At 42.4% G+C, this 144,179-nt stretch overlaps 1 protein-coding gene, 1 long non-coding RNA gene and 2 pseudogenes across 4 annotated transcripts; all 4 read right to left on the bottom strand.

Annotated features, from left to right (window-relative positions):
- Positions 1-28,494: 28,494 nt before the first annotated feature.
- LOC309867810 lies at positions 28,495-30,175 on the bottom strand. The gene is made up of 2 exons (XR_014313322.1): positions 30,096-30,175; positions 28,495-29,216 (listed from the first exon to the last, which is right to left on the bottom strand). It is a non-coding gene; the product is annotated as an uncharacterized lncRNA (long non-coding RNA).
- An 8,466-nt stretch (positions 30,176-38,641) lies between these two features.
- LOC309867787 (uncharacterized protein) lies at positions 38,642-90,459 on the bottom strand. The gene is made up of 2 exons (XM_082736860.1): positions 89,918-90,459; positions 38,642-39,213 (listed from the first exon to the last, which is right to left on the bottom strand). The coding sequence occupies exons 1-2, from the start codon at positions 90,166-90,168 to the stop codon at positions 39,003-39,005; spliced, it is 462 nt and encodes a 153-aa protein (XP_082592986.1). The 5' UTR covers positions 90,169-90,459; the 3' UTR covers positions 38,642-39,002.
- LOC309867790 (ribonuclease pancreatic pseudogene) lies at positions 76,200-77,830 on the bottom strand (annotated as a pseudogene). Its single transcript, XR_014316707.1, has 2 exons — positions 77,782-77,830; positions 76,200-76,889 (listed from the first exon to the last, which is right to left on the bottom strand). The product of XR_014316707.1 is annotated as a ribonuclease pancreatic pseudogene (transcript).
- Positions 90,460-115,534: 25,075 nt separating the features above from the next.
- On the bottom strand, positions 115,535-122,159 carry LOC309867780 (ribonuclease pancreatic pseudogene; annotated as a pseudogene). Its single transcript, XR_014316706.1, has 2 exons — positions 122,069-122,159; positions 115,535-116,231 (listed from the first exon to the last, which is right to left on the bottom strand). The product of XR_014316706.1 is annotated as a ribonuclease pancreatic pseudogene (transcript).
- Positions 122,160-144,179: the final 22,020 nt, after the last annotated feature.

Genomic DNA, 144,179 nt, shown 5'->3' with positions numbered 1-144,179 from the left:
TGTCCATGGTTCTCATGCCCATTTGCATTCCATCCTTCCCACGGCAGACTCACTTGAAGTCACATTCATCTGCTCCCTTAGAGCCCTCTCAGACTCCTGGCTGGGGATCAGAGCTTTGGAAAATGCTCTGGTTGGTCCTTTTAAAATTTGATCCTGATTTTTAAAAAAAAATTATTTATGTATTTGCAAGAGAGAGACAGAGGGAAAGCATGAGCAGGGGTAAGGGGTAGAGGAAGAGGGAGAAGGGGAGAGGGAGAAGAAGACTCCCCACCGAGCAGGGAGCCCCACCCCAGGACCCTGAGATCATGACCCAAGCCAAAGACAGACGCTTAACCAAATGAGCCACCCAGGCGCCCTGACCCTGAGGTTCTAAGGAGCCATTCTCTAGCTTTATTCCCGCTCTTGCAACAATATGGTTCAAACTGAAGATGGTTCCTGCTGGGGGGTTGGTAAGTTGTTGGGAGAGGAAAGCAAGTGCTCGTGAAGGAGAGAAAGCACTGATGGCTGAAGGCAGAGGTGGCTGAAGGTGAATGTAAGGGCTCCCGGGATGGGAGGAGGCAAAAAGTGCATGACTCACCCGTGCTTGAAATCTCCCACCCTCTGCTCATTTCCCTCTGACGCTGATAGCATAGGTGACCCAGAAACATTTGAAGAGCCCCAGAGTCTGATGTCCTTCTCCTCAAGTCTCCTTTCTGTAGTCCTACACATCCTCTGTCCCTGACATAGCTAATGTCCGTATAATTGTATCCCTTCCACTTCACCCCCCGCCAAAGTCCTGGGGTGACCACTGCTGTGGACGGCAGCAGAGAGTGGATGGCATGCAGGATGTCTTCTGTTTGAAGGAAGGAAGGCAGACAGATTGGCCTTCTAAAGGCACAGCTGAAAATTCATTTTTTGCCTTTGTTTCAGCAAAATCACTGTTGCCACAATCTAGGTTTTTACACAGTTTATATGCTTCTTATGACAGCAATGGATATGTCAAAGTAGCTAATTTTTTTGGATCATTGTAAGTTATTAATTTTTAAAAATTAATTTCCATTTGAAGATTTTTTTTTCTGTTAAAAGGTTATGGGAATGTATTATCAGTACTGTTCTTAGAGCAATATTCGGGGCGCTAATGTGGCTCAGTTGTTTAAGCATCAAACTCTTGATTTGGGCTCAGGTCATGATCTCAGGGTCATGAGACTGAGCCCTACATTGGGGTCTGTGGTCAGCATGGAGCCTGCTTAAGATTCTCTCTCCCTTCTTCACTCTCCCTCTCCCCTCCCACTGCATGCTTTCTCTCTGTCTCTCTCTTTCTCAAATAAATAAGCCTTCATAAGAAAATAAAACAGGGGCACCTGGGTGACTCAGTGGGTTAAGCCTCTGCCTTTGGCTCAGGTCATGATCTCAGGGTCCTGGGATCGAGCCCCGCATCCGGCTCTCTGCTCAGAGGGGAGCCTGCTTCCCCCTCTCTCTGCCTGCCTCTTTGCCTACTTGTGATCTCCTTCTCTGTCAAATAAATAAATAAAATCTTAAAAAAAGGAAAGAACATAAAACAATATTTAGATTTAGAAATGAGTTGTGAGTTTTACATATGTTCTAACACTGAAATGGGGTTGCATATGTTAAATTAAGATTATCACAGTAAATGTTATGGATTATTTTCATTTTATTATATAAAGTTCTGTTACTTCTATTGCTATTTTTGCCACTTCTTAATACAATATGTAGATATATAGAGTTTTGTAAAGAATTAGTATGAAGTATCACAATACATATGTACAAATTTAAGGGTAAAGAAATCGAATATTGCCAAACATGCTTCAGCTGTCATGTACAACTGTCAGGGGGGATTGTGCTAATTTGTGAGTACTTTCAAAACTGTTCATTGGAACACAAAGGGAGAGAAGGAAAGAGATGCTTGGCATCGTGATACATCACAATAAAAATGCACTGCAGTCATGCCATCTGAAAGGAAGAATTTGACAAGTCAGCCTTTTGTTTTACTGACGGGCTTCTGCGGCTCAGATCCTTCCAGTACTTGGAAGCAGGCCTGTCTCCTATCCTGGCAGAGACACAATCTGTAAGCGGTCTCGTCACTCAGGCATAGTTCCCTTAAAAGGAACTTGCTTTTACCTCTTGTAAAAGCAAGAGCTGTGGAGAACTATTTCCCTTGGATTAGAGCTGTGTCAGGCATGAAAGCAGAGGTTTAGGATTCTTGGTTGCCCTGGATTTCAAGTCACAGAGGCACCTCTGCGTTCCTTAATATATTTTTATTTATTTATTTATTTATTTACTTTTAAAAGATTTTTAATTTATTTATTTGACAGAGAGAGATCACAAGTAGGCAGAGAGGCAGGCAGAGAGAGAGAGAGAGGAGGAAGCAGGCTCCCCTCTGAGCAGAGAGCCCAATGCGGGACTTGATCCCAGTACCTGAGCTGAAGGCAGAGGCTTAACCCACTGAGCTACCCAGGCGCCCCTTAATGTATTTATTATGTTGTATGTTTGTGTTAGTTCCCCGTTGGCCTTTCTTATGTGTGAGGCCCAACTACCCTTGGTCTAGGGTAGTTCTGGCTGTATCTTCAGCTTTTTGGCCAAGTCAAGTACATAGCAATAGGTGATTCCTAATAATATCTGATCAAATATTTTTTGAGTCAGGACAACAAGCTCCTGAAAGAGATGTGTTGCTGGCTTTCTGAATGTCCCATAGTTAGTGAATTTTAAGCAAAGAAGAGTTTTATTGTTGTTGTCGTTTTAAGAAGAGTGTCTTTATAGTACATATAACAGGGAGAAAGCCTTCAGAGCAGAAGTTTAGAATTGTTGGCCAAAAAGAGATTAGTTTAGAAATGTTCTATGGGGACACCTGGGTGGCTCAGTCCGTTAAGTGTCTGTGTTTGGCTTAGATCAGGATCCCAGGACTCTGGGATTAAATCCCACATCAGACTCCTTGCTGAGCAGGGAGTTTGCTTCTCCCTCTCCCCCTACTTGTGCTCTCTTTCTCTGACAAATAAATACGATCTTAAAAAAAGAAGAAGAAGAAGAAGAAGTGTTCTCCAAGCAGAGTACAAAACCAGACGTACTCTTGAGTTGGTTTTGTATGGACATTAGGAGAGTAGTTTCTATTTGAGCCACAAAGGCTGGGCCTGGAGTTCAGGCTGAAAGAATGCTACTGCTTCAGAGATGAAGGGACAAAATGGCTCTGGGCTAAAATGGGCCTGGCAGTACAGAACTTTTAAATAAACTGGAATAGGCCTCCCTAGTGGGTGAGATTGTGCCAAACCAAGTTGTGTGGCATGAGATAGTATCTATAAATCTTCACTAATGCTATCTAGGGAAGCACTGACTGTGAAAAGTCATTGTTGCTGTGGAAAAATAATATCTGCTCTTCATATAACTGTCAATCAGAGGAAACAGGGAGTTCCCTACCAGGGAGGTATTAGGTTAGGACAGAGCCTCAGACTACACTTTCTGCAGAAAAGGATTTTGTCACTCATTGTATCAAAACAATTAGTCAGGTGACCACAAACCTGGCTAAGACATTCTTAGTGTGGACATGTCCTTGAGCTACACTCTATCTGTACCTCTTACCACGTACTTCTGTTTTCCCTTTCCATCTAGAGGTTTAAGGGGAGATATTCTAGAGAACAGACATGGCAAGTTTTAAAGAATGAAAGGAAGGGCCATTTTCACAGCTGTGCACTTTTCCAGAAAATTTAGGGACCTGCTGAAATCTATCAGACTATATTTCTTACCTATAGCTCCTCCTAAGAAAAGCATCTGTAATGCAAGTCCATAGATACCTTCATTCATTAGAACTTCTGAAGGATAAGTGACATATTTAGTGCCATACCTAGAAGGTGACACAACGCTGCAATGGACAACCAACTGTTACCTCAGCTTCTGAAAACTCAAGATCACCAAGTGCGTGGTCTCCTAGGGATCCTGGTGCCCTGACCCTCCTTCCGGTTCTAAGATCTGAGCCCTGGTTGGTTTGCCTTCTGTGGTCCTTCCACTCCTTCCTTCCCCAGAAGCTACACCCTTCACTGACCCCAGCCAGACAGCTATGATCTCTCAGGCTCCTCATGTGCAGGAGGTGGGGTGAGGAAACATGGGTGGACAACGGGAGAAGGGCCACTCTGTCTCCTCTGTGGGTGATTGCCCTTCTGGCCAGACAGGCCCTCCTAGGCTGACACTTGCTTTTCTTTCAAGTTTCCTTAGTCCCCCTGCCCCCCGGGGGAATCTTCACTGGGTGCATAGTGTGAGGGTTGGGAGTGGGGGAAGCATCTGCTGCGGGAAGCCTTGATCCCACCCTAACGTGATGTTCTCTGTGTCTCGAGTCTACTTTGTTCCCGAGCTGCTCTAATAAAACGCCCACAGGCTAGGACTCTGATCCTGGCTGGGAGCTTCTCTGTTCTGTGGCCTCTGCACTCTCTCCCGCTCCTGTCTGGATTGTCCTGCCAGGGGGCGCTCTGTAGACCACTTCCCGTGAGCCAAGAGGGCAACTTTTGGCCCTGCTTTGCTAAAACTGTGGCCAGCTTTATCTCTTAAAAGACTTTTTGAAAAAATGTTCATCATCATTAGCGCTCAGGGAGATTCAAATTCTAACCACATTGAGATATCACCTTACACCAGTTAGAATGGCCAAAAGTAACAAAACAGGAAACAACATGTGTTGGAGAAGATGTGGAGAAAGGGGAACCCTCTTACACTGTTGGTGGGAATGCAAGTTGGTGCATCCTCTTTGGAGAACAGTGTGGATATTCCTCAAGAAATTAAAAATAGACCTTCCTTATGACCCTGCAATTGCACTCCTGGGTATTTACCCCAAGGATACAGATGTCGTGAAAAGAAGGGCCATCTGTACCCCAATGTTTTAGCAGCAATGGCCACGGTCACAAAACTATGGAAAGAACCAAGATGCCCTTCAATGGACGAATGGATAAGGAAGATGTGGTCCATATACACTATGGAGTATTATGCCTACATCAGAAAGGATGAATACCCAAGTTTTGTAGCAACGTGGACGGGACTGGAAGAGATTATGCTGAGTGAAATAAGTCAAGCAGAGAGAGTCAATTATCCTATGGTTTCACTTATTTGTGGTGCATAACAAATATCATGGAGGACAAGGTGTGATCGAGAGGAGAAGGGAGTTGGGGTAAATTGGAAGGGGAGGTGAATCACGAGAGACTATGGACTCTGAAAAACAATCTGAGGGGTTTGAAGTGGCAGGGGGGCGGGAGGTTGGGGTACCAGGTGGTGGGTATTTAGAGGGCACGGATTGCATGGAGCACTGGGTGTGGTACAAAAATAATGAATACTGTTTTTCTGAAAATAAATAAATTGGAAAAAAAATAAAAGACTTTTTGAGCCCTGCAGAGAACCAGGGAGAAATAGACACATAGGATTAAATATCTCAAAGCAAATCGGCTTCCAAAGCACAGGTTTTAACCCTTCTGCTGCGAACCAGCCCAAGGTCTGTCTCAGTCTCACTTTTCCAAAGAGAGAACGGCAGCAACAGAAACATCCAACGAGCATCCATTGTGTGCCATGAGCCTGTAACAGTAGAGTGAGGATGGAGGAGGACCAGGGTTGGGGAGAGAGTATCAGCAGAGTTCCTGTCTGTTCCAGGCCCAAGTTTCTTCTTCTGAAAGCAGCAAACACTCAGTTTCCTTTTTACAGTCTACATAATATACAAGCCTGTTCATATATATAAACTTACCAGTATGTATTCAGGTTTGTGTGTGTTTGTATGTGTCTCCTCCATTCTGCTCCAGGGATAGTAGCACCCTATACACAGTGTTCTGCACCTTATCTTTGGGTCACAAACATAGTTAGGAAGGGATGTACCTTACTCTTGTTGGTGACTGCATGATAGCCTATTCTGTTCTATAGTGTTCTATAGCTACGTAATCATTTCCTTAATCAATCTGTTATTCACGGTGTACACTTTGTTCTAATCTTTTGCAACTGTAAACAAGCTGGAACACATGTCCTGGGACAAAATAACAACAAGCCCTGTGTATTCAGCTATTGACAGGCTCACTCTTATGCCCTGTCAGTGTTCCTAGGGTCTGGCCTAGGTTTCTGCACAGTGTGGGGCAGAGGGAGATGTGGGTTGACCACATCAAATCTTCCAGATGCTTGTGGGTGTCACTGGCCCCAAAGAATCCTAGGAAAGTATTAGTTTTCAGAATATAACAACATGACCAGAGAAATGTTTTCCTTGAAATTGAGAGCCCAGTAACATCTCTGCACATAGAAGTCAACATTATTGTTTTAACATTCTGGTCTTTTAATAAGGAGAGAGTGAAAGCAATACCTGTTTATATGTGTTAGATAAATTTAGACACGAGTAAAGTCGACTAATTTAGTTTCTGATCACCTATAGAAAATTTTAGGCCAAACTACAAGCACTCATTTTTAAACAATTTCTATGTAGTAAGCACTTTACTTAAATTGACTCATTTCACCCTCAAACCATTCCACAAGATAGATACTACTATCCTCATTTTAAGATTTCTTCATTTAGTCGAGAGAGAGAGAGAGTGCGAGTAGCCCACAAGCGGGGGGAGGGGCAGAGAATCTGAAGGAGATTCCCAGCTGAGTTTGGAGCCCCAGGCAGGGCTTGATTTCAGGACCCTGAGATCATGACCTGAGCTGAAACCAAGACTCGGTCGCCTAACTGCACCATCCAGGTGCCCCTATTATCCTCATTTTAAGGATGAGCAAGCAGAGACCCATATAGTTAATAGATAGTAGTGACAGAACTAAGAGTGTCTCCCCAAATGACAGTGTGTTCCCATTTATTCTGGGCTGCTGCTTAAAGGGATCTGGGGTGCAATGTATCTTTAGGGTAAATCCTTTCTTTCTTCTTGTCTCTGTTTCTTCATATCTAAAATAGGGACAGTCATCCGGGATCACTTATCTGTATTATCAGGTTTATTTTCTAGGTAATAATGTTGTTTCCATAATGAAATATGCATTCTAAATGTGAGAGATGGAGAGAATCTTCATTCTGGTGGTTCTCACCCTTTACAACCCCAAGGATCCCTATCATTAATCCTGCCTGTGAAACACATGCTTTTTAAAATTTTCATTTTTAAAAGATTTTATTTATTTATTTAGAAAAAGAGAGTGAGCGAGCGACAGAGAGAGAGAGAGAGAGAGACAGCGAGAGAGAGCACAAGCTGGGGGAAGGGGAGAGGGAGAAGCAAACTCCCTGCTGAGCATGGAGCCCAGTATAGGACTTGACCCCAGGACCTGGGATCATGATATGAGCCTAAGGCAGACACTTAACTGACTGAACTATCCAACACCCAAAACACATGTTTTTAGAACATACTAAGTAAACTGGTATTTTTATTTTGGGCCATTAATGTTGATCACATGCATATATAGTTGTCAAGTGGTACTTCTCATTACCTGATATAAATGGTACTATCTCTACAAAAATGCTTTACATTCAAAGACTATGTTAGCGCATCCTATTCATTTGTAATGTGAGTAAATGTGTTTTCGTTAGGGTTTTGGGTATATTAGGTAATATACTGGTTTTATCAGGTGTAGCATACAAAGGCAAATAGGAAGGAGTAGTTTTACACTGGTTCCTGAATTCATACCTTCCCTACAGCTCCTTCTCTGCCCCACCACTCCCTGAGGCTAAAGATACAAACATGGTTTTCCAGTATTAGGCTATTGTTCAAGGCAATGGGAGGAGGATGTTAATTGGAGCTGAGCTTTCAACCCAAACATAAAGGTTTGGTCACTCAATCAATGACTTTTCCTAGAGATGCAGAAGGGCAGCTATTGCATTAAGGAGTGAAATAAGGTAGGATTTCAGGAGAATTTTTTTGAGTGTGTACTAAGATGCCTAAGAAGACTTTATTTTATTTTTTAAAAGATTTCTTTATTTTTGAGAGAGAACGTGTGCATGCATATGCACGTGTGAGCGAGTGGGAACAGGGAGTGGGAACAGGGAGACTGTTATGGGGCTTGTTCCCACAAACCATGAGATCATGATCTGAGCTGAAACCAAGAGTCTCACACTTAACTGGCTGAGTTACCCAAGCACCCCATGAAGACTTTAAACCTATGTGGTTATCACTAGTATATAATCCTTGTGTTCCTCTGATTCATAAAGGATCCCATATTAAGTGATTCTTTCCTTTTCTTTTGCATTTGGGAAATTGAAGAATTTGAAGGCATTGGAAGTATTTTTGTTGCCCTGCCCTCAAGAAAGAAGAAAAACAACTGTCTTTATAGAACCCTTCATTACTGGAGACCCCATAGGGGGAGAGAGGCTCTGGAGATTGAGAGATCCTGAGGAGAAGACCTCTGTTGTCCAGCCACTCCAGTGAGGGGACTAGTCTAGCCTTCAGCATTTCTTCTGCTTGGTGCAAAAGCCCTGTTTTGACTGGAATATCAGATAGTCCAGAATGGCTGCCAAAAAGAGCTAGCAAACTGCTTCATTTGGAGATGGAGACCGCAGTGATAATAGAACCCCTCATACCACCTGAATTGGTAGGTCTTGGAGAGCTCTGAATGGTTGGGGTTGTGGTAGGATATGCTTTTCCTGTGTTGGAGATTATTACAGGATAGCCTCCCCAGTCTATCTCATTACATATATGACCTTGTATAATTCTCTCCCCCACTGACCCTGGGCTGCTTTGACTAATGGAAGGTGACCACATACAGCTTCTGTGTTCACTCTTTTGGAGCTCTGAGCATAATATAAAGAAATTCAGCTGTCCTTATCTAGAGATTCATGTGGGGAGATGGGTCCTGGAGGGTCAGTGAACACCAAGAGAGAAAGACCTGATGTACAGTCATCTCATCTAGGGGACTCAATATGTGAGTGAAATAATCTTTTTTTAAAAATTTTATTTATTTGACAGAGATCATGAGTAGGCAGAGAGGCAGGAAGAGAGAGGTGGAAGCAGGCTCCCTGCTGAGCAAAGAGCCCAATGTGGGACTCGATCCCAGGACTCTGAGATCATGATCTGATCCAAAGGCAGAGGCTTAACCCACTGAGCCACCCAGGCACCCCTTGAGTGAAATAATCTTAAATGATAACCATAAGAGCCAGCCCAGCCGACACCAAGTTGTCCAGAGTTGAGCTAACCTAGCTGGGTTCAGCCAATTTACCTAATAATGAAAATAAACAAGTAATTGCTGTTTTAAGTCATAGTAAATCTTTGTCTATATGTATATAGGACATTTGTTTGTTTGTGTATGTGTGTGTGTGTAAGCCTGACACAACGTACGTATTTAGAATTGCTAGTGGTTTCTTTCTTTGTTTCTTTGCCTTCTTAGATAGCCATAGGGTAGGTAACTGGAGAAGGATGTTGAGGGGGTCCAAGCTACATATCACACCACTCACCATCTGGGACATCCTCCTACAGTTAAAGATATTTTTCCCTCTTGCTTTCTATTGGGCTAGCGGTAGTTGAGAGCAAGAAGAGAAACTCTTCCTCCTTTAGAGATATCCGAGCTTGTCCTGGGAAATCTCAAAAAGAATGAGCGTTATATAAAGGACTCTAAGTTTCTAGAATCTTGCATTTGTTCATATGTGTGCTGTTTTCTACACACCTGTCATTTATATTCCCAGTATTGTATTTCATTATGTAGAATGGGAATTTTAATCTACATTTATAAACCAGCTATAAACCACAGAGTGGACTGTGCACTCTATTTCTGAAACTGTTAATCACAGGGTATATTAGGATACATAATCCCCAAGTAGCTTATGGGAAATTAGAGAAACCGAATATGTGATAGAAGTAATAACACTTGTATGAACGTGGTATGGGAGCTTAGGAGAAGGAAGACCTTATTTTTTCCCTGTTGGATTCAGGAAGGCTTGCAAGAGGGAGCTCCATCTGAGCAGAGCCATGAGGATGAGCAAGGGGTTTGCTGGGTAATAGGGAAAAGATGGGCATTCTTGACACATGGATTGGTGTGGGAAAAGGCACAAAGGTGGGGAAGGTCTAACTGCTAAGAGATAGATGATAAATTTCTCCTAGGTGAGAAAAATTGGAATTAAAGTCTTAAACTGGTGTGATATCATCTTCCAACAAAATTAACCCATATAGTGTTTTACTATCTTCTCTATTCTTATCTGAAAATGCAATCATGTTACTGTTGATGTTCTTCTATAAATATGGACACAAATTTTGACCTGGACAGGACTGAATGCAGAGCTAGGAGCACTCTGCTTTGTCCTCTTGCTTTGTCAAATTCCTTGATTCCTCTGATTGTTAAGCAAGTTTATTCATATACATGGTATGTGAAGCATTTCTATAGGTGATGAGGATATAAAAATGAATTAGGTAAAGTACAATGCTGTCATGCATATAATCTCCTTAATGCTTATAGTCATGATTCTATACTCCACAACACCTGAGTGTTTGTGAGGCAGAACTCACACACTGCAGAAACAGTGGGTATAGCTGGCTCAAGAGCCACTCTGATTGGCTTATCCAGTGGGTTTTTTGTTTTTGCTTGTTATTTTTAAAATAGGGGTTTTGAAGTTAGTCATAACTTATCCAGATGGTAATTTTCACATAGAAAATTTAGATTTTGGCTTGCCTTAAAGTAGGCAAATGTAGGGCCACCATCACCTCAATGTAACTATCTGCTAGAGACTCTTTCTAAAACTGAGACAGATTCAGCTTTTAAAGTGCTACTTTACTCTTGAAATCAGAGCAAACAGAAATAAATGGTCACAAAACTTAGTTCTTTTATTGACTCCATGAAAAATATGAAGAACAGCTCTACTGAGGCAACTAGAAACATTTCCACAATCATGAGATTATAAAGCCTGCTTGGTTTTGAACAGAACTGGATAAACATAACCAACTCTTAGACCTTGGGCTTCTTTTTTTTTCTTTCTTTTTTTTTTTTTAAGATTTTATTTATGTATTTGTCAGAGAGAGAGAGTGAGTGAGCGAGCACACAAGCAGGGGGAGTGGCAGGCAGAGAGAGAAGCAGGCTCCCCACCAATCAAGGAACCCAATGTAGGGCTCCATCCCAGAACCCTGAGGTCATGACCTGAGCAGAAAGCAGATGCTTAACTGACTGAGCCATCCAGGCTTCCCCGGGTTCCATGTCTTTCCATATTGTCCTTGGGTCTTTCATTCTTCATGAAAATGTTTTCCAGGTAAAGTTTTTTGAGTTGAAACTTGAGATAAAACTGTTTGTAGAAGGATGAAATGGTTTGAATGACTGGTAGGAAGTGAGATGACTGATGTAAGGCAGGACACAAACATTTAAAGCATGAATTGTCATGTGTTTATTTCAGTGTGAATGAATAATCAATATGGTAAATCACTGGCTTCATATGTATTATTGTTTAGAATCAAGCTGTGTGAAAACATGAGTTGATGAGAACGGAAATGTTAATTAACAATACAGAAGGAATGGAGTCATGGTGTAGGTTGCCTGACGTCTGGGAAATTCTGAGATGAACAGGCTTACCTGGGTGGACGCCCTAATTGTCTGGCTTCTCAGTTTGAACTTGTTTCCCAGCAATGTTTTCCAAGAATAGTCATTACTGCTGATATATTTAGCAGTTGGGTCTTTCCCTTTGATGGCTTTTCTGGGGAATTGTAGGCCCCTTAACTGTTAAGATATGTTCTTCGTTCAAAGCCAGGGTTTTCCTTCATGGAGCATCATGCCCTACTCTCTCCTACTTGCCTCATATCCTTCCCTTAAGAGGGACTAGCTTGGTGTCTGCTAAAGTGTGCAGGCTTTTTAAAAAGACAGCTTGGAGTTTGATTCACAGTCTTGCTATTCACCTACTGCACTGCGACCTCAGACAAGGTGATTGTCTTCCCTTTTCTGCCAGGGAAACAGTAAAATTCTTTCCAGATACACAGAAATACTAAGTCTGATGGTGGGTTACTCTAGAACCTGAGCACTGGTAAAAACACTAGGAAGTGTAGAGTGCTACCTACCAGACAGTATTGTGAGGCTTAATCCCAATCGCCCAGTCTGAAACAGGTGCAACAAGAATGTGGTGGTTTCCTGGTTTATTTTCAACACTCCCACAAGCCATTCAAATCACAAGTCATACTGAGATATTTTAGGCTGTATAGCACCCATCCATCAAAGCTTCCTCTTAGTTTTAATGAATTAAACTCTTGCTTTCCTATTAGACCCAGGTTGAACTACTGGTGCTAGCCAAGGATGGGAGCTACTCCACTGATGTTTGTGGACCGACTGAGCGGTATCCTCCAGGACATTAGCCAATGACCATAAGTCTCAGTGGTGTAAGATCACCCTGTAGTTCTGTGTTGAACTTTTCCCTTGCTCAACTGAAAAACGGCTCCAAGGGAGAGGGATTTGGATGTTATTTTCCATGTAATACTTAATGTTTTTCTTGATAATATTAAAGCAATGAAAACAACACAACAATAATAAATATACATGTTGCATTAGTGAGGTTTCTCCAGGGAATCAGAGCCGAGAGGCTATATATAAGGATTTATTATAAGGAATTGGCTCATGCAGTTATGAAGGCTGGCAAGTTCCAGGATTTCTAAGGTGAGGCAGCAAGCTGGGGATGCAGAAGAGCTGATGGTGTGGTTCCAGTCTGAAGGCAGGCAGGCTCGAGACCCAGGAAAAGCTGATGTTCAGTGCAGGTCAGAAGGCAGAAAAGAGCCGTTGTCCCAGTTGAAGGCCATCAAGCAAGAGAATTCTCTTTCATTTGGGGAAAGGGTTACCGTTTTGTTCTATTCATACATTCAAGTGATTGGATGAGGTCCACCCACATTAGGAAGAGCACTCTGCTTCACTCCGTTTAACAACTTAAATGTTAATCTCACCAAAACTTAAAAAAAAAAAAAAAAGGAGGGTGTCTGGCTGACTCGGTCAGGGGAGCATATGGCTCTTGATCTCGAGGTTGTGAATCTGAGCCCCACACTGGGTGTAGAGATTGTATAAATAAATAAACTTAAACAATATGTTAATCTCACTCCAAACCACCCTCACAGAAATATCCAGAGTAGTGTTTGATTGAACATCCAGGTACACAATGGCCCAGTCAAGTTGACACATAAGGGGTGCCCGCATGGCTCAGTGGTTGGTCATCTGCTTTTGGCTCAGGTCATAATCCTGTGGTCTTGAGATTGAGTCCCGCAGGTCCTGGGATTAAGCCCTGCATCGGGTTGCCTACTCAGTGGGGAGTCTGCATCTCCCTCTGCCTGCTGCTCCCCCTGCTTGTGCTCTCTTTCTGTCATAAAAATAAATAAAATCTTTTTTAAAGAAGACATATAATTGGAGTGCCTGGGTGGCTTAGTGGGTTAAGCCTCTGCCTTCGGCTCAGGTCATGATCTCAGGGTCCTGAGATCGAGTCCCTCATTGGACTCTCTCCTTGGCAGAGTGGCTGCTTCCTCCTCTTTCTCTGCCTGCTGCTCTGCCTACTTGTTATCTCTCTCTGTCAAATAAATAAATAATCTAAAAAGAAAGGCATATAATTAACCATCACATATGTATAATAAAATAAGTTTTATTTCAGGTAGTAAGACTATTTTTTCTGGATTTAGGTATAATCTTTTAGGAAAATCAGATTTACATTAGTAGAAAAATTCAGAAATGTGAATTGCATTTTCTGTTGAAATTCTTTACACACATGTTCCTACACCTCCATTTTCTCAAGGATTCAGAGAACTATGGAGAGTCTGAGTTGGGAGGAATTTGTTGGGTCTTTCATTCCAAGTCTTTCATTTAGCAGCTGAGGACCAGAATGGTGGGATGATTTGTCTAGCTGACACAGAAAATTGGTCTAGCTGACAGAACTGGGAATTAAATACATGGCTCCTTGATATGAGGACTCCGTTAGGACTATGTGGCAATTTAACCAAATGAGGAGGGTCTACGTGCAATTTGTAGAGGTCTTCAGGTAGTGGCGTGGAGGGAAGGAAGGAGGCAGGAGCTGGGACTGGGTGTGCAAGAGGAGGAGGATATAACGAAGTGAGCTCATCAGTGGAGAACGTAGAATGAGGAGAAAGGAGAAAGGGGGAGAGTGTGAAATGCTGAGGGTCTGGGGTCTAGGGAAGGTGGGACTGGGGACCTAAATCAGGGGAAGTGAGACACCGGTGCCCTACTCTGCCTCTTCATTCCCTCTTCTGGGAGAGAAAGCGTGACTAAGATGTGGATCCTCTTCCTACTCACTCCTGGACAAGACTGTCTTCTTTTTGGCCAAGAGCTTGGTATAAATATGTTTTTAAAAAACACTTATTTATTTATTTATGTGTATGTCAGATAGAGAGCACAAGTAGGGTAAGTGGCAGGCAGAGGGAGAAGCAGGATCCTCGCTGAGCAGGGAGTCTGATGTGGGACTCAATCTCAGGACCTGGGATCATGACCTGAGCTGAAGGCAGGTGCTTAACTGCTTGAGCCACCCTGGCATCCCAAGGCCACGAATTTGGTAACCAACTCTTCAGACTTCTCAGCTCTACCGCTCGAGGTGAGTGTGAAGTGAGAGCTTTCCCTCTCTCACAGGGCTGCTGCTCCATGCTCAGCAGCATTTGGCATAGTTGACCACTCCTCCTCCTCGGTAAGGCTGACGAAAGAATGCAGCTTTTTATGACAGAAGCAAGGATGAAAAGCATCGTGCTCTCAGTCCTGCCTCAAGGCAGACAGTCAAGCTCCAAACTGGTCTCTAGGACGCCACCATCTCCTCGCTCTTCAGCGACCTCACAGAGCATTTTTCTTAGGCCCCTCTGCAAGTTCCTCTTCTTCTCCCTGGTACTCATATGGGGAGAGCTCCAGGGTCAGGGTGTCCATTTCTCTATCCACATATTCTCTCTGTGATCTTATCCAGTCTCAAGGCTTTAAATGCCATTGATAGTCCCCAAATTCCCAAATTTATACCTTTAGTCCAGCTCTCCCTCCTGAACTTCAGACTCATATATCCAAGTGTCCACTTGACATCTTCAGTGTTTGTTTAATAGACACGTCAAACTTACCACGTCCCAAGTGGAAAGACTGATCCTCTCTTCTCCTCCCCTAAAGCTGTTCTTTCATTAATATTCCCCTCCTTAGTCGAAGGTAATAGCATCCTTTTAATCTTGAAGCCAATGACTTTGCTGGTGGTCTTGATTCCTTTTTTTGGTCCCTCTTCCATCCTGTCAGTAAAGTCCACTGTTTTCACCTTCAAACCTAATCCAGCATCTAACATCCAGCCATCTCTCACTACCTCCACTGCTACCACCTAGTCTGAGAGACCATTTCTTCCCACCAGGATCCTTATAAACATCTGGGACTTGCACTCTCTGCTTCTACCCTTAACTTCACACAGCAGCCCAAGTAATCCTTTCAAAATATAACTCAGAACATGCAACTCTGCTCAGAATCTTCTAATGCCTCATTTCACCACAAATAAAACCTAAAATCCTTACAAAAGTCCTTATGCTTGGAAGTAATCTGTCCTCCCACACCTTCCGGTTTCAGAACAAATCCCCTACTGTTTATCTTCCCTCTCACTCACTCTTCCTAATGCCTCATGCCTTTGCTGTTCCGAAAAGACAGGCAGGCTCTCTTTAAGAAATCACCTCCCCTTCCCTAGATATTATGCAAGGCTAAGGACACTGCAAGGCTAAGCCTCACCTTATCTAGGATGCTTAACTACCCTACTTAAAAATGTTATTCATAGCTTCCCCCATTCGCCTTCCTGTTACATTTTCCCATAGACCTTATGACCTTAACGGTCTATATAATTTACATTCTTATATTTTTTGTCTCTCTTTTTCTTTCTTTCTTTTCTCTCCTCCGGCCCTCCCCTCTCCCCTCCCCTTCCTCCTTCCCCTCCTCCTCCTCTTCCTCCTTTTGGTTTGCTCTGCTGTGTTCTCTGATGAGTCCCACATTCCTCTAGTGTGCAGGTACTCAAGAAATGATTACTGAATAAGGCTCTGCCAACGGAAGGCCCAACTGCCACTACACAATATTCCTGAGATGTCAAGGTCACGGACTGATGTGAGCTCCCGGCCAGCCCTGACCACCTCCTCACTCAACTGAATCTCCACTCTGGCCATCCATGAGGCCTAATGGGGGGCCTGGAGGAGACACCCCCTTTCCCCTAAGTGGCAAGTGCAGGTGATCCAACCGCTCTTTATCTGTAGGAACCTCAGTTCTTCTTTTTAATGCCTTCTCTCGGAAATCCGCAGCCGTCATCGACCCCCGGCCCACCGCCTCTCTCCTAGCCTTTCCAGAGGCTGAGGCCTTGACCATGAAGAGGAGCTGATGATGCTGGCTGCCCTCCTCAACCCTCAATATCCGCACGTGTAACGGCGCCTTGCCGCCAGCAGGGGGCAGGAACTCCAGCTGAGTTTCCCCGCCCAGCCCCCGCTCCTCCCCAGCTCCCCTCCTTCTTCTTGGGCACAGTGAGGAAGGACGCCAGGCCCCGCCCGGGGAATCTGTGCCCACGGGGCCGTGGGTGGTGACGCGGTGCTGGGCTTCGATTCGGGAGAGCCAGGCTCCCGCCCGGGATGATGCTCTTCGAGCTCCCGGGCTCCTCGAGTAACACTGGGGCGGCGCGGCCCCTGAGCCCCGAGACACCGGGTCCGCCCCGTTATTCCCAGGTCCCTTCACGCCCAGGGGCTCTGCCACCGCGGGGTCGGGTCACGGCTCGCGGAGAGAGGTCTTGAGGTTCTACAGGGAGTGCCTCCCGCCTCCTCCAGAGGCACAAACCCTGGACCCGGGGGGGGGGGGTACAGCCCGGGAACCAGGCGCTGCGGGGAGAGGGGGTTGCGGAGGTGGGGAAACCCCAGCTCTTGCCTGGCACCTTCGCCCTCTCAGGCGGGTCCCGCTGTCGCCGCCGCCACAGCCGGCAGGGGGCGCTGCGTCGCCCTTGCCGCGCGCCCGGGGACCAGAACGTGACCTCCTGGTTCTTCCATAAAGGTGGCTTGCCAAAGGCTCTTTGAAATTCTGAGGAACACTGCGCGAAAGTAAGCCAATAGGCTTCGGATAAAGAGCGCCTACTGTGTACCACGAGCTCTCCATCCTGTCGGTGGTTAGATGTGCGGAAGGCGAGGTTGTGTGCTTCCGTCTGCGGGGCTGCTGTGGGTGACAGGTGGAGGTGTCTGGGTCAACTCAAGGTTTCATCGCGGTGGTCCTTTTAAGTTTTCTTCCTAACGTCATTGTCTGGACTTTTATTTACCAGGATCTTCCTTACCGACCGAGAAGGGGCTGCAATGAGGTAGTTTCTTTGACTTTTTCCTTTATAGCTATGTATGCATCGCACATGCAAATGGTAAGCGTAAATGCAATACTGAGAAACAAATCTGGTAAAAAGTATGTTTTCCTTTGGTCGTTGTTTGTTAGGCCCCAGTTTCTTTTCCAGAAGCAGTTCAGTTTTTTATGTCCCTTCACCGTTTTTATCTATTACACAGATTTAAGTATTAAATATTATTAATATATTTGATGGAATATGATTCAGCTGTCAGAAACTTGAAATCTTGGCATTTGCAACAACTAGGTGGAACTGGAGGCGTTATGCTAAGCGACAGAAGTCATTCAGAGAAAGACAATTATCGTATGATCTCACTGATCTGTGGAATTTAAGACACAAAGCAGAGGATCATAGAGGAAGAGAGAAAAAAATAAAACTAGAGGAAACCAGAGAGGGACAAACCATACAGACTATTAATGATAGGAAACAAACTGAGGGTTTCTGGAGGGGAGAGGGGTAGAGGGATGGGGTAGCTGGGTGATGGATGTTAAGGAGGGCACATGATGTAATGAGCACTGGGGATTATATGAGACTGATGAGTCACTGACCTGTACCTCTGAAACTAACAATAATTATATGTTAACTGTTGAATTTAAATAAAAAAATTCAAAATAATAATGAACAAATATATTATTACAAAAAAATAAAAATAAAAGTTTATTGACAGGGCACATGGGTGGCTCAGTGGGTTAAGTGTGTGCCTTCAGCTCAGGTCATGATTCTTGCATCCTGGGATTGGAGCCCCTAGTCTTGAGTGGTCAGGCTCCCTGCTCAGTGGGATGTCTGCTTCTTTCTTGACCTCTGCCCCTCCCCCTTGCTCACATGCTCTCTCTCTTTCTTTCAAATAAATAAAGAAAACATTCAAAAAAGTTAATTAACATGTATACATGTGCATGTGTTCCCTCATTTTCCTTCACAGATAATAACAATTATACCCAATGTAATACACTGTTTGCTCTTTCCCACTAAGAATGTATTTTGGACTTATTTCATGTCAGTAGCAAAGGTGTACTTGGTTCTATTTGCATAGTATTCTATTGTAAGGATATGCATCATATTTTAACCAGTTTTATGTTCAGGACATTATCTTTGTTTCCCAACTTTTACTAGTATAAACCACTTAAGAGGAATATACTGGAACAAAACAGCAGCAGGAAGCCCCATGGATTTATCTGGAGCTCACGTGCTGTCCATAAATCCCTTTGCGTTTTACTGTCTTTCCTGGAGATAAGTTCTAAAGCTCCCACATGAGTGTGGGTTCCGGGGGCTGTGGGTTGACAACAGGAAACCCTTGCAGATGCACTTGCTGTTACCAGACCTAAGGAAGCCTAGGAAAAGTGAACATTCTGGGTACAACTGAATAGTTATTTTTTTTAATTTTTTATTTTTTATAAACATATATTTTTATCCCCAGGGGTACAGGTCTGTGAATCGCCAGGTTTACACACTTCACAGCACTCACCAAAGCACATACCCTCCCCAATGTCCATAACCCCACCCCCATTCTCCCAACCCCCCACCCCCGGCAACCCTCAGTTTGTTTTGTGAGATTAAGAGTTACTTATGGTTTGTCTCCCTCCCAATCCTATCTTGTTTCATTGATTCTTCTCCTACCCACTTAAGCCCCCATGTTGCATCAGCACTTCCTCATATCAGGGAGATCATATGACAGTTGTCTTTCTCCTCTTGACTTATTTTGCTAAGCATGATACACTCTAGATCCATCCATGTTGTCGCAAATGGCAAGGTTTCATTTCTTTTGATGGCTGCATAATATTCCATTGTGTATATATACCATATCTTCTTTTTTTTAAATTTTTTATTTTTTATAAACATATATTTTATCCCCAGGAGTAAAGGTCTGTGAATCATCAGGTTTACACACTTCACAGCACTCACCAAAGCACATACCCTCCCCAATGTCCATAATCCCACCCCCTTCTCCAAACCCCCCTCCCCCCAGCAACCCTCAGTTTATTTTGTGAGATTAAGAGTCACTTATGGTTTGTCTCCCTCCCAATCCCATCTTGTTTCATTGATTCTTCTCCTACCCACTTAAGCCCCCATGTTGCATCACCACTTCCTCATATCAGGGAGGTCATATGAGAGTTGTCTTTCTCCGCTTGACTTATTTTGCTAAGCATGATACGCTCTAGTTCCATCCATGTTGTCGCAAATGGCAAGATTTCATTTCTTTTGATGGCTGCATAGTATTCCATTGTGTATATATACCACATCTTCTTGATCCATTCATCTGTTGATGGACATCTAGGCTCTTTCCATAGTTTGGCTATTGTGGACATTGCTGCTATAAACCTTCGGGTGCACGTGCCCCTTTGGATCACTACGTTTGTATCTTTAGGGTAAATACCCAGTAGTGCAATTGATGGGTCATAGGGCAGTTCTATTTTTAACATTTTGAGGAACCTCCATCCTGTTTTCCAGAGTGGCTTCACCAGCTTGCATTCCCACCAACAGTGTAGGAGGGTTCCCCTTTCTCCGCATCCTCGCCAGCATCTGTCATTTCCTGACTTGTTGATTTTAGCCATTCTGACTAGTGTGAGGTGATATCTCATTGTGGTTTTGATTTGTATTTCCCTGATGCCGAGTGCTATGGAGCACTTTTTCATGTGTCTGTTGGCCATCTGGATGTCTTCTTTGCAGAAATGTCTGTTCATGTCCTCTGCCCATTTCTTGATTGGATTATTTGTTCTTTGGGTGTTGAGTTTGCTAAGTTTTTTTTTTTTTTTTAGATTTTATTATTTATTTGACAGACAGAGAGCACAAATAGGCAGAGAGGCAGGCAGAGAGAGAGAGGAGGAAGGAAGCAGACTCCCCAGGAGCAGAGAGCACTATGTGAGCTCGATCCCAGGACCCTGGGATCATGACCTGAGCCGAAGGCAGAGGCTTTAACCCACTGAGCAACCCAGGTGCCCGAGTTTCCTAAGTTCTTTATAGATTTTGGACCCTCGTCCTTTATCTGATATGTCATTTGCAAATATCTTCTCCCATTCTGTCAGTTGTCTTTTGATTTTGTTAACTGTTTCCTTTGCTGTGCAAAAGCTTTTGATCTGATGAAATCCCAATAGTTCATTTTTGCCCTTGCTTCCCTTGCCTTTGGCGATGTTCCTAGGAAGATGTTGCTGCGGCTGAGGTCGAAGAGGTTGCTGCCTGTGTTCTCCTCAAGGATTTTCATGTATTCCTTTCTCACATTGAGGTCCTTCATCCATTTTGAGTCTATTTTCATGTGTGGTGTAAGGAAATGGTCCGATTTCATTTTTCTGCATGTGGCTGTCCAATTTTCCCAGCACCATTTATTGAAGAGGCTGTCTTTTTTCCATTGGACATTCTTTTCTGCTTTGTTGAAGATTAGTTGACCATAGAGTTGAGGTATATTTCTGGGCTATCTATTCTGTTCCATTGATCTATGTGTCTGTTTTTGAGCCAGTACCATGCTGTCTTGATGGTGACAGCTTTGTAAAGAGCTTGATGTCCGGAATTGTGATGCCACCCACTTTGGCTTTCTTTTTCAATATTCCTTTGGCTATTCGAGGTCTTTCCTGGTTCCATATAAATTTTAGAATTATTTGTTCCATTTATTTGAAAAAGATGGATGGTACTTTGATAGGAATTGCATTAAATGTGTAGATTGCTTTAGGTAGCATAGATATTTTCACAATATTTATTCTTCCAATCCAGGAGCATGGAACATTTTTCCATTTCTTTGTGTCTTCCTCAATTTGTTTCATGAGTACTTTATAGTTTTCTGAGTATAGATTCTGTGCCTCTTAGTTTAGGTTTATTCCTAGGTATCTTATGGTTTGGGGTGCAATTGTAAATGGGATTGACTCCTTAATTTCTCTTTCTTCTGTCTTGTTGTTGGTGTAGAGAAATGCAACTGATTTCTGTGCATTGATTTTATATCCTGACACTTTACTGAATTCCTGTACAAGTTCTAGCAGTTTTGGAATGGAGTCTTTGGGGTTTTCCACATATAATATCATATCATCTGTGAAAAGTGATAATTTGACTTCTTCTCTGCTCATTTGGATGCCTTTAATTTCCATTTGTTGTCTGATTGCTGAGGCTAGGACTTCTAGTATTATGTTGAATAGCAGTGGTGATAATGGACATCCCTGTCGTGTTCCTGACCTTAGCGGAAAAGCTTTCAGCTTTTCTCCATTGAGAATGATATTTGCGGTGGGTTATTCATAGATGGCTTTGATGATATTGAGGTATGTACCCTCTATCCCTACACTTTGAAGAGTTTTGATCAGGAAGGGATACTGTACTTTGTGAAATGCTTTTTCAGCATCTATAGAGAGTATCATATGGTTCTTGTTCTTTCTTTTATTGATGTGTTGTATCACATTGACTGATTTGCGGATGTTGAACCAACCTTGTAGCCCTGGAATAAATCCCACTTGGTCGTGGTGAATAATCCTTTTAATGTACTGTTGAATCCTATTGGCTAGTATTTTGGTGAGAGTTTTTGCATCTGTGTTCATCAAGGATATTGGTCTATAGCTCTCTTTTTTGATGGGATCCTTGTCTGGTTTTGGGATCAAGGTGATGCTGGCCTCATAAAATGAGTTTGGAAGTTTTCCTTCCATTTCTATTTTTTGGAGCAGTTTCAGGAGAATAGGAATTAGTTCTTCTTTAAGTGTTTGGTAGAATTCCCCCGGGAAGCCGTCTGGCCCTGGGCTTTTGTTTGTTTGGAGATTTTTAATGACTGTTTCAATCTCCTTACTGGTTATGGGTCTGTTTAGGCTTTCTATTTCTTCCTGGTTCAGTTGTGGTAATTCATATGTTTCCAGGAATGCATCCATTTCTTCCAGATTGTCAAATTTCTTGGAGTAGAGTTGCTCATAGTATGTTCTTATAATAGTTTGTATTTCTTTGGTGTTAGTTGTGATCTCTCCTCTTTCATTCATGATTTTATTTATTTGGGTCGTTTCTCTTTTCTTTTTGATAAGTCTGGCCAGGGGTTTATCAATTTTATTAATTCTTTCAAAGAACCACCTCCTAGTTTCGTTGAATCGCTCTATTGGTTTTGGGTTTCTATTTTATTGATTTCTGCTCTGATATTTATGATTGCTCTTCTCCTGCTGGGCTTAGGGTCTCTTTCTTGTTCTTTCTCCAGCTCCTTTAGGTGTAGGGTTAGGTTGTGTACCTTAGACCTTTTTTGTTTCTTGAGAAAGGCTTGAACCGCTATATATTTTCCTCTCAGGACTGCCTTTGTTGTGTACCACAGATTTTGAATCATATTTTCATTATCATTTGTTTCCATGATTTTTTTCAATTCTTCTTTAAATTCCCAGTTGACCCATTCATTCTTTAGAAGGATGCTGTTTAGTCTCCATGTATTTGGGTTCTTTCCAAACTTCCTCTTGTGGTTTGGTTCTAGCTTCAGAGCATTGTGGTCTGAAAATATGCAGGGAATGATCCCAATCTTTTGATACCAGTTGAGTCCTGATTTAGGACTGAGGATATGATCTATTCTGGAGAATGTTCCATGTGCAGTAGAGAAGAATGTGTATTCTGTTGCTTTGGGATGAAATGTTCTGAATATATCTGTGATGTCCATCTGGTCCAGTGTGTCATTTAAGGCCTTTATTTCCTTGCTGATCTTTTGCTTGGATGATCTGTCCATTTCAGTGAGGGGAGTGTTAAAGTCCCCTACTATTATTGTATTATTGTTGATGTGTTTCTTTGATTTTGTTATTAATTGGTTTATATTCTTGGCTGCTCCCATGTTAGGGGCATAGATATTCAAAATTATTAGATCTTCTTGTTGGACAGACCCTTTGAGTATGATATAGTGTCCTTCCCCATCTCTTATTATAGTCTTTGGCTTAAAATCTAATTGATCTGATATAAGGATTGCCACTCCTGCTTTCTTCTGATGTCCATTAGCATGGTAAATTCTTTTCCACCCCTTCACTTTAAATCTGGAGGTGTCTTTGGGCTTAAAATGAGTTTCTTGGAGGCAACATATAGATGGGTTTTGTGTTTTTTATCCATTCTGATACCCTGTGTCTTTTGATTGGGTCATTTAGCCCATTAACATTCAGGGTAACTATTGAGAGATATGAATTTAGTGTCATTGTATTGCCTGTAAGGTGACTGTTACTGTGTATTGTCTCTGTTCCTTTCTGATCTACCATTTGTAGGCTCTCTCTTTGCTTAGAGACCCCTTTCAATATTTCCTGTAGAGCTGGTTTGGTGTTTGCAAATTCTTTCAGTTTTTGTTTGTCCTGGAAGGTTTTAATCTCTCCTTCTATTTTCAATAATATCCTAGCGGATATAGTATTCTTGGCTGCATTTTTTTCTTGTTTAGTGCTCTGAAAATATCATGCCAGCTCTTTCTGGCCTGCCAGGTCTCTGTGGATAAGTCAGCTGCCAATCTAGTATTTTTACCATTGTATGTTACAGACTTCATTTCCCAGGCTGCTTTCAGGATTTTCTCTGTCAGTAAGACTTGTAAATTTTACTATTAGGTGATGGGGTGTGGGCCTATTCTTATTGATTTTGAGAGGCGTTCTCTGAACCTCCTTAATTTTGATGCTCGTTCCCTTTGCCATATTGGGGAAATTCTCCCCAATAATTCTCTCCAGTATACCTTCTGCTCCCCTCTCTCTTTCTTCTTCTTCTGGAATCCCAATTATTCTAATGTTGTTTTGTCGTATGGTGTCACTTATCTCTCGAATTCTCCCCTCGTGGTCCAGTAGCTGTTTGTCCCCCTTTTGCTCAGCTTCTTTATTCTCTGTCATTTGGTCTTCTATATCACTAATTCTTTCTTCTGCCTCATTTATCCTAACAGTGAGAGCCTTCATTTTTAATTGCACCTCATTAATAGCTTTTTTGATTTCATCTTGGTTAGATTTTAGTTCTTTTATTTCTCCAGAAAGGGCTTTTATATCTCCTGAGAGGGTTTCTGTAATATCTCCCATGCCTTTTTTGAGCCCGGCTAAACCTTGAGAATTGTCATTCTGAACTCTAGATCTGAAATATTACCAGTGTCTGTATTTATTAGGTCCCTAGCCTTCGGTACTGCCTCTTTTTCTTTTTTTTGTGGTGAATTTTCCCGCCTTGTCATTTTGTCCAGATAAGAGTATATGAAGGAGCAAGTAAAATAATAAAAGGGTGGCAACAACCCCAGGAAAATATGCTTTAACCAAATCAGAAGAGATCCCAAATCGTGAGGGGGGAGAAAGGGGATAAAAAGAGGTTCAAAAAGAAAGAAAGAAAAAAAAGAAAAAAAAAGAAAAGAAAGGAATTTTAAAAAAAGAAAACAAATAAAGAAAAATATAAAAAAGAATATATATATATTATGTAACATACATATATATTAGATAAACTAGTTTAAAAACGTTAAAAAAGAAAAGGGTAAAAGTTAAAAAAAATTTAGCAGAAGAAGAAAAAAAATGAAAAAGGAAAAAATTAAATTAACTGTAATAAAAAAAATCACAGGGAGAAAGCCATGAGTTCCGTGCTTTGCTTTCTCCTCCTCTGGAATTCTGCTGCTCTCCTTGGTATTGAAACCACACTCCTTGGTTGGTGACCTTGGTCCTGGCTGGATTTCTTGTTGATCTTGGGGGGAGGGGACTGATGTAGTGATTCTCAAGTGTCTTTGCCCCAGGTGGAATTGCACCGCCCTTACCAGGGGGCAGGCTGAGTAATCCGCTTGGGTTTGCTTTCAGAAGCTTTTGTTCCCTGAGCGCTTTTCGTAGAGTTCTGGAGGATGGGAATACAAATGGCAGCGCCCTAGTCTCCTGCTCGGATGAGCCGAGAGCCTGGGGCCCCACTCCTCAGTGCGCCCTCAGAGAACAGCGCCCAGTAATTCCTGTCTGCCTGACCTCTGGCCGTTCTCCGAGCTCACCAAGCCTGCCACCGGTTCAAGGTAATCCCGAGCTGTGATCTTACTGTCGGCTCTGTCTCTGTAGCTGGCTTTCCCATTCCAATACCCACAAGCTCTGCATCACTCAGACACCCCTGATCCTTCTGTGACCCTGCGGGACCTGAGGCCACGCTGACCCCGTGTGGGCTTCACCCCGGTTTAGCCTCTAGAGCAATGTCCCTCAATGGAACAGACTTCTAAAAGTCCAGATTTTGTGCTCTGTTGCTCCGCCGCTTGCCGGGAGCCGGCCCCTCCCCCCGGGGTCTATCTTCCTGTCGCTTTGGATTCTCTTTTCTGCCAGTCCTACCTTTCAGAAAGTGGTTGTTTTTCTGTTTCCAGAATTGCTATTCTTCTTTTCTTCGATCTGCCGATGGATTTGCAGGTGTTTGCAATCTTTAGATAAGCTATCTAGCTGATATCCTGCTAGCTGAAGTAGTCTCAGCCTGCTACTTCTCCACCATCTTGACTCCTCCTCCTGAGTAGTTATTTTTATTATGATTATGATTTTTTGCCTTTTTTAAAAATTTTTATTTCTTTTCAGCATAATAGTATTCATTGTTTTTGCACCACACCCAGTGCTCCATGCAATCTGTGTCCTCCCTAATACCTACCACCTGGTTCCCCCAACCTTCCACCCCCTGCCCCTTCAAAACCCTCAGATTGTTTTTTTTGTAATGGGTATCTGAGAAATCAGTATCAATTGGATTAAGAGTCTCATGCTCTACCGACTGAGCTAGCCAGGCATAACAATTGGATTAGACTTTGGTCTTTTAATAGTGGAGACAGTTAAAATAAGCCATTTTAGTATATGGCGGACAAACTAAGGTACTAGGATGGACAGCTAGCTTATTTTCAATTCACTTGGAGCATATTCTGGAGCAGATTGAAAGTTCCCATTTGTAAGACAATTTATCTAAATTGCCTCACTGAACCCTCACACCAGACTACAAGGTAGTTCTGACTGTCCCCATGCTAGAGATTGTCCTGAGGCCCAGACAGGGTGGTGATAGCAGGGAGCAGCAGAGTCCTGAGGGGCTACTTTCAAGCTCCAGTGCTCTTCCTTGGGCACTGCTGCTCAGAGGGAGGCAGGGTTTGATAGGGTTAAGGTCGGTTCTGCCCATTCAGGCTGCCTCTGAGTCTCATCTCTAAGAAGGGCATATCATCCAGACTGAACTACCTGGCTTGTCAGGGCTTTGTTTCCTAGGTAGTCATGTTTTTTTTTTTTTTTTAACAAAATGTATTTATAGAATGTGACAGATGGAACTAGCCTCTATTCCAAGGTTTTTCTCACCTTTCACACCCCTGTCATCTCCAGGTGCAAGATCTGTTTATTTATTTATTTTTTTCTGATTTATTTTTATTTTTATTTTTTGAGATTTTATTTATTTATTTGTCAGAGAGAGAGCACAAAGCAGGTGGAGAGGCAGGCAGAGGGAGAGGGAGAAGCAGGCTCCCCGCTGAGCAGAGAGGCCAAGGTGGGGCTCCATCTATAACCCTGGGATCATGACCTGAGCCAAAGGCAGACATTAAAAGTCTCAGGTCATGATCCCAGTGTCCTGGGATTGAGCCCTGCCTCAGGCTCCCAGAGAGCCTGCTTCTCCCTCTCCCTCTGTCGCTCTCCCTACTTGTCCTCTCTCTCTCTGTCAAATAAATAAATAAAATCTTTACAAGAAAAAGAAAGGAAAAAGAAAAAAAGTATTGAGGAAAGAATTGATGGTTTGACATCTCTGTGTGTCTAGGCTGGCTGAAGGAATTTCAGGAGTGCATGGATGCTGCAAAAACTACAAGCTCTGGACATCACACTACGGAACTTAAATAAAATATCAAGGCTGCCATAGAGTGCACCCACCATTCCTAAAAGTCCAAGAAACAAAGGTAGATTTCTGGAAAAGTGAAGCTACGCTTCCTGTGAGAAAAAATGATTTTCCTCCTCCTCCTGAGTGATTTGATCAGTGAACTTTCCAGAAGGAGGTCAACAGAACCAAGACAACTAAGTACCCTACTAGGCCATCCTTTCTGATCTTGTTTCTCAGGTCTCCCTAGACCTACTTCCTTGATGCCATATCCATAATCTCCTCTACCTTACTTCTTTTTTAAGAGATTTACTTATTTATTTGAGAGAGAAAGAGAGAGGAAGAGAGAGAGAGAGAGATCGATCATGTGCAAACAGAGGACGGGCAGAGTAGGAGAGAGAGAGAGATTCCTAAGCAGGCCCTAATTGGGCACAAAGCCCAATACAGAGCTTGATCCCAGGACCCTGAGATCATGATCTGCACTGAAATCAAGAGTAGGCCCCTTAACAGACTGAGCCACATAGGAGTCCCTTCCACTGCACTTCAGAAAAGGGAGGGGCGCCTGGGTGTCTCAGTTGGTTGAGCGACTGCCTTCGGCTCAGGTCATGATCCTGGAGTCCTGGGATTGAGTCCCTCATCAGACTTCCTGCTCGGCAGGGAGTCTGCTTCTCCTACTGACCTCTCTCCTCTCATGCTCTCTCTCTCTCTCAATACATAAATAAACTCATTAAGAAAAATTTTTTAAAAATGAAAAGAAAAGGGAGACTGCAGGATTTTCTTCCTGAGTCTACTCTGGTAGCAGAAAGAATAAGGACTGAAGGCCAGGAGACCTGGGGTCTAGTCTCAGCTATGCCACTATGTAGCAGCAGCCTTGAGCAAGTCAATTAACCTTTCTGAGATTCAGGCTGTTCCTCTGTAAAAGTGAGGATTGCATTATCTCAGGGATGGCAAGTGGAACACACAGATTTACCTCCATCCTGCCTTCAACGGAGGCTACTCTTCAACCACATTGCTTATTAGAATTTTTTTTTTTGCAGCATTCTAGGCAGGCCCATTCCATTAAAGTGGATACTCGAGTATCCTACTTATTCTCCTGCAATTTAATAATCCTTACAGACCCCTCTAGTTCCTAAATGGTAGGTTCCAACTTTCCAACTAAGAGATGGCCATTTTTTGATCTGGTAATACTTCACTCAATAAAAGGAAAATGAAAATTTAGGATCATAATTTCATCCCCTACTCCTGCCCAGCCAGAGTCTGAGCAGGATTTTCTTGAGGTCACCCTGTCCTTCCTTCCATGCCAGAGAGTTTGGTATTTGAGCTCCCCCTCCATCAGCTCACCCAGCAGGACAGTCCCAGACTGTAGCTCCCTTTCATCTCAAATAGCCCATACTTAACAGCTTCATATTTGGCAGCAAGGCATCTCTGAGAAAAGGAATGATCTCAGGTCACTGAAAACCAAGAATCAGGAGCAAAGGCATGTAATGATTCTATTCGATGCTTACCAAATCTACCCAGATTTATAGTTCTTACCCGAGCAGGAATGCAATCACATAGACAGTACCAGATGGCGACAGCTTCAGAAATCCAGGTGGTTGCAACAGTGTTTTATTGAAAGAAGCAGTGAAGTTGGTTCACATGGGCCCCCCTCCACCCCCAAACCATGCAGGGGCAAATGCTGGGCAAGAATGTGTGTGTGTTTTGGGATAGGAGCCCTGGCTGGAGTTCCTTCTCTAAGAGGAAGGAGGGGAGAGGGGAGAAGCAGGTGCCACCATGAGGAAGGTGGGGTATCTCGCTGCTCTGGCCTCAGGTGCAGACCTACACAGAACCGTCAAAGTGGACTGTCTCAGGTATACGTATGTGTTTATACGTACAGGCCACGATGATGGATTTCTGTAGCTGCTTGGTCTCATAGTCGCATTTGGGGTATTTGGAGCCTTTCTTCAGGCTGCAGTCAGTGATGCGCATCTTGGAGCTGCTTTTGTAGCAGTTGGACTGCCCGTTCTTGCAGCGGACATTTTCCTGGGAGCAGATGGCTTCGACCTTATGCAGAGGCTCGTGGATAAACGTGTTCACTGGCTTTCACCATCCAGTCGTCATACTCCGGCGCTTCATCATTTCATTGCAGTAGCTGGCAGTGACAGTGGAGGTGTTTGGGTCCATGTGCTGCCGCTGGAACTTCTCAGCCTGAGACTCCTTGGCCAGCGAAGGCTGGACATAGCCAAGCACCAGCAACACCAGGACCAGTGGTGGGAACAGGATGAAGAACCTCTCCTGAGCCATGGTGGTCTCACTCCTCTGGAAGAGCCTAGCCAGGAAAGGGAGAGAGGAGAAAAAACATTGCCTTTGAAAGAAACCCAGCTCGTACATGTGGCCTCCCTGTCTCACAGTCTCCATTTGGGTCAGTCAGAAAGGTACCCCTTCTCCTGTGCAATTTTTCAAGGAATGAGACGCTCACATACACTCTTGTCTAAGAGCATTTAAGTCCCACTAGCTGGAGAGAGGTGGTCTTTGCCTCTGGGTGGTGACTTGACAGTAAACTAAAATCCTACAGTCCTTGGTCTGAATATTAGAGGTAAAATTTAAAATCCATTTGAGGAGGCACCTGAGTCGCTCAGTCTGTTAAGTGTCTGCCTTGAGCTCAGGTCATGATCAGGTGTCTTGGGAATGAGCCCCAGCTCCAGCCCAGCTCCCTCCTCAATGCAGAGCCTGCTTCTCCCTCGCCCTCTGCTGCCCCCTCTGCTTGTTCTTTCTATCAATCTCTTTCATATAAACAAATAAAATCTTTAAAACACTAAAAAATAAATAAAGTACATTTGAAAAATAAATACATTTATACCCAGTGATCAAGGGTCTTAGCAGAAAATCCTTTTGAATAAACCGTGAACTGAACGGCATCCCTGAACTACCACCATGACCTGCAGAATCATGACCGACAGGGACCTGTTGTCCTGCAAGGCAAGGGAAAGAGCCCAGTGCCTAACACCAGCATCACAAAGGGATGCCATAGTATTCCCAAGAGAAATGCTTCCCTCCCCCAGCGTCATTGGTTCCCAGCAGCCCACATGCTCCATCCCCATACTGGTCCCGTCCAAGCTTTCTCAGGTGCTAACCTCAGCCACCCTGGTCCCTCCAATCCAATGCATAAATAGAAGGAGTCCCAGAGATCTCCTCTTCAGCCACTGACCTGGATCTCTAGCTTGGTCCCTAGGACAGAGCAGAAGGCCAGTCTCTGTGATCCTGGGATCCCTGAGGAGGGAATCTTATGCAGACTACAAAGAAGCTTGGCTTCCAAGGAAAGATAGGTGGGAGGAGCATCTTGGTTTCACTTTAGAGGGAACCAAGGACCTTGTAAAGAAGGGCATTGTAGGGAATCATCTACACCACTCTTTTTTCAGGACTGCTGGGAAGGGTGAATCTTGGTCTCTACAGTACTGATGTCTGAACCTCAGCAATGTCTCAGTCATCTCAGGGAGCCATTTTCACCAAAAAGCGCTTGGAGGTTTGCAAAGGACACATTAATGTGATCCCTAGAGCAGCAGAGAGGGGGAGGTCTTCTGTCTTTCCAAGAGCCCTGGCGTGGCTGGAATTCCAACAACAACTTTTCTCTGGGGAAGAGAGAGGGGCATCCAGGTGCCCCCCAATGGAAGGCTGCAAGGACCCGAGGTCTGGGGATGGGCGTGGGCAGTGGCCAGGCAGGGAGGAGGAGGAGACCTGTGACCTACCCCAGTGCTGGCTATGTCAGCTCTCCTGGATGTGGACGGTGGGTGTGTGGCAATTCTTGGCCACAGCAACTGCTCCTAGAAGGTCAGAGTGGCAGAGCGGAACTAAAGTCAAACCAAGTCCCCAAGGGATGTCAGGCTGGCTCAGTCACCAGCACATGGGACTGTTGATCTCATGGATGCAGGTTTGAGCCCCATCTTGGGATTGGAAATGACCTTTAAAGAAAAACAAAACAAAACAAAACAAAAAAAAACACCCTCAAATCCCTTTTGAAGAAAAAGTAGAGAACACCATATTTCTTAGCAGCAGAATTCCCTCTGTCAACTGAGAAAGTAGGAAAAACTGAACAAGAACAAAAGCCTTTTCTGGGAAGTCTCAGGATTGTGTTTTTTGGAGCAATGCCTCAAAAGCTCTCTCCTGTTCAGGAAGAGCGGAGTGTTGGGGATAAAGGGTAGGGGACAAGTACCTGACTTGCATCAGGGAGCCGAAGTCTCTGACAGACTGAGCCCTGCTGATTTATGCTTGGGTTGATCAATGCATTGGTGTTACCACAACACACGATTTCTGATTTGCATGAATTAATCATCTGTCATCAGAAGGCCACACTGGCAGATTTATGACCCAGATGCCCGGGGTCCCGTTGCTTTTATACGCAACTGCTTATAAAACAATTACTGTGTCTGGCCAGTTCAAAAGGTCTTTCTGCCCAGTTCAAAACTTCACTACAAAGGAAATGGAGCTTCAAGATGGAGTCTGTCATGCCCAGAAATTTTATACAATTTCACACCTCCTAAAAAGAGACCTGTCTCTTCTGGGTGACAATTTCCATTCCTCTGGAATGAGAATAATCATAACTCCCTTTTTGCTCTGGATTTAGATGGTCTCAGTCCAAACTCTGATTTAGCACCTGAGGAGCTGGGCAACTCCCAGAACTGAATTTCTTTCCCTGTTCCTCCGTTTCCTCGACCGTGAAATGGGGATGATGATAAGTACATCTTAGGTTTATTATGAGGACAAAATAAGGTAAGATGGGCAGAAGGCTTGGAGAGGTCCTTGGAAAGCATGATAAATGCTAGCTCTAGTGATGGCTCACATAGGGTGCTATTGACATCCTCCATAAAGAATCTGCATCATTGACATGGGCCATCTCTGACTTCCTAAGAAAGTAGGGGTGAAGTAAAAACCTCCCAGGGTTTTTTTTTTTTGTTTTTTGTTTTTTTTTTTGCAAAAAACCTGAACATGAAAAAGTAGGCCGTTTTGAAGCGCCAAGGAGAGGAAGAAAGGGGAAGAGGAGAGAAGAGAGGGACCTTAGTAGAAAGAACAGAATTCTTTAAAGGAAGAATTTTTATTATGTTGCCACATGATATCCAAGAACTCCTTCCGAAGTCAGCATGACTTGCTAACAAGTATGAATTGGAAGTGCCAAGTGGGGTGAGGAGGATGTGGTATGGTGTGAACTTTTACTTTTATGTAATTTGCCTAGCACCCTACCCTTCACCCAGGTTTGGTCTGTCTCTTTGTCCTTACATAGCATGCATATCATCTGGAGTGGTGTTGGGAGGAAAACTTCCCTTAACCACTTAGGTTCATGTCAGAGAGCCTGCAATGTCCCTGATAAAAAAAGACTGACAGGAAAATAAACAATGTTTATTCACACGCCTGTGTTGGAGCTCAATGAAGTGGTTCCCTGAACAGCAAGGGATAGGGGTTTCTAGATTAACGTCATAGGGGAAGGAAGGGAGGGAAATAGGATATAAATGGGGTCTTGCTTTTGTTTTTTGGGGAAAGATAAATGAGCTTTTAGGGAACAAGTGGGAAGTAAGACAGTTTGTGATAATGTTTGCTTATGTAGGCATGAGTGGCCTGTTCTCTTCCAGGGTGTAAAGCTTCCCCAGTGGAGATCTAGGGCAGTTTCACTCTCAGAAGATTGTCTTTATTCAGGTAAGAGAATCTCTGAGGGACGCCTGGTGCCTCAGTTGGTTAGGTGTCCAGCTTTTGATTTCAGTTCAGGTCATGATCTCTGGGTCTTGGGATCTAGCCACCATCAGGCTTCTCCCTGTCACTGGGGAGTCTGCTTACGATTCCCTGTCCCTCTCCCTCTGCCCCTCCCCCCTACCTCTCAAAGATAAAATAAAATAACCACTTAGAGCTGAGCAGGTGAAAAGTTAGTGACTTCTACATCAACCACCTTTTAAGGGATAAGTACATGTTACCTTGCTCTCTCACTCCTGCTTGCTTCTGAGCAGGAACAGAGGAAAGCCCCTTCCTCTGGTTCATTGTGCCATTAATTCATTATCTCCCCACAACTCTCCATCTCCCCATTTCTGGGAACTGTAAGTAACAAATCTTAAGACTTTGCTTCTGTATCCATGTCCTGAAATGGTGACCTGGTTTTTTCACTCCCCAAAGTGGTAACTGGAATGCCGAGGGTGTAAGCTGACCATGTGGATGGGTTTTCCCCTCTTCAGCACATCATAATCTTAATTGAATACACTAGCTCTGATTTCTCAACACACCAACATAGAATTATTTACCCTGCACTTTGGAATGAAGATAAAATAAGGAATTTGATGGCAAAACAATAAAATAAAACAAAACCTAATAGAGTTTATAACTTCATTAAAGCAGCCCTCCACTAAAAATATTTCTAATCATGGATTTCAGATTACAGAGAAAAGCTACTCAATGGAAATATGAAATTCAGGAAGGAATAAAAAGAAGATGATGACAAATATGTGAACAAATCAAAGATGTCTTGAGTATATAAAGCAATGATGTGTTGTTAAGAAGATAAAATTAAAATAAACATCAGTAACATAACTTGGAAGTGATGTGAATTGCCAAGTGTTCAGGAGATGACTAAAAGTACTGATTAGACTTGTCTGTGTTTACTATGCATTTGAGAATTTCTAAGGTAAACAATGAAAAGATTTGAATCATAGGGTTTGCATTCCAAACTAGCAGAAGGAATAAGTAGACTGTGGATCTGTTAGGATAGTCTAGCTTGTGCTGCGGTAACAAACAATCTTAAAATTTCAGCAGTTTAAAGTTTCTTACTCATTTACTGCTGTGTGTCTATCCTTGTCCAGCCAATGGTATCTGCCTGCTGTAATCACTTGGGAAAACAGGCTGACACAGGTTTCATCTTGACACACACTTTCATAATCACAGGCAGAGGAAAGACAATATAACACTGGGATGCCCAGGTGGCTCAGTCGGTTAAGCAACCTGCTCATGACTTTGGCTCAGGTCATGATCTTGGGTCATGAGATCAAGCCCTGAGTTGGGGTCTGGGATGAGCATGGGGCCTGCTTGAGATTCTCTCTCTCTCTGCCTTCCTCCCACTGACTCTCTCTGTCTCTCCCTATGTAAGTAAATAAAACCTTAAAAAAAAAAAAACCAGCACCCCACAGGAAACTCCTAAAATTTCTGCTGAAAGGGGCACATGTCACATCTATTCACACTTCGTTGACCAGAGAAAGCCTCATGTTAACATTTAAATACAAGGGACAGAGAAATAGGATCTTTCTAGGTGCCTGGAACAAGAGAACTATTTGTGAACAGCTTTAATGGCTGTCGCTGAATGACAGACAAATACACCTATAATCCAAGAGAAGAGAGAAAGGGTAAGAAATAGAAATGCCAGACAAATGAGACACATAGAAAAGGCAAAATAAGATAGTAGGTATTCACAGAGGAGAATAAAAGTGAAAAATTACATTATATAAATGGGCTCAATGGTCCAGTTAAAGATAAGATTGATAGTGGGGAAAAAATTAACACTCTCTTTCTCTTTCTGTCTATGTGCACATATGCAGAGAGAGTAGGCACACACACCATGTGTATATTTATATATACATAACATTATTTATATATAAGATATGTATCTATCCTACAATTTTAAAAAATATTTAAGAAGGAAATATTTATTAAATGATGACATGTAATAATCAGGAGATTAATGGAGCATTTGCTGGAGTACTTTCAGAGCACCCTTATTCGAATATATTAAAGAGAAAGTCAGAGACAAAGAAATGGAGTTAACAAGGAGGCTGACAATGAGGGGATGAAGCAAATCTGTGCACTAGTGTGATGTGGGTGACTGAAGAGAAGGTGACTTGAAGGTGTGCACATCTTGAGGAAAGTCAGTACAGCAGAAGATATTGAAAATATAGCACAGAGATAGAGCATAGCTCCAGCAAGAGGCTGACATGGATAGAGGAACAGGAGACTTTCTTGTCTGTGAGGATGGTGGAAAGGGGGAGGTGGGTACCAGACAAGGAAAAGGATGCAGCTGAGAAACAGTGACGTTGACTAAGAATATGAGTAACAGAAGAATGTCCTTTCCAGCATGGGATTTTCTCCAAGCAGTGAGACTTGAGTCTTGTTTGCCTCAAACCTCTGTTTTAAAACAGGGTTCAGGAGGCACCTGGGTGGCTCAGTGGGTTAAACCTCTGCCCCCGGCTCAGGTCATGGTCTCAGGGTCCTGGGACTGAGCCCCACATCGGGCTCTCTGCTCAGCGGGGAGCCTGCTTCCCCCTGTCTCTCTCTGCCTGCCTCTCTGCCTACTTGTGAACTTTCTCTCTCTGTCAAATAAAAAAAAAATCTTTAAAACAGGGTTCTGAGAATGTCTGCATCATCTCTGTTGTCCTCTAGGTCATGAGAACAGTTATCCCGTGTAGAATGAGTCTGTGACCCATTACTGAGAGACCTCATTTCCCATACATTAAATCACAGTTGCAGTATTTATCTTCATTACACAGATTAAAATGTGATATCAATCTCTCAAAATTTTTCTCAAGTGTTTAGACATACAACCCAGTTGTCATTTCTTTAAGCACATACAATGTGATATTCATTTCCATAAACCATTCTTGAGAATTTGACTAGAGCCTATAGAATGAGGAGAGCATATGTATTAGTTGCAGCTTCATGACTGGTATGTTATGTTCAGGAAAAATTTTTCACCTCTCTGGACCTCAGTTTTGTCATCTATAAAACACACAAGCTGGATGATTGGCAAAGCACTAATAAAAGGGAATTCAAATGCATAGGGACCAGAGTGTGTTTGGATGGGGCTGTGGAATCAGTTCACCTTTTTAATTATTCCTGAAACTCCAACTTGGATTTTTCTGGTTGAGTGCAGATGAATACCCAAAAGTCCTGTATTAGGATTTTAAAGATCAGTAATATATCAACTTATGTATTTGTTTCCTTATCTGTAAATCAGGAATAATTAAAGTACCTTATTCTAAGATGCTATAGACTGAATGTTTGTTTTCCACCTGCCATCCCAAATTTGTATATTAAAACCCAAGTCTCAATGAGATGGTATTCAGAAGTGACGCCTTTGAGAGGTGATTATGTCATGAAGGTGGAGCACTAGTGGATAGAATTAGTGTCCTTACAAGAGAGACCACGGAGAGCTCTTTTAGCCCTCTATCATGTGAAACTGGTTCATAGCTATGAAACCATAAATATGCCCCTGTTGGCCGAAGCCCATCCTTATTTATGCTCATTCCCTTGACTAATAAATGATAATGTCCCTCTTCACTCCCAAAAGTGTCCCAATTCAGACAGTAAATTATATGGTCACTCTATTGAAAACACATAGTAAGCCCTAATAGAATTTTTATATTATTATTATCACTACTGATATTGTTCCTTCAAGAGTCAAAATTAAAAGTTCAGTTTTAATTCTGATTTAGTAGAGGTGACAGTGATTGATGTTTCTGATTGGGAGGGAGGGATAGACTGACAATCTCTAAATTCTATCTTTATTTTTTAAAAAAGATTTTACTGATTTATTTGACAGAGAGAATAAGCAGGGGGAGCATCGGAGGGAGAGGGAGAAGCCGGTTCACTCCTCGCAGGGAGCCCGAGATGTGGGGCTTGATCCCATGACCCTGGGATTATGAATGACCCAAAGGCAGACAGTTAACTGACTGAGCCAGCCAGGTGCCATAACTTCTGTCTTTATAGAGAATCAGAGATCAGCAAAAATGGAATGGTTGTATCAGGAAATCACAGGCAGATCTGGACTTGGACATCACAGTAGGCACACATAGATTTACTCTGGGGTAACCGTAAGAGGGCACTGAGACATCCAAAGCAGAGCCCCCGAGAGAGCCTTGGGATAACCATGTACAACTGAGTATAACTCATAGGGACAATGATGGGAAACATAGCTATACCTGAGCCTCCCTGGGGGAAAAATGGGACAGACAAGTTTGTAAATAGGAAGCGAAGGGAGTGAATGAAGACTGGAGGCAGAGGGGTCTAAACAATGCAGCTTGCCTTGCACCTAAATGTTGCCTTTGGCTACTCCCTTCTGTGTCGTAGACAGTAGAGTGGCCAGAAATAGGAAGGGGGCAGATCCAGAGCAGGGTGTGTCTTATCTACAGTCCCCTGTCTTGCCCTATCTCCAAAACTGCCTCTCAAGAGGTCTCGATTCCTGTTAGGTTCCTGGGGAAAGTTGCCTCAAGACAGCTTCAAATCTCCCGGATGTACCCAGGCCTCAGAAAAACGGACCATTGGAGATAGCATTTCAGACCTGGAACTTGGTCAGCCAGCTCCGATGACCAGGGTTACAGCTGAAGAGTGAAATCATTACTGGCTTACGTTCTCAGCGAACAATGTAGTTTTTGTTTAACATTTCTGAGTGCTTGTTGATAGATCAAGTTTCAGAAAATACTCTCTTCCAGTGAAAAGTGTTTAGACTGGGTGTAGGAGTAAGTCAGGGAGGTCTGGGGTTTGTCCTGACCTTCCACTGACCTTTCAGTCCCTTGAGAGGATGGCCCTTGTAATCAGTTCATCCTGTCCAATGACAAGTCTAAGGAAAGAGAAGATATTGTTCCATATCCAATAGATATGCCTGCTTATTTGCATGTTATCATCTTAGTCTCAGAAACACTTTCTGCTCCTGACTCTATTTCTACTTAACTTCATTTGTGACTTTGTGGAACATCATGTAGTGAGAAAAAGCATGGGCCTGAATTAGAGCCCCAATGCCACAGTATAGTCTACAGCTAACAACATGGTGTTGCTTATGCATTGCTGTACGGCACACTTACTAAACACCAATACTTTCATTATCTCTGATTTTATGGTTTAGGTGTAAAACATCAGTCTTCAGTAGGGTTGGGTAGAGATAAGGGAAAAATTACGAACACATCCTAAACTTTTGGAGTTCATCATAGTGGTATGGGCAAAACAATTCTCAGACTATGTTAGATGTATTACAAGAGTGAGCAAATGAGCACAAGTGTTAATGTTGTTAAGAGCTAGGTTTCAACCCGCAAGAACGACACGGAGACACGCGTGGAGGCAAACTTCTTTAATGGCTTCTTTTTATCTTCTTCCACCTCTGGCGCAGCACAGCACGCAGCTCCCACCACCCCGCTCGGGTGCCGCCGCCCCCTCCAGGGCCGGGCGCCGCCGCCGCGGCCATGGTCCAGACCGCGGCCCCCTCCTGCGGGTGAGGCTCCGCGAGTCCTGGCTCCCGGCGGGGCCCCTCTACAAGTACATTCAAGCATATATACACCCGCAGCTTAGCCCGCCTAGCCAATCACCGCAGTGCTCATGCACCTCCCGCGTGAGTGGACCTAAATGAACAGCCAATCATATTCAGTCCCTTTCAGCTCTTAGTGTAGGCCTCCTGTACTGGCTCCCGACATCTCCCCCTTTTTTATTTATTTATAATGGCTGAGATCCTGCCTGTCTTAGGTTGCCAATCCTCAGCACACATGCTTACCCGTCATCGGGTACTCTCCCTGGTCGAAGAGCCCCTGTCTTAGGTTGCTATGGTGTGGGATCAGTCTTACCCGTCTTTGACTACCGATCTAGCATACTTAGCCATATCTGGGGGGAGGTACCAGCTTCAAGAGCCATCATGGCTTGAACCATGAGGTGTTATTGTCGTTGATTGCGACGGACACGGCCACACCCCCAACATAACATTAGTATGTTAGCTGTGATTAAGAGAACAGCCATGGCACCAAGTCCGGCCCACTGTTTGAGGAACGAAACAGATTGCTGTAACATTTTTTTCCACTCACTAACAGATGCAATAGTTACTTTGGTAGAATTTATGGATATAATTTGAGCTCGTAATTGCCTAGTTAAATTTTGAAATTGACGGTTCCAGGTACCATTAAGCATTCTTCCCAATTGTCGAGACAGATTGGCCGCTACTGACAAGTTATTGTAAGCTACGGGAGTAACACAAAGTCCCGCCATATTATGTATACATCCTGTTGAGATTATAGATTCTAAGACATCTATTTGTTCCTGTACTAGATCAACTCTTTGGTTTACAATAAGGATCCCAGCATGCAAATGTCCGTTAATTTGTTCTTGCGTAGCCAATGCTTCAGCGACCATTCCTGTGACGTTGTTGAGCGCAGCTGCTGTCTGTACCGAGGTTGTCAATGCTACCGTGGCAACAGTAGCAGCGGGGGCGGATGCTGCGATAGCTGCAATAATGGCTGCTGTTATTCCAAAGTCTCCTGTATGTCGAAGCAGCACCAGCAGGTTGTCGGGGTTCACCTGTACTGGCATCGGGATATACGTCGGTATCTTGGCTATTACTGCCAAGTCTCCCACCGTGGCGTTCCAAAATTCTGATAGCAGACAATTCTGGGACTCACAAGAGAGACTAGATGACTTGTTAATAGTAGAAGCATTAAAAACTATGAAGAGAAAGGGAGCTCTAACACAGATGGGCGTTGGTGAGTAACTTATGTGCTTAGCTGAGGTGCAATTGCAAGTAACATTTGTTTCAAATCAAGAGCCTACGTGATAGTTGTACGTACAGTTACGCCATGTAGACCCATTAATAAAGTGAAGGCTTTCCAAGCCTGTACATGCCTGTGCAGCGTTGCAGAGCAGCCACCTATCTAGAAGGTGAGCTGACGCGCCTTGCGCCAGGTCTTGGTAGGTATAATTATAGCCGAAAAAGGTGGAGTTAGAGTAAGTGGGGATTTTAGGACTGAATGAGAATCCTGTTCCCACCCAAACTCCTGAGAGGCTACTATGGCAGCCACTCGTGCGGTGCAGCTCGCACAAAAGCAGGCCTTGGTGCAGCAAGGTTTATACGGAGGAGGCCCCTGGTAAGGTGGCGCTGTTGGGGCTGGGCGCGTGGGCACAGGATCTAAGTTATCTACCACTTCCGTCTCTGTTTGTAACTGCGCCATAGCTCCTTCTTTCACTTTTAATTTCAGCTGCGCCATAACTTTCCCCTGCATTTTGAGCTGCGCCATAGCCTTCTTTAACTTTTCCTCCTTTTTTGCAAGCTCCTTTTGCATCTTGCTCACCTTTTGGCTTTTGGGCGATTTCCCTCCTCTGCTCCTTTCATCATCACTCGAGCTAGATCCCTCACTGTCTGAGTGTCCGTTTGAACTTTCACTCTCAGAGCTAGTGTCCTTCAAGGAGCCTTTACAAAATTCCTCTTTCACTTGTTCTAAGATCTCCCCTCTCAGTTGCACCACTTGGCGTATGGGCTCTCCCGGGGATTGCAAACAAACTTTCACTAAAGACCAAACGGCCAGGGTTCCCGGCGTAGTGCATGGATCGCGTCTAAGGTCTTCTCCTAAATGCTCCCACTGAGGGATGTTTAATATCCCTTCCTCCAAAAACCAGGGAGCCGTTTGTCCCACTTCTCTCAAAAACAAATGAGCTGTTTTATTTTTTAAAGGAGTACCAATTGCTTTAAGGATATCAGAAAGCGGCCCCAGCATTTTATATGTGGCCATCTCGTTTCCCATACCGGAAAGCTTTCTACGCTCGTCCTCGACTTGAGGAACTTTCCCTGTCACTAGACAGAAATAGGTGCACTCTTTACCTGATCGTTGCCTAACTCCGCGCGTCTCTTCTGCACGAGTTCCCGGGTTTCGGCAACACTTGTCGCTCTCCGCCCGCAAGAATGACACGGAGACACGCGTGGAGGCAAACTTCTTTAATGGCTTCTTTTTATCTTCTTCCCCCTCTGGCGCAGCACAGCACGCAGCTCCCGCCGCCCCGCTCGGGTGCTGCCGCCGCCGCCGCCCCTCGGCGCCCGCACCGCTGCTGCCGCCATGGTCCAGACTGCGGCCCCCTCCGGCCAGCGTGGCTCCGCCTGGCCTGGCTCCCGGCGGGGCCCCTCTACAAGTACATTCAAGCATATATACACCGGCTGCTTAGCCCGCCTAGCCAATCACCGCAGTGCTCATGCACCTCCCGCCCGTGAGTGGACCTAAATGAACAGCCAATCATATTCAGTCCCTTACAGCTCTTAGTGTAGGCCTCCTGTACTGGCTCCCAACAAACCTGGACATGTGTTTACAGAATAGGTGGAGGAAACAAAGGGAAGGAAGAAACTTTTTCCTCCAACCTCTTAGGTTCAGAGACTGGGAATGTACAAGTTAAACTGACAAAAGATAGACTAGCAAGAGAAAAAACCTGAGCTATATACACATATACAGCACCAAGAGTGAACCCTAATGGATTCTCTGGACTTGGGGTGGTGTGTCAATGTAGGTCCATCATTTGTAATAAATGTACTGCTCTAATGTAAGATGTTGAGAGTGGGGGAGGCTGTGCATGGGGGGGCATGGGGACACCGGGTATATGAGAATTCTGCTTTCTGCTCATTTTTTTCTGTGGATCTAAAACTGTCCTCCAAAATGATGTGTACTTAGAAGGAAAAATTTAAAAGAGATGCTGATTTCTTCAAAAATTTCAAAGACCTTGACTTATTTCACTCAGCATCATCTCTTCCAGTCCTGTCTATGTTGATAGAAAAGTTGGATATTCATCCTTTCTGATGGAGGCATAATACTCCATTGTATATGTGAAGCAGAGAGATCAATTATCATATGGTTTCACTTACTTATGGAGCATAAGGAATAACACGGAGGGCATTGGGAGATGGAGAGGAGAAGTGAGTTGGGGGAAATCAGAGGGGGAGACAAACCATGAGAGACTATGTACTCTGAGAAACAATCTGAGGGTTTTGGATGGGATAGGGGTGGGGTGTTAGGTCAGCCTGTTGGTGGGTATTATGGAGGACATGTATTGCATGGAACACTGGGTGTGGTGCATAAACAAAATTTTGGAACACTGAAAAAATTTAAAAATAAAAGAATGTCAATGCTAAAAAAATATTTCAAGGACCTAAGATACAGAGACTGGAAATATTATAGATTAAAGGTGGCTAAAGATACATGACAACTAACTGTGACACCTGACACTGGCCTTGACCCCGAACTAGGGGAAGCACACAGCTGAGAGAGTATAATGTGATGCAGGAACGGCTTTTGCATGCATAACCTCCAAGTCTGTACTTCCAGGCCCCCCACATGACAGGCACAAGCGCTGTCCTAAACAATCCCTACTGCTCAAATGCACACGAGAGGGAGGTGGAGATGAGTGACCCTGGAGATTTAAAGCCATTGCTCTACACAGGAGGACCTAGAGTGGGGCAGGTAAAGTTTCAGGATTTGCCATAAGATGAGAAATGAGAAGACAACCTTGATATTAATCAAGAATATGTGAACAGACCCTGTGATTGATCAGAATCAATGAAACTCTCTTGAGAACAAGCTTTCAGGCTCTTGGACAGGCTGCACACAGTGTCCACGTGTCCAGAGAGGATAAGCTGTGTGCACTCTGTGTGAACAGACTGACCAGACCACAATAAATGATGTTGATAAAGAAGGGAATTATGCTTCTGAGAATGAATGGAATAATCAGACAGAAGATCTTTATTCCATCAGTGGTCTTTCATGATCGTTGATATGTTGGAACCCTGATTCTTTCAAAGACCAGCCCATGTATTCCACCTTTCTTGGTAGGAAGAAAACTGTATAGAGAGATCCAATGGATGGAGAGTCCACATTTTTCTTTCATAGTTCAGTGGCGCATCTCCCACCCTTCTCTGCCACTCTGTCATAATGGTTCTAAATCTCTGTTTGTATTGAATGCAGTTAATTTTTGTCTTTTCTCAGTATTGACGGTAAGTCAACATCTGTATGGAATTTGTCATTACTTAACATAGTTTGTTGTTGCCACCACTGCTGTCATTTCAATGTCTGTTGCTCTTACTTCCTGCTGCCAATGGTGGCGCTCTTTGAATGGCTTCTCCAGGGAAAGCATCACTCATCTCTCTGTCTAGTACTGAGGCTCATTACATCCTTCTGTCTGAGGGGACCTCAGAAACCCTCAGACGTGTCACCTCACTCTCAGATGTGGAGAGAGCTGTTGACCTGGGATTTGACTGCTTGATCTTGTATAACTCCCTGGGGTGAGCTTATCTAAATTTCTTTCAAATGAGAGTCTACAGTCAATGTTGTCTCATCCTTTAGGAAATCAATGCTTTCTTGGGGTACATGGGTGGCTCAGTGAAGCCCTCAGTGCTTGATTTCAGCTCATGTCATGGTCTGAGGGACATGGGATTGAGCTCCATGTTGGGTTCCGTGTTCAGTTAGAATCTGCTTGAGATTCTCTCTCCCTCTGCCTCTGTTCCACCCCATTCCCCTGTTCACACTCACTCTCTCTAAAATTAATAAATAAAATCTTAAAAAAATAAAAAGAAATCTAGGCTTTCCTTTTCCCATTTTCCTGAGGCCATGCCATCTCTATGACAAGAAATCCAGGAGCTGCTGACTTCAACCAGATTCCTTCTATTAGGTATTTTATTTCTTCTCTTTAGCCTTGTCACCACCATCTCATATCCCTGCACCTCTCTCGGACCATACCAACCTCTTTAGGGTGAAAGAAGATGCCAAGTTTTTCCTGCTACAGGGCTTTTGCTCTTGTTATTTTTTCCTGCCTGAAATGTTCTTTTATATGATTGTGTCCTCATTTGACAGGTTTCACTTTAAATATCCCTTCATTGGAGTTCTACCCTGACCACAGTATCTGTGGTCCTTGTCTTAGTCTGTTCAGAATACTGTAGCAAGCCCCTATACTAGATGGCTTATAAGGAACAAACATCTCTTTCTAACAATTTAGGGGACTGGAAAGCTCAAAGTCAAGGCACCAGAAGATTTGGTGTGTGCTGAGAATGCCACCATTTATAGATTGTTTATAGATGGCTACCTTTTTGCTGTGTCTTCATATGATCGCAGGGCAAGGAGTTCTTCTGGGCCCCATTCCTGTGGGCTACACCCTCATGACCTAGTCACCTCTCAAGTGCTTGATCTCCTAATACCATCACATGTGGGATTTAACATTTCAAACATTCTGTCTGTAGCAATTCTGTTTTTATACCCACCAGTTCCTCTATTTGATTTATTAGTCTAATTAATCTTTAATTAGTTAGTGGTCAATTAATCTTTACCAAAGCATAAGACTATCCAAAGGCAAAAAGACATTCCCTTCAACAAATCTCTGGGAAAACTGGACAGCTAGATAACAAAAAATGAAACCGGACCACTTTCTTTTACCAAACAAAAACAAACCCCAAATGGATTAAGGACCTATATGTGAGACCTGAAACCATAAAAATACTAGAAGTGAGCACAGGCAGTAATTTCTCTGACATCATCTACAGCAACAAATTTCTAGATATGTCTCCTGAGATGAAGACATTCTCTCTTCCTCTCTGAGATGAAGTAAAGGCAAAAATAAACCACTGGGACTACATCAAAAGAAAAAGGTTCTGCGCAATGAAGGAAACCATCAATAAAACTAAATGGCAACTGGGACACTTGGGTGGGTCAGTCAGTTAAGCATCTGCCTTCAGCTCAGGTCATGATCCCAGGATCCAGGGATTGGGCACTGATTATGCTCCCTGCTTAGTCGGGATACTGCTTCTCCCTCTGCTTCTGCCTCTGCCTCTCTCTTTCTCTGTCTCTCATAATTGAATAAATAAAATATTTTTTTAAAAGATTTTATTTATTCATTGGACAGAGATATAGCACAAGTAGGCAGAGTTGTAGGCATAAGGAGAGAGAGAAGCAAGCTCTTCACTGAGCAGGGACCCCGATGTGGGGTTCGAGCCCAGGACCCTGGGATCATGACCTGAGCCAAAGGCAGATGCTTACTTAACAACTAGGCCACCCAGGCACACCAAGTATCAGGACTTTTAATGACAGCTTTAATGATAAGCTAAAATGGTCATCACGCAAAATGTGCTTTCTTCCCAACACCAAACTGCTTTCTTAAGAAGGGATGGTAGGACACCAAGGGAGAAGTCAATGATGATTCTTCTTAGAGAAAAATATTTTGGTATCAAAATAGGGATTCTCTGATGGTGTGTGTTGTCGTCATCCTTCTGAAAGACATCAAAGAAAAAATGGCTGGGGCCCCTGGCTGGCTCAGTCAGAAAAGCATGCTGACTCTTGATGTAGGACTCATGATTTTGAGTCCCACATTGAGTATAGAAATTACTTAAAAAACAATCAATCTTTAAAAAAATATTGTAGTTGGGACCCATGAGTGTTACAGTCAAAGTGACCGACTCTTGGTTTTGACTTAACTCTAGATCTCAGGGTCTGGAGGTCAAGCCCCACATTGGGTTGCACACTCATCAACTGTGAGTCTGCTGGTTTCTCTCTTCCTCTCCCTCTTCACAATCCTCAAACTTCCTTGCTCACCCCATCTCTCTCTTAAAATGAATAAATAAATCTTAAGAAGAACTGCAGTTATCCAGAGGGTGAACCATTTTTCTTGATCTTCTTGGGGGGGAAAGAAGTGAATTAACCTCATAGAAATCAGTCAAGAATTCTCTGAGCAACCCTGGGATTCCAAACATTCCTCTATCTGTATTACCCACCTGGAGGAGGAGTCCAAAACTCGAGGTGAGTGTGTGGTCCCACTGCAGTAAGAAGAGGGTTTGATGAGGCTGGAAACAACCTCAATATCTGATTTAAGAAGGCAATATGTTAAATAACATCACTTTTTTTCTTTTTAGAGAAGCAACACATATTCAATTCAGAAATGTTAGGAATTTTGGAAAAATCACAAATCTTAAAAAAGACCGAAAACAAAAACAGGGGTGCTTGGGTAATTCAGTTGATCAAGTGGCTGCCTTCAGCTCACGTCATGATCTCAGGGTCCTGGGATGGAGCCCCAAGTGGGACTCCTTGCTCAGTGAGGAGTCTGCTTCTCTCTCTGTGCACCTTACCCCCAGGTTGTGCAAGCATGCTCTCTCCATCTAGAGTAAATAAATAAAATCTTTCAAACGAAGCAAAACAAAACCCAAAAATCTTGACAGCTGTAATCTCAACAAAGATAAACACTCTTTGTTTTCACAATTTCCAACCAATATTTTTTCTGATTGTATTTGAAATGAAAATGTGTGATAGGATATATAACATTTTATTTTCTGCTTTTTTTTGTCATAATAATATAAACAGAATATTTTCCCATTTCTATAAGCTTTTTCCTGGTGTGTATTTTATAGTGGCAGCATTGTTTTAAGGCAATGTAATGCCTAGATTTCAGTATTCTAAAACTTTCTTTCTTTTTTTTAAGATTTTATTTATTTGATAGACAGAGATTACAAGTAGTCAGAGAGGCAGGCAGAGAGAGAGGAGGAAGCGGGTTCCCCGATGAGCAGAGAGCCTGATGTGTGGCTCGATCCCAGGACACTGAGACCATGACCTGAGCCGAAGGCAGAGGCCTTAACCCACTGAGCTACCCAGGTGCCCCCCTCTTTTTAAAGGTCTTTTTTTTTTTAGTGACTCCTGGGTGGCTTGGTAAGTTAAGCACCTGCCTTCAAGTCAAGTCATGAACCCAGGATCCTGGGATCCAGTCCTGCATCAGGTTCCTTGCTCAGGGTGAGCCTGCTTCTCCCTTTGTTAGCTACTCCCCCTGCTTGTGTTCTCTCTCTGTCAAAGATTTTATTTACTTATTTGTGACAGAGAGAGAGAACATGAACATGCAGAGAGGAAGCATAAGAGGGAGTAGTAGATACTCAGGGGTGCAGGGAACCCAACAGTGGTTCGATTCCAGGACCCTGAGAACATGACCTGAGACACCCAGGTCACGCACAATGTCCTTGAACTTCAGTCTACTGGTCAAGAACAGAGAACTACTATGTTTTGAACTTTACTATGCTCAGTGATTCTTATTTAATTAATTATTTACAGATTTCACAATTTCGTGTGTTCATGGTCCCACATAACTGCTCATTGGTCTTAAAGTATCCAATCCTCGGGTGTGCTCTGCTTGGCTAAGTAATTATGTATAGGGTCTCATTATCCATAAGGAGTAGAGCTCTGATTCAAACCAATGTCCTTCACCTGACCTTAATTTTCTGAAGGGGATATGTGACAGACAGCAGGACCAGGAAATATGTAGAAATTTATTCTCTATGAAAACATTCATCTTTATATTGAGGAGAAGCCATCTTTGTAGCATGAAAACTAATCGAGTCCTCTGAAGACAACCAATGGAAAAAAGCCCATTTACAAAAATTAGTGATTGAGGCAATTACTGAACAATATATAGCTTAGGCATCAAAGATTTATATGAGGAGATTAAGCATACAGGATAATTATCTGCGTCAAGTGTCTGTCCTAGAGGAGGGAATGAGGACCCAAAGAATAGGACACCTGCATTTCCTTGGACAGATACTCTTCTCTCCTGAACCAGACCCCAGGCCCCCAGCACCTCCCATTCCCTGGGCCTGTCTCCATCTCTCCTTGCCCCTCCAAGCACTCCTGTGAGCAACTCACTCCATCATCACATCCTTCTGCCTTGTCACACATCGTTCTCTAAATCCCGCTTCTTTCCTTCCCTTGAGTCTCAGTGCCCTGGTCTAGCAGGTACCCTCGGAGTTCTCTAGAGACGGCAAATCTCATTTTGGGATTGCCAGTGTACTAATATATCCTCAGAACAGAAAAATATGTTTTTTAATACCCATTTCTATTGTTAATTTTCTTTAGTGAGCTTGACCTCTTTACCTTTACTTCTCCTTAGCTGGAAAATGAGGTGTTTAGCACGAATGTCTTTAGGAGTTCTTTTCAGCTCAGACGTTATCTAGAATTTGAATACTCTGATTAGGGAATAAGCATGTGTGTGTGTGTGTGTGTGTGTGTGTGTGTGTGTGTGTCTGTAGAGGAAAGTGTATGGGAGGTTTGACTGAGATGCATTACTTATCTATGTAAATCTGATTTTCCTAAATCATTACAAATTCATGCAGAAAAGGTATGATTATCTGAAATGAAATTGTTTTTACTTATAGACTGCATCACTATTTTAAACTACGCAAGCCATTTTTTAAGCTGATTTTATTCTAGGGGAGATGCCAAGGCCTGTGGCTCAGAACTGTTGTTCAACTGAACAAGAGAAAAGATCAGCTCAAAAGACTAGAGGGTGATTTCAAACCTCTAAGACCCTCTAGCTTAGAGGACTGGAGAATACACAGAGATGCCTCTCATTCAGCAGACATGGGTGTCAGAGTTTCCATTCTCAGCTGTCTCTGATAAAGTTTCTTCCCTTCATTTACCTTTGGTCTAATAGGCAGTCAAGAGCCCTGGAACATGACATCCGGAGAAAACTTTGACAGGTGCTGTGTATCCTAACATATCTTGGCTTCACTCCTCATGTATAGCCATCATAATTTTACACTGAGCATTGGAAATGAAGGGGCCTGACACTGTGTCGGTGTACTTATTTCATTCTAGACATTTTTATGAAGCCTCACAACAATGCTGTTGTATCAGTAACCCCTTCCTCCACTTCCCTAGAGATGATACTGACTCTTACCTGTTCTCAGAATCTAGGGAGACCTGCCATCCAATTGATTATATCCCTATCATAGAGAATTTTGCTGTTTACCTGGTAGAAAAGAAGGAGTGAGCTCCTACTCTGAGGCTTGGCTGGGATGGCTTGTATGTCCTCTGTCTAGTGCCAGCTGAGCCTGTTCCTGCAGCTCTAACTCAGGCTACAGAATTCCGGGTGACATCACTCTTCTGTTTTGTCCATTGTCTGGGACAGCTGGGACACAGGGCTTTTCTCTCCTCATGGCCATCCACTCTCTAGGACTTTTTCGCCACAACCTCCACCATGAACTTGACCCCAGGGGAGCGGCTTTTTCCAGGATGCTCCAGTTTCCAATGTGGTGAAACCAGAAACACCAAGGCTTAGACACAACACTTCATGCAGTCACTTCTGTTCCACTCTGTTGGTCCAGGTCAAGTACAAACCCAGCCCAGAGTCACCAGGAGGGCTCTACCCAAGGGGATGAATGCAGAGAAGGGTTAAATATGGGTGCCATTCTATCATGATCTCCCAGAGAATGAATGGCCAGTGCCCTAGCCAGACCTCGTTGTGAGGTAACTGGTGCCTCTAACACAGAGGCCCTTGTGCTTCTCTTGTCCCTGCAGCCCCCACTGCACTTCTCTGAGTCCCAGTCAGGCTCTTGAGCTCCTATAGACAACCTCTCAGGGCCTCCTGATATTTCAAGTTATAACAGGCTTGACTCATCATGGAGGAGAAATATTGATGCCGAGACCACCAGATCAAAAAGACTTCATAAGGTGGTCACTATGGATTCTTACTGAGGCCAGGCAACGACAGAACATCCTTGCAAAGGCCACAAAGTCTGCTGTTTTCTAAATGCTACAAAGGCCCAGACAATATTCACTTTGTGGCTGAGATGAATGCATGGATTGCACAAGAGTGATCGCCACACAAGCTTAGTTTCTCCTAACATATCTTAATAGGCACCACCGAAAAGTCTCACTGAATGCAGCCTTCTTATATATATATAAGACATGCATCGTGTGCAGGGGGCAGAATGGGGGCAGCAACACACAGGGAGAGAGAGAGAATCTTGAGGGGACTCTGCACTGAGCATAGAACCCGACATGGGGGTTGATCTCCTGACCCTGAGATCGTGCCCTGAGCTGAATTTGAGAGTCAGAAGCTTAACTCCCTGAGCCACCAATGTGCTTCACTTTTATAAAACCTTCTTCTAATGCTCAGTACACCCCCCCCACCCCAACTGGGGAAATCAGTGATGAGTGACCAAATAGAGTTGTTTGGCTATGACAGAGGAATGCCAACCCACCTCCTCCGCTGCCATCCTCCTCTGCTGCCTAGAATAACAATCTGACAGTGGGTAAACCATGGTCAGATATTCAGGCTCACACAATGTAAAAACAGACCATCAGCTACAGCGTACATATGTATGCATGCTTTCGGGTTGGCCAGCACCGCCGCATTTGCGTATTCCAAACTTCTGCTGGATATTCTACAGTCGCAGGACTCAGAGTTTTTGCTCCTGATTCACCTTTAGAGTCTTAGAAATTAGTGAGGACTCCAAAGAGGGTTTTTGCGCTTATCTGTTCATATAGACCATATTGTAAACTTAACATGGAGAAAACTTCTTAAGATTTACTCATTAACTCATTTTAAAATAACAACAGTGAATCCATCCTATGACATTGATATATTTTTATGGCAAGTAATTCCACTTTCCAAAACAAAAAATTAATATGAACAATGACATTGCTTTACATTCTGAATATTCTTTTAATGCCTAGCTTGAAAATAGACAGCTGGATTCTCATATCTGCTTTTCCATCCAATCTATATGGCACAGTGTTGTTCTGTCAGATAATATGAAGAAAAGCCAGGCTCCCACAGATGGATAGTTTTGGGTTAGACCCTCATAGACACCTCGACAGAGTTTGGGCGACCATCAAGGTCCTTGGGCCACACTTTGACAATTGCTTTACTAGAGCACCAGCAGCTTGCTACATGATATTGCAAATGTCCAATGGGAAACACCCATTTATCTATGTTAACGATCAATGTAAGGGGGCTAACAAAAGAGATGTACACCAAGAGTCTCTGCTGTGGTGGAATCATTTAACTCAGAGACCTAAAAGCATGACATAACAATTTCATATAATATATAATTTATACATGCATGCACGATCAATTAAAAGAGAAAGCATGTTACTTGTTTTGTTACTTGTATTCATAAACACAGCATGTAAGACCTGAAGCAGGGAGAGGCAGAGGGAGAGGGATCCCAGGAAGACTCCTAAGCAGACTCCCATCAATCTCCTGGTCTCTAACATACCTCATCCCATCCTCCATCCTGGACTAGAGCCCTGGAGCTTGGTGTTAGTGAAAGCAGAAGGGAAGGCTCCAGGCTTTCCTTCTTCATCCCAGGAATGGGAACAGATTGGTGAGACTCACTTTTATTCTGCCAAGGTGACATATTTTGGGATAGCACTCCCGAACCTCCCGCCCCCCATACTAAAAATCAACAAATGTGCCAAGAGAATTTAAAGAAGAGAGTCATCCTATGTTCATGTGTCTAAAGACTCAATATTATTAAGATGTGGATTCTCCCCAAACTGATCTATAGATTCCACTCAATTCTAATAAAAATCCCTGGAGGATAAGCTGTTTCTAAAATTCATATGGAAATACAAAGAACCTAGCATTGCCAAAAGACTTAAAAAAAAAAGATATTATTTTTCAGTAATCTGTACCCTCAAGGTGGGGCTTAAACTCACAACATCAAGATCAGGAGTCCAATGCTCTATCCACTGAGCCAGCCAAGGGCCCCTAGAATAGCCAAAACAACTTTAAAAAGAGCAAAGTTGAAAGGCTAATGCCACTAGGTTTCAAACTTATTATGACGTGAGCATGGGTTGGGGGCAGTAAATCGGGAGGGAGGGTTTCTAAAGTAGTATGAAGAAAACTTGGGGGAAAGGATGGATACCTTTACGATCTTGATGATGGTGGTGGTTGCATGAGTATACCTATATGTCAAACTTACCAGATTGTATTCTTTACATATATGCAGTGTACCATGTGTCAGTTCTCTGTCAATAAGGCTGTAAACACCAGTTAAAGAACTTGTGTCCTTTAAAAGAAGTGTCAGGAGAATGAATAGATATTCTCCTGACAGACAACAGACAACAAAGGGAAATAAAAGGTACCCAAATTGACAATGAAGAAGTCAAACTCTCTCTCTTCGCAGATGACATGATAATTTATATGGAAAACCCAAAAGACTCCACCCCCAAACCACTAGAAGTCATACAACAATTCAGTAATGTGGCAGGATACAAAGTCAATGTACAGACATCAGTGGCTTTCTTATACACTAACAATGCAAATACAGAAAGAGAAATTAGAGAATCGATTCCATTTACTATAGCACCAAGAACCATAAGATACCTGGGAATAAACCTAACCAAAGAGGTAAAGGATCTGAACTCAAGGAACTACAGAACACTCATGAAAGAAATTGAAGAAGACACAAAAAGATGAAAGACCATTCCATGCTCTTGGATCAGAAGAATAAACACTGTAAAAATGTCTATACTGCCTAGAGCAATCTGTACTTTCAATGCCATTCCGATCAAAATTTCACCAGTATTTTTCAAAGAGCTGGAGCAAATAATCCGAAAATCTGTACGGAATCAGAAGAAACCCCCAAATTGTTAAGGAAATGTTGAAAAAGACAAACAAAACTGGAGGCATCATGTTACCTGATTTCAAGCTTTACTACAAAGCTGTGATCACCAAGACAGCATGGTCCTGGCATAAAAACAGACACATAGACCACTGGAACAGAGTAGAGAGCCCAGATATGGACCCTCAACTCTATGGTCAAATAATCTCGACAAAGCAGGAAAAAATATACAGTGGAAAAAAGACAGTCTCTTCAATAAATGGCGCTAGGAAAATTGGACAGCTATATGTAGAAGAATAAAACTCGACCATACTCTTACACCATTTACAAAGATAAACTCGAAATGGATAAAAGACCTCAATGTAAGACAGGAATCCATCAGAATCATAGAAGAGAACATAGGCAGGATCCTCTTCGATATCAGCCACAGCAACTTCTTTCAAGATATGTCTCCAAAGGCAAAGAAAACAAAAGTGAAAATGAACTTTTGGGACTTCATCAAGATCAAAAGCTTCTGCACAGCAAAGGAAACAGTCAACAAAACAAAGAGGCAACCTACGGAATGGGAGAACATATTTGCAAATGACAGTACAGACAAAAGGCTGATATCCAGGATCTATAAAGAACTTCGCAAACTCAACACACACAAAACAGATAATCATGTCAAAAAATGGGCAGAAGTCATGAACAGACACTTCTCCAATGAAGATAATGGTGCTATAGTAAATGGAATCGATTCTCTAATTTCCCTTTCTATGTTTTCATTGTTAGTGTATAAGAAAGCCACTGATTTCTGTACATTGACTTTGTATCCTGCGACATTACTGAATTGCTGTATAAGTTCTAGTGGTTTGGCGGTGGAGTCTTTTGGGTTTTCCATATAAAGTATCATGTCATCTGCAAAGAGAGAGAGCTTGACTTCTTCATTGCCAATTTGGGTACCCTTTATTTCCCTTTGTTGTCTGATTGCTGTCGCTAGGAATTCTAATACTATGTTGAACAAGAGTGGTGAGAGTGGGCATCCTTGTCGTGTTCCTGATCTCAGTGGGAAGGCTGTGAGCTTTTTCCCATTGAGGATAATATTTGCTGTGGGTTTTTCATAGGTGAATTTTGTAAAGTTCAGGAATGTTCCCTCTATCTCTATTCTTTGAAGCATTTTAATCAAAAATGGATGCTGGATTTTGTCAAATGCTTTTTCTGCATCAGTTGAGAGGACCATGTGCTTCTTCTCCCTTCTCTTATTGATTTGTTCTATCACATTGATTGATTTGCGAATGTTGAACCATCCTTGCAACCCAGGGATGAATCCCACCTGGTCATGGTGGATAATCTTTTTAATGTGCTGTTGGATCCTATTTGCTAGGATCTTGTTGAGAATCTTAGCATCCATATTCATCAGTGATATTAGTCTGAAATTCTCCTTTTTGGTGGGGTCTTTGCCTGGTTTGGGGATCAAGGTAATGCTGGCTTCATAGAAAGAGTCTGGAAGTTTTCCTTCTGCTTCAAGTTTTTGAAACCACTTCAGGAGAATAGGTGTTATTTCTTCTTTGAAAGTTTGGTAGAATTCCCCAGGGAATCCATCAGGACCTGGGCTCTTGTTTTTTGGGAGGTTTTTGATCACTGCTTCAATCTTGTTACTAGATATTTGTCTATTCACTTCATCAATTTCTTCCTGGTTCAATTTGGGAAGTTTATAGTTTTCCAGGAATGTATCCATTTCATCTAGGTTGCTTAGCTTATTGCCATATAACTGTTGATAATAACTTCTGATGATTGTTTCTACTTCCTTGGTATTCATTGTGATCTCTCCCTTTTCATTCATAATTTTATGAATTTGAGCTTTCTCTCTTTTCTTTTGGATTAGTTTGGCCAATGGTTTATCGATCTTTTTGATTCTTTCAAAATCCAGCTTCTATTTTCATTGATGCATTCTACTGTGTCTCTGGTTTCTATCTCATTGATCTCTGCTCTAATCTTGATTATTTCCCTTCTTCCATGTGGCGTTGGCTTAATTTGTCATTGATTCTCCAGTTCTTTAAGGTATAGAGACAGCTGGTGTACTTTGGATTTTTCAATTTTTTGATGTAGGCATGGATGGCTATGTATTTCCCCCTTAGGACCGCTTTTGCTGTATCCCATAGGTTTTGGACCAGATTGTCTTCATTCTCATTGGTTTACATGAATTGTTTCAGTTCTTCTTTGATCTCCTGGTTGATCCAAGCATTCTTAAGCAAAGTGGTCTTTAGCTTCCAGGTATTTGAGTTCCTTCCAAACTTTTCCTTGTGGTTGAGCTCCTGTTTCAAAGCATTGTGATCTGAGAATATGCAGGGAATAATGTCAGTCTTTTGGTATCAGTTGAGTCCTGATTTGTGACCCAGCATGTGGTCTCTTCTGGAGAAGGTTCCATGTGCACTCGAGAAGAATGAGTATCCTGTTGTTTTAGGGTGGAATGTTCTGTATATATCTATGAGGTCCATCTGGTCCAATGTGTCATTCAATGCTCTTGTTTCTTTATTGATTTTCTGCTTGGATCACCTGTGTATTACTGAGAGTGGATTTTTAAGATCTTCTACTATTAATGTATTCATATCAGTATGACTCTTTCTCTTGATTAACAGTTTTCTTATGTAATTGGCTGCTCCCATATAAATATTTACAATTGCTAGTCCCTTTAAGAATTGTGCAGTGTCCTTGGAAACACCATGTGTTGGAGAGGATGTGGAGAAGGGGGAGCCCTCTTACACTGTTGGTGGGAATGCAAGTTGGTGCAGCAACTTTGGAGATCAGTGTGGATAGTCCTTAAGAAATTAAAATTAGGGCTTCCCTATGATCCTGCAATTGCACTACTGGGTATTTACCCCAAAGATACAGATGGAGCGTAAAGAAGGGCCATCTGTATCCCAATGTTTGTAGCAGCAATGGCCATGGTCGACAAACTGTGGAAAGAACCAAGATGCCCTTCAATGGATGAATGGATAAAGAACCATATCCACTATGGAGTACTATGCTTCCATCAGCAAAGATGAATACCCAACTTTCGTATCAACATGGATGGGACTGGAAGAGATTATGCTGAGTGAAATAAGTCAAGCAGAGAGAGTCAATTATTATATGGTTTCACTTATTTGTGGAGCATAAGAAATAACATGGAGAGGAGAAGGAAGCTGAGGGAAATTGGAGAGGGAGATGAACCATGAGAGACTATGGACTCTGAAAAACAACCTGAGGGTTTTGAAGGGGCGGGGAGGGGGGTGGGAGGTTGGGGGAGCCAGGTGGTGCGTATTATGGAGGGCACACATTGCATGGCACACTGGGTGTGGTGCAAAAAACAATGAATTCTGTTACGAGGAAAAGAAATTTAAAAAAGAAAGTGTTATGCAGTGTCCTTCTGTACCTCTGACTACAGTCTTTAGTTTAAAATCTAATTTATCTGATATGACAATCACTACCCTGGCCTTCTTTTGAGGCCCACTGGCATGAAAGATACTTCTCCATCCCTTCACGTTCAGTCTGGGTGTATCCTTATGTTCGAAATGTGTCTCTGGTAGACAACATATGAATGGGTCCTGTTCTTTTATACAATCTTTAACCCTGTGTTGTTTTATGGGTGCATTAAACCATTCATGTTGAGAGTGATTATTGAGAGATACGTTTTTATTGACATCATGGTACCTGTGAAGTCTTCGTTTCTATAGATTGTCTCCATATATTTCTGTTCAATGATATTCTTAGGATTTTTCCTCTTTTATAGAAACCCCCTTAATATTTCCTGAGGTGTTGGCTTGGTGGTCACATATTCTTTTAAACCTTGCTGGTCTTGGAAGCTCTTTACCTTTCTATCCATTTTGAATGTCAGTCTTGCTGGATAAAGTATTCTTGGCTGCATGTTCTTCTCATTTAGTGCCCTGAATATGTCTTGCCAGCCCTTTCTGGCTTGCCAGGTTTCTGCGGACAGGTCTGACGTTATTCTGATGGGCTTTCCTCTGTGCAAGGAATTTCTTTGTCCTAGATGCTTTCAAGAGCACCTGTCTACAATTATGATTCATCATTTTCACTATCAGGTGTCTTGAGAGATTGTATGATTTTGGGGGGAGGTATTTCTGCCTCTAGTACATGAATTCTTATTCCATTCACAAGATTGGGAAAATGTTCATGGAGAATTTGTTCAAATATATCTTCTAATCTTCTTTTTTTCTCCCCCCCCCCAGGTATTCCAGTAATTCTGACGTTGGAACATTTCATGGTGTCATTTATTTCCCTAATTTTGTTTTTGTGGCTTCTAAGCTGTTTGTTCCAGGCTTCCTCCTGATTCTTTTTCTCTATTTGTTTGTCTTTCAGATCACTGATTCTATCTTCTGTCTCGGTTACCCTAGCTTTTAGAGAATTTAGATTAGATTGGAACTCATTGAGAACATTGTGAACATCATCCCTGGTAGCTTTCACTTCTGCCCTAATCAACTCCATTTTGTCATCCATGGCTTTCTGCAACCTAGCTATTGTCTGGATAATTGTTAGCCTGAATTCCATTTCCGACATATTGTCTATGTCCATAGCCATTAGGTCTGTTGCAGAAGTCCCTCTGTCTTTGAATTTTTCTTCTGTTGGGCAGTCCTTCTTCAGTCATTTTGGTGAGAGATGGCTGAATGGATGTGTAACTGAATGTACTGACAGTGGTGCAGGGAAGGTGCACCCTGGAACACTTCTGAGCAGTCAAGAGTCCCCACCTAAAAGAAAGAAAAAAGAAAAAGAGAGAAAAAGAAAAAAAAAGAAGATAAAATAGAAGTCCCAACCCAAATGGGCCCCAAGTAAGATTTATGAAGTATACCAACAAAAAGACTGACAAAAGTAGATGACAAAAGAAAAGGAAATAAGTAAAAAGAAAACAAAGAAACTCATCTACAAGTACCCCAAGTATAAGATTTATATATTACCAGGACAGAAAGAAATATACAGAAACACTGGCAGAAGGAAAAGATGGGAGAGTAGTTATAAATTTTCAGTGTGTGCGAGAAAGATTATTTTGATTCTTCCTGGATGTATCTTGATATCTTTGTTAAAGGACTCAACTTTCTTAAGATAAAGGGGGATTAAAAACTGGTTTACCTAAGGGGTAGCATTGATTGGGGAAAAAGGATTACCTTGAAGCTTAACTCTATATAAATATAAAAAAAAAAAGAAAAAAAAGAATAAACTAAACTAAAATTTAAAAAATTAAAAAATAGAAAAGCAAAAGAAAAACACAGGTATATGTATCAAAAAGTTTAGGTTAAAAGGTTATTATGGAATTTGATGTACTGGACATCTCACCATGATGGTAAATAGGTTAAAAAGTTATATATAAAAAAATGAACCAGAATAGTGGGAATGAATTAAAAATAAAAGTTGTATCTATGAAGTAGTGGTGGTTATCCTCTTGTCTTTTTTTTTTTTTTTTATTGGCTTTTTGGGTGAGGGGCCTGCCATGTGGGTTTTCAGGGAGTCTTTCTGGAGTTAAGTCCTCCTGCCTCCATCAATGGGGTGGGCTCTGAGGAAACTAGGTTTTCAGGCTTTTGTTCTCTGGAAGTTTTTTGTTTGTTTGTTTGTTTGTTCATTTATTTTCTCTCACCTTGGCAACTTTTGATGGCTTTTGGAGGTTTAGAGGAGAGCAAACTGCACCCGGACCTCCCTCTCAGAGAGAAGCCTGTCTGTTCCCCTCTGGGTGCTCCAGAGCACATAAATTCCCCCTTGGCCACTGGCAGAGCACATTCCCAGTCACAGTCTCTGGGGTCACAGGAACTCCTGCTTGTACCCCAAACCATGATAGCTGCAGCTGTCTGAGCTGCTCCACATGGCCAGAGAGGTCCCAAGCAGCGATAGAGCACTGAGATGTTCCCACTTGGCTGGGCCTGGGAGTGCTCAGACTCCCGGGTCTGAGAGAGCACCAGCTGGCACCTGCATGCACCTCTCTCAGGCGAGGGTGTGGGGCGAGACTCAGACTCTGGTAGTGCGGTTCACATGTGGAGAATGCAAAAGGCTGTTTCTGCTGGCTGGTGAGTCTCCCTCACCCTTACAGGAGCTGCCACCCAAAAGCTCTCAGGCGTGCTGTCATGCTGTCAGTTCAGGGACCAAGACCTGGCATCTTCGCAGCACTCTCTCTGGCTCAGTACCAGGGGTGGTTGTCATGAGTCAGAGACTTAAACCCCTGTCCCTAACTGCCCAGATTCCCACAATTTTACCCCACAATCCTTTGCTTTTTTTGAGTGTTTTCAACAAGACTCCAAGTTAATGCTGATCCCCAATTGCAGGGCACTCTCATATTGGGATATTACTTTCCAACGGGTCACTTCTGGAGGCTCCCTACCACTTTTGTTTATCTTCTGATATCAGTCCGATGTTCCCACTCCACTTTACCTGCCCACTGGCATCTTCTGGCCCCACAGAGATCCTGAAGTGTATAATTCTAATACCAGGCTGGTTTCATGAGTGATCAGAGTTCTTTGGTAGGTAAACAGCTCACTTTAGGGTATAGGTTGAATTGGTGCCTCTCATACTTCCCTGCCATCTTGTTGTCCTCAATATTTTATTTTTAACTTAAATTTATTTTATTTTAAATTCAATTAATTATCATATAGTGTCTTATTAGTTTCATAGGTGGAGTTCAGTGACTCATTGGCTGTATATAACACCCAGTGCTCATTATATCACATACCCTCCTTAATGTCCATCACTCAGTTAACCCATTCCCCACCCTCCCCTCCAGAAATGCTCATTTTGTTTCTTTTCTTTTCTTTTCTTTTCTTTATTTGACCGATAGAGACCACAAGTAGGCATGTAGAGAAAGAGGGGAAAACAGGCTCCCCGCTGAGCATGGAGCCTGATGTGGGGCTTGATCCAGGACCCTGGGATCATGACCTGAGCCAAAGGCAGAGGCTTAACCCACTGAGCCACTCAGGTGCACCCCCACCTCAGTTTGTTTCTTATGATTAAGAGTCTTTTAGGATTTGTTTCCCTCTTTGAGTTCATCCTGTTTTCTTTGTGCCTCCTTTCCTCTATGTTCCCCTGTTTTGTTTCAAAATTGCACATATGAGTGAAATCATATGATAATTATCTTTCTCTGAATGACTTCCTTCACTTAGCATAATACCCTCTAGTTCTATCCATGTCATTGCAAAGGGCAAGGTTTCTTTTTTTTTTTTTTTGGTGATGGCTGACTATTAGGCCATTATGTATCCATACCACATCTTCTTTATCCATTCACTTGCCCATGGACATCTGGGCTCTTTCCATAGTTTAACTATGTGGACATTGCTGCTCTAAACATTGAGGTACAGGTGCTCCTTCAAAACACTATATTTGTATTTTTGGGGTAAGCTCTTAGTAGTGCAAATGCTGGGTCATAGGATGGCTCTATTTTTAATGTTTGAGGAAGCTCCATACTGTTTTCCAGAGTGGCTTTATCAACTTGCATTTCTGCCAGCAGTGTAAGAGTTTCTCTGCATCATTGCCAACATTTGTTGTTTCCTGACTTGTTAATTTTAGCCATTCTGACTGGTGAAACACAATCTCATTGTGGTTTTGATTGTATTTCCCAGATGCCAAGTGATGTTAAGTAGTTTGTCATGTGTCTGTTGACATTTGGATGTGTTCTCTGCAGAAATGTCTGTTCATGTCTTCTGCCCGTTTCTTGATTTGATTATTTATTCTTTGGATTTTGAATTTGATAAATTCCTTATAGAGTTTGGATACTATCCCTTTATCTGATATGTCATTTGCAAATATCTTCTCCCATTCTATCAGTTGTCTTAGTTTTGTTGACAGTTTTCTTTGTTGTGGAAAAGCTCTTTATCTTGATGAAGTACCAAGAATTCATTTTTGGTTTTGTTTCCATAGCCTTTGAAGACATGTCCAGTAAGCAGTTGTTGCCCCTGAGACTGAACAGTTGCTGCCTGTGTTCTTCTCTAGGATTTTGATAAATTCTTGTCTCATGTGTGGGTCTTTCACCCATTTTGAGTTCAAAACTCAAAATTTAGTAATAAGAAATCAAAATATCCAAGTGTTCAATATCATTGTTCATTAAGGAAATGCAAATTAGAACCATTATACACTTACTCTAATGGTCAAAATGAAAACTACTGACCATAGCCCAAGCCATCAAAGATGTGGAGCAACTGCAACTCCCTTGCTGTGGGAATGAAGGCCTCTCCTGGGGTACCACAGCAAGTGCCCCCCAGGAGGAGGGCATGCCTGAGTCCAGACCTACAGCAGCTTCTCCAGCTTGCTTTCCCACCCAGGTGTCCAGGACCCCCGCCCAAATTCCCCCACCCCCCAACACATCTTCATAGTGGGATCCCAGACCTTTCCTGGATGCACTTTCCACCAGGCCCCCAGGGGAAGGCAGGTGCCCAGGCCCATTCCTACAGGGTGCTCCTTGGTGTCAGGAGCACTGGCAGTCCCACACCCCATCCCCAAGAGACTTCTGGTGTCCAGAAGCAGCAGTGGGAGGGGGTGCCCACGTGGGCAAAGCTGTCAAGCACCAGCCTGATGTCGCTGTGGGCTGACCCAGCTGGACCCAGACAGCCACACTGCTCTGTGCTTGGCAGGACAGCAGGAAGATGTGGCATGATGAACCTTCTGCCCCGGGAGTTGGGTCTGTGCAGAGACCCTGGTACCAGTGCACCTTCCAGGCCCCATCCTCTCTGCTTGGAAAGCTGCATGTTAAAAACTGGTCAGTGTGAAAAATAAATAAGTAAGTGCAATAAAATAACATGTTTTTGCTCTCAAGAGCGAGTTTTTCTACCCTAGTGGCGCTATCACTTCCCTCGATGAAGTATGTACTGACTGACCTTAAGCTCCACTTCCAAGGAGTTTCCCTTTTTATTCCTACCACAGGTGTTCCTTGGGCAAGAGTCAACTCCTCTCCCTTGCCTGCAATGGGAGAATTCTGAAAGCCTGGGGCTACCAATTAATAACTACTTTGAAGAAAAATTGGTTTCAGACTATACCATTACATTTGGCCAAATACCTGAGCAGTTCTCTAGAGAACTGTCGTGGTCTTCGAAAACAAGGATAGTCTGAGAGACTGTCATAGTCAGGAGGAGCCTAAGGAGACAGGTAATGAAATGCCAAGTGTGTCCTGGATGGAACCCTGGCACAGAAAAAGGATGTTGGTAAAAACTAAGGAACTCTGAATCAAGTATGGGTTTCAGTTCAATCATACTAAGAATAAAACAATTAACATACTCCCCTACTTTCCTTTGTCCTTAGGAGTGAACACTTTGGGACTCCCTCATGGTGAGCTGGTTTGATTAAAACTGTAGCTGGAACACAGCATTAGTGGAGTTCGGGACAGGAATTGGCAGCCTGCCCTGCACTCTAGCTTACTGTGAGCTTACCAACTGTTGTTGGTAAACTGTTATTTGGAGGGTGCTACACAACATGACTGCAGGAAGGGAAGAAAGAACATCCCCACGTTTGGGTAAAAACTGGGGCCATGGGCTGCTATATTGGTCAATATTTCCCTTAAAAGCTTTGTGGGACAAATATCCCTGCTTTGGTTTTGTTGTTGTTGTCGTTGTTAAAAATAAGTGACAAATTTAAATGGGTCAGGACTTCAGATAGGCCATGGTGAGGGCCCCTTGTCTCTGTTCCAACAACGGAAGCCACAGCTAGAAGACTGAAAGGTTAAGAGCTGGAATCATCTATAGTCTCAATCACCCACAGGATGAGTGATTGATGTTGGCTGAGACCTTAGGTGGCCTAGGTCTTAGGTGGCTGGAGCATCTATGCATGGCCTCTCTGGGTTGCATAGGTTTCTTGAGAACATGGTGATTGCATCCCAAGACAGAAAGGGAGAACCAAGCAGAAGCTGTATCACTATTTATGACTTGGCCTTGGAAATAATGTGAGAAGTCACTTTGATTCTATTCCTTGGAAGTGACTTCATACCACTACAGGTAGACTTAAGGAGCACCTTAAAGTGGGGTGCCTGGTTGGCTCAGTCTGAACAGCATGAGACGGTTCATCTCAGGGTCATGGTTTTGAGCCTCAAGTTCACTAGAGTTTGCTTTAAAAAATTAAATGAAAAGTTAAAAGGTGAGAACTTCTAAAGTGTTGCAAAGTGTGTGGGTGGGCATCCCTGACATGTGGGCCAAGACTCCAGAGACTCCACTTTTCTGTGTAAGGGCAGTTCCAGCTCTAATCCTATCTCTTCCATGGCCCACAGAAGAAGGCTCCAGAAGACACATTTGTGCCACTCTGTCTGAGTGATGACTGACTGACAGAGGTGGGTCAACCAGACATCCTTCAGCAGGAAATTATATTTAAGGGAGAAGTAGAAAGTGAGATGAACATGGGCTCACCACGTGAAACAGAAGGGTCGAGGAAATGAATTTGCTACCTAGAGACTGAGGGAATGCATAGAAAAGAACACTGATGAGAGACACCAAGAGGCCAAATATTTTTCCAGTCCTGAGTCCATGATTTCCTGAGGCATTAGTTACAAATTCTCAGCCTGCTGGATGTCTTCCCTCCTACTAAATTCAGCCACAGCCAGAAGACAACATCCATGGAATAGTTTTGTTGACCAGAAGTAGCAGACCTTTTCTATACAGGGCCAGACAAGAACTATTTCATATTAGGGGGTTACATGTGGTGTCTCTCTTCCCCTCTCTTTCTCTCCTCCCCTCCCCCTTGCCTGGTAGTCCTACCTCTAGATGGACAGTAGTTCCTGAATCAGACTGCCCATTACAGTCAGGCATGGACCTTTAAAATATTCCATCAAGCCAGGCCTCATCCTCAGAAATTCATTTGGTTGTTTATTAAGTGTTCATCAAATTCATTTAATGGGACAAACAACTTCTGTGTCTCTCCTTTACTGTCACACTGCTACAACACTCACAGCACCTCTGACCTCAGATATGCAGTGGGTGTGTGTGTGGAGGGGGAGGTGGTTTCCTACAACAGCCAATTCTGGGGCACCAGCTGGATGTTCAACAATTTAACTCAATTCTGATACCTCCGCCCTGGAGATAGTGTCAGTTCCCCCAGATTAGGGATTCATTCCCCAAGGCTCACCCAATCCAGATGTCAGTTGCAAGTCTCCTGATGGCCTGGCTATAAGTCTCAGCTTTCCCCTTGTTGGATTGATTTGCTAGAACCACTCACAGAACTCAAGGAAACACATATGCTTTCCCAGTTTTTGAAGGGATATGACAAGGAGAGAGATGCACTGCCAGATAAAGAGTTATGTTGGGTAAGGTATGGGAGGGTCCCTAATGATTGTGCTTCTGTCCTAATGGAGTTGGCATGCATCACCCTCCCAGTGTAGATGATGTAGGAAGGATGTTAGGCCTCAAAGCCAATGACCAAGAACAAATTCTTGAGATGTCTTTGGTGCAAAAAGATGGTTTTATTAAAGCAGGGGAGGCAGGACCTGAGGGCAGATAGAGCTGCACTCAGGTGATGAGGAGTGGCCCATTATATAGTTCCAAGTTCAGAGGACTTTAGGGATAGGTAAATCTCTAAATAATTGGGCAGGAAGGATTCCAGGACCTTGAAGGGGCTAGCTATTGATAGGAAGGGGTCATTTACTACTGTCTAGTGAAACATCAGTCATGAGGACTTCAGATTTATGTAAGTGGGCCATATGGTTGGGGATCATGTTATCATATATCTTGTGAAGGAGTAGAGATAATGAAAGTTCCCAAAGGACTTATATGTTATAGTAGACTTACAGGATCCTAAAGATCAGGCTAAGATTGCCGTTTGTCCTTGGCAAAGTAGTAACATTGATGCAGCTGAGATCTTAGAGGAGTGTCACTCGGCCTGTGTCAAGGGCTTGTCATGGGCTGCAGGTAGTAAGGAAATTTAGTTCTTCTTTCACTTTTGTTTCTCACATCATAGATGTGTTTCCAACCCATTAGTTCCCCTTCCCTGAACTTTTTTTTTTTTTTTTTATAAAGGCTACCTCACACAGGTAGGGCAATTATTACCTCCATTTCCAGCTGCTCTCCTCTCTCTTGAGGTTGGGGGTGAGGCCAAAATTACCAAGCTTTTCATCATGGTTCCATCTTTCTGGTGATCAGCCCCCATCCAGAGACCTCCACGGTGGCTGCCAGGGTTCTCTTTCTTTCTTTCTTTCTTTTTTTTTATAAAGATTTTATTTACTTATTTGACAGACAAGTAGAGAGACAGGCAAAGACAGAGAGAGGAGGAAGCAGGCTCCCCACTGAGCAGAGAGCCCTATGCGGGGCTCGATCCCAGGATCCTGGGACCACACAGGGTTCTCTTTCTTATAAGAAAAGATGTTCCCAGTGCTCTTATCACTTAGGAATTTACAAGGGTTTCAAGAGCCCTGTGCCAGGAATCAAAGACAGAAATCAACATATATTTTCTACTTTCTCACAGGAATCCAGTCATTGATTTTGTTTTTTTATAAAGCTCCCAGATGAACTTCATATGAAACCAGAGTTGAGAGCTTCTGGAATATTTGCTAAGTTCATTTCTAAGGTTTGCTACTTCTGAGTCATTCCTATAATGACTGTCAGGTCATTGAAACTGACTTAGGAATATACCTAAATGAATATCTGATTTAGTCAGTTATCTTGACTCTCCCACAATATCTGATTGCATGCAGAGAATAACACAAATCTGAGAGAAAGTCTACCCTGGTCTGGTCTGTTAATTTAGAACAAGTGCCTCTGGGCATAAAAGATTTTCCCCAAGTTATCTTCATTCTTATTCCCTCCCACAATTTCTTCAATTTGTGTGTTCTATAATGTATAAATAATGATTGTTGAGAAATAGTTGAATAAGGTAGAGTAACTGAGTGGTTGGGTGACAGGAAATTCAGCCTTTTGCTAGGTTACTTTCTCCAAGAATCTTACTTTCTCCAAGAATCTCCAAGAATCTCCAAGGTAATGTTTATACAACATGTAAATCCATTGTGATTACTGCTCAGGTCAATGCACCCTTTTCCCTGAGGATGATGCTACATGTTCCTACACCGGTTCCTACCAAATGTGAACACACATCCTTGTGTCCATGCCCCCTGCACTTGGCTTGAATACTTTGAAACTATGCAATGTAAATGCCATGCTGCTTAAGATTAATACTATCGAAACCTGTTCTAAATTGGAGGACTCAAGTCCCATGAGAGAAGTTCCCCAATGGGTACACATTTTGTCAAGTGCCAGGTTGTCCTGGCTTTCTTATATCTTCCCACTGAGAGGGGCCTTGAGTAATTAGTACCCTTGGAATCCAGGCTCCTGAAACCCAAAACTTCATATTTCTGTCTTTGTTTCTAAGACCTGATGTAAAGATGTGGCATAAAGGAAAGTGAGTCTGACTAGCACAGCTGTTAAAGGAATCCCTTGGTTTGGAAAGAGCCATTGTGCAGCACAGATAACTGACACACTTGTAACTACTTCAGTAGGTGGCCTTTTGGGTAGGCATTATGTTTGGCTGCTACTCAAAGACAGATCAGGCTACAGAATATTTTGACTTCCACTGGACTGTTAACCCAGTGAGTCTAGTCGTTGGCAGGGAAATGGAAAGGTATGAGGGGTAGCAGAATAGGCCACCTCCAAATATTCTTTTTTGGCACAAGAATTATCTTAAGCTGTTTATTGTGAGAAAGTGTAGACCAGGAGAAGTTCTCAAAGCAGAGTAGAGGTTACACTTTTCTAGGGGAAATTTATATTAGAAAGGGGTCCAGTACAAGAAGTGAGCCATGTCAGGGACTGCTTTCATCTGGGAGAGTCATCTTCATGACAGGACTAATTTCCTTCCACAAACATTTCCTCCTCTCGCCTTCTTCTGAATTGCCTTTTCCTCTTTTAAAGCCCTCGATCCCTATCCTTTCCTTAGCCCTGGATGGTCCATAAGCCCCTGGTGGACAGCTGCTTTTTAGTTTCATATTTTTGTGGGGATCCCCTGTGTATGTACATAATTATAATAGTTTTTGTCCTGTTACTCTGCCTTTATAGAGGGGGCATGGGACTAACAGCTAAAAATCTAGAATGGAAGAGGGAAAATTATTTTTCCTCTCCTACATCTAGGACCTAACTTCTTAATCCCAGCCAAATTCCGAATCCCAGTCCCTCAATTTCTATGTCTTCTACTTCTACAAAAACACCATCACTCTGTGATATTTCAGTGTTTAAGCAAGACAGGCTTGTTTTTAACTTCCCATTACTTTTTTTTTTTTCTTCATCTATGCTTTCTTTTCATGCATTGCAATAGATCATGGGAGAATTGATTCTAAGGTACAGTGGATTATTCTCCCTACTACTACTGACATTTAAAACATTATCTGATGAAATACGGAAACCAACAGTAAAGATGTAGGATGCATTCGTTGTCAGTGTTAGAACCTGTGTGTGAAAGTACTACAGACAATTTATGAAATATCTGTGCCACCTCTAAAGAAACATAGATCAGGATGTCAAGGGAAATACATAAAAGCCATGAGTAGAGTTTGATGAAATGGAGAATATTCTTGCTCCAAAGTTCCAAAAAGACACAGGGGTGAGAGAAGTGGGCAGAGGCCCTGGGTTGCAGAATAACACCAAAGGTTGCCTAAGGGCCAGCTAGTTCTCCTAAGAATGTCAGCAAATGCAATCCAGATGGCTCCAGGCTGGCAATGATGTGAAAGGCATCCCAAACACACACACTCTAGGTCATTACAATGCAGCAGAAAGTGATTTTATTGCTGGGAACAGAATGGAACAAACTTGGAAGAAGTTCCAAGATTGAAAATATTGGGGCCTGAGTCTTTCCTTGCTCCTTTCCCTATTGCCCTTCTTCAAAACACACAAAGCTCCAAAGCAGAAAGGAGCTTTTTGTTGCTATTTGTTTTTGTCCCCAGCTCTGGTCTGGCATCATGGCCCCATAATTCTCTCACTGCCCTCCTTCTTTCTTCTATGGGAAACATGGGAATCAACAATGGAAAAAAAAAAAAAAAAAAGCACAAGGGAGCACAAGAGAACCTGCACCAAGAGTAAGGCAAAGTAATGGGAACCTTCATCTAATCAAAGTATCCAGGAGGCTGTGATCTGATACTGTTTAACTGTACAGGAAGCAGACTATTGGGAGGGTAACCTGGCTGAAACTTGTTACATTTAACAAGGTAGAACCGGTTCTGGAGAGTAGCCTTGTAGAGGCAGTCACACTGTCCCTCCAGAGTGACAGCAGTAAGTCATGTTAATATAATTCACACTCCAGTGGCGGTGTTTTTGGCCAGTCTCGCAGTCTGTCTTGGGCAAAAGACTGGTAGCACCTGCATTCTGGATGGTGTCATGCAGAAAGGTGTCTGAAGGTTTACAAGTCTAAGTATAAATATTGACCCCATGCATTTCCGTCTTGCATTGGCCAAAACCTGCTCTTATATGCTGAATTTCAAACCCTTGAACCCTTTGAGGTTTGGAGGCCTAGCAGTAAGTGCAATGGCCTCCATGATCCTAGTAGCACCCAGAGGAGAGGAAATGGTCCCAGAATATCCAGCATCATCTCTTCTGTGTGAGAAGAGGGAAGAAAATAAGAGAATGATAGTAGTAGAAGCAGTAAGAGCAAAATTATCATTCACAACCATTTAGATCTTCATCGCGTCTTTCAAGATTTCTTTTTTTTAATTTTTTAAAAGATTTTATTTATTTATTTGACAGACAGAGATCACAGGTAGGCAGAGAGGCAGGCAGAGAGAGAGGAAGGGAAGCCGACTTCCTGCTGAGCAGAGAGCCCAATGCAGGGCTCAATCCCAGGACCCTGGGATCATGACCTGAGCCAAAGGCAGAGGCTTTAACCCACTAATCCACCCAGGTGCCTCCTTTAAAGATTTCTTAAGTCCATTTTTTTAAAGCATCATCTTTACAACATGAGCTTCACAATTCTATGAAGGTCCTGAAGCCCAATGAAGAGGTATGTGAATTACGATGAATTTTCCTCTGACTGGCAGATACCATTTTTCTCTTTGTCCTGTGCTTATGGGTCCAGAATCTTGCCTCTTCCCTCCTCCCTCCTGGATAATTTCTCCTCCATCATTTAACCTGGGCCTTCTGGCCATCATCACGGCTCTACTCTCCCTAACCCCCAGGCTTCTCCTCTTATGAGCTCTCCTTGCTGGGGGTCCTGTTGAGGACAGAGGAGGTGGTTAGTCCCAGGCTCAGAGACTTTTTTCTGCTTTTCCTCTGCCAGGTATGCCAGCATAGCCTGCCTGCAGCAGGGAAGGAAGGGCTCTGACCCCTAGGAAAGAGGAAAGGGAAACCTAGGGCTGGGAAGATGCCCTTCTTGTGCACAGTGTGGATGAGACCCACATCCTCCAAATCACTGTTTAAAGCCAGTATCCCTGCAGATGCAGGAAGACCAAGCCTCCTTAAAGGAACAAAGAAGTGATAACTTCCTCAAAGAAATTGTGAGGAAATGATGACTTCCTGATATGGGTTTGGTTCTTCCTTCTCCATAGGAAGCTTCAGTGTTTTGAACCTCTATGCTTTCAGTTCTTTAGGAGAAAACACCTGAGTTAAATTTGATACAATAGCTGCCAGGCACCTGGTAATGTTGTGAGTTGTAACAGCAGACTCCAAAGAATTATTCATTTATGGGTATGTTGTTGGGCCAGAATCTGGGATTCTCATGTATCTTGATGTATTTGATCCCAGATCCCAAGTTGTGCCTCCCTGTCCAGAAGAATGCTTATCTCCAGATTTTTCCTGGACCTCCCAACAAGTGTCAGAATACCCCTTAGCTTCCTTTCATGTGTGTAAGTTGTCCCTTATAGATCCACAGGGCAAGAGGGCAAGGCAGCTTTGGGAATGATCCCCTTCTTTCTCCTTGGGCTGCTCTCTAGACTACAAAGCTTTCCTTGCTTTAAATCCAGTGTCTCAGAATTTGCCTTGCTGCACATTGCGTACATTTACAAGTTGGAGTCTGGCAACAGAGACCCATAGGCATGAAGGAGAAAGGCCAGTTTAGGGTATTTGCCTCTTCGGTCTGTTCTTGCTTTTCCACTGGTGCTGTAATACACTTACTTGGAATCTTCTTGTTTTTTGGAGGGCTCACAGAAAAGCTCACAGGGACTCCCTGCCTCTAGCCTCTTTTCCTTCCAATCTGTTTTACACAGCCCTTCCAGATTAGTACTCCTTGAGCATCAATAGAATAGGGGAACACTCTTGCTCTTAATGTCTTACTTATCTACAGGATAAAAACAATGTCTTTTCAGAGCAAAATCACAAGATACAAGGTTAATATACAAAAATCAATTGCTTTCTTAGATACCAGCAATGAACAGTTGAAATTTGAAAAGAAATTTTACATTCGAACCAAAAAGAAATGAAATATGTAGATATGAATCTACTAAAAAATGAATAAAATCAATATGAGGAAAACTACAAAACTCTGCTTAAGGGAATCAAAGAAAATCTAAGTACATGAGGAGATTATCTTTGTTCATGCTGAAGGAAACTAGACTCTGTGAACCCAAACTATGGCTCTTTGACACAAATAAATATTTTGTACTAAAGGCAGTTAAGAATCCATAAATGCAGGAAAGGCTCTCCTTTTTTGCCTAAAGGAAGGAAATTCTTTTCCTGGAGACAATGTTACCAGCCAGAGGTGGCACTAGAGGAATCTGGAAACTAACCTTGTTATACTAACCCTTTTCTTTCTAGTTATTCATTCCCCATTTCCTACCCATAAACCAAACCCCTTTATCCTGTCAAGTCTCCAAAATGTATTGTGTCTTTGTCAAAAGGGTATAAAAGCTTCCAGCTCTGGTCGCTATTTCAGGTCTTCATTCCTTTATAGAGGTTCCCATGTACATGTGAAAGTTTAAGTGAATTTGTATGCTTTACTCTTACTTATCTCTGTCAGTTCAATTTTGAGACCCAGTCAGAAACCATAAGAGAGCTGAATATCATCCTCATCCCGCATGGACGACAAGAAGCTCCAGTTCAGATGTATCTTCTCTCTCTTTATTTCCACAAGTCTACACACTTATATACATTTACATGACCAATCAGTGAGCAGGGTACAGGAGGGAGCGAATCAGGCTGTGCACCTAAACGAACAACTTCGGTAGCAACCAATGCTGTTTACTTCCTCTTTGGGCATTCCCCTTAGTCTCACGAGGCAATCCTAACCTGGCAACTAGCCAGGTGCCATCTTTTAATGGCGGAGGCCGCCCTGGCCAGGGGCTTGCCTCCGACAGCTAAGGAAGATGGTTTCTTCTCCTACAATGATATTATGCACTGTCCAAACCCATAGAAATACATAATGCAGAGAATTGATCATAATTAAATTGTGGACTTTAGTTAGCCATCATTAACATTGGCTCATCAATTATAGGAAAATGACCACCCCAAGGAACATGTTGATAACAGGAAAACTGTGGGCTGTGCGGGTAGGAAAGCAGGTAAGGGAGAAGCACAAGAGAATTTTCTATTTTTTTCTACTCAATTTTTCTGTAAACCTAAAAATGCCCTGAAGAATTAAGGCTACTTAATTAGAACCAAACCAAACCAAACCAAGCCAAACAAGCTGTCTGTGTGCCTAGCCCTCATGTATCCTATTCTACAGCCACAAGCCCCCCCCCTCCAGTCCCACAACTGGATAGCACCCTGATAGCACCTGATCCCACTAGCAGAGGTAAACAGTATCAGATTTTCCTTGTGCCTAACTTGAGTTCCCAACCCTGGCCCCTTTCATCAGAAGTGCCTAAGAGACTTTTATGAAGGCCTAGATTCCAGGCCTCTTGAAACAGACTCTGGGAAGGAGGTCTTTTTTGCATGTTTGTGTTTGATGAGCTCCATGGTGAATCTCATATCCATTCCTAGTGGAGAACCATTTTTCTTAGCTGACACTGATTTTCACCCACTGTCCAAGTTCCTATGACTGGCCTTCTACCTGATTCCTGAAACAAAGTTTCTACTTTTCAACTGCCATTCAACAGGCAGTTGAATGGCTATCTGCTACCAGAAGTAAAGTACAAGACATATTGGGGAGGACACAACTGGAAGAATCTACCTCTCCTCCCTATCTCTCTTAAATTATCCCAAATCTTACAAGTGTAGTGGAGGAATAACATCCATTCCTTCTACCCTTCTATGTTCTCAGTTGGGACTGTATAATGAAAAAAACAAACAAACAAACAAACAAACAAACAACAAACAGATTAACAAGAGAAAAGAATTCCCATTTATTTCACATAGGTTTATTTCCCAAGGAAATAAAGCTCTAAAGAAGTGGTTAAACCCGAGTGTATGTATGCCAGGTTTGAGGAAAAGTGGAAAGTGGTGGAAAGATGCACTAGAATAAAAGGTACAAGGTAAGTGTACTAATTGGGGGCAACTTAGGAAGATGTCTCTCCATTTTTGCAGATAATGACACTCCTTTCCTCTGGGTGTAGGAAACTCTCTCCCAGGAGGGTTTAATGACCTGCTTCCAGAGAAGGTCAATAAATCTTTCCTGTACCTGTCTTTTCTCAAGTTTCTTCAACTTAAAAGATTGAATTTGCCAAGTTGCCATATTCTGTAATAGCCTGTCCTGAACTCTGTCAGAAGCTCAGTGTGATGTGAATGGACCCTGGCCATTGGCTTGGTCCTTGGTGCAGCCCTACAATCCTAAAGCAAGTTCAGGGCATTTGATGCATCCATTTTGGGACCTCTGTTGCAACATGCCTGTGTCTTTTCCAAACTGCTCCTGGCTTCAAGGGTATTAGTTCGAAGGCCTGCTATTTGGGCTGTTTCTTTCTCTAGACTTTTATATGCTTGCTGACTGCAAAAGTAATGGTGCCAAATTCTTGTTATTGAAAGAACATTAGCATCTTGAATCATATACGATATCAGCCATATTCAGCCTCTTAGAACACTCCCTCTTCCGTGGTTGCTGAGGTCTTTCTGGTCAGGCACCTGACAAGTGAGTGGTCAGAATAGTGGTTCAGAGACTAATGCTACCTGATGGGCTCCACGTTCCTTTTAAGGTTTAGTTTCATTGTTTCTGCAGAACTACAGGCCTGATTGTCAAAATGGCTGACACTGAGGAACACTGCAGGAAAGTAAGCCAATAGGCTTCAGATAAAGAGCGCCTACTCTGTACCACGAACTCTCCATCACGACGGTGATTAGTTGTGTGAAAGGCAGGGATGTGTGCTTCTGTCTGCTGGGCTGCTGCGGGGTGACACGTGGGGGTGTCTGGGTCAGCTCAAGGTTTCATCGTGGTGGTACTTATAAGTTTTCTTCCTAACGTCATTGCCTGGAATTTCTATTACCAGGATCTTCCTTACCGACCGAGAAGGGGCTGCAGTGAGGTAGTCTCTTTGACTTTTTCCTTTATATCTATGGAAATGGTAAGCGTAAATGCAACACTGAGAAATAAATCTGGTAAAAAGGATGTTTTCCTTTGGTCGTTGTTTGTTAGGCCCCAGTTTCTTTTCCAGACGCAGTTCAGTTTTTTATGTCCCTTCACTGTCTTTATCTATTACACAGATTTAAGTATTAAATGTGATTAATATATTTGATGGAATATGATTCAGCCGTCAGAAACATGAAATCTTGGCATTTGCAACAACTAGGTGGAACTGGAGGACGTTATGCTAAGTGACAGAAGTCATTCAGAGAAAGACAATTATCGTATGATCTCACTGATCTGTGGAATTTAAGACACAAAGCAGAGGATCATAGGGGAAGAGAGGAAAAAATAAAACTAGAGGAAACCAGAGAGGGACAAACCATACAGACTATTAATGATAGGAAACAAACTGAGGGTTTCTGGAGGGGAGAGGGGTAGAGGGATGGGGTAGCTGGGTGATGGACATTAAGGAGGGCACATGATGTAATGAGCACTGGGGATTATATGAGACCCATGAGTCACTGACCTGTACCTCTGAAACCAACAATAATTGTATGTTAATTAGTTGACTTTTAATGAAAAAATTTAAAATAATAATAAACTAATATATTATTACCAAAAATATAAATAAAAATAAAAGTTTATTGACAGGGCACCTGGGAGGCTCAGTGGGTTAAATGTCTGCCTTGAGCTCAGGTAATGATCCCGGGGTCCTGGGATTGGAGCCCCTGGTCTTGAGTGGTCAGGCTCCCTGCTCAGTGGGATGTCTGCTTCTTTCTTGACCTTTGTCCTTTCCCCCTTGCTCACAGGCTCTCTCTCAAGTAAATAAAGAAAACATTCTTTAAAAAGTGAATTAACATGTATACTGGTGCATGTGTTTCTCTCCTCTTTTTCTGTCACAAATAATAACATTTTATATGCAATGTTGTACACTATTTCCTCTTTCCCATTAAGAATATATTTTGACTTGTTGAGTAAACCTGGTGATTCACAGACCTGTACCCCTGGGGATAAAAATATATGTTTATAAAAAATAAAAAATTATATTTAAAAAAAAAGAATATATTTTGAACCTATTTCATGTCAGTAGCAAAAGTGTACTTGGTTCTATTTGCATAGTATTCTGTTGTAAGGATATGCATCATATTTTAATCAGTCCCATGTTCAGGACATTCTGGTTTTTTTTGCCAACTCTTACTATCATAAACCAATTAGGAGGAATATACTGGAGCAAAACAGCAGCCCGAAGGCCCATGGGTTTATCTGTAGTGCGCATGCTGTCCATAAGTCCCTCTGTGTGCTACCGGTCTTCCCTGGAGATAAGTTCTGAAGCTCCCGCATGAGTGTGGGTTCCAGGGGCTATGGGTTGACAATAGGAAACCCTTCCAGATGCATTTGCTGTTACTAGAAAAAGTGAACATTCTGGGCACAACTGAGTAGATATTTTTATTATGATTATGATTATTTTTTTGTAATGGGTATCTGAGAGGTCAGTATCAATTAGATTAGACATTGGTCTTTTAATGCTGGAGACAGTTAAAATAATAGCCATTTTAGTATATGGCAGACAAACTAAGGTACTAGGATGGACAGCTAACTTATTTTTACATTCACTTAGAACATACTCTGGAGCAGATTGAAAGTTCCCATTTGTACGACAATTTATCAAAATTGCCTCACTGAACCCTCATACCGGACTACAAGGTAGTTCTGACTGACCCCTTGCTAGAGATTGTCCTGAGGCCCAGACAGGGTGGTGATAGCAGGGAGCAGCAGAGTCCTGAGGGGCTACTTCCAAGCTCCAGGGCTCTTCCTTGAGCACTGCTGCTCAGAGGGAGCCAGAGTGTGGTAGGTTTAAGGTCAGTTCTGCCCATTCAGGCTGCCTCTGAGTCTCATCTCTAAGAAGGGTATATCATCCAGACTGAACTACCTGGTTTGTCAGGGCTTTGTTTCCTAGGTAGTCAATGTTTCCTTAACAAAATGTAATTAGAATGGGAAAGAAGGAACTAGCCTCTGTTCCAATGGTTTTCTCACTTTTCACACACCTGTCATCTCCAGGTGCAAACTGTGTTTATTTTTTTTCTATTTTTTAAGATTTTATTTATTTATTTGTCAGAGCGAGAGAGCACAAAGCAGGGGGAGAGGCAGGCAGAGGGAGAGGGAGAAGCAGGTTCCCCCCTGAGCAGAGAGGCCAAGGTGGGGCTCCATCTATAACCCTGGGATCATGACCTGAGCCAAAGGCAAACATTAAAGGTCTCAGGTCATGATCCCAGGGTCCTGGGATCAAGCCCCACCTCAGCTCCCTGATCATCAGAGAGCCTGCTTCTCCCTCTCCCTCTGTCGCTCTCCCTACTTGTTCTCTCTCTCTCTGTCAAATAAATAAATAAATAAAATCTTTAAAAGAAAAAGAAAGGAAAGAGAAAAAATGTATTGAGGAAAGAATTGATGGTTTGACATTTCTGTGTGTCTAGGCTGGCTGAAGGAGTTTCAAGAGTGCATGGATGCTGCAAAAACTACAAGCTCTGGACATCACACTACAGAACTTAAATAAAATATCAAGGCTGCCATGGATTGTACCCGCCATTCCTAAAAGCCCAAGAGACAAAGGTAGAATTCTGGAAAAGTGAAGCTATGCTTCCTGTGAGAAAAAATGATTTTCCTCCTCCTCCTGAGTGATTTGATCAGTGAACTTTTCAGAACAGGAGGTCAACAGAACCAAGGGAACTAAGTACCCTACTATGCCATCCTTTCTGATCTTGTTTCTCAGGTCTCCCTAGACCTACTTCCTTGATGCCATATCCATAATCTCCTCTACCTTACTTCTTTTTTAGAGATTTACTTATTTATTTAAGAGAGAGAAAGAGAGAAGGTACAGGCAGGGGAGGGGCAGAGGAGGAGAGGAAGACTCCAGGCAGGCTCTGAGCTGAGCACAAAGCCCAAACTGGACTCCATCCCACGAACCTGAAAATCATGATATGCACTGAAATCAAGAGTAAGCCCCTTAACAGGCTGAGCCACCCAGGAGCCCTCCTCTACTGCACTTAAAAAAAGGGAGAGTGCAGGATTTTCTTCCTGAGTCCACTGTGGTGAAGAAAGAACAAGGACTGGAGGCCAGGAGACCTGGGGTCTAGTCTCAGTTTTGCCACTAGGAAGCAGCAACCATGAGCAAGTCTCTTACCCTTTCTGAGATTCAGGCCGTTCCTCTGTAAAAGTGGGGATTACATTATCTTAGGGATGGCAAGTGGAACACACACATTTATCTCCATCCTGCCTTCAACAGAGGCTACTGTTCAACCATATCGCTTATTAGAATTTTTTTCTGCAACGTTCTAGGCACGCCCAATCCATTAAAGTGGATACATGATTCAAAATCTACTTATTCTTGTTTAATTTAATAATCCTTACATACCTTTCTAGCTCCTAAATGGAATGTTCTGACTTTCCAACTAAGAGATGGCCATTTTTGTGATATGGTAATAGCTCACTCAATAAAAAGAAAAGGAAAATTTAGGTCATAATTTCAGCCCCATGTCCTCCCAGCCAGGGTCTGAGCCGGGTTTTCTTGAGGTCACCCTGTCCTTCCTTCCATGCCAGAGAGTTCGGTATTTGAGCTCACCCTCCATCAACTCACCCAGCAGGACAGTCCCAGACTGTAGCTCCCTTTCATCTCAAATAGCCCATAATTAACAACTTCATATTTGACAAGGCATCTCTGAGAAAAGGAATGATCTCAGGTCACTGAGAACCAAAAGTCAGGAGCAAAGGCACGTAATGATTCTATTCGATGCTTACGAAATCTACCCAGATTTACAGTTCTTACCCAAGCAGGAATGCAATCACACAGACAGTACCAGATGGCAACAGCTTCAGAAATCCAGGTGGTTGCAACTGTGTTTTATTGAAATAGTCCAGGAAGTGGTTTACAGAGGGTGCCCCTCATCCCCCAAATCACACAGGGGCAAGCCCTGGGTAGGAAGGCATGTGTATTTGGGACAGGAGCCCTGACTGGAGTTCTTTCTCTCAGAGCCAGGAAGGGGGAGGGGAGAAGCAGGTGCATCTGGCTGCTCTGGCCTCAGGTGCAGACCTACACAGAACCGTTAAAGTGGACTGGCACGTATGGATTCCCTTCACAGGTCACGATGATGGATTTCCGTAGCTGCTGGGTCTCGTATTCGCATTTGGGGTATTTGGCCTCTTTCTTCAGGTGGCAGTCGGTGATGCGCATTTTGGAACTGCTTTTGTGGCAGTTGGGCTTCGTGTTCTTACAGGGGACATTTTCCTGGAAGCAGACAGCCTGGACATCTGGCAGAGGCTCGTGGATAAACGTGTTCACCAGCTTGCAATCTCCAACCATGATATTCCGGTGCTTCATCATTTTATTGCAGTAGCTGGCAGTGACTGTGGAGGTGTCTGGGTCCATGTGCTGCCGCAGGAACTTCTCAGCCTGCGTTTCCTTGGCCAGAGAAGGCTGGACATAGCCCAGCACCAGCAGCACCAGGACCAGTGGTAGAAAGAGGATGAAGAACCTCTCCTGAGCCATGGTGGTCTCACTCCTCTGGAAGAACCTAGCTGGGAAAAGGAGAGAGGAGAAAAAACATTGCCTTAGAAAGAACCCCAGCTCCTACCTGTGGCCTCCCTGGCTCACAGTCTCCCTTTTGGTCAGCCAGAAAGCTACCCCTTCTCCTGTGCAATTTTCCAAGGAATGTGACAGTTACATACACTCTTGTCCGAAAGCATTCAACTCCCACTCGCTGCAGAGAGGCGGGTCTTTGCCTCTGGGTAGTGACCTGATAGTGAACTAAAATCCTGCAGTCCTGTGTCTGAATATTAGAGATTTTAAAATTTAAAATACATTTGAGGGGGCCCCTGGGTGGCTCAGTCTGTCAAGTGTCTGCCTTGGGCTTAGGTCATGATCTGGGAGTCCTGGGATCGAGCCCTGTCTCGAACACAGCTCCCTGCTCAGTGGGGAGCCTGCTTCTCCCTCTCCCTCTGCTGCCCCTTCTGCTTGTGCTTTCTATCCATCCCTGTCAAATAAATAAATAAATAAATAAATAAAATCTTAAAAACAAGACAAAAAAATAAAATACATTTGAAAAATTAATATATTTATACCCAGTGCTCAAGGGGCTTATTAAAAAATCCTTTTGAATAAGCCATGAGCTGATCGGCATCCCTGAAATACCACATGACCTGCAGGATCATGACGGACAGAGCGAGGCCTGTTTTCCTCCAACACAAGGGCAACAGCACAGTGCCTAACACCAGCATCATAGAGGGATGCCAGTGTGTTCCCAAAAGCAATGCTTCCCTCCCCCAGTGCCTTTGGTTCCCTGCAGCCCACATGCTCCATCCTGATATTGGTCCACCGCAAGCTTTCTTTGGTGCTAACCTCAGCCACCTTGGTCCCTCCAATCAATGCATAATAGAAAGAGTCCCTGAGATCATCTCTTCAGCCACTGACCTGGATGTCTAGCTTGTTCTCTAGGACAGAGCAGAAAGCCAGTCTCTGTGATCCCCGGATCTCTGGGGAGGGAATCTTATACAGATTACAAAGGGGCTTGGCTTCCAAGGAAAGATAGGTGGGAGGAGCATCTTGGTTTCACTTTAGAGGGAACCAAGGACCTTGTAAGGAAGGACATTGTAGGGAATCATCTACACCACGCTTTTTTCAGGACTGCTGGGAAGGGTGAGTCTTGTTTATAGTATCATGTGAACCTCATCTGTCTGCTGGTTCACAAAGATCAACAATGAAAGCCATTATGGCAATGATGCCTGAACCCCGGAAAGTCATCTTCATCTTGGGGGGCCATTTGCAACAAACAAATAGCTCTTGCAGGTTTGCAAAGGGCACATAAACGTGTGATCCCCAGAGCAGCAGGGAAAGGGAGGTACTCTATCTCCTCAGGAGTCCTGGCATGGCTGGAATTCCAACAGCACCTCTTCTGGGGGTGGGGGCTGGTGGGGCCAGCATCCAGGCACCCCCAGCTGGAAGACTGGGCAGACCTAGGTTCTGGGAGGGGGATGTTTCCTGGGCAGGGAGAGGAGGGGACCTGTGACCTCACCCAGTGTTGGCCACTTCAGCTCTCCTGCATGTGGAAGGTGGGTGTGCAGCAGTTCTTGTCCACAGCAACCACTCCTAGAAGGTCAGAGAGGAGGAGAAGAACTAAAGTCAAACCAAACTCCCAAGGGATGTCAGGCAGGCTCAGTCACCAGGGCATGGGAAAAATCTTACAACTTTGCATCTGTATCCATGTCCTGAAATGTCGTCCTGGGATTTTCACTTCCCGAAAGTGGCAGCTGGAATGCTGAGGGTGTAACCTGACCATGTGAATGGCTTTTCCCCTCTTTAGCACATCATAATCTTAATTCAATACACTGGCTTTTATTTCTCAACACACCAACAGAGAATTATTTACCCTGGAACTTGGAAATAAAGATAAAATAAGGGATGCTGACAAAACAATAAAATAAAGCAAAACCTAATGGAGTACATGACTTCATTAAAGCAGCCTCCCACTAAAAAAATTTCTAAGCATGGATATCAGGTTACTGAGAAAAGCTCCTCAGTGGAAATATGAAATTCAGGAAGGAATAAAAAAAGATGATGATACATATATGGACAAATAAAAGGTGTTTGACTATATAAAGCCATAATATCTTGTTGAGTTAAGAAGATAAATTTAAAATATATGTCAGGAACATAACTTGGAAGTGATGTGAATTGCCAAGTGTTCAAGAGATGACTAAAAGTATTGATTTGACTTTTCTTTTTTTTTTTTTTAATATAATTTTTTATTTTTTATAAACATATATTTTTATCCCCGGGGTACAGGTCTGTGAATCACCAGGTTTACACACTTCACAGCACTCACCAAAACACATACCCTCCCCAAGTATGCATCTGAGAATTTCTAAGATAAGCAATGAAAAGAAGGGAAACACAGGGTTTGAATTCCAAACTAGCAGAGAATAAGTAGACTGTGGATCAGTTAGGAGAGTCTAGTTGTGCTGCAGTAACAAACAATCTCAAAATTTCAGTAAAGTTTCTTTGTCATTTCTGCTACATATCTATCTTGGTCGAGCCTAGGGGCTCTGCCTGCTATTGTCACTTGGGAAAACAGGTTGGCACAGGCTTCTTCTTGACACACACTGTCTTAATCAAAGAGGCAGAGGAAAGAACATAGCACTGGGATGCCTCGGTGGCTCAGCTGGTTAAGCATCCTCCTCTTGATTTTGGCTCAGGTCATAAGATCAAACTCTGAGTTGGGCTCTGGGCTGAGCTTGGAGTCTGCTTGGGATTCTCTCTCTCCTCCTCTGCCTTTTACCCACTCTCTCTCTCTGTCTCTAAGTGAATAAATAAAACATAAAAAAAAAAAAAACCCAGCACCGCAGAGGACAGCTCTTAATGCTTCTGCTGGAAGGGACATATGTCACTTCTATTCACACTTCATTGACCGGAGAAAACCTCATGGTCACATTTAAGTGCAAGGAACAGAGAAGTAGGATCCTTCTAGGTGCCTGGAATGAGAGAATTATTTTGAACAGCTTTAATGGCTGTCACAGAATGACAGACAATTACACCATTAATCCAAAAGAAGCAAAGAAAGGATAGGAAATAGAAATGCCAGACAAATGAGACTAATAGAAAAGGCAAAATAAGGTAGGATAATAATAAAATGATAAAAATAATGAGGAAAATAAAAATGAATAATTATGTAAATGGACTAAATTGTGATATAAATCTCTCAAAATTTCTCTCAAGTAGTTAAAAGACAATATTGATAGAAAAAAATAAATAAAATGAAAAAATAAATAAAAATGAATAATTATGTAAATGGACTAAATTGTGATATCAATCTCTCAAAATTTCTCTCAAGTAGTTAAAAGACAATATTGATAGAAAAAAATAGCACTCTTTCTGTCTATGTGCATATATAGAGAGAGTATACTCACACACTATGTGTGTATTTATGTACACATATTACATGTAAGATTATATGTATATACATATACATATAGATAACTTACAATTTTAAAAATAGTTTAAGAAGGTAATATTTTATTAGATGATGAGATGTGATAATCAGCAGATCAATAGAGTATTTGCTGGAGTACTTTCAGAGCACCCTTATTCCAAGAGGTCAAAGAGAAAGTCAGAGTGAAAGAAATGGAGTTAACAAGGAGGCTGACAGTGATGAGCTGGAGCAAATTTGTGCACTAACATGATGGGGATGTATAGGGAGAAGGTGACATGAAGGGGTGCACATCTTGGGGAAAGAGTCAGTATGGGAGAAGACAGTGAAAATACAGCACAGAGAGAGAGCATAGCTCCAGGAAGGAGGCTGACATGGGTAAAGGAATAGGAGACTGTCTTGTCTGTGACGATGGTGGAAAGGGGAGGTGGGTACCAGACAAGGAAAAGCTTGCAGCTGAGAAACAGTGACATTGACTAAGAATATGAGCAGCAGAAGAATGTCCCTTCCAGCAGTGGGATTTTCTCCAAGCAGTGAGACTTGAGTCTTGTTTGCCTCAAACCTCTGTTTTAAAACTGGGTTCTGAGAATGTCTGCATCATCTCTGTTTGTCCTCTAGGTAACAGGGACAGTTATCCAGTATAGAATGTGTCTGTGAGCCATTACTGAGAGACATCATTTCCCATACATTAAATCACAGTTGCAGTATTTATCTTCATTACACAGATTACAATGTGATATCAATCTCTCAAAATTTCTCTCAAGTAGTTTGACATACATCACAGTTGTCATTTCTGTTATGCCCCAATAATTGGGTCTGTGATTAAAGGAGCGAGACTGATATAAAGTGAAGGTCAAGCAAAGTTTTATTTCATGCCAAGCATCAAGAATTGAACTGAACGTTCGGGGACGCACCTCTTACAAGGGAGGGCGATCCTTCTCTGTTTCACAGTCTAGCTTTTAAGGGCAAAGGCCATGCGGTTGGGCCTGGCCATGCACAGGTGACCAATGAGATTTTAACAGACACAGGAAGCTCCACAATGATGGTAGATGACCAATTGAGTTACAATTTACCCTAGTAGACATTTGATTTAGCCTATCACACCTTGGTTAGGATTGGCACCCAAAAGGCTCCCAGAGGGCGGGGCCCATACTTTTGGGTAACCAGGGAGACAGTATGCATCACACCACTGATCAGATGTCTCCACCTGGCCTGACCCACCCTTGTATCTGGGCTTTGTTACCTGGAGCTGGTTTCTGGGACTTGTTTTAAGGGAATCCCCTGGGGGAAGGGGAACAGGGACAGTTTAACTTTAATGAAAGCTTCTTGCTAAGTAGATCCTTACATTACCCCCTTTTCTTGGGAGACTAGTCAAATCTTTGACTTTTTAGCCAGTTCTATACCGCCCTTTTTAACGGCTGCTAGACTGTTTTAATGACTCCAGTGTGATTTACCCAGAAACAGTATTTCTTTCCTAAGGTTATGCAGAGCCCCCCACTTCCCTTTATGAGAAACAGTAAGTTAAGTCCCCCGTTTTTTAATTTTGCAATTGCTCATACCTCCAGCCTATATCTTAACAAAAGGGGCAACAATGAATTTAATGAGCTCATTGTTTTTTGAGTCTACTTTTAGTCCAGGATCAGCAGGGTCCATTGGCAGCAGCATTCACCTCTGGGGGGCGATCTTGTCCTCAGCTCTTTTGACGTGACCCTCGTGAATCCAGGCCCTGATGCCTCCTACTTTTATTGCCGTGGGAGTGGTCAGGATGACAGTAAATGGTCCCTTCCAGCAAGGCTCCAGGTTTTTCACTCTAGGTGCCCCCTCCAGAGGCAGCGACGTATCTAAACCAAGTCCCGGGACTGGGAAGGGCGTGGCTCCACCTCCGTCTCCATGCCAGTGTGGTCAGTCCGGATCCCTGCAGGGGCTCTTTTAAGACAGACTGTAATGCCTGCAGTGACTGGAGTATAGACTGATCAGTCATTTTTGCTATAGCAATCTCTTGTAATCGAGGGCAATGAGCAGGTCTCCCGAACATTATTTCAAATGCAGTCACCTTATTTAAGTAGGGTGTACATTGCACCCAGAGGAGGGCGAAGGGCAGGATATCCACCCACCCACCGCCAGTTTCCAGAATTAATTTTGTCAAGGTCTCTTGAAGAGTCTGACTCATTCTTTTTACTTGCCCTGAGCTCCGGGGCTGGTAGGTACATGTAGTTTCCAATTAGTGCCTATGGCTTTGGCCAATACCTGTGAGACTGAACTCACAAATGCAGGGCTTTGTCTGACCCAGTCACAAGAGGTGACCCAAATCTCTGGTAGCTTTTTGGTTACCATTCCTGCCATCTCATGTTCGGCAGAAAAAGCCTTTAGCCAGCCTGAAAAGGTATCTACACAAACTAACATATACCTGTGCCCATATTTTCCCAGTTTCATCTCTGTAAAATCTATTTCCCAATAAATTCGTGGTTCCTTACCTCTTTCTCTTTTCCCTCTTCCCATTCTAGTTCCTCCCGCATTTACTGCCTGACATTGAGCACATCTATCAACCACATCTTGAGCCATACACCCTAATTTAGAAATCTGGAACTGCTTGCCCATAAGCTCCTTAAGTTTGTGTGTCCCCAGATAAGTGCCCTGATGTATTTGGCTTACTAGTTTCTTCTAGTCTTATCCCAATCTCCTTCATAATCTAATTTAGTCCACTTCTGTAAATGTACCTGTATCCTTGACCAGGAGGGCTGTGGCAGCAATTATGCGCAGGCAAGGGGGAACCCAGCCGCTACTGGATCTAGTTTCTTGCTAAGTTAAGCTATTGGCCTTTGAGTCTGCCCCAGAGTCTGAGTCAAAACTCCTTCAGTCACCCTTGCCTTTCCATCCACATACAAGTGGAAGGGCTTGGTAACATCTGGGATGGCCAATGCTGGGGCAATCTGTACAGCTGTTTGTAATTCCTGAAATGCTCATTCTGCCTCAGCTGTCCACTCTACCATAGTGAGTCCTCCCTTAGCCAGTTCATAGAGAGGTTGCACCATCTCCGTGAACCGTGGTATCCACAGCCTGCAGTAGCTCACCATCTCAGGGAATTCCCTCATGGAGACCAAAGTCTAAATAAGTGGTGTGGCTCTTACAAAGCTGTGTTTTCATTGCTGACACCCGGTACCCTTTTCCCTGCAGAGTCTGTAAGAGAGGTCTTGTTCCCTGCAATCATGACCCATAGTCCTCAGCAGCTATTTCCATTATTTCCACTAACTCAGTCAGATTCTTCCTTTCAAATTCTTCAATTTTCTGAAGTTACTTCCTTATATTGAAAGACCCTAGAGGACCCGCACCCAAGGACGCACTCACAGACCACTGGATGCAATAAGCAAGAGGATTTTATTCGGGCATGCTCGGACTCCCAGGGACACTTGACCACGAAATCCGCGAGGGATGGGTCAGTGTCTGAGAGCCCTGATCTGTTTCGGGAGTCCCTTAATATAGAATTTTACAGTCTATTACATCAGAGCCCTCACTTTTCTAGCCAGTAATTTCAAAGCATTACAGTAAGGCCTACACATAGGTAGCCAATCCTTTAAAACCAACCATACATTCTGGCCAGTCACCATTCAGGTAGTGTACAGTAGAGCGTACGTGTTGAATTGCACGTTTCTAACCTTTATCTGTATACGTGCTGAACCGCACGTCTCCAGCTAGTGTACGTGCTGAACCGTACGTCTCCGGCCTTGGTATGGGAGACAACCCTTATCAATTTTATTTAGTAGTAGGGGAAATTCTTAACAGGGGAAGGGTATAACTTTATTTGATTACACAGCGAACGAGGGTTTAAGCAATTTTTCATTTCTTAGCAAAGCATTAGAAGCATTATTATACAGAAACCAGAAACAGCTGGGTTAAACACAGATTTTTGCTATTCGTTATCCTGTTATGCTGCTTGCTGACTCCCTTATCTATGGTCAGCTGGCCACAGTTTCTTAGTTAGCATAAGCTGGTTATAAAAAGAATGTTAAAACTTATAGGCTATACTATAGTTCTGACCTGGGGTCCTTCAATATCTGGGGCTGACTGACTGGCAAAGGCAAGATCATCTACACGAGTTATCGTGCAACTTCTCTGCAGTTTACCTTAAGCTGTCTAGCTTAGGTAAACAAACATTTAATAGCAATCTAATCTAGAATTTGACACCCATAAAGGCATGTTATTAAAACAATTTTTCTCTCTAAAATAACCATTTCCAGAGATATACAAATCAGGACCTATTCATTTGAAAAACAAGCCCAGTTTTAACAAACTTGGCCTAATAATTTACATAAGCTCAGCAAGAACAGTAAGTAATCATATAGATTTAGAATCTGCTTTGCTGGAACTTCTCATAAGGAATCTCTAGGTTGAACTTTTAGTAGCCTCTCTGGGCCAGAAGCCAAGCCACAATTTGCCATCAGACATGCCTGCAAAACCTGTCAGATTTGGATGAACTCCTGAGGTGCCCAAAGTAATCTGAGATTCCTCCTCCTACCAGGGAGTGACATTCTTTACTCACCTGGTCAGGCTGCTGGGAACTCTGTAAGCAAGGTATCAGGCCAACAGTTCCAAGGGGCTTTACAGCTCTAGGTTTTATAAAATCAGCCTTAGTTTCCTTAGCTGGTTATATCTGAGTCTTTTCAAATATGATGTTCCAGTCAAAGCCTTGGTAAAATGACCAGTGTTTCCAATGCTGTACTGTTACAAGGAGAAGATTCTTATTGAACTTATGCAAATGACTGATTGCCAAGGAAGAAAGAATACTTAACTGAGACATTTAGGTTTCAGAGGGTTCAGATAGAGAGAAAAGTTAAATGCCTTGATTTGTTTACAAATGAATACCTTTACATCTCTATTAGTTACATATAACTTAAGAAAAATTTTCCCTAGCCTAGAGGAGCAAACATTACAGAAACAGCAATGTTTAAAACATTAAAGACACAACATCACAACCTTTCAGTCCATCTAGTCCCATGTTACTAATTCTGGTTTAGTCCGAATGTAGCCCTTACTTCTGTAAATTTTTACCCATTTCAGTTCCCGGGATTTTAACATATCAAAGACCCGTATTTGTCCTGAAAGTCTTCCCATATGAATTTCCTGTAAGGCGGAATTCATCTTACAAGAGAACTTAAACAATTACAAATGAAAAAACTCAGAACATATATAGTTAAATATCAAGTGATGACCCTTATCAAAACATTAAAATTATAGGAAATGTATAGAACCTCTAGAATAATTACAGCATTTACCCAAATGCAACCCAAGATTTATCATTGGGTTGCATTTGGGTACTCGCATCAGTACTTGCTGAGTAACTTGGCATATCAAGGAAGCCTTATGAGCCAAAGAGATCTCATTTACAACTCTGGGCAGTCAAAGAGAAGACCATTTACATTTCAATTAACTGAAGAAAACTGCCCTTTTAAACAGAGAGAAAACCAGATTTTCTATACCAGTGTTTTTCCTTTTTTAATTTTTAAGCCTGCAGTCTTGAGTTTTCTGGGTTTCCCTCCCATGAATGATGTCTCAGACAAAGGGAGGAGGATCTTTCAGATGCTGTCCTGCTCATGTCCCTCACAGGAACTTAGGAGCATCTTAGCTAAGGTCGGTCCATATAAACCCCAGATCAGGCTACTTTGTGGAGTAGATGACCATTATGCCATATGACAACCCGCGAGACTCAGGGTGCAGCCCACTCAGACTCCGTAGCGGAAGCGGTGGAGCCATACAGACACATTCACACAGTCAGGCATTCTTCAGATTCAAACAGGTAGGACACCTCTCCCCACTGGGTCTCCCCTTCCATTCTTTAGGAATGGATCTAGCTCAGAAAGCGGCCCCGGGCCCGTTTTTATTTATTATTCAAACAGAATCAGGCATCTGGTCTTTTTCTCTCCTTTTTATATATTTCCTACTTTTCTACAGAGTTGTTTCCCTTATTTCCATCAGTCTTAATTACACTTAGCCAGAACTTTGTACTCTTAGAAATACCTTAACCTCTACTGAAGATTAAATATAAACCAATTGTGAACTGTTACAACAGAATTTTTTAGATAGCAAATTTATTAATCAGTTAAGCACAAAACATGTTTGCCAACAGATTTCAAAAGCACAAACCTAGTTCCAGCAACCAGCGCTCTAGCATTTTATACATTTGGTTAAAGTTTCAGGTTACCAAAGACTTTGAAAGCTACCTTAAGAATTACCCATTAAAACTTTGAGACAGACAATTAATCATCTGTTCAGTCATCTCTTTGCTAATAGATTTAACACAGATTTTAACAAATAAATGACTTTAAGTAAAAACTTGACTTTAAGTAAAAACTCTGAAGTTTCACATTTACTACTGTTAACTCAAAAGACATGTTCATCCTAATTAACCCAACAAACTTAAAGTAGTTCAAATACTGAACTATGTTCCTCCTGGGCCCACTTCACTTTGAATGTTTACCTGAGACCCGGGGGGGAAGATCTGGCGTTGGGGGTATTAGGTCCAGGGTGTTCTCTTCTTGTTTCCCGACAGTGAAGAACAGAACAAAGTGCCACCAGAATGCAGAGAAAGGGTTCCCAGTTCTAGGGCTCATCATCTCCAAGAGAGGAGCACACACCATCCTTTCCCACCAGCAAGAGGGAGGCACTAGGTAGTCCCCGTCGGGCCAGAGAGGGCAAGGAATGTCCCCAAAACAAAGTTTGTTTTGGCAAACAAACAAACTCGGGAATATTCCTTAAAGTCTCTGTCTCGAATTAGACTACCCCCAGTTGGCTCCAGTTATAGCCATTAAAAGTCAGAGTTCCCTTACTCTCTGCTTGTCCTATTTCTTCAAACACAACCAACAGCACAGAAGACAACAAAAAGACAAGACAAAGACAACCACAGGCCCAGAACCTGCCACCGGTGGGGACTTTTTGATCTTCTGGCCTTTCAGGGGGACTTGAACCCCCTGACCACCTAGGTTACTGTCTAGGGGGACTCAAACCCCCTGACTGTCTAAGGGGAATCGAACTCCCTGGTGATCTACCAGTGGAGGGAAGGTGCGTCCCCACATCCTCTCCAGCCCTGGGGAGCATGGCAGGGTCCAGCTTCACCCAGGTGGGCTATACCTGGAGCTCCACCCAGACACAACAACCGATCTCAAAGAGCACCTGGAGATCGTCGGATCCCACAGAGTAAAATCCGTGAGATCTTACCTCAATGCTTTTCCCAGAAATTCTGATGCTTGCTCAGTTCTTGTCATTTAATCCCGGACGAGCCCCCATATGTTATGCCCCAATAATGGGTCCGTGATTAAAGGAGCGAGACTGATATAAAGTGAAGGTCAAGCTGTCGGGAGCCAGTACAGGAGGCCTACTATAAGAGCTGTAAGGGACTGAATTTGATTGGCTGTTCATTTAGGTCCACTCACGCGGGAAGTGCATGAGCACTGCGATGATTGGCTAGGCGGGCTAAGCTGCCGGTGTATATATGCTTCAATGTACTTGTAGAGGGGCGGGCCCGCAGGGAGCCCGGCTGCGCCGGGCGGGCCGAGGGGGCCACAGCCCTGACCATGGCGGCGGCGGCGGGGGCACCAGGCGCCAAGGCGGCGGCGCGAGGCCCTGGAGGCGGCGGTGGCACCCGAGGGGCGGCGGGAGCTGCGTGCTGTGCTGCGCCAGAGGGGGAAGAAGATAAAAAGAAGCCATTAAAGAAGTTTGCCTCCACGCGTGTCTCCGTGTCGTTCTTGCTGGCGAGAGCGACAAGTGGTGCCGAAACCCGGGAACTCGTGCAGAAGAGACGCGTGGAGTGAGGCAACGATAAGGTAAGGAGTGCACCAATAACTGTCCATTGACAGGGAAGTTCCCTGGAGACGATCGGAGGTTAGGCGGCTTGTGACGATCTTCAGGGACGATAGAGAGTAAAGTTTTCCCGGATGGGAAACGATAGAGTAAAGCTTTCCCGGATGGGAAACGAGATGGCTGTAAAGTTCCTAGGATAAGGAGGAGAGTAGAGCTTTCCGGTATGGGAAACGAGATGGCCACATATAAAATGCTGGGGCCGCTTTCTGATATCCTTAAAGCAATTGGTACTCCTTTAAAAAATAAAACAGCTCGCTTGTTTTTGAGAGAAGTGGGACAAACGGCTCCCTGGTTTTTGGAAAGGAGCTTGCAAAAAAGGAGGAAAAGCTAAAGGCTATGGCGCAGCTCAAAATGCAGGGGAAAGTTATGGCGCAGCTGAAATTAAAAGTGAAAGAAGGAGCTATGGCGCAGTTACAAACAGAGACGGAAGTGGTAGATAACTTAGATCTTATGCCCACGCGCCCAGCCCCAACAGCGCCACCTTATGAGGGGCCTCCTCCATATAAACCTTGCTGCACCAAGGCCTGCTATTGTGCGAGCTGCACTGCACGAGTGGCTGCCATAGTAGTCTCTCAGGAGTTTGGGTGGGAACAGGATTCTCATTCAGTCCTAAAATCCCCACTTACTCTAACTCCACCTTTTTTGGCTATAATTATACCTACCAAGACCTGGCGCAAGGCGAGTCAGCTCACCTTCTAGATAGGTGGCTGCTCTGCAACGCGGCACAGGCATGTACAGGCTTGGAAAGCTTTCACTTTATTAATGGGACTACATGGCATAACTGTATGTACAACTATCACATAGGCTCTCGATTTGAAAAAATTGGATTCCACTTTAGGTAAGGCTGGGCCCTTCTTCAGGTTCACGAGAGACTTCATTACGACTTTACATCTTTTTGTTTAGTTTAAACTTTAGTGATAACGTACCTTTAATACGGATTCCATTTGTTTTTAAAACCTTGTAAATATAAAAGTTTGAATTAAAACAACTGTTATTATTGCAAGGGTAATTCAAGTTTACATGGTTTTTACATTTTCAATGGTGTGATGACTTTTTTGATTCTGTGTACTCCAAGGTACTGGAAAAGTTTTTCTTTTACCAAATTTTTTCAACTTCTACTAAGTATAATTTAATGTAAAGTGATGAAAACTTGTGCTAATTAATGTATTCTAATATGTGATATAGTTTACAAGTTATAATTATTAAATGTCCATAATTTGGAATGCTGTTATTTATCAGTAAATGTAAATTATTTGAGGCATTTAGCCATACACATCAGAACTTCTTAACCTGTCTGCGTTCTGTAGTATAATTATATTATAAACTGATGACTGATACCGTCATTCTTGATTCTTCATGGCATCAAGTCACTGAAATGAAAATATGGGAGTATTTATTTACTTTTTGTAACTAAGTTGGAAACAAAAAATGATAAAAGGAAGTATGTAAGGGGAAAATGATTCTCGTTAAATCCTGCATTTTCAGTCTCCGTTGTGTCATGTGTATCAACATATTACATACTCCATGTAAAAATTTGCTTAAAGTATACAGCATTTAGCATGTAGTATATATGCCGTAGGTATTAGGTTGAAACACTAAAGTCTGCCAGAAACTTTAGACAGTAGCAAGAAAATTGTTTTGTTTTTTCTTGGAGAGTATCAGTTTTGCAAACTTCAGTTGTAAATTCAAAGGGCTGACTTTAGTTCTTCCGTGGTAATGGCTTGAATAACATCATCTTTGGGATATTGCACCTCAGCTAAGCACATAAGTTACTCACCATTGCCCGTCTGTGTTAGAGCTCCCTTTCTCTTCATAGCTTTTAATGCTTCTACTATTAACAAGTCATCTAGTCTCTCTTGTGAGTCCCAGAATTGTCTGCTATCAGAATGTTGGAACGCCACGGTGGGAGACTCGGCAGTAATAGCCAAGATACCAACGTATATCCCGATGCCAGTACAGGTGAACCCCGACAACCTGCCGGTGCTGCTTCGACATAAACGAGACTTTGGAATAACAGCAGCCATTATTGCAGCTATCGCAGCATCCACCGCCGCTGCTACTGCTGCCGCGGTAGCGTTGACAACCTCGGTACAGACAGCCGCCACGCTCAACAACGTCACAGGAATGGTAGCTGAAGCATTGGCTACACAAGAACAAATTAACGGACATTTGCATGCTGGGATCCTTATTGTAAATCAAAGAGTTGATCTAGTACAGGAACAAATAGATGTCTTAGAATCTATAATCTCAACAGGATGTATACATAATATGGCGGGACTTTGTGTTACTCCCGTAGCTTACAATAACTTGTCAGTAGCGGCCAATCTGTCTCGACAATTGGGAAGAATGCTTAATGGTACCTGGAACCATCAATTTCAAAATTTAACTAGGCAATTACGAGCTCAAATTATATCCATATTCTACCAAAGTAACTATTGCACCTGTTAGTGAGTGGAAAAAATGTTACAGCAATCTGTTTCGTTCCTCAAACAGTGGGCCGGACTTGGTGCCATGGCTGTTCTCTTAATCACAGCTAACATACTAATGTTACGTTGGGTGTGTGGCCATGTCCGTCGCAATCAACGACAATAACACCTCATGGTTCAAGCCATGATGGCTCCTGAAGCTGGTACCTCCCCCCAGATATGGCTAAGTATGCTAGATCGGTAGTCAAAGATGGGTAAGACTGATCCCACACCATAGCAACCTAAGACAGGGGCTCTTCGACCAGGGAGAGTACCCGATGACGGGTAAGCATGTGTGCTGAGGATTGGCAACCTAAGACAGGCACGATCTCAGCCATTATAAATAAATAAAAAAGGGGGAGATGTCGGGAGCCAGTACAGGAGGCCTACTATAAGAGCTGTAAGGGACTGAATTTGATTGGCTGTTCATTTAGGTCCACTCACGCAGGAAGTGCATGAGCACTGCGGTGATTGGCTAGGCGGGCTAAGCTGCCGGTGTATATATGCTTGAATGTACTTGTAGAGGGGCGGGCCCGCGGGGAGCCGGGCCGCGCCGGCGGGCCGAGGGGGCCGCAGCCCTGACCATGGCGGCGGCGGCGGGGGCGCCGGGCGCCGAGGCGGCGGCGTGAGGCCCTGGAGGCGGCGGTGGCACCCGAGGGGCGGTGGGAGCTGCGTGCTGTGCTGCGCCAGAGGGGGAAGAAGATAAAAAGAAGCCATTAAAGAAGTTTGCCTCCACGCGTGTCTCCGTGTCGTTCTTGCTGGCGAGAGCGACATCAAGCAAAGCTTTATTTCACGCCAAGCATCAAGAATCAAACCGAACGTTCAGGGATGGACCTTTTACAAGAGAGGGTGATCCTTCTCTGTTTCACAGTCTAGTTTTTAAGGTCAAAGGCCATGCAGTCGGGCCTGGCCATGCACAGGTGACCAATGAGATTGTAACACACACAGGAAACTCCACAGTGATGGTAGGTGACCAATTGAGTTACAATTTATCCTAGTAGACATTTGATTTAGCCTATCACACCTTGGTTAGGATTGGCGCCCAAAAGGCTCCCAAAAGGCGGGGCCCATACTCCTTGGTAAGGAGGGAGACAGTATGCATCCCCCCACTGATCGGATGTCTCCACCTGGCCTGACCCACCCTTGTATCTGGGCTTTGTTACCTGGAGCTGGTTTCTGGGACTTGTTTTAAGGGAATCCCCTGGGGGAATGGGGGCAGGGACAGTTTAATTTTAATGGAAGCCTCTTGCTAAGTAGGTCCTTATAATTTCTTTAGGCACATAACAATGTAATTTTCATTTCCATAAACCACTCTTGAGAATTTGACTAGAGTCTCTAGAGTGAGGAGACCATATGTATTAGTTGCAGCTTCATGACTGGTATGTTACGTTCAGGAAAATTTTATCACCTCTCTGGACCTCAGTTTCATCATCTATAAAACACGCAAGCTGGAGGATTGGCAAAGCACTAATAAAAGACTATTTAAATGCAGAGTTCAGAGTGCTCACCATTACATTCACCTTTTTAATTATTCCTGCAACACTGACTGGCATTTTTCTGGATGAAAGCAGATGAATACCCAAAAGTCCTGCATTACGATTTTAAAGATCAATAATATATAAACTTCTGTATTTGTTTTCTTATCTGTAAATTAGGAATAATAAAATACTTTATTTTAAGATGCTATAGACTGAATGTTTGTTTCCCCAGCCCCACCCCAAATTTGTATATTAAAACCTAAGTCTCAATGGGATGGTATTTAGAAGTGAGGCCTTTGAGAGGGGATTATGTCATGAAGGTGGAGCACTCATGAATGGGATTAGTGCCCTTACAAGAGAGACCATGGAGAGCTCCTTTAGCCCTCTCTCATGTGAAACTGGTTCATAGCTATGAAACCATATTTATGCCCCTGTTGGCTGAGGGACATCCTTATTTATGCTCATTCTCTTGGCTAATAAATAATAATGTCCCTTTTCACTCTCAAAGTGTCCCAATCAGACAACAAATTATAGGGTCACCTTATTCAAAGCACACTGTAAGCCCTAAAATAATTTTAATGTTATTATTATTACCACTACTGATATTGTTTCTTCAAGAGTCAAAATTAAAAGTTCACTTTTCATTCTGATCTAGTAGTAGAGGTGACAGTGAATGAAGTTTCTGATTGGGAAAGAAGGATAAACTGAAAAGTTTCAAAGTTCTCTTTATTTTTTTTAGAAGACCTTATTAATTTATTGGACAGATAGAGACAGCATAAGCAGGAGGAGCATCAGAGGGAGAGGAATAAGCAGGTTCACTACTGAGCAGGGAGCTCGATGTGAGGGGTTTGATCCCAGGACCCTGGGATCATGGCCTGACCCAAAGGCAGACCTTAAGTGACTGAGCCACCCAGATGCTATAACTTCTATTTTTATAGAGAATCAGAAAGCAGTAAAAATGGAATGGGTGTATCAGGAAAACACAGGCAGATCTGGGCTTGGACATCATACTAGACACACTGAGATTTACTGTGGGGTAACTGTCAGGAGGCACTGAGGCATTCAAAGCAGCGCCTTCGAGAGAGCATTGGGATAACCATGTACAACCTAGCATAACTCATTGGGACAATGGTGGGAAACATGGCTGTACCTGAGTCTCCCTGGGGGAAAAATGGGACAGACAAGTTTGTAAATAGGAAGCGAAGGGAGTGAATGAAGACTGGAGGCAGAGGGGTCTAAACAATGCAGCTTTCCTTGCACCTAAAGATTGCCTTTGGCTACTCCCTTCTGCTTGGTAGACAATAGAGTGGCCAGAAAGAGGAAGGGAATAGATCCAGAGCAGGAGGTATCTTATCTGCAGTGCCCTGTCTTGCCCTATCTCCAAAACTGCCTCTCAAGAGCTCTCTCAATTCCTGTTAGGTTCCTGGGGGAAGTTGCCTCAAGACACCTTCAAATCTCTCGGATGTACCCAAGCCTCAGAAAAATGGACCATTGGGGATAGAATCTCAGACCTGGAAATGGCCAGCCAGCTCAGATGACTGGGGTTACAGCTGAAGAATGAAATCATTCTTGGCTTAAGTTCTCAGTGAACAATGTAGTTTTTGCTTAACATTTCTGAGTGCTTGTTGACTGATCAAGTTTCAGAAAATACTCTCTTCCAGTGAAAAGTATTTAGACTGGGTGTAGGAGTAAGTCAGAGAGGTCTGGGGTTTGTCCTGAACTTTCACTGATCTTCCAGCCCCTTGAGAGGATGGCCCTTATAGTCAGTTCATTTTGTCCAATGACGAGTCTAAGGAAAGAGAAGACGGCTCTCTCTGGGATGATCAAATAGATATGCCTGCTTATCTGCATGTTACCATATCAGTCTCAAAAACACTTTCTGCTCCTGACTCTATGCCCACTTAACTTCATTTGTGACTTTGTGGAACATCATGTAGTAAGAAAAAGCATGGGCCTGAATTAGAGCCCCAGTGTCATAGTATAACTTACAGCTAACTTCGTGGTGCTGCTTATACATTGCTGTACGGCACACTTACTAAACAACAATACTTTCATTATCTCTGACTTTATGGTTTAGTTGTAAATCATCAGTCTTCAGCAGGGTAGGGTAGAGATAAGGGAAAAACTGCAAACACATCCTAAACTTTTGGAGTTCATCATGGTGGGATGGGCAAAACAATTCTCAGACTATGTTAGATGTATTACAAGAGTGAGAATGAGCACAAAGGTTAATGTTGTGAAGAGCCAGGGTTCAACCTGGACATGTGTTTATGGAATAGGTGGAGGAAACAGAGTGGAGGAAGAAACTTTTTCCTCCACCCTCTTAGGTTCAGAGACTAGGAATGTACAAATTAAACTGACAAAAGATAGACTAGCAAGAGATAAAACCCGAGTTACATACACATAGACAGGACCCAAAGTGAACCCTATACTTTGGGTGATGTGCCAAAGTAGGTCTGTCATTTAAAACAAATGTACTGCTCTAGTGCAGGATGTTGACAATGGGGGAGGCTGTGCATGGGGAGACATGGGGACTCAGGGTATTTGAGAATTCTTTCTGCTCATTATTTGCTGTGAACCTTAAACTGTTCCCCCAAATGATGTCTATTTAGAAGGAAAAATTAAAAAGTGATGCTGATTTCTTCAAAAATTTCAGACTTTTACTTACTTCACTCAGCATCAACTTTTCCAGTCCTGTCTATGTTGATACAAAAGTTGGGTATTCATCTTTTGTGATGGAGGCAAAATACTCCATTGTATCTGTCAAGCAGAGAGAGTCAATTATCATATTGTTTCACTTACTTATGGAGCATAAGGAATAACAAAGAGGACATTGGGAGATGGAGAGATGAAGTGAGTTGGGGGAAATTGGAGGGGGAGACAAACCATGAGAGACTGTGGACTCTGAGATACAACTGAGGGATTTGGAGGGGTGAGGGGTTGGAGGTTGTGTGAGACTGGTGGTGGTTATTATGGAGGGCATGTATTGCATGGAGCACTGGGTATGGTACATAAACAAAGAATTTTGGAATACTGAAAAAAAAAATAAAAGAATATCAATGCTAAAAAAAAAAACTTTCAAAGACCTAAGATACAGAGACGGTGGAACTGTTATGATTAAAGGTGGCTAAAGACACAGGGCAAATAATGTGACACCTGACACTGGCCTTGAACCCTGACTAGGGGAAGCACACAGCTGAGAGAGCATATGTGATGCAGGAAAGGCTTCTGCATGCATAATCTCCAAGTCTGTACTTCTGGGCCTTCCGCATGACAGGCACAAGCTCTGTCCTACACCATCCCTACCCCTCAAATGCACATGAGAAGGAGGTGGAGATGAGTGACCATGGAGATTAAAGCCATTGCTCTACACAGGAGGACCTAGAGTGGGTCGGGCACAGTTTCAGGATTTGCCATAAGCAGAGAAATCAGAAGGCAACCTTGATTTTAATCAAGAATGTGTGGACAGATCATGTGATTGATCTGATTCAACGAAACCATCCTGAGAACAAGCTTTCGGGTTCTTGGACAGGCTGCACATGGAGGCCATGTGCCCAGAGCAGATAAGCTGTGTGCATTCTGTGTGGACAGACTGACCAGACCCCGATAAATGATGTTGATAAAGAAGGGAATTAGTCCACAGCAAAGGAGGGGACACTCAGACAGAAGATCTTTATTCCATCAGTGGTCTTTCATGATCATTGACGTGTGGGAATGTTGATTTTTTCAAAGACCAGCCCACCTGTTCCACTTTTTTTGGTAGGAAGAAAACCGTATAGAGAGATCCAATGGATGGAGAGGCCACATTTATCTTTCACAGTCCAGTGGGCCATCTCCCAGCCTTCTCTGCTGCTGTCATAATGATTCTAAATCTTTGTGTTTGCATTTGAATGCAATTAATTTTTCTCTTCCCTCAGTATTGATGGTAAGTCAACATCTGTACAGAATTTGTCATTACTTAACATAGTTTTTTTTTTTGCCACTGCAGCTGTCATTTCAATTCCTACTGCTCCTACTTCCTGTTGTCAATAGTGGCACGCTTAGCATAGACTCCTCCAGGGAAAGTGTCACTCAACTCCTCTCTGTCTAGTGCTGAGGCTCATTACATACTTCTGTCTTTTGCAAGGGGACCTCTGAGCCCCTCAGACATGTCACCTCACTCTCAGGTGTGGAGAGAGCTGTTGACCTGGGATTTGACTGCTGGCCCTCAGGTTGGATCTTGCATGACTCCTTGTGGTGAGGTGATTTAAATTTCCTTCAGATGAGAGTCTACAGTCCATGTTGTCTCTTCCTTTAGGAAATCTGTGCTTTCTTGGGGTACATGAGTGGCTCAGTGAAGCCCTCATTGCTTGAGGGTCATGTCATGGTCTGAGGGCTATGGGATGGATTGAGCTCCATTTTGGGTCCTGGGCTCAGTATAGAATCACCTTGAGATACTCTCTCCCTCTGCCCCTGTACCACCCCATCCCCCTGTTCCCACTCACTTTCTCTCTAAAATAAATAAATAAAATTAAAAAAAAAAAAAGAAAACTAGGTTTTCCTTTTCCTATTCTCCTGAAGCCATGCCATTTCTGTGACAAGAAATACAAGAGCTACTGACACCTCAACCTGATTCCTTCTATTAGGTATTTTATTTCTTCTCTCTATGCCTTGTCACCACCATCTCATATCCCCTTGCCTCTCCCCAGCCACACCAGGCTCTTTAGGGGGAGAGAAGATGCCAAGTTTTTCCTGCTACAGGGCTTTTGCACTTGTTATTTTTTCCTGCCTGAAATGTCCTTTTATGTGAATGTCTCCTCATTTCTTAAATTTCACTTTACATATCCCCTCATCAGAGTTCTTCCTTAATGTATAAATAATGATTGTTGAGAAATAGTAGAGTAAGGTAGAGTAACTGAGTGGTTGGGTGAAAGGAAATTCAGCCTTTTACTAGGTTACTTTCTCCAAGAATCTGCTGAAGTGTCCAGGAATATTTATATAATATATAAGTCCATTGTGATTACTGATCAGGTCAATGCACCCCTTTCCCTGAGGATGATGCTATGTTCCTACACTGGTACCTACTTAATGTGAACACACATCCTTGTGTCTACTTCCCCTGCACTTGGCTTGAATACTTTGAACCTATGCAATGTAAATATCAACACTAAGATGAATACTATTGAAAGCTGCTCTAAAGTGGCAGACTCAAGTCCCATGAGAGAAGTTCCCCTACTGGGTACCCACTTTCTCAAGTGCCAGGTTGTCCTGGCCTTCTTATGCCTTCCCACTGAGAGGGGCCTTGAGTATTTAGCACCCTTGGAATCCAGGCTCTTGAAACCTGAAACTTCATATTTCTGTCTTTGTTTCTAAGACCTGACATAAAGAAGTGACATAAAGGAAGGTGAGTCTGACTAGCACAGCTATTAAAGGAATCGCTTGGTTTGGAAAGAACCATTGTGCAGCACAGATAACTGACACACTTGTAACTACTTCAGTAGGTGGCCTTTGGATAGGCATTATGTTTGGCTGCTACTCAAAGACAGATCAGGCTACAAAGCACTTTGACCTACCCTGGACTGTTAATCTAATGAGTTAGTAGTTGGAAAGGAAATCAAAAGGTATGAGGGGTAGCAGAATACGACATCCCAAATATTCCTTTTTGGCATAAGAATTATCTTAAGCTGTTTATTGTGAGAAAGTGTAGACCAGGAGAAGTTCTGAAAGCAGAGTAGAGGTTACACTTTTGTAAGGGAAATTTACATTAGAAAAGGGTCCAGTACAGGAAGTGAGCCATGTCAGGGGTCACTTTCATCTGGGAGAGTCATCTTCATTCCAGGGCCAATTTCCTTTCACAAAATTTTCCTCCTCTCACCTTCCTCTGAATTGCTTTTACCCCTTTTAAAGCCCTAGATCCCTATCCTTTCCTTAGCCCAGGATGGTCCATAAGTCCCAGTTGGATAGCTGCTTTTTAGTCTCATATTTTTGTGGGGATCCTCTATGTATGTACATAATTAAAATAGTTTTTGTACTCTGCCTTTATATACTGGGGGTAGGACTCCCAGCTAAGAACCTAGAATGGTAGAAGGAAAATTATGTTTCCTCTCCTACATCTAGGACCTAACTTCTTAATCCCAGCCAACTTCTGAATCCCAGTCTCTCAATTTCTATGTCTTCTACTTCTTCAAAAACACCATTACTCTGTGATATTTGTGTTAAGTAAGACAGAAATGTTGTTAGTTCCCGAGTACTTTTTTTTCTTGATCTATGCTTTCTCTTCATGCATTGTAATAGATCATGGAAGAATTGACTCTAAGCCTACAGTGGATTATTCTCCCCCTATATTACACGCAATTAAAACATTAATGATGAAATATGGAAATCAACAGTAAAGACATAGGCTGCATTGGTTGTCAGGGTTAGAACCTGTGTGTGAAAGTACTGTGGACATTTTATGAAATTTTTGTGCCACCTCCAAATAAACATAGGTCATGGTTTCAAGGGAAATATGTAAAAAGCTATGAGTAGAGTTTGATGAGCTGGAGAATATTCTTGCTCCAAAGTTCCAAAAAACACAGGGGTGAGAGAAGTGGACAGAGGCTCTGGGTTGCAGATTAACCTCAAAGTATGCCGAAGGCCTAACAGGTTCTCCTAAGAATGTCAGCAAATGCAATCTAGCTGGCTCCAGGCTGGCAATGATGTGAAAGTCATCCCAAACACACACACTCAAGGTCATTACAATGCAGCAGAAAGTGATTTTATTGCTGGGAACAGAATGCAACAAACTTGGAAGATGTTCCAAGATTAAAAATATGGGGCCTGGGTCTTTCCTTGCCCCTTTCACTATTGCCCTTCTCCAAAACACACAAAGTCCAAAGCAGAAAGGAATGCTATTTGCTTTGTCCCCAGCTCTGGTCTGCCATCATGGCCCCATAATTCTCTCACTGCCCTCCTTCTTTCTTCTATGGGAACCATGGAAATCAACAATGGAAAAAAAAAAAAAAGGCAGAAGGGAGCACAAGAGAACCTGCACCAAGTGTGAAGCGAAGTAATGGGAACCTTAGTCTAATCAAACATCCAGGAGGCTATGATCTGGTACTGTTTAAGTGTATAGGAAGCATACTATTGGGAGGGTAACCTGGCTGAAACTTGTTACATTTTACAAGGTAGAACCGGTTCTGGAGCCTAGCCTTGTAGTGGCAGTCACCCTGTCTCTCCAGTTTGATAGCAGTTAGTCATGTTAATATGATTCTCCCTCCAGTGGCAGTATTTCTGGGCAGTCTCACAGTCTGTCTTGGGTAAAAGACAGGTAGCAGCTGTGTTCTGGAAGGTGTCATGCTGAAAGGTGTCTGAAGGTTTACAAGTCTGAGTATAATTATTGGCCCCACGCATTTCTGTCTTGCATTGGACAGGACCTGCTCTTACATGCTGAATTTCAAACCCTCGAACCCTTTGAGGTTTGGAGGCCTAGCAGCAAGTGGCACTGGCCCCCATGATCCCAGCAGCACCAGGAGGAGAGGAAATGGTCCCAGAATATCCAGCATCATTTCTTCTCTATGGGAAGAGGGAAGAAAGTGAGAGAATGATAGTAGTAGAAGCAGTAAGAGCAAAATTATCACTCACAACAATTTAGATCTTCATTGTGCCTTTCAAGATTTCTTAATTCTATTTTTTTAATACCATCCTCTTTCTGATGTGATTTTCACAATTCTATGAAGGTCCACAAGCCTGGGGAGGAGAAATGTGAGTTAGGATGACTTTTCCTCTGACTGGCAGATCCCATTCCTCTCTGTCCTGTACTTATGGGTCCAGAATCCTGCTTCTTCCCTCCTCCCTCTAGAAAATTTCTCCTCCATCTATTTAACCTGGGCCATCTGGCCATCATCTCGGCTCTAACTCCCCAGCCCCCAGGCTTTTCCTCTTACCAGGTCTCCTTGCTTGGGGTCCTACCGAGGACAGAGGCAGTGGTTAGTCCCAGGCTCAGAGACTTTTGCCTGCAGTTCCTCTGCCAGGTATTCCAGCATGGTCTTCTTGTAGCAGGGATAGTTTCTGAGCCCTAAGAAAGAGGAAAGGGAAACCTAAGGCTTGGAAGATGCCCTTTTTGTGTACAGTGTGGATGAGACCCACATCCTCCAACTCACTGTTTAAAGCCAGTATCCCCACAGACGCAGGAAGACCAAGCCTCCTTAAAGGTACAAAGGAGAAGTTATAACTTCCTCAAAGAAATTGTGAGGAAATGGTGATTTCCTGATATGGGTTTGGTGCTTCCTTCTCCATAGGAAGCTTCAGTGTTTGGAACCTCTATGCTTTCAATTCTTTAGGAGAAAACACCCAATGTAGATTTGATACAATATTTGCTATGTATCTGGTAATGTTGTGAATTGCAAGAGCAGACTCCATTGAATTATTGATTTATGGGTATGTTGTTGGGCCAGACTCTCTGCTACTCATGTATCTTGAGGTATTTGATCCCAGATCCCAAGTTGTGTCTCACTCTCCAGAAGAATATTTATCTCCAGATTTTTCTAGGACCTCCCAAAAACTTTCTGGAAACACCTTAGCTTCCTTTCATGTGTGTAAGTTGCCCTGTATAGATTCAGGAGTTCATAATCTAATGAAGGAGATGGTCAGACTAATAGAGACATAAATTGCACATTAATAACTGTAAATACCTCTTTTGGCTGCAGTGGAGGAGGTGCCAGGGGGCTCTGAGGAGCCGGTAGATAGAAGGCTCTAACACTTGAACTTATTTTTGGATTAATAAGAAGTTAGGTGAAGAGGATGGTAAAGGGCATCCCATGAGGGAACTGCATGTAAGAGGAAGCCAGAAGCTGGTTCCTGGACCCATTCTGAAATCATAAGGATCCCTGTAATTTTATTATTTGCATGGTACACTTAGGTCTAACTTGTGTTGTTTCCTACTTAATTATGTTTTATGTACTCTGTTTGAAAAACGTATTTATTTGTTTGAGAGAGAGAAAAAGAGCATTAGTGGGTGGAGCGGCAAGGGAGAGGAGGGAGACTCCCCATCCAGCAGCACTTCGTCCTATTGGGGCTCAATCCCAGCATCCATGAGTTCAGGACCTGAGTGCAAACCAATTGGAAAGTCAAATGACAGAGACACACAGGTGCCTCTGTTTTCCTTACTTCTTAAACTTCAGCACAATCAATCATTAACTTTGTCTTTTTACTTATACTCTGCGGTACCTAATGATTGTAGACACATAACAGAGACCAGACAGAAACATGTATCTTGATGTATCTGATCCCAGATACCAAGTTGTGCCTCCCTGTCCAGAAGAATGCTTATCTCCAGATTTTTCAAGGACCTCCCAGCAAGTGTCAGGAAACCCCTTAGCTTCCTTTCATGTGTGTAAGTTGTCCCTTATAGATCAACACGGTAAGAGGGCAAAGCAGCTTTGGGAATGATCACCTTCTTTCTCCTTGGGCTGCTCTCTAGACTACAAAGCTTTCCTTGCTTTAAATCCAGTGTCTCAGAATTTGGCTTGCTGCACATTGGGTACACAGACATGTTGGAGTCTGGCAACAGAGACCCATGGACATGAAGGAGAAAGGCCAGTTTAGGGTATTTGCCTCTTCGGTCTGTTCTTGCTTTTCCACTGGTGCTGTAATGCACTTACTTGGAATCTTCTTGTTTTTTGGAGGGCTCACAGAAAAGTCTCCTACAGGGACTCCCTGCCTCTAGCCTCTTTTCCTTCCAATCTGTTCTACACATCCCTTCCAGATTAGTACTCCTTGAGCATCAATAAAATAGGGGAACACGCTTGCTTTTAATGTCTTCAGTTATCTACCGGATAAAAATGATGTCTTTTCAGAGCAGAATCACAAGATACAAGGTTAATATATAAAAATCTATTGTTTTCTTAGGTACCAGCAATGAACAACTGAAATTTGAGAAAAAAATTTACATACGCACCCAAGAAAAATGAAATATGTAGATATGAATCTACTAAAAAAATGAACAAGCTCATTATGAAGAAAACTACAAAACTCTGCTGAAAGAAATAAAAGAAAATCTAAGTACATGAGGAGATCATCTTTGTTCATGCTGAAGGAAACCAGATTCTGTGACCCCAAGCTATGGCTCTTTGACACAAATAATATTTTGTACTAAGGGCAGTTAAGAATCCATAAATGCAGGAAAAGCTCTCCTTTTTTGCCTAAAGGTAGGATATAAATTCTTTTCCTGGAGACAATGTTACCAGCCACATGTGGCCCCAGAGGAATCTGAAACAGACCTTGTTATACTAACCCTTTTCTTTGTAGTTATTTCTTTGCCATTTCCTACCTGTAGACCAAACAAGTCTCCACAAATGTATTGTGTCTTTGTCTAGAGGATATAAAAGCTTCCAGTGCTGGTCGCTATTTCAGGTCTTCATTCCCTTACGGAGGCTCCTATGTACATGCGAAAATTTAAGCGAATTTGTATGCCTTACTCTTACTTATCTCGGTCAGTTCAATTTTGAGACCCAGTCAGAGACCATGAGAAAGCCAAGGAAGATGGCTTCCTCTTCTACAGTGATATTATGCACTGTCCAAACCCATAGAAATATATAATGCAGAGAATTGATCATTATTCAATTGTGGACTTTAGTTAGCCATTATCAATATTGGCTCATCAATTATAGGAAAAGGATGACACCCTTCCCCCCCAAGAGATGTTAATAACAGGAAAACTGTGGGATGTGTGGGTAGGAAAGTGGGGAAGGGAGAAGCACAAGAGAATTTTCTATTCTTTCTACTCATTTTTTTTTTTTGTAAACCTAAAAGGGCCCTGAAGAATTAAAGCTACTTAATTAGAACCAAACCAAACCAAACCAACTCAAACCAAATGAGTTGTCTGTGTATCTAATCCTCATGTATCCTGTTCTACAGCCACAAACCCCACTTCTTTCTGCAGTGCCACAACTTGATAGCACCCTGAACCCACTAGCAGAAACAAACAGTATCAGATTACCCCTGTGCCTAACTGGGGTTCCCAACCCTGGTGTCTCTCATCAGAAGTGCCTAAGAGAATCTTAAGAAGGCCTAGATTCTAGGCCTCCTGAAACAGACTCTTTGGGAAGCAGGTCTTTTTTGCATGTCTGTGTTTGATGAGCTCCATGGTGAATCTCATATCCATTCCTAGTGGAGAACCATTTTTCTTAGCTGACACTGATTTTCACCCAGTTCCCAAGTTCTCAAGACTGGCCTTCAACCTGATTCCTGAAACAAAGTTTGTACCTTGTCTTAAAACACCTATTTGAACGACTGCAAGAAAGATTGGAGAGGACACAACTGGAATAGTCTCCCTCTCCTCCCTATCTCTCTTAAATTACCCCAAATCTTACAAGTGTAGTGGAGGAATAATATCCATTTCTTCTACCCTTCTACGTTCTCAGCTGGGACACTATAATAATAAGAATAAGAAAAACCCAAACAGATTAACAAGAGAAAAGTATTCCCATTTATTTCACATAGGTTTATAGTGAAAGGAGAGCCTTCCCAAGGAAATAAGGCTCTAAAAATATGGTTAAACCTGAGTGCGTGTGTGCTAGGTTTGATGGAAGGTGAAAGTGGTATAAAGATGTGCTAGAACAAAGGGTACAAGCTAAGTGTGGCAATTGGTGGGCAACTTAGCAAGATGTCTGTTCAGATGTCACTCCCTTTTTTCAGATAATGACACTCCTTTCTTTTGGGTGTAGGAAACCTTCTCCCAGGAAGGTTTAATGACCTGCTTCCAAGAAGGTCAGTATGTCTTTCCTGTACCTGTCCTTTCTCAAATTTCTTCAACTTAAAAGATTGAATTTGCCAAGTTGCCATATTCTGTAATAGGATGTCCTGAACTCTGTCAGAAGCTGTGTGTCATGTGAATGGACCCTGGCGGTTAGCTTATAAACCTTGGTCCAGGCCCACAATCCTAAAGCAAGTTCAGGGCATTTGACGTGTCCATTTTGGGGTCTCTGCTGCAACATGCCTGTGTCTTCTCCACACTGCTGCCTTGCTTGAAGGGGATTAGTTCAAAAGCCTGCTATTTGGGCTGTTTCTTTCTCTAGACTTTCATATGCTTGCTGACTGCAAAAGTAATGGTGCCAAATTCTTGTCACCGAAATTACAGAGCATTAGTATCTTGAATCATACACGATATTCAGTCATATTCAACCTCTTAGAACACTCCGTCTTCCCTGGTTGCTGAGGTCTTTCTGTGTCAGGCACCTGACAAGTGAGTGGTCAAAACAGTGAGTTAGAGACTGATACTACCTGATGAGCTCCATATTCTTTTTAAGGTTTAGTATTATTGTTTCTGCAGAGCTACAGGTTTGATTGTCAAAATGGCTGACACTGAGGAACACTGCCTGAAAGTAACCCAATAGGCTTCAGATAAAGTGCACCTACTCTGTACCACGAGCTCTCCATCACGATGGTGGTTAGTAGTGTGGAAAGCACGGTTGTGTGCTTCTGTCTGCTGGGCTGCTGTGGGGTGACAGGTGGGGATGTCCAGGTCAACTCAAGGTTTCATCGTGGTGGTACTTAATAAGTTTTCTTCCTAATGCCATTGTCTGGACTTTTTTCTAATTTTAAGATTTTATTTATTTATTTGACACAGAGAGAGATCAAAGTAGACAGAGAGGCAGGCAGAGAGAGAGAGGGGAAGCAGGCTCCCCGCTGAGCGGAGTCCCTGATGGGGGCCTGGATCTCAGACCCTGAGATCAAGACCTGAGCAGAAGGCAGAGGCTTAACCCGCTGAGCCACCCAGGCACCCCATTTTTTGGACTTTCTATTACCAGGATCTTCCTTACTGACAGAGAAGGGGCTAAAGAGGTAGCCTTTAACTTTTTTCTTTATATCTATGGACACCTTGCACATGCAAATGGTAAGCATCAATGCAACACTGAAAAATAAATCTGGTAAAAAGGATGTTTTCCTTTGGTCGTTGTTTGTTAGGCCCCAGTTTTCTTTTCCAGATGCAGTTCAGTTCTTTATGTCTCTTCATGGTCTTTATTTATTACACAGATTTAAGTATTAAATATTATTAATATATGCAATGGAATATGATTCAGCTGTCAGAAACATGAAATCTTGGCATTCGCAACAACTAGGTGGAACTGGAGAACGTTATTCTAAGTGACAGAAGTCATTCAGAGAAAGACAATTATCATATGATCTCACTGATCTGTGGAATTTAAGACACAAAGCAGAGGATCATAGGGGAAGAGAGGAAAAAATAAAACCAGAGGAAACCAGAGAGGGAGACAAACCATACAGACTCTTAATCATAGGAAACAAACTGAGGGTTTCTGGAGAGGAGAGGGGTAGAGGGATGGGGTAGCTGGGTGATGGACATTAAGGAGGGCACATGATATAATGAGCACTGGGGATTATATGAGACTGATGAATCACTGACCTGTACCTCTGAAACTAACAACAATTGTATGTTAATTAGTTGACTTTAAAAGAAAAAAATTAAAATAATAATAAACTAATATATTATTACCAAAAATATAAATAAAAATAAAAGTTTATTGACAGGGCACCTGGGAGGCTCAGTGGGTTAAATGTCTGCCTTGAGCTCAGGTAATGATCCCCGGGTCTTGGGATTGGAGCCCCTGGTCTTGAGTGGTCAGGCTCCCTGCTCAGTGGGATGTCTGCTTCTTTCTTGACCTCTGCCCCCTCCCTTGTTCACAGGCTCTCTCTCTCTCTCAAGTAAATAAAGAAAACATTAAAAATGGTGAATTAACATGTATCCTCATGCATGTGTTTCTCTCCTATTTTCCCATCACCAATAATAACACTGTTTTTTATTTTTAAAAGATTTTATTTATTTATTTGACAGACAGAGATCCCAAGTAGGCAGAGAGGCAGGCTGAGAGAGAGGAGAGAGGAAGAAGCAGGCTGCTTGCAGAGCAGAGAGCCTGATGGGGGACTCAATCCCAGGACTCTGGGATCATGACCAGAGCCGAAGGCAGAGGCTTTAATCAACTGAGCCACCAACTGTTATTATTGGTGCCCCACCAATAATAACATTTTATACACAATGTTGTACACTATTTCCTGTTTCTCACTAAGAATAAATTTTGGACATATTTCATGTCAGTAGCAAAGGTAATTTGGTCCTATTTGCATAGTATTTTGTTGTAAGGAAATGCATCATATTTTAACCAGTCCCATGTTCAGGAAATTCTGTTTGTTTGCCAAATTTTACCAGTATAAACCAGTTAGAAGGAATATACTGGAACAAAACAGCAGCCCGAAGCCCCATGAATTTATCTGTAGTGTGCATGCTGTCCATAAGTCCCTCTGCGTGCTACCGGTCTTCCCTAGAGATAAGTTCTGAAGCTCCCGCATGAGTGTGGGTTCTAGGGGCTGTGGGTTGACAATAGGAAACCCTTCCAGATGCACTTGCTGTTACCAGACCTAAGGAAGCCTAGGAAAAGTGAACATTCTGGGCACAACTGAGTAGTTATTATTATTATTATTATTATTATTATTATTATTATTATTATTATTTTTCCGTAATGGGTATCTGATAAGTCAGTATCAATTGGATTAGACTTTGGTCTTTTAATGCTGGAGACGATTAAAATAATAGTCATTTTAGTATACGATGGACAAACTAAGATACTAAGATGGACAGCTAACTTACTTTTACATTCACTTGGAGCATATTCTGGAACAGATTGAAAGTTCCCATTTGTAAGACAATTTATCAAAATTGCCTCACTGAACCCTCACACCAGACTACAAGGTAGTTCTGACTGTCCCCATGCTAGAGATTGTCCTGAGGCCCAGACAGGGTGGTGATAGCAGGGAGCAGCAGAGTCCTGAGGGGCTACTTCCAAGCTCCAGGGCTCTTCCTTGAGCACTGCTACACAGAGGGAGGCAGGGTGTGGTAGGGTTAAGGTCAGTTCTGCCCATTCAGGCTGCCTCTGAGTCTCATCTCTAAGAAGGGTATATCATCCAGACTGAACTACTTGGCTTGTCAGGGCTTTGTTTTCTAGGTAGTCATGTTTCCTTAACAAAATGTATTTATAGAATTAGACAGATGGAATTAGCCTCTGTTCCAATGGTTTTCTCACCTATCACACCCCTGTCATCTCTGGGTGCAAGTTGTGTTTATTTTTTTTTTTCGATTTTTTTTGAATTTTTTATTTTTTATAAACATATATCTTTATCCCCAGGGTTACAGGTCTGTGAATCACCAGGTTTACACACTTCACATCACTCACCAAAGCACATACCCTCCCCAATGTCCATAATCCCACCACCTTCTCCCAAACCCTCTCCCCCCAGCAACCCTCAGTTTGTTTTGTGAGATTAAGAGTCACTTATGGTTTGTCTCCCTCCCAATCCCATCTTGTTTCATTGATTCTTCTCCTACCCACTTAAGCCCCCATGTTGCATCACCACTTCCTCATATCAGGGAGATCATATGATAGTTGTCTTTCTCTGCTTCACTTATTTCACTAAGCATGATATACTCTAGTTCCATCCATGTTGTCGCAAATGGCAAGATTTCATTTCTTTTGATGGCTGCATAGTATTCCATTGTGTATATATACCACATCTTCTTGATCCATTCATCTGTTGATGGACATCTAGGTTCTTTCCATAGTTTGGCTATTGTGGACATTGCTGCTATCAACATTTGGGTGCACGTGCCCCTTTGGATCACTACATTTGTATCTTTAGGGTAAATACCCAGTAGTGCAATTGCTGGGTCATAGGGCAGTTCTATTTTTAACATTTTGAAGAACCTCCATCCTGTTTTCCAGAGTGGCTGCACCAGCTTACATTCCCACCAACAGTGGAGGAGGGTTCCCCTTTCTCCGCATCCTCGCCAGCATCTGTCATTTCCTGACTTGTTTATTTTAGCCATTCTAACTGGTGTGAGGTGATATTTCATTGTGGTTTTGATTTGTATTTCCCTGATGCCGAGTGATATGGAGCACTTTTTAATGTGTCTGTTGGCCATCTGGATGTCTTCTTTGCAGAAATGTCTGTTCATGTCCTCTGCCCATTTCTTGATTGGATTATTTGTTCTTTGGATGTTGAGTTTGCTAAGTTCTTTATAGATTCTGGACACTAGTCCTTTATCTGATATGTCATTTGCAAATATCTTATCCCAATCTGTCAGTTGTCTTTTGATTTTGTTAACTGTATCCTTTGCTGTGCAAAAGCTTTTGATCTTGATGAAATCCCAATAGTTCATTTTTGCCCTTGCTTCCCTTGCCTTTGGCAATGTTTCTAGGAAGATGTTGCTGCGGCTGAGGTCGAAGAGGTTGCTGCCTGTGTTCTCCTCAAGGATTTTGATGGATTCCTTTCGCACATTGAGGTCCTTCATCCATTTTGAGTCTATTTTTGTGGGTGGTGTAAGGAAATGGTCCAATTTCATTTTTCTGCATGTGGCTGTCTAATTTTCCCAGCACCATTTATTGAAGAGGCTGTCTTTTTTCCATTGGACATTCTTTCCTGCTTTGTCGAAGATTAGTTGACCATAGAGTTGAGGGTCTATTTCTGGGCTCTCTATTCTGTTCCATTGATCTATGTGTCTGTTTTTGTGCCAGTACCATGCTGTCTTGATGAAGACAGCTTTATAATAGAGCTTGAAGTCCGGAATTGTGATGCCACCAACTTTGGCTTTCTTTTTCAATATCCCTTTGGCTATTTGAGGTCTTTTCTGGTTCCATATTAATTTTAGAATTATTTGTTCCATTTCTTTGAAAAAGATGGATGGTACTTTGATAGGAATTGCATTAAATGTGTAGATTGCTTTAGGTAGCATAGACATTTTCACAATATTTATTCTTCCAATCCAGGAGCATGGAACATTTTTCCATTTCTTTGTGTCTTCCTCAATTTCTTTCATGAGTACTTTATAGTTTTCCGAGTATAGATTCTGTGCCTCTTTGGTTAGTTTTACTCCTAGGTATGGTTTGGGGTGCAATTGTAAATGGAATGGACTCCTTAATTTCTCTTTCTTCTGTATTGCTGTTTGTGTAGAGAAATGCAACTGATTTCTGTGCATTGATTTTATATTCTGACACTTTACTGAATTCCTGTATAAGTTCTAGCAGTTTTGGAGTGGAGTCTTTTGGGTTTTCCACATATAGTATGTTATCATCTGCGAAGAGTGATAATTTGACTTCTTCTTTGCCAATTCGGATGCCTTTAATTTCCTTTTGTTGTCTGATTGCTGACGCTAGGACCTCTAATACTATGTTGAATAGCAGTGGTGATAATGGACATCCCTGCTGTGTTCATGACCTTAGCGGAAAAGCTTTCAGTTTTTGTCCATTGAGAATGATATTTGTGGTGGGTTTCTCATAGATGGCTTTGATGATATTGAGGTATGTGCCCTCTATCCCTACACTTTGAAGAGTTTTGATCAGGAAGGGATGCTGTACTTTGTCAAATGCTTTTTCAGCATCTATTGAGAGTATCATATGGTTCTTATTCTTTCTTTTATTGATGTGTTGTATCACATTGACTGATTTGCGGATGTTAAACCAACCTTGCAGCCCTGGAATAAATCCCACTTGGTCGTGGTGAATAATCCTTTTAAAGTACTGTTGTATCCTATTGGCTAGTATTTTGTTGAGCATTTTCGTATCTCTGTTCATCAAGGATATTGGTCTATAGCTCTCTTTTTTGATGTGATCCTTGTCTGATTTTGGGATCAAGGTGATGCTGGCCTCATAAAATGAGTTTGGAAGTTTTCCTTCCATTTCTATTTTTTGGAACAGTTTCAGGAGAATAGGAATTAGTTCTTCTTTAAATGTTTGGTAGAATTCCCCCGGGAAGCCGTCGGGTCGGGGCTTTTGTTTGTTTGGAGATTTTTAATGAATGTTGAATCTCCTTACTGGTTATGGGTTTGTTCAGGCTTTCTACTTCTTCCTGGTTCAATTGTGGTAGTTTATATGTTTCTGGGAATGCATCCATTTCTTCCAGAATGGCAAATTTGTTGAGGTAGAGTTGCTCATAGTATGTTCTTATAATAGTTTGTATTTCTTTGGTGTTAGTTGTGATCTCTCCTCTTTCATTCATGATTTTATTTATTCGGGTCCTTTCTCTTTTCTTTTTGATAAGTCGGGCCAGGGGTTTATCAATTTTACTAATTCTTTCAAAGAACCAGCTCCTAGTTTCGTTGATTTGTTCTATTGTTTTTTTGGTTTCTATTTCATTGATTTCTGCTCTGATCTTTATGATTTCTCTTCTCCTGCTTGGCTTAGGGTTTCTTTCTTGTTCTTTCTCCAGCTCCTTTAGGTGTAGGGTTAGGTTGTGTACCTGAGACCTTTCTTGTTTCTTGAGAAAGGCTTGTACCACTATATATTTTCCTCTCAGGACTGCCTTTGTTGTGTCCCACAGATTTTGAACCGTTGTATTTTCATTATCATTTGTTTCCATGATTTTTTTCAATTCTTCTTTAATTTCCCGGTTGACCCATTCATTCCTTAGAAGGATGCTGTTTAGTCTCCATATATTTGGGTTCTTTTCAAACTTCCTTTTGTGGTTGAGTTCTAGCTTTAGAGCATTGTGGTCTGAAAGTATGCAGGGAATGATCCCAATATTTTGATACCGGTTGAGTCCTGATTTAGGACCGAGGATGTGATCTATTCTGAAGTATGTTCCATGTGCACTAGAGAAGAATGTGTATTCTGTTGCTTTGGGATGAAATGTTCTGAATATATCTGTGATGTCCATCTGGTCCAGTGGGTCGTTTAAGGCCTTTATTTCCTGCTGATCTTTTGCTTGGATGATCTGTCCATTTCAGTGAGGGGAGTGTTAAAGTCCCCTACTATTATTCTATTATTGTTGATGTGTTTCTTTGATTTTGTTATTAATTGGTTTATATAGTTGGCTGCTCCCACGTTGGGGGCATAGATATTTAAAATTGTTAAATCTTCTTGTTGGACAGACCATTTGAGTATGATATAGTGTCCTTCCTCATCTCTTATTATAGTCTTTGGCTTAAAATCTAATTGATCTCGTAGAAGAATTGCCACTCCTGCTTTCTTCTGATGTCCATTAGCCTGGTAAATTCTTTTCCACCCCCTCACTTTAAATCTGGAGGTGTGTTCGGGCTTAAAATGAGCTTCTTGGAGGCAACATATAGATGGGTTTTGTTTTTTTATCCATTCTGATACCCGTGTCTTTTGACAGGGGCATTTAGCCCATTAACATTCAGGGTAACTATTGAGAGATATGAATTTAGTGCCATTGTATTGTCTGTAAGGTGACTGTTACTGTATATGGTCTCTGTTCCTTTCTGATCTACCATTTGTAGGCTCTCTCTTTGCTTAGAGGACCCCTTTCAATATTTCCTGTAGAGCTGGTTTGGTGTTTGCAAATTCTTTCAGTTTTTGTTTGTCCTGGAAGCTTTTAATCTCTCCTTCTATTTTCAATGATAGCCTAGCTGGATATAGTATTCTGGGCTGCATGTTTTTCTCGTTTAGTGCTCTGAAAATATCATGCCAGCTCTTTCTGGCCTGCCAGGTCTCTGTGGATAAGTCAGCTGCCAATCTAATATTTTTACCATTGTATGTTACAGACTTCTTTTCCCGGGCTGCTTTCAGGATTTTCTCTTTGTCACTGAGACTTGTAAATTTTACTATTAGGTGACGGCGTGTGGGCCTATTCTTATTGATTTTGAGGGGCATTCTCTGAACCTCCTGAATTTTGATGCTCGTTCCCTTTGCCATATTGGGGAAATTCTCCCCAATAATTCTCTCCAGTATACCTTCTGCTCCCCTCTCTCTTTCTTCTTCTTCTGGCATCCCAATTATTCTAATGTTGTTTTGTCTTATGGTGTCACTTATCTCTCGAATTCTCCCCTCGTGGTCCAGTAGCTGTTTGTCCCTCTTTTGTTCAGCTTCTTTATTCTCTGTCATTTGGTCTTCTATATCACTAATTCTTTCTTCTGCCTCATTTATCCTAGCAGTGAGAGCCTCCATTTTTTATTGCACCTCATTAATAGCTTTTTTGATTTCAACTTGGTTAGATTTTAGTTCTCTTATTTCTCCAGAAAGGGCTTTTATATCTCTCGAGAGGGTTTCTCTAATATCTTCCATGCCTTTTTCGAGCCCGGCTAGAACCTTGAGAATTGTCATTCTGAACTCTAGATCTGACATATTACCAATGTCTGTATTGATTACGTCCCTAGCCTTCGGTACTGCCTCTTATTCTTTTTTTTGTTGTGAATTTTTCCGTCTTGTCATTTTGTCCAGATAAGAGTATATGATGGAGCAAGTAAAATACTAAAAGGGTGGCAACAGCCCCAGGAAAATATGCTTTAACCAAATCAGAAGAGATCCCAAATCATGAGGGGGTAGAAAGGGGATAAAAAGAGGTTCAATAAGGAAGAAAGAAAAAAAAAAAGAAAAAAGAAAAGAAAAGAATTTAAAAAAAAGAAAACAAATAAGAAAAATATAAAAAAGAAAAAATATATATATTGGATAAACTAGTTAAAAAACGTTAAAAAAGAAAAAGATAAAAGTTAAAAAAAAATTTACCAGCAGGCGAGGAAAAAAAAAACAAAAAATAAAAACGAAAAAAATCAAATTAACTGCAAGACTAAAAAAAATCACAAGGAAAAAGCCATGAGTTCCTTGCTTTGCTTTCTCCTCCTCTGGAATTCTGCTGTTCTCCTTGGTATTGAAACTGTACTCCTTGGTAGGTGAACTTGGTCTCGGCTGGATTTCTTGTTGATCTTCTGGGGGAGGGGCCTGTTGTAGTGATCCTCAAGTGTCTTTGCCCCAGGCGGAATTGCACCACCCTTAACAGGGGCCCGGGTGAGTAATCCGCTTGGGTTTGCTTTCAGGAGCTATGGTTCCCTGAGCGCTTTCCGTAGAGTTCTGGAGGACGGGAATACAAATGGCAGCCTCCTGGTCTCCGGCCGGGAGGAGCCGAGAGCCCAGGGCCCCACTCCTCAGTGCGCCCTCAGAGAACAGCGCCCAGTTACTCCCGTCTGCCTGACCTCCGGCTGCGGTCCGAGCTCACCGAGCCTGCGACCGGTTCAAGGTAACATCGAGCTGCGAGCTTACTGCCGGTTCTGTCTCTGTAGCCAGCTTTCCCATTCCAATACCCGCAGCTCTGCGACACTCAGACACCCCCGATCCTTCTGTGACCCTGCGGGAGCTGAGGCCATGCTGACCCCGCGTGGGCTTCGCCCTGGTTTAGCCTCTGGAGTGATGTCCCTCAGCGGAACAGACTTTTTTTTTTTTAAAGATTTTATTTATTTTATTTGACAGACAGAGATTACAAGTAGGCAGAGAGGCAGGCTTTTAAAAGTCCTGATTTTGTGCGCATTTGCTCCGCTGCTTGCCGGGAGCTGGCCCCTCCCCCTGGGGTCTATCTTCCCGTCGCTTTGGATTCACTTCTCCGCTGTTCCTACCTTTCAGAAAGTGGTTGTTTTTCTGTTTCCAGAATTGCTGTTCTTCTTCTATTCAATCTGCCAATGGATTTTCAGGTGTTTGCAATCTTTAGATAAGCTATCTAGCTGATCTACGGCTAGCTGAAGTAGTCTCAGCCTGCTACGTCTCCGCCATCTTGACTCCGCCTCTTTGATGAGGGAGCAGAAGGCTGACTGAGGACAAAGCAGAAGCTGACACCCTCCTTTTTTTTCTATTTTTTAAGATTTTATTTATTTATTTGTCAGAGCGAGAGAGCACAAAGCAGGGGGAGAGGCAGGCAGAGGGAGAGGGAGAAGCAGGTTCCCCGCTGAGCAGAGAGGCCAAGGTGGGGCTCCAACTATAACCCTGGGATCATGACCTGAGCCAAAGGCAGACATTAAAGGTCTCAGGTCATGATCCCAGGGTCCTGGGATCGAGCCCCACCTCAGCTCCCTGATCATCAGAGAGCCTGCTTCTCCCTCTCCCTCTGTTGCTCTCCCTACTTGTGCTCTCTCTCTCTCTCTCTGTCAAATAAATAAATAAAATCTTTACAAGAAAAACAAAGGGAAAAAAAAGTATTGAGGAAAGAATTGATGGTTTGACATCTCCGTGTGTCTAGATTGGCTGAAAGAATTTCAGGAGTGCATGGATTCTGCAAAAACTACAAGCTCTGGACATTACACTACAGAACTTAAATAAAATATCAAGGCTGCCATAGAGTGCACCCACCATTCCTTAAAGCCCAAGAGACAAAGGTAGAATTCTGGAAAAGTGAAGCTATGCTTCCTGTGGGAAAATATGAGTTTCCTCCTCCTGAGTGATTTGATCAGTGAACTTTCCAGAACAGGACGTCCAATAGAACCAAGGGAACTATGTACCCTACTATGCCATCCTTTCTGATCTTGTTTCTTGGGTCTGCCTATACCTACTTCCTTGATGCCATATCCATAATTACTTCTACCTTACTTTTCTGTTTTTAAAGATTTACTTATTTATTTGAGAGAGAGTGAGAGAGAGTGAACGCAAGAGAGCACATGCAAGGGAGAGTCAGAGGAAGAGGAGGAGAGAGAGAGAGAGCACATGTGCAAGCAGGGGAGGGGCAGAGGAGGAGAGAGAGGAAGACCCTAAGCAGGCTCTGAGCTGAGCACAAAGCCCAATATGGGACTTGATCCCAGGGCCTTGAGAGCATGATATGCATGAAATCAAGAGTAGATCCCTTAACAGACTGAGCCACCCAGGTGATCTCCCCACCACACTTAGGAAAAGGGAGACGGCAGGATTTTCTTCCTGAGTCCACTCTGGTAGCAGAAAGAACAAGGACTGGAGGCCAGGAGACCTGGGGTCTAGTCTCAGCTGTGCCACTAAGTAGCAGCAGCCGTGAGCAAGTCACTTACCCATTCCTGAGATTCAGGCTGTTCCTCTGTAAAAGTGGGGATTACTATCTCAGGGATAGCAAGTGGAACACACACATTTACCTCCATCCTGCCTTCAACAGAGGCTACCGTTCAACCTCATCGCTTATTAAAATTTTTTTCTGCAATGTTCTAGGCAGGCACAATCCATTAAAGTGGATACATGAGTCAAAATCTACTTATTCTCATTTAATTTAATAATCCTTACAGACCCTTCTAGCTCCTAAATGGAATGTCCTGACTTTCCAACTAAGAGATGGTCAATGTGATCTGGTAATAGCTCACTCAATAAAAGGAAAAGGAAAACTTAGGATCATAATTTCATCCCCTACTCCTGCCCAGCCAGGGACTGAGAAGGATTTTCTTGAGGTCACCCTGTCCTTCCTTCTGTGCCAGAGATTTTGGTATTTAAGCTCCCCCTCCATCAGCTCACCCAGCAGGACAGTCCCAGACTGTAGCTCCCTTTCATCTCAAATGGCCCATACTTAACAGCTTCATATTTGACAGCAAGACATCTCTGAGCAAAGGAATGATCTCAGGTCACGGAGAACCAAGAGTCAGGAGCAAAGGCAAGTAATGATTCTATTTGATGCCTATGAAATCTACCCAGATTTACAGTTCTCACCCAAGCAGGAACGCAATCACATGACAGTATCAGGATGGTGACAGTTTCAGAAATCCAGGTGGTTGCAACTGTATTTTACTGAAAGAATCCAGGAAGTGGTTTAAACAAGGACCCCCTCACCTCCCAAACCACACAGGGGCAGGTCCTGGGTAGGAACACATATGTGTTTAGGATAGGAGCCCTGGCTGGAGTTCTTTCATATCCAGGAAGGGAGAGGGGAGAAGCAGTTGCCACAACAAGGAGGTGGGGCATCAGGTGCAGACCTACACAGAAACATAAAGTGGACTGTCTCATACTGTACACACTCACAGGCCACGATGATGAATTTCTCTTGCTGCTTGGTCTCACAGTCGCATTTGGGGTATTTGGAGCCGTTCTTCAGGCAGCAGTCGGTGATGCGCATTTTGGAACTGCTTTGGTGGCAGTTGGGCTTCCAGTTCTTGCAGGTTACATTTCCCTGGAAGCAGATGACCTGGACATCTGGCAGAGGCTCGTGGATAAACGTGTTCACCGGCTTGCAAAATCCAACCATCATATTCCGGCGCTTCATCATTTGGTTGCAGTAGCTTGCATTGATGGTGGAGGTGTTCGAGTCTATGTGCTGCAGGAACTTCTCGGCCCTCACTCCTTGGCCAGAGAAGGCTGGACACTGCCCAGCACCAGCAGCACCAGGACCAGTAGTGGGAACAGGATGAAGAACCTCTCCTGAGCCATGGTGGTCTCACTCCTCTGGAAGAGCCTAGCCAGGAAAGGGAGAGAAGAGAAAAAGTGTTGCCTGAGCAAGAACCCCAGCTCCTACCTGTGGCCCACCTGGCTCACAGTCTCTGTTTGGGTCAGCCGGAAAGGTATCCTTCCTCCTATGCAATTTTCCAAGGATTGAGATGCTCGCATACACTCTTGTGGAAGAGTATTTAAGTCCTACTAGCTGGAGAGAGCTGGTCTTTCCCTCTGGTTGGTGACTTGACAGTGAACTGAAATCCTGCAGTCCTATGTCTGAATATTAGAAATTTTAAGATTTAAAATCTATTTGAGGGAGCACCTGGATGGCTCAGTCTGTTAAGTGTCTGCCTTGAGTTCAGGTCGTGATCTGAAGTCCTAGGATCTAGTCCTGTCTTGAGCTCAGCTTACTGGTCACTGGGGAGCCTGCTTCTCCCACTCCCTCTGCTGCCCCCTCTGTTTGTGCTATCTATCCCTGTCAAATAAATAAATAAAATCTTAAAAACATTAAAAAAATAAAATACATTTGAAGAATAAGTACATTTATACCAGTGCTCAAGGTGCTTATCAGGAAATCCTTTTGAATAAAACATGAGCTGAACTGTATCCCTGAAATACCACATGACCTATAGGATCATGATGGGCAGAGTGAGGCCTATTGTTCTCCAACACAAGGGCAACAGCCCAGTTCCTAACACCAGCATCATAGAGGGATGCCATTGTATTCCCAAGAGCAATGCTTCCCTCCCCCAGTGCCTTTGTTTCCCTGCAGCCCACATGCTCCATCCCGATATTGGTCCAGCTCAAGTTTTTTCAGGTGCTAACCTCAACCACCCTGGTCCCTCTAATCCAAACACAGAAGAAGAAGGAGTCCCTGAGACCATCTCTTCAGCCATTGACCTGGATCTCTAGCTTGGTCTCTAGGACAGAGCAGAAGGCCAGTCTCTGTGATCCTGGTATCCCTGGGGAGGGAATCTTATACAGATTACAAAGGGGCTTGGCTTCCAAGGAAAGATAGGTGGGAGGAGCATCTTGGTTTCACTTTAGTGGGAACCAAAGACATTGTGAGGAAGGACATTGTAGGGAACCATCCACACCACTCTTTTTTCAGGACTGCTGAGAAGGGTGAGTCTTGTTTATAGGAACCATACCATGTGAGCCTCATCTGTCTGCTGGCTCACAAGGAGCAGCAAAGAAAGCCACTACAGTAATGATGCCTGAACCGCAGCAAAGTCCTTGTCATCTCAGGGGGCCATTTGCATCAAACAAATAACTCTTGCAGGTTTGCAAAGGACACATAAACACGTGATCCTCAGAGCACCAGAGAAATGGAGGTCCTCTGTCTCCCCAGGAGTCCTGGCATGACTGGAATTCCAACAGCACCTCTTCTGGTGTGGGGGGCATTCTGCTTTCTGCAGCTGGAAGACTGCATGGGCCTAGGGTCTGGGAGGGGGGGTCTGGGCTTGTAGGGGAGGAGACCTGCGACCTCACCCAGTGTTGGCCACTTCAGCTCTCCTGTGTGTGGAAGGTGGATGTGTTACAGTTCTTGGCCACAGCAACCACTCCTAGAAGGTCAGAGTGGAGGAGAGGAACTAAAGTCAAACGAAACCCCCAAGGGATGTCAGGCTGGCTCAGTCACCAAGGCACGGGACAAATCTTGTGACTTTGCTTCTGTATCCATGTCCTGAAACTGTGCCCTGGGCTTTTCATTTCCTGAAAGTGGCAGCTGGAATGCTGAGGGTGTAACCTGACCATGTGAATGGCTTTTCCCCTCTTTAGCACATCATAATCTTAATTCAATACACTGGCTTTGATTTCTCAACACACCAACAGAGAATTATTTACTCTGGCACTTAGAAATGAATAAAATAAGGCATTTGCTGACAAAACAATAATATAAAACAAAACCTAATGGAGTTATATGACTTCATTAAAGCAGTCTTCCACTAAAAAATTTCTAAGAATGGATTTGAGGTTACAAAGAAAGGCTACTCATCAGAAATATGAATTCAGGAAGGAATAAAAAAAGATGGTGATAAGTATGTGAACAAGTCAAAGATCTTTTGACTATATAAAGCAATAATTTCTTGCTGAGTTAAGAAGATAAAATTAAAATATATATCAGGAACATAACTTGGAAGTGATGTGAATTGCCGTGTTCAAGAGATGACTAAAAATATTGATTAGACTTCTCTATGTTTAGTATGCATTTGAGAATTTCTAAGATAAGCAGTGAAAAGAAGGGAAACATAGGGTTTGAATTCCAAACTAGCAGAGAATAAGTAGACTGTGGATCAGTTAGGAGAGTCTAGTTGTGCTGCAGTAACAAACAATCTCAAAATTTCAGTAGTTTAAAGTTTCTTTTTCATTCCTGCTACATATCTACCTTGGTCCAGCCTAGAAGTTCTGCCTGCTATTGTCACTTGGGAAAACAGGCTGACACAGGCTTGCTCTTGTCCCACACTGTCTTAATCAAAGAGGCAGAGGAAAGAACATAGTACTGGGATGCCCCCATGGCTCAACTGGTTAAGCATCCTGCTCTTGATTTTCGCTCAGGTCATGATCTCAGGTCATAAGATCAAACTCTGAATTGGGCTCTGGGCTGAGCTTGGAGTCTGCTTGGGATTCTCTCTCTCCCTCCTCCTCCTCTGCCTTTTACCCACTCTCTCTCTCTGTCTCTATCTAAGTAAATAAATAAAACCTAAAAAACAAAAACAAAAATAAAAAAACAGCACCACAGAGGACAGCTCTTAATGCTTCTGCTGGAAGGGACATATGTCACTTCTATTCACACTCCATTGACTGGAGAAAACCTCATGGTCACATTTAAGTACAAGGGACAGAGAAATAGGATCCTTCTAGGTGCCTGTAATGAGAGAATTACTTTGAACAGCTTTAATGGCTGTCACAGAATGACAGACAATTACACCACTAATCCAAAAGAAGCAAAGAAAGGATAGGAAATAGAAATGCCAGACAAATGAGAATACTAGCAATGGCAAAATAAGGTAGTAGGTATTCACTGAGGAAAATAAAAATGAATAATTATGTTATATAAATGGACTAAATGGTACAGTTAAAAGACAAGACTGATAGAAAAAAACTAACACTCTTTCTCTGTCTATGTGCATATAGAGAAAGTATACCGACACACTACGTGTATATTTATATATATACATGTACATATAGATAACTTACAATTTTTAAAAATGTTTAAGTAGGTAATATTTTATTAGATGATAATAAGGAGATCAATGGAGTATTTTCTGGAGTACTTTCAGAGAACCCTTATTCCAATAGGTTGAAGAAAAAGTCAGAGTGAAAGAAATTGAGTTAATGAGGAGGCTGACAGTGATGAGATAGAGTAAATTTGTGCACTGACAGGATGGGGATGGCTGGGGAGAAGGTGACATGAAGGGGTGCACATCTTGAGGAAAGAGTCAGTATGGGAGAAGACAGTGAAAATACAGCACAGAGAGAGAGCATAGCTCCAGGAAGGGGGCTGACATGGGTAAAGGAATAGGAGACTGTCTTGTCTGTGATGATGGTGGAAAGGGGAAGGTTGGTACCAGACAAGGAAAAGGATGCAGCTGAGAAACAGTGATGTTGACTAAGAATATGAGCAGCAGAAGAATGTCCCTTCCAGCAATGGGATTTTCTCCAAGCAGTGAGACTTGAGTCTTGTTTGCCTCAAACTTCTGTTTTAAAAAATGGTTCTGAGAATGTCTGCATCATCTCTGTTGTCCTCTAGGTCATGGGGACAGCTATCCAGTATAGAATGAGTCTGTGAGCCATTACTGAGAAACCTCATTTCCCATACATTAAATCACAGTTGCAGTATTTACCTTCATTACACAGATTAAATATGATATCAATCTCTCAAAATTTCTCTCAAGTAGTTTGACATACATCACAGTTGTCATTTCTTTAGGCATATATGATGTGATATTCATTTCCATAAACTGCTCTTGAGAATTTGACTAAAGCCTGTAGAGTGAGGAGACCATATGTATTAGTTGCAGCTTCATGACTGGTATGTTATGTTCAGGAAAATGTTATCACCTCTCTGGACCTCAGTTTGTCATCTATAAAACACATGGATGATTGGCAAAGCACTAATAAAAGAGAATTTAAGTGCATAGCAACTGGAGTCTGTTTGGACAGTGGTCTGGAATCAGTTCACCTTTTTAATTATTCCTGAAACTCCAACTTGCATTTTTCTGGTTGAGTGCAGATGTGTACCCAAAAGTCCTGCATTATGATTTTAAAGATCAATAATATATCAACTTCTGTATTTGTTTCCTTATCTGTAAGTTAGGAATAATTTAAGTACCTTATTCTAAGATGCTATGGACTGAATGTTTGTTTCCCACCCCCACCCCAAATTTGTATATTAAAACCTAAGTCTCAACGGGATGGTAAATAAAAGTGGGGCCTTTGAGAGGTGATTATGTCATGAAGGTGGAGCACTTGGGAAAGGGATTAGTGCCCTTACAGAGAGACCACGGAGAGCTCCTTTTGCTCTCTATCATGTGAAACTGGTTCATAGCTATGAAACCATCTAAGTGCCCCTGCTTGCTGAGGACCATCCCTATTTATGCTCATTTCTTGGCTAATATATAATAATGTCCCTCTTCACTCTCAAAAGTGTCCCAACCAGACAGCAAATTATAGGGTCATCCTATTCAAAGCACACTGTAAGCCCTAAAAGAATTTTAATGTTATTATTATTACCACAACTGATATTGTTTCTTCAAGAGTCAAAATTAAAAGTTCACTTTTAATTCTTTTTTTTAGAGATTTTATTTATTTATTTGACAGACAGAGATCACAAGTAGGCAGAGAGGGCAGAGAGGCTGGCAGAGAGGAGGAAGCAGGCTCCCCGCAGAGCAGAGAGCTCGATGTGGGGCTCGATCCCAGGACCTGAGATCATGACCTGAGCTAAAGGCAGCGGCTTAACCCACTGAGCCACCCAGGCGGCCCCTCACTTTTAATTCTGATCTAGTAGTAGAGGTAAGTAGAGGTGACAGTAATTGAAGTTTCCTATTTTAAAAAAATTTATTTATTTATTTTTAATATTTCATTTATTTATTTAAGAGGTAGAGAAAGACAAAGAAAGAGAGAGAGCATGAGAGGAGAGAGGTCAGCGGGAGAAGCAGACTTCCTGCTGAGGAGAGAGCCCGATGTGGGACTCAATTCCAGGACTCCAGGATCATGTCCTGAGCCGGAGGCAGTCGCTTAACCAACTGAGCCACCCAGGTGCCTGAATGAGACTTTTTTTTTTATTTATTTTTTATTTATTTTCAGCATAACAGTATTCATTATTTTTGCACCACACCCAGTGCTCCATGCAATCCGTGCCCTCTCTAATACCCACCACCTGGTACCCCAACCTCCCACCCCCCCACCACTTCAAACCCCTCAGATTGTTTTTCAGAGTCCATAGTAATTGAAGTTTCTGATTGGGAGGGAAGGATAAACTGAAAAGTTTCAAAATTCTCTTTATTTTTTTTAAATCATCTTATTGATTTATTGGACAGATAGAAGAGCATAAGCAGGAGGAGCATCAGAGGGTGAGGGAGAAGCAGGCTTCCTGCTAAGCAGGGAGCCCAAGATGAGGGGCTTGACCCCAGGACCCTGGGATTATGAACTGACCCAAAGGCAGACACTTAACTGACTGAGCCACTCAGATGCTATAACTTCTATCTTTATAGAGAATCAGAGAGCAGTGAAAATGGAATGGGTGTATCAGGAAAACACAGGCAGATCTGGGATTGGACATCACAGTAGGCACACTAAGATTTACTGTGGGGTAACTGTCAGAAGGCACTTGCACCTTACAGCTTAGGTGCAGCTTACCTTGCACCTAAAAGTTGCCTTTGGCTACTCCCTTCTGTGTGGTAAACAGTAGAGTGGCCAGAAAGAGGGAGGGGGTAGATCCAGAGCAGGATATGTCTTATCTGCAGTCCCCCGTCTTGTTCTATCTCTAAAATTTCCTCTCAAAAGGCCTCGATTCCTGTTATGTTCCTGGGAAAGTTGCCTCAAGACAGCTTCAAATCTCCCATATATCCCCAGGCCTCAGAAAAATGGACCATTGGGGATAGCAATTCAGACCTGTAACTTCATCAGCCAGCTCAGATGAAATTATTACTGGCTGAAGTTCTCAGTGAACAATGTAGTTTTGTTTAACATTTCTGAGTGCTTGTCGATTGATCAAGTTTCAGAAAATACTCTCTTCCAATGAAAAGTATTTAGACTGGGTGTAGGAGTAAGTCGGGGAGGTCTGGGATTTGTCCTGACTTTCACTGACCTTCCAGCCCCTTGAGAGGATGGCCCTGTAATCAGTTCATCCTGTCCAATGACAAGTCTAAGGAAAGAGAAGAGAGCTGTCTCTGGGATGGCCAAATAGATATGCCTGCTTATCTGCATGTTATCATCTCAGTCTCAAAAACACTTTCTGCTCCTGACTCTATGCCTACTTAACTTCATTTGTGACTTTATGGAACATCATGTAGTGAGAAAAAGCATGGGCCTGAATTAGAGCCGCAACGCCATAGTGTAGCCTATGACTAACAGCATGGTGTGCGTATGCCTCACTGTACGGCACACTAACTAAACAACAATACTTTTATTATCTCTGATTTTACGGTTTAGGTGTAAAACATCAGTCTTCAGCAGGGAATGTAGAGATAAGGGAAAAACTGCAAACACATTCTAAACTTTTGGAGTTCATCATGGTGGTATGGGCAAAACAATTCTCAGACTATGTTAGATGTATTACAAGAGTGAGCAAATGAGCACAAGGGTTAATGTGGTTCACCTGGACATGTGTTTATGGAATACGTGGAGGAAACAGAGTGGAAGAAGAAACTTTTTCCTCCACCCTCTTAGATTCAGAGACCAGGAATGTACAAATTAAGCTGGCAAAAGATAGACTAGCAAGAGAAAAAACCCTAGTTACATACACATATACAGCACCCAACGTGAACCCTAATGGCTTCTATAGACTTTGGGAGATGTGTCAAAGTAGGTCCATCATTTATAACAAATGTACTGCTCTGGTGTAGGATGTTGACAATGGGAGAGGCTGAATAATTATATATGAGAATTCTGCTTTCTACTCATTTTTTGCTGTGAATCAAACTGTCACCACAAATGATGTCTATTTAGAAGGACAAATTAAAATGTGATGCTGATTTCTTCAAAAATTCCAGACTTTTACTTACTTCTCTCAGCATCATCTTTTCCAGTCCTGTCTATGTTGACACAAAAGTTGGGTATTCATCCTTTCTGATGGAGGCATAATACTCCATTGTATATGTCAAGCTGAGAGAGTCAATTATCATATGGTTTCACTTACTTATGGAGCATAAGGAATAACATGGAGGACATTGGGAGATGTTCAGGATGGTACAGCAAGCTTCCACATACTGGATGGCTTATAAACAACAAACATCTCTAAGTGTTTAAGGGATTGGAAAGTCCAAGATGACGGCACCAGCAGATTTGGTGTCTGCTGAAAATCCACCTGATATTTATAGATGTTTTATAGATGGCTACCTATTTGCTGTGTCTTCATATGGTAGCAGGGCAGGGAGTTCTCCTGAGCCCCACTCCTGTGGGCTCTACCCTCATGACCTAGTCACCTCTCAAGTACTTGACCTCCTAATACCATCACATGTGAAATTTCAACATTTCAAACATTCTGCCAGAGCAATTGTTTTTCTACCCACCAGTTCCTCTATTAGATTATTTAGTTTAATAAATATTCAATCAATTAGTGGCCAGTTAATCTTCACCAAAGCAAGTAGGACTATCCAAAGGCAAAAAGATAGTCCCTCCAAGAAATGGTTGGTAGAAATCAAGACGGCAGAATGGTAGCAGGCTGAGATGACATCAGGTTGCAGGAGTTCAGCTAGATAGTTATCAAACCATTCCGAACACCAACAAACCCAACAGGAGATCGAAGAGAAGAGCAGCAATTCTTGAAACAGAACATTGACCACTTTCTGAAAGGTAGGACTTATGGAGAAGTGAATCCAAAGAGATGGGAAGGTAGCCTGTGCGGGGAGGGGCCAGTTTCCGGCAAGCCACAGAGCAATGGAGCACAAAATCAGAACTTTTAGAAACCTGCTGTACTGGGGTACCTGGGTGGCTCAGTGGCTTAAAGCCTCTGCCTTCAGCTTGGTTCATGATCTCCGGGTCCTGAGATGAGCCCCACATCAGGCTCTCTGCTCGGCAAAGAGCCTGCATCCCCTTCTCTCTGCCTGCCTCTCTGCCTGCTTATGATCTCTTTCTCTGTGTCAAAAAAAAAAAAAAAAAAAAGAAGTCTGCCACACTGAAGGACATCGCTCCAGAGTCTACGCGGGGGTGGAGCCCTTGTGGGGACAGCATGGTCTCAAGTCCTGTGGGGTCACAGAAGGATCGGGGGTGTCTGAGTGTAGCAGAGCCCCCAGGTATTAAAGCAGGGAAGCTGGCTACAGAGACAGAGCCAAGGAGTGAACTCTGAATTCGGGGTTACCTTAAACTCTGATCTGTGGCACAGTCAGGGCATTGCTCTTTGAGCAGGGACCCCACAAGTGGCAGGGCCGGGGAGACCCCCCCCCCCCAGAGTGTGGCAGAGATCTGCTGGGTTTGGAGACCCTAAATGGGGCTGTGTGCCTGAGACAGAATTTCTGGGTCACAGGTCATGTGAGCTCAGAGGGTGGCCGTGGACCAGGTAGTCATTGAGTGCTTTTCTCCAAGGGTGCACTGAGGAGTGAAGCCCTGAGCTCTTGGTTTCTCTAGGCTGGAGATTGGGAGGCTGCCATTTTCATTCCCATCCTCCAGAGCTCTACAGAAAGCATTCAGGGAACAAAAGCTCCCGAGAGAGAAACCAAGCAGATTACTTAGCCAGCCTCTGGCAATGGCAGAGCAATTCCGCCTCAGGCAAAGACACTTGAGAATCACTATAACAGGCCCCTCCCCACAGAAGATAAGCAAGAAATCCAGCCAGGACCCAGTTCACTGATCAAGGAGAAGAGGGTAATTCCAGAGGAGGGGAAAGCAAAGCCTGGAATTCATGGCTTTCAGCCGATGATCCTTTATCTTGCAAAGTTAATTAAATATTTTTAAATTTAATTTCTTTTCAGTGTAACAGAATTCATTGTTTATGCACCACACCCGGTGCTCCATGCAATACGTGCCCTCCGTAGTACCCACCACTTGGCTCCCCCAGCCTCCCAACCTCCCACCCCGTCAAAACCCTCAGATTGTTTTTCGTAGTCTCAAAAGTGGCTGCACCAACTTGCATTCCCACCAGTAGTGTAGGAGGGTTCCCCTTTATCCACATCCTCTCCAGCACATGTTGTTTCCTGTCTTGCTAATTTTGGCCATCCTAACTGGTGTAAGGTGGTATCTCAATGTGGTTTTAATTTGAATCTCCCTGATGGCTAGTGATGATGAACATTTTTTCATGTGTCTGATGGGCATTTGTATGTCTTCGTTGGAGAAGTGTCTGTTCATATCTTCTGCCCATTTTTTAATGTGATTGTCTGTTTTGTGTGTGTTGAGTTTGAGAAGTTCTTTATAGATCCTGGATATCAGCCTTTTGTCTGCACTGTCATTTGCAAATATCTTCTCCCATTCCGTGGGTTGCCTCTTTGTTTTGTTGATTATTTCCTTTGCTGTGCAGAAGCTTTTGATCTTGATGAAGTCCCAAAAGTTCATTTTCACTTTTGTTTCCTTTGCCTTTGGAGACATATCTTGGAAGAAGTTGCTGTGGCTGATATCAAAGAGATTACTGCCTATGTTCTCCTCTAGGATCCTGATGGATTCCTGTCTCACATTGAGGTCTTTTACCCATTTTGAGTTTATCTTTGTGTATGGTGTAAGAGAATGGTCAAGTTTCATTCTTCTACGTATAGCTTCCCAGTTTTCCCAGCACCATTTATTGAAGAGACTGTCTTGTTTCCACTGTATATTTTTTCCTGTTTTGTGGAAGATTAATTGACCATAGAGTTGAGGGTCCATGTCTGGGCTCTCTACTCTGTTCCACTGGTCTATGTGTCTGTTTTATGCCAGTACCATGCTGTCTTGGTGATCACTGCTTTGTAGTAAAGCTTGAAATCAGGTAACGTGATGTCCCCCACTTTATTTTTGTTTTTCAACATTTCCTTAGCAATTTGGGTCTCTTCTGATTCCATACAAATTTTTGCATTATTTGCTCCAGCTCTTTGAAGAATACTGGTGGAATTTTGATCAGAATGGCATTGAAAGTACAGATTGCTCTAGGCAGTGTAGACATTTTAACAATATTTATTCTTCCGATCCAAGAGCATGGAATGGTCTTCCATCTTTTTGTGTCTTCTTCAATTTCTTTCATGAGTGTTCTGTAGTTCCTTGAGTACAGATGCTTTACCTCTTTGGTTAGGTTTATTCCCAGGGATCTTATGGTTCTTGGTGCTATAGTAAATGGAATCGATTCTCTAATTTCCCTTTCTGTATTTTCATTGTTAGTGTATAAGAAAGCCACTGATTTCTGTACATTTACTTTGTATCCTGCCACGTTGCTGAATTGTTGTATGAGTTCTCGTAGTTTGGGGGTAGAGTCTTTTGGGTTTTCCATATAAAGTATCATGTCATCTGCGAAGAGAGAGAGTATGACTTCTTCATTGCCAATTTGGATACCTTTTATTTCTCTTTGATGTCTGATTGCTGTTGCTAGGACTTCTAATACTATGTTGAACAAGAGTGGTGAGAGTGGGCATCCTTGTCGTGTTCCTGATCTCAACGGGAAGGCTGCAAGCTTTTTCCCATTGAGGATGATATTTGCTGTGGGTCCCTCATAGGTAGATTTGATGAAGTTCAGGAATGTTCCCTCTATCTCTATACTTTGAAGTGTTTTAATCAGGAATGGATGATGGATTTTTATCAAATGCTTTTTCTGCATCAATTTAGAGGACCATGTGGTTCTTCTATCTTCTCTTATTGATTTGTTCTATCACATTGATTGATTTGCGAATGTTGAACCATCCTTGTAACCCAGGAATGAATCCCACCTGGTCATGGTGGATAATCTTTTTAATGTACTATTGGATCCTGTTTGCTAGGATATTGTTGATAATCATGGCATCCATATTCATCAGTGATATTGGTCTGAAATTCTTTTTTTTGGTGGGGTCTTTGCCTGGTTTGGGGATCAAGGTAATGCTGGTTTCATAGAAAGAGTCTGGAAGTTTTCCTTCTGCTTCAATTTTTTGAAACCACTTCAGGAGAATAGGTGTTATTTCTTCTTTGAAAGTTTGGTAGAATTCCCCAGGGAATCCATCAGGACCTGGGCTCTTGTTTTTTGGGAGGTTTTTGATCACTGCTTCAATCTTGTTACTGGATATTGGTCTATTCACTTTATCAATTTCTTCCTGGTTCAATTTGGGAAGTTTATAATTTTCCAGGAATGTATCCATTTCATCTAGGTTGCTTAGCTTATTGCCATATAACTGTTGATAATAACTTCTAATTATTGTTTCTACTTCCTTGGTATTCATTGTGATCTCTCCCTTTTCATTCATAATTTTATGAATTTGAGCTTTCTCTCTTTTCTTTTGGATTAGTGTGGCCAATGGTTTATCAATCTTCTTGATCCTTTCAAAAAACCAGCTTCTAGTTTCATTGATACATTCTACCCTATCTCTGGTTTTTACATCATTGATGTCAGCTCTAATCTTGATGATTTCCCTTCTTATGTGTGGAGTTGGATTGATTTGTTGTTGATTCTCCAGTTCTTTAAGGTGTAGAGACAGCTGGTGTACTCTGGATTTTTCCAATTTTTTGAGGGAGGATTGGGTGGCTATGTATTCCCCCCTTAGGACTGCCTTTGCTGTATCCCATTGGTTTTGTACTGGAGTGTCTTCATTCTCATTGGTTTCCATGAATTGTTTCAGTTCTTCTTTGATCTCCTGGTTGATCCAAGCATTCTTAATCAAGGTTGTCTTTAGTTTCCAGGTGTTTGAGTTCCTTCCAAACTTTTCCTTGTAATTGAGCTCCAGTTTCAAAGCATTGTGATCTGAGAATGTGCAGGGAATAATATCAGTCTTTTGGTATCAGTTGAGTCCTGATTTTTGACCCACTATGTGGTCTATTCTGGAGAAGATTCCATGTGCACTCGAGAAGAATGAGTATTCTGTTGTTTTAGGATGGAACATTCTGTATATATCTATGAGGTCCATCTGGCCCAATGCCATTCAATGCTCTTGTTTCTCTGTTCATTTTCTGCTTGGATGATCTGTCTATTACTGAGAGAGGTGTGTTAAGATCTCCTACTATTAATGTATTCATATCAATATGACTCTTTCTCTCTCTCTTTTTTTAAATAATTTATTTTTATTTTTTTGTCAGAGAGAGAGAGAGCATGCGCAAGCACAAGCAGACAAAGTGGCAGGCAAAGACCAAGAAAGAAGCAGGCTCCCCACCGAGCAAGAAGCTTGATGTGGGACTCCATCCCAGGACACTGGGATCACGACATGAGCCTAAGGCAGCCGCTTAACCAACTGATCCACCCAGGTGTCCCGTGACTCTTTCTCTTCATTAGCAGTTTTCTTATGTAATTGGCTGCTCCTATATTGGGGGCATAAATATTTACAATAGTTAGATCTTCTTGGTGGATAGTCCCTTTAAGAATTATGTAGTGTCCTTATGTATCTCTGACTAATGTCTTTAGTTTAAAATCTAGTTTATCTGATATGAGAATCACTACCCTGACTTTTTTTTGAGGCCGATTGGCATGAAAGATGCTTCTCCATCCCTTCACTTTCAGTCCAGGACAGGGCCAGGGGTGATTGTCCTGGGTCAGGGACGTAATCACCTGTCCCTAACTGCCCATATTCCCGCAATTTTCCCCCATGATCCTTTGCTCATTTTGAGTGCTTTCAACCAGACTCCAAGTTAATGCTGGTCCCCAATCGCAGGGCACTCTTGTATTGGGGTATTACTTTCCAGTGGGTCACTTCTGGTGGCTTCCTCCCCCTTTTGTTTATCTTCCGATATCAGTCTGATGTTCCCACTCCATTTTGTCTGCCCACTGGCATCTTTTGCCTCCGTAGAGATCCAGAAGTGTATAATTCTAATCTCAGGTAATCAGCTCACTTTAGGGTATAGGTTGAAACAGCACCTCCACCTACTTCCCCGCCATCTTGTCTCCTCCTAATAAAATATTTTCAATTTTATTTCTTTTTTATTCTAATTTTTTAAGGGTATATCCTTAGTTTGAAATGGTGTCTTGTAGACAATATATGGATTGGTCCTGTTGTTTTATCCAATCTGTATCGCTGTGTTATTTTATGGGCAAATTTAGGCCATAGGCCATTCATGTTGAGAGTGATTATTGAAAGATACGTTTTTATTGACATCAGTTACCTATGAAGTCTTTGTTTCTATAGATTGTCTCCATATATTTCTGTTCAATGATATTCTTAGGATTTTTCCTCTTTTATAGAACCCCCCTTAATATTTCCTGCAGTGTCAGTTTGGTGGTCACATACTCTTAAACCTTGCTGGTCTTGGAAGCTCTTTACCTTTTGATTCATTTTGAATGTCAGTCTTGCTGGACAAAGTATTCTTGGCTGCATGTTCTTCTCATTTAGTGCCCTGAATACGTCTTGCCAGCCCTTTCTGTCTTGCCAGATTTCTGTGGACAGGTCTGACGTTATTCTGATGGGCTTTCCTCTGTGCATAAGGAATTTCTTTGTCCTAGCTGCTTTCAAGAGCTCCTGTCTACAATTATGATTCATCATTTTCACTATCAGGTGTCTTGTGGTCTTTCTAGATTTTATGATCTTTGGGGGAGACTGTTCTGCCTCTAGTATATGAATGCTGGTTCCATTCACAAGATTGGGAAAATGTTCATGGAGAATTTGTTCAACTATATCTTCTAGTCTTCCTTCTTTCTCCTCCCCCTCAGGGGTTCCAGTAATTCTGACGTTGGAACATTTCATGGCGTCATTTATTTCCCTAACTCTGTTTTCATGGCTTCTAAGCTGTTTGTTCTAGGCTTTCTTCTGATCCTTTTTCTCTGTCTTCCAGATCACTGATTCTATCTTCTGTCTCAGTTACCCTAGCTTTTAGAGAATTTAGATGAGATTGGAACTCATTGAGAACATTGTGAATATCATCCCTGTTGGCTTTTACATCTGCCCTAAACAATTCCATTTTTTCATTGACGGCTTTCTCCAACCTAGCTATTGCCTGGATAATTGTTAGCCTGAGTTCCCTTTCTAACATATTGTCTATGTCCATAGCTATTAGCTCTGTTGCAGAAGGCCTGGTCTCTGAATTTTTCTTCTTTTGGGCATTGCTCCTTCTAGTCATTTTGGTGAGAGATGGCTGAATGGATGTGTAGCTGAATGTATTGACAGTGGTTCAGGGAAGGTGCACCCTAGAAGGCTTCTGAACAGTCCAGAGTCCCCACACAAAAGAAAGAAAAAAGAAAAAAAAGAAGAAGAAAGAGAGAGAGAGACAGGAAAAAAAATGAAAGATAAAATAAAAGAGAAGGCCTAGACCAAATGGGCCCCAAGGCAAGATTTATGAAGTATATAAACAAAAACAGACAAACAAAAAGACCAACAAAAGTAGATGACAAGAGAAAAGAAAATAAATAAGTAAAAACAAACAAACAAAAGAACCTCGTCAACAAGAACCTCAAGTGTAAGATTTATATACTACCAGGATAAAAACAAATACACAGAAACACTGGTGGAAGAAAAAGATGGGGGAGTGGTTATAAATTCTCAGTGTGGGTGAGGAAGGTTAATTTGATTCTTCCTGGATGTATCTTGATATCTTTGTTAAAGGACTCAACTTTCCTAAGATAAAGGGGGATTAAAAACTGGTTTACCGAGGGAGGAGTCAAGATGGCAGAGAAGTAGCAAGCTGAGACTGCTTCAGCTAGCCTGAGATCAGCTAGTTAGCTTATCTAAAGATTGCAAACACCTGAAAATCCATCAGCAGATCGAAGAGAAGAAGAACAGCAATTCTGGAAACAGAAAAACAACCACTTTCTGAAAGGTAGGACCGGAGGAGAAGTGAATCCAAAGTGACGGGAAGATAGACCCCGGGGGGAGGGGCCGGCTCCCGGCAAGCGGCGGAGCAACCGCGCACAAAATCAGGACTTTTAAAAGTCTGTTTCGCTGAGGGACATCGCTCCAGAGGCTAAACCCGGGCGAAGCCCACGCAGGGTCAGCGTGGCCTCAGGTCCCGCAGGGTCACAGAAGGATCGGGGGTGTCTGAGTGTCACAGAGCTTGCGGGTATTGGAACGGGAAAGCCGGCTACAGAGACAGAGCCGACAGTAAGCTCACAGCTCGGTGTTACCTTGAACCGGTCGCAGGCTCGGTGAGCTCGGAGCGCGGCCGGAGGTCAGGCAGACGGGAGTAACTGGGCGTTGTTCTCTGAGGGCGCACTGAAGAGTGGGGCCCTGGGCTCTCGGCTCCTCCGGGCCGGAGACCAGGAGGCCGCCATTTGTATTCCCGTCCTCCAGAACTCTACGGAAAGCGCTCAGGGAACAAAAGCTCCTGAAAGCAAACCCCAGCGGATTACTCACCCCGGCCCCGGGTAAGGGCGGTGTAATTCCGCCTGGGGCAAAGACACTTGAGAATCACTACAACAGGCCCCTCCCCCAGAAGATCAACAAGAAATCCAGCCGAGACCAAGTTCGCCTACAAAGGAGTGCGGTTTCAATACCAAGGAGAGCAGCAGAATTCCAGAGGAGGAGAAAGCCAAGCAGGGAACTCATGGCATTTTTCCTGTGATTTTTTTTAGTCTTGCAGTTAATTTAATTTTTGCTTTTTCATTTTTTTTTTTCTCGCCGTTGGGTACATTTTTTTTTTTAACTGTTACCTTTTTCTTTTTTAAAGATTTTTTACTAGTTTATCTAATATATATATTTTTTCTTTTTTACATTTTTCTTAGGTGTTTTCTTTTTTAAAAAATTCTTTTCTTTTCTTTTCTTTTTTTTTTTTTTTTTGCTTTTTTTTTTCTTTCTTCCTTTTTGAACCTCTTTTTATCCCCTTTCTCCCCACTCACGATTTTGGATCTCTTCTAATTTGGTTAAAGCATATTTTCCTGGGGTTGCTGCCACCCTTTTAGTATTTTAATTGCCCCTTCATTTACTCTTATCTGGAAAAAATGACAATGTAAAAATTCAACACAAAAAAAAGAACAAGAGGCAGTACCGAAGGCTAGGGACCTAATCAATACAGACATCGGTAATATGTCAGATCTAGAGTTCAGAATGACAATTCTCAAGGTTCTAGCCGGGCTCGAAAAAGGCATGGAAGATATTAGAGAAACCCTCTCGAGAGATATAAAAGCCCTTTCTGGAGAAATAAAAGAACTAAAATCTAACCAAGTTGAAATCAAAAAAGCTATTAATAAGGTGCAATCAAAAATGGAGGCTCTAACTGCTAGGATAAATGAGGCAGAAGAAAGAATTAGTGATATAGAAGACCAAATGACAGAGAATAAAGAAGCTGAGCAAAAGAGAGACAAACAGCTACTGGACCACGAGGGGAGAATTCGAGAGATAAGTGACACCATAAGACAAAACAACATTAGAATAATTGGGATGCCAGAAGAAGAAGAAAGAGAGAGGGGAGCAGAAGGTATACTGGAGAGAATTATTAGGGAGAATTTCTCCAATATGGCAAAGGGAACGAGCATCAAAATTCAGGAGGTTCAGAGAATGCCCCTCAAAATCAATAAGAATAGGCCCACACCCCGTCACCTAATAGTAAAATTTACAAGTCTCAGTGACAAAGAGAAAATCCTGAAAGCAGCCCGGGAAAAGAAGTCTGTAACATACAATGGTAAAAATATTAGATTGGCAGCTGACTTATCCACAGAGACCTGGCAGGCCAGAAAGAGCTGGCATGATATTTTCAGAGCACTAAACGAGAAAAACATGCAGCCCAGAATACTATATCCAGCTAGGCTATCATTGAAAATAGAAGGAGAGATTAAAAGCTTCCAGGACAAACAAAAACTGAAAGAATTTGCAAACACCAAACCAGCTCTACAGGAAATATTGAAAGGGGTCCTCTAAGCAAAGAGAGAGCCTACAAATGGTAGATCAGAAAGGAACAGAGACCATATACAGTAACAGTCACCTTACAGACAATACAATGGCACTAAATTCATATCTCTCAATAGTTACCCTGAATGTTAATGGGCTAAATGCCCCTGTTCAAAAGACACAGGGTATCAGAATGGATAAAATCAAAACCCATCTATATGTTGCCTCCAAGAAACTCATTTTAAGCCCGAAGACACCTCCAGATTTAAAGTGAGGGGGTGGAAAAGAATTTACCATGCTAATGGACATCAGAAGAAAGCAGGAGTGGCAATCCTTATATCAGATCAATTAGATTTTAAGCCAAAGACTATAATAAGAGATGAGGAAGGACACTATATCATACTCAAAGGGTCTGTCCAGCAAGAAGATTTAACAATTTTAAATATCTATGCCCCCAACGTGGGAGCAGCCAACTATATAAACCAATTAATAACAAAATCAAAGAAACACATCAACAATAATACAATAATAGTAGGGGACTTTAACACTCCCCTCACTGAAATGGACAGGTCATCCAAGCAAAAGATCAGCAAGGAAATAAAGGCCTTAAACGACACACTGGACCAGATGGACATCACAGATATATTCAGAATATTTCATCCCAAAGCAACAGAATACACATTCTTCTCTAGTGCACATGGAACATTCTCCAGAATAGATCACATCCTCGGTCCTAAATCAGGACTCATCCGGTATCAAAAGATTGGGATCATTCCCTGCATATTTTCAGACCACAATGCTCTAAAGCTAGAACTCAACCAAAAAGGAAGTTTGGAAAGAACCCAAATACATGGAGAATAAACAGTATCCTTCTAAAGAATGAATGGGTCAACCGGGAAATTAAAGAAGAATTGAAAAAAATCATGGAAACAAATGATAATGAAAATACAACGGTTCAAAATCTGTGGGACACAACAAAGGCAGTCCTGAGAGGAAAATATATAGCGGTACAAGCCTTTCTCAAGAAACAAGAAAGGTCTCAGGTACACAACCTAACCCTACACCTAAAGGAGCTGGAGAAAGATCAAGAGAAAAACCCTAAGTCCAGCAGGAGAAGAGAAATCATAAAGATCAGAGCAGAAATCAATGAAATAGAAACCAAAAAACAATAGAACAAATCAACGAAACGAGGAGCTGGTTCTTTGTAAGAATTAATAAAATTGATAAACCCCTGGCCCTACTTATAAAAAAGAAAAGAGAAAGGACTCAAATAAATAAAATCATGAATGAAAGAGGAGAGATCACAACTAACACCAAAGAAATACAAACTATTATAAGAACATACTATGAGCAACTCTACGGCAATAAATTTGATAATCTGAAAGAAATGGATGCATTCCTAGAAACATATAAACTACCACAACTGAACCAGGAAGAAATAGAAAGCCTGAACAGACCCATAACCAGTAAGGAGATTGAAACAGTCATTAAAAATCTCCAAACAAACAAAAGCCCAGGGCCAGACGGCTTCCCGGGGGAATTCTACTAAACATTTAAAGAAGAACTAATTCCTATTCTCCTGAAACTGTTCCAAAAAGTAGAAATGGAAGGAAAACTTCCAAACTCATTTTATGAGGCCAGAATCACCTTGATCCCAAAACCAGACAAGGATCCCACCAAAAAAGAGAGCTATAGACCAATATCCTTGATGAACACAGATGCGAAAGTACTCAACAAAATACTAGCCAATAGGATTCAACAGTACATTGAAAGGATTATTCACCACGACCAAGTGGGATTTATTCCAGGGCTGCAAGGTTGGTTCAAGATCCGCAAATCAGTCAATGTGATACAACACATCAATAAAAGAAAGAACAAGAATCATATGATACTCTCAATAGTTGCTGAAAAAGCATTTGACAAAGTACAGCATCCCTTCCTGATCAAAACTCTTCAAAGTGTAGGGATAGAGGGCACATACCTCAATATCATCAACGCCATCTATGAAAAACCCACCGCAAATATCATTCTCAATGGAGAAAAACTGAAAGCTTTTCCGCTAAGGTCAGGAACACGGCAGGGATGTCCATTATCACCACTGATATTCAACATAGTACTAGAGGTCCTAGCCTCAGCAATCAGACAACAAAAGGAAATTAAAGGCAAAGAAGAAGTCAAATTATCACTCTTCGCACATGATATGATACTATATGTGGAAAACCCAAAAGACTCCACTCCAAAACTGCTAGAACTTATACAGGAATTCAGTAAAGTGTCAGGATATAAAATCAATGCACAGAAATCAGTTGCATTTCTCTACACCAACAGCAAGACAGAAGAAAGAGATATTAAGGAGTCAATCCCATTTACAATTGCATCCAAAACCATAAGATACCTAGGAATAAACCTAACCAAAGAGACACAGTATCTATACTCAGAAAACTATAAAGTACTCATGAAAGAAATTGAGGAAGACACAAAGAAATGGAAAATGGAAAAATGTTCCATGCTCCTGGATTGGAAGAATAAATATTGTGAAAATGTCTATGCTACCTAAAGCAATCTACACATTTAATGCAATTCCTATCAAAGTACCATCCATCTTTTTCAAAGAAATGGAACAAATAATTCTAAAATTTATATGGAACCAGAAAAGACCTCGAATAGCCAAAGGGATATTGAAAAAGAAAGCCAACCTTGGTGGCATCACAATTCCGGACTTGAAGCTCTATTACAAAGCTGTCATCATCAAGACAGCATGGTACTGGCACAAAAACAGACCCATAGATCAATGGAACAGAATAGAGAGCCCAGAAATAGACCCTCAAATCTATGGTCAACTAATCTTCGACAAAGCAGAAAAGAATGTCCAATGGAAAAAAGACAGCCTCTTCAATAAATGGTGCTGGGAAAATTGGACAGCCACATGCAGAAAAATGAAATTGGACCATTTCCTTACACCACACACAAAAATAGTCTCAAAATGGTTGAAGGACCTCAATGTGAGAAAGGAATCCATCAAAATCCTTGAGGAGAACACGGGCAGCAACCTCTTCGACCTCTGCCGCAGCAACATCTTCCTAGGAACATTGCCAAAGGCAAGGGAAGCAAGAGAAAAAATGAACTATTGGGATTTCATCAAGGTCAAAAGCTTTTGCACAGCAAAGGAAACAGTTAACAAAATCAAAAGACAGCTGACAGAATGGGAGAAGGTATTTGCAAACGACATATCAGATAAAGGACTAGTGTCCAGAATCTATAAAGAACTTAGCAAACTCAACACCCAAAGAACAAATAATCCAATCAAGAAATGGGCAGAGGACATGAACAGACATTTCTGCAAAGAAGACATCCAGATGGCCAACAGACACATTAAAAAGTGCTCCATATCACTCGGCATCAGGGAAATACAAATCAAAACCACAATGAGATATCACCTCACACCAGTCAGAATGGCTAAAATCAACAAGTCAGGAAATGACAGATGCTGGCGAGGATGTGGAGAAAGGGGAACCCTCCTACACTGTTGGTGGGAATGCAAGCTGGTGCAGCCACTCTGGAAAACAGCATGGAGGTTCCTCAAAATGTTGAAAATAGAACTGCCCTATGACCCAGCAATTGCACTATTGGGTATTTACCCTAAAGATACAAATGTAGTGATCCAAAGGGGCACGTGCACCCGAATGTTTATAGCAGCAATGTCCACAATAGCCAAACTATGGAAAGAACCTAGATGTCCATCAACAGATGAATGGATCAAGAAGATGTGGTATATATACACAATGGAATACTATGCAGCCATCAAAAGAAATGAAATCTTGCCATTTGCAACAACATGGATGGAACTAGAGCGTATCATGCTTAGCGAAATAAGTCAAGCAGAGTTAGACAACTATCATATGATCTCCCTGATATGAGGAAGTGGTGATGCAACATGGAGGCTTAAGTGGGTAGGAGAAGAATAAATGAAACCAGATGGGATTGGGAGGGAGACAAACCATAAGTGACTCTTAATCTCACAAAACAAACTGAGGGTTGCTGGGGGGAGGGGGTTTGGGAGAAGGGGGTGGGATTATGGACATTGGGGAGGGGATGTGCTTTGGTGAGTGCTGTGAAGTGTGTAAACCTGGTGATTCACAGACCTGTACCCCTGGGGATAAAAATATATGTTTATAAAAATAAAAAATTAAAAAAAAAAACTGGTTTACCTGTAGGGGTAGCAATGACTGGGGAAAGGGGATAACCTTGAAGCTTAACTGTATAGAAATATTAAAAAAAAAAAAAGAAAAAAGAAGAATAAACTAAAATAAAAGAAAATTAAATTTAAAAAATTTAAAAAATAGAAAAGCAAAAGAAAAACACAGGTATATGTATCAAAAAGTTCAGGTTAAAAGGTTATTATGTAATTTGATGTACCTGACATCTCACTGTGATGGTAAATAGGTAAAAAAAGGTATATATTAAAAAAATGAGCCAGAATAGTGGGAATGAATTATAAATAGAAGTTGTATCTATGAAGTAGTGGTGGTTGTCCTCTTGTCTTTTTTTTTTGGTTGGCTTTCTGGGGGAGGGGCCTGCCATGTGTGTTTTCAAGGAGTTAAGTCCTTGTGTGTCTTGCTGGAGGTAAGTCCTCCTGCCCCCATAAAGGGGGTGGGCTCTGAGGAAACCGCTTTTTCAGGCATTTGTTCTCTGGAGGTTTTTATTTGTTTATTGGTTCATATGTTTTCTCTCCCCTTGGGAGCTTTTGATGGGTTTTCGAGGCTTAGAGGAAAGCAAACTGCACCCAGACCTCCCTCTTAGAGAGAAGCCTCAGTCTGTTCTCTAGGTGCTCCAGAGCACATAAATTCCCCCTCTGCTGCTGGCAGAGCATGTTCCCAGTCACAGTCTCTGGGGTCATAGGAACTCCCGCTTGTACCCAGAACCATGATATCTGTGGCCATCTGGGATGCTCCAGACCACCAGAGAGGTCCCAAGCAGTGATAGAGCACTGAGATTTTCCTGCTGGCCTGGCCTGGGAGTGCTCAGACTCCCTGGGTCCGAAGAGCACCCTGGCTGGCACCTGCATGCACCTCTCTCAGGGGGAGATGTGGGGTGGGATTCAGACTCTGGTAGCATGGCTCATGGGTGGAGAGTGCAAAAGGCTGTGGTGCTGCTTGCTGGTGAGTCTCCCTCGCCCTCATGGGAGCCGCCACCCAGATGCTCTCAGGCAAGCTGTTGGCTCAGGGACCAAGACCTGGCTTCTTCGAAGCACCTCTCTGGCTCAGTGCCAGGGGTGGTTTGTTTAGGTTGGGGGACTTAAGCCCCTGTCCCTAACTGCCCAATTCCCGCAATTTCTCCCCACAATCCTGTGCTCTTTTTGAGTGCTTTCAACCAGACTCCAAGTTAATGCTGGTCCCCAATCACAGGGCACTCTCATATTGGGGTATTACTTTCCAATGGATCCCTTCTGGTGGCTCCCTCCCCTTTTTGTTTATCTTCTGATATCAGTCCCATGCTCCCATTTCACTTTATCTGCCCACTTGCATTTTCTGCCCCCGTAGAGATCCAGAAGTGTATAATTCTAATCTCAGTCTGTTTTCATTGGTGATCAGAGTTCTTTGGTAGGTAATCAGCTCACTTTAGGGTACAGGTTGAAACGGTGCCTCCTCCTACTTCCCTGCCATCTTGTCTCTCCCTAATAAAATATTTTAAATTTTATTTCTTTCTTATTCTAATTTTTTTTAACTTTTACTCTTTTCTCTTTTAACATTTTTAAACTAGTTTATCTTAACAATACCTCTCTTAAAAAATACTTTTGAACCTTTATTATTATAGTCATATTTTATCCTTCATTGTATCTAAACTTATCTTTTGTATGCACACAGTTTTTTTTCTTCTAAAATATTTTGGGATACATCTTCTTCTAATAGCTCAAAATAAATCTAACACAGGATTTGTTCTAGTCTCTGGCCTGAGCAAATTCTCCCCACTTTTTCTTTCTTTTCCCAACCAACTTATCTTATGAACTCCTTTTTTATAATTTCTAAAAAATTTTGTCTTTACTGTCATGTTCTATCCATTCATCATATTTACCCTTGTTTGTGTGTGTGTGTGTGTGTGTGTGTGTGTGTATTTTTTTCCCCTTTCCTTAACATTTTGGGATGTAATTTCCTCTAAGAGACCAAAATTCTCCCAAAATCAAGTGGGTTGCTCTGTTCTCTTCACCAGTCTTATATATATATTTTATTTTTCTATTTGGTTTAAATATTTTTTTGAACTTCTTTTTACTCCCTTTCTTCTCCCCACAATATCAGGTCTTACATTTTTCGGGGGTCATTTCCACCCTTTCAGTATTTTATTCTCTCACTCATATATTCTTATCTGCATAAGATAACAAGGTGGAAAAACTCAGCACAAAAAAAAAAAAAGAAAGAAAAGAAAAGAAAAAGAAAATAAAGAAAGAAAAAAAGGCAGTACCAAAGGCTAGGACCTAATCAATACGTATATTGGTAATATGTCAGATCTAGAGTTCAGAATGATGATTCTCAAGGTGCTAGCTGGGCTCGAGAAAGGCATAGAAGATATTAGAGAAACACTGTCTGGAGAAATAAAAGCCCTTCCTGGAGAAATAAAAGAAATAAAATCTAATGAAACTGAAATAAAAAAAGCTATTAATGAGGGGCAATAAAAACTGAAAGCTCTTACTGCTAGGATAAATGAGGCAGAAGAGAATTAATGATATAGAAGACCAAATGATGGAGAATCAAGAAGCTGAGCAAAAGAGAGACAATCAACTACTGGACCATGAGGGGAGAATTCGAGAGATAAGTGATACCATCAGACACCACAATATTAGAATAATTGGAATTCCAGAAGAAGAAGAAAGAGAGATGGGGGCAGAAGGTATATTGGAGTAAATTATTATAGAGAATTTCCCTAATATGGCAAAGGGAACAAGCATCAAAATCCAGGAGGCACAGAGAATCCCTCTAAAATCAGTAAGAATAGGTCCGCACACTGTCATATAATAGCAAAACTTACAAGTCTTAGTGACAAAGAGAAAATCCTGAAAGCAGCCCAGGACAAGAAGTCTTTAACATACATTGGTAAAAAATATTTGATTGGCAGCAGACTTATCCACAGAGACATGGCAGGCCAGAATGAACTGGCATGATATATTCAGAGCACTAAATGAGAAAAACATGCAGCCAAGAATACTATATCCAGCTAGGCTATCATTGAAAATAGAAGGAGACATAAAAACCTTCCAGGACAAACAAAAACCAAAAGAGTTTGTGAACACCAAACCAGCTCTACAGGAAATATTGAAAGGGATCCTCTAAGCAAAGAGAGAGCCTAAAAGTAGTGGACCAGGAAGGAACAGAGACAATATACAGTAACAGTCACCTTACAGGCAATACAACAGCACTAAATTCATATCTCTCAATAGTTACCCTGAATGTAAATGGGCTAAATGCCCCAATCAAAAGACAAGTGTATCAGAATTGAAGAAAAACAAAACCCATCAATATGCTGCCTACAAGAAATTCATTTTTCACCCAAAGTCACCTCCAGATTTAAAGTGAGGAGGTGGAAGACAATTTACCATGCTAATGGACATCAAAATAAAGCTGGGGTGCATTCCTTATATCAGATCAATTCGATTTTAAGCCAAAGACTAAAATAAGAGATGAGGAAGGACACTATATTATACTCAAAGGGTCTGTCCAACAAGAAGATCTAACAATTTTCAATATCTATGCCCCTAACAGTGGAGCAGCCAACTAGATAAACCAATTAATAACAAAATCAAAGAAACACATTGACAAATACAATAATAGTAGGGGTCTTTAACAACCCCCCTCACTGAAATGGACATATCATCCAAGCAAAAGATCAACAAGGAAATAAAGGCCTTGAATGACACACTGGACAAGATAGACATCATGGATATATTCAGAACATTCCATCCCAAAGCAATAGAATACACATTCTTCTTTAGTGCACATGGTACATCCTCCAGAATAGATCACATCCTGGGTCACAAATCAGGTTTCAACTGGTACCAGAAGATTGGAATCATTCCTTGCATATTTTCAGACCACAATGCTCTGAAGCTAGAACTCAATCACAAGAGGAAATTTTGAAATATCCCAAATACATGGAGGCTAAAGAGCATCCTACTATAAGATAAATGGGCCAACCAGGAAATTTAAAAAGAATTGAAAAAATTCATGCAAACAAATGATGATGAAAACACAATGGTTCCAAATCTGTGGGACACAGCAAAGGTAGTCCTGAGAGGAAAATATATAGCGATACAAGCCTTTCTCAAGAAACATGAAAAGTCTCTTATACACAACATAACCCTACACCTAATGGAGCAGGAGAAAGAACAGCAAAGAAAGCCTAAACCCAGCAGGAGAAGAGAAATAATAAAGACCAGAGCAGAAATCAATGAAATAGAAACCAAAACACAAAACAAAACAAAAAAACCCACAATAGAACAAATCAACGAAACTAGGAGCTGGTTTTTTGAAAGAATTAGTAAGATTGATAAACGCCTGGCCAGGCTTATGAAAAAGAAAAGAGAAAGGACCCAAATAAATAAAATCATGAATGAAAGAGGATTGATCACAACCAACACCAAAGAAATACAAACAATTATAAGAACATATTATGAGCAACCATATGCCAGCAAATTTGACAATCTGAAAGAAATGGATGCATTCCTAGAGACGTATAAACTACCACAACTGAACCAGGATGAAATAGAAAACCTGAACAGACCCATAACCAGTAGGAGACTGAAGCAATCATCAAAAATCTCCCAACAGACAAGAGCCCAGGGGCAGACGGCTTCCTAGGGGAATTCTATCAAGCATTTAAAGAAGAATTAATTCCTATTCTCCTGAAACTGTTCCAAAAAATAGAAATGGAAGGAAAACTCCCAAACTCATTTTATGAGGCTAGCATTACCTTGATCCCCAAACTAAAGACCCCATCAAAAAAGAGAATTACAGACCAATATCCTTGATGAACACAGATGCAAAAGTTCTCACCCAAATCCTAGCCAATAGGATCCAGCAGTACATTAAAAGGATTATACACCATGGACTAAGTGGGATTTATTCCACAGCCGCATTTGGCTCAACATCTGCAAATCAATTAGTGTTATACAGTACATTAATAAAAGAAAGAACAAGGACTATATGATACTCTCAATAAATGCTGAAAAAGCATTTGACAAAGTACTGCATCCTTTCTTGATAAAACCTCTCCAAAGTGTAGGATTAGAGGGTACACAGCTTAATATCATCAAAGCCATCTATGAAAAACCCACAGCGAATATCATTCTCAATGGAGAAAAACTGAAAGCCTTTCCCCTAGGGTCAGGAACACGGCAGGGATGTCCATAATCACCACTGCTATTCAACATAGTACTGGAAGTCCTAACCTCAGCAATCAGAAAACAAAAAGAAATTAAAGGCACCCAAATTGGCAGAGAAGTAGTCAAACTCTCACTCTTTGCAAATGATATGATAATTTATGTGGAAAACCCAAATGACTCCACTCCAAAACTGCTAGAATTTGTACAGGAATTCAGTAAAGTGTCGGGATATAAAACCAATGCACAGAAAACAGTTGCATTTCTCTACACCAACAAGACAGAAGAAAGAGTAATTAAGGAGTCCATGCCATTTACAATGGCACCTAAAACCATAAGATAACTAGGAATAAACCTAACCAAAGAGGCAAAGAATCTGTACTCAGAAAACTATAAAGTACTTATGAAAGAGATTGAGAAGACACAGAGAAATGGAAATATGTTCCATGCTCATGGATTGGAAGAAAAAATATTGTGAAAATGTCTATGCTACCTAAAGCAATCTACACGTTTAATGCAATCACTATAAAAATCCCATCCATTTTTTTCAAAGAAATGGAATAAATTATCCTAAAATTTATATGGAACCAGAAAAGAACTTGAATAGGCAGAGGAATGTTGAAAAAGAAAGCCAAAGTGGGTGGCATCACAATTCCAGACTTCAAGCTCTATGACAAAGCTGTCATCATCAAGACAGTATGGTACTGGCACAAAAACAGACACATAAATGAGTGGAACAGAATAGAGAGCCCAGAAATAGACCCTCAACTCTATGGTGAACTAATCTTTGGCAAATCAGCAAAGAATATCCAATGGAAAAAAGACAGGTCTTCAACAAATTGTGTTGGGAAAATTGGACAGCCACATGCAGAAAAATGAAACTGGACCATTTTCTTACACTAGACAGAAAAATAGACTCTAAATGGATGAAAGAACTCAATGTGAGAAGGGAACCCATCAAATCCTTGAGGAGAACACAGGGAGCAATCTCTTTGACCTCAGCCACAGCAACTTCTTCCTAGAAACATCACCAAAAGCAAGGGAATCCAGGGCAAAAAATGAACTATTGGGACTTCATCAAAATCCTTTGCACAGCAAAGGAAACAGTCAACAAAACCACAAAACAACTGAAAGAATGGGAGAAAATATTTGCAAAGGACATATCAGATAAAGGGCTAGTATCCAAAATCTATAAAGAACTTATCAAACTCAACACCCAAAGAACAAATAATGCAATCAAAAAATGGGCAGAAGACATGAACAGACATTTATGCAAAGAGGACATCCAGATGGCCGACGAGACACATGAAAAAGTGCTCTCATATCACTCAGCATCAGGGAAATGCAAGTCAAAACCACTATGAGATACCACATCATGCCAGTCAGAAGGGCTAACATTAACAAGTCAGGAAACGACAGATGCTGGCAAGGATGTGGAGAAAGGAGAACCCTCCTACACTGTTGGTGGGAATGCAAGCTGGTACAACCACTCAGTAAAACAGCATGGAGGTTCCTCAAAAAGTTGAAAATAGAGCAGCTGTATGACCCAGCAATCAAACTA

Source organism: Mustela nivalis (genome assembly GCF_964662115.1).
Source record: "Mustela nivalis genome assembly, chromosome: 6".
Lineage (NCBI taxonomy): Eukaryota > Metazoa > Chordata > Mammalia > Carnivora > Mustelidae > Mustela > Mustela nivalis.
The sequence above is the reverse complement of the archived record's forward strand: the minus strand, read 5'-3'. Positions and strand labels throughout refer to the sequence as shown.

Coding starts and splice junctions, on each gene's coding strand:
- LOC309867787 (XM_082736860.1), bottom strand. CDS start 90,168: ATGGCTGCTGTTATTCCAAAGTCTCGTTTATGTCGAAGCAGCACCGGC. Junction 39,214..89,917: donor ACACAGACGGGCAATGGTGA/GTAACTTATGTG, acceptor TGGCAGTAATAG/CCAAGATACCGACGTATATC.